Source organism: Lontra canadensis, unplaced genomic scaffold (assembly GCF_010015895.1).
Source record: "Lontra canadensis isolate GAN:19392208 unplaced genomic scaffold, GSC_riverotter_1.0 scaffold85, whole genome shotgun sequence".
Taxonomy (NCBI): Eukaryota; Metazoa; Chordata; class Mammalia; order Carnivora; family Mustelidae; genus Lontra; species Lontra canadensis.
In genome coordinates, this window is record NW_022631079.1 from 3,982,516 (window position 1) to 4,125,934 (window position 143,419).

At 42.5% G+C, this 143,419-nt stretch overlaps 4 protein-coding genes across 8 annotated transcripts; 3 read left to right on the top strand and 1 right to left on the bottom strand.

Annotated features, from left to right (window-relative positions):
- The first annotated feature begins 9,474 nt into the window (after nt 1–9,474).
- LIPK (lipase family member K) lies at nt 9,475–41,642 on the top strand. Of its 3 annotated transcripts, none has more exons than XM_032883045.1 (10): nt 9,475–9,498; nt 20,047–20,162; nt 22,563–22,677; nt 25,512–25,710; nt 26,948–27,057; nt 28,217–28,353; nt 33,568–33,714; nt 35,527–35,598; nt 37,853–37,924; nt 41,308–41,642. In XM_032883045.1, exons 2-10 carry the CDS (start codon nt 20,058–20,060, stop codon nt 41,545–41,547), a joined length of 1,197 nt encoding a protein of 398 aa, XP_032738936.1. In that variant the 5' UTR covers nt 9,475–9,498; nt 20,047–20,057; the 3' UTR covers nt 41,548–41,642. The 3 variants fall into 3 exon arrangements, with proteins under 3 accessions (XP_032738936.1, XP_032738935.1, XP_032738937.1); XM_032883044.1 differs by lacking the exon at nt 9,475–9,498 and adding an exon at nt 14,666–14,783; XM_032883046.1 differs by lacking the exon at nt 9,475–9,498 and adding an exon at nt 14,666–14,783 and having other exon boundaries at nt 25,611–25,710.
- A 19,119-nt stretch (nt 41,643–60,761) lies between these two features.
- LIPN (lipase family member N) lies at nt 60,762–86,328 on the top strand. Of its 2 annotated transcripts, none has more exons than XM_032883048.1 (10): nt 60,762–60,792; nt 62,098–62,216; nt 62,800–62,917; nt 65,021–65,219; nt 66,790–66,899; nt 68,999–69,135; nt 70,916–71,056; nt 72,583–72,654; nt 73,188–73,259; nt 86,110–86,328. In XM_032883048.1, exons 2-10 carry the CDS (start codon nt 62,109–62,111, stop codon nt 86,278–86,280), a joined length of 1,128 nt encoding a protein of 375 aa, XP_032738939.1. In that variant the 5' UTR covers nt 60,762–60,792; nt 62,098–62,108; the 3' UTR covers nt 86,281–86,328. The 2 variants fall into 2 exon arrangements, with proteins under 2 accessions (XP_032738939.1, XP_032738938.1); XM_032883047.1 differs by lacking the exon at nt 86,110–86,328 and adding an exon at nt 76,745–77,144.
- A 9,462-nt stretch (nt 86,329–95,790) lies between these two features.
- On the top strand, nt 95,791–118,784 carry LIPM (lipase family member M). Of its 2 annotated transcripts, XM_032883050.1 has the most exons (10): nt 95,791–95,943; nt 102,253–102,358; nt 105,020–105,137; nt 108,078–108,276; nt 109,098–109,207; nt 111,495–111,631; nt 112,215–112,361; nt 113,597–113,668; nt 114,886–114,957; nt 118,490–118,784. In XM_032883050.1, the coding sequence occupies exons 2-10, from the start codon at nt 102,260–102,262 to the stop codon at nt 118,757–118,759; spliced, it is 1,224 nt and encodes a 407-aa protein (XP_032738941.1). In that variant the 5' UTR covers nt 95,791–95,943; nt 102,253–102,259; the 3' UTR covers nt 118,760–118,784. The 2 variants fall into 2 exon arrangements, with proteins under 2 accessions (XP_032738941.1, XP_032738940.1); XM_032883049.1 differs by lacking the exon at nt 95,791–95,943 and having other exon boundaries at nt 102,212–102,358.
- Nucleotides 118,785–121,010: 2,226 nt separating this feature from the next.
- Nucleotides 121,011–142,728, bottom strand: ANKRD22 (ankyrin repeat domain 22). Its single transcript, XM_032883052.1, has 7 exons — nt 142,663–142,728; nt 140,656–140,757; nt 129,133–129,324; nt 125,460–125,567; nt 123,414–123,491; nt 121,635–121,733; nt 121,011–121,356 (listed from the first exon to the last, which is right to left on the bottom strand). The coding sequence occupies exons 2-7, from the start codon at nt 140,674–140,676 to the stop codon at nt 121,279–121,281; spliced, it is 576 nt and encodes a 191-aa protein (XP_032738943.1). The 5' UTR covers nt 140,677–140,757; nt 142,663–142,728; the 3' UTR covers nt 121,011–121,278.
- Between the last annotated feature and the right edge of the window lie 691 nt (nt 142,729–143,419).

The following is a 143,419-nucleotide window of genomic DNA, read 5'->3' on the forward strand; positions in this document are numbered from 1 at the left end:
ATTCACTTATTATAAAAGAGACACATGGACCTGTCCACCTGATGACAATCTCAGAATTCAGTGGAACGGGCAAGCTTCATGTGAGGCCATCTTGGTAGTTAGTTACTACTTCTCCATGCGTGGCAAGAGGGCCACCCCTCTCAATAGGAAATGATCCTGGCCATCTAGATCTACTTTGGTGGCTCCCTCTTCTGGGATGTCGATCGCCAACTTTGACGCGAACCTGTGGAATCTCTTCGCCTCTTTCCTTCAGAGCCCGGTCCAATGGTTTCTACTATTGCCTGCAGTGCTCTTCCCTGAGATTTTTCTGGAAGCATACGCCTCTTTGTTGATATTTCAGCTGCACCCCTTTTAGGGGACAACATTTTCTACATGCCTGTCCCACCAGCAGTTTGTAGCCTGCTCTCAAGATGTGCACCCTTGGGGTGGTGGGTGGCAGGCTTAATAAGCCAAGAAACTTAACTTTTTCAAGTTTGGTAGATCTCCACACATGATTTTAAAAGAATCTTAAAAGTTGCTGTAGAAGGCTTGCCTGGATTCCGTGTAAGTACGCAGTCCCAAGGACTGAACATCACTTGAACTCCGCTGGGCTCTGCTCCTGGTCTGCTTCCAGAGCTGGGAAGGAGAGCGGAGCGCATGTTTCGGGGACTCAGAGGAGGTGAGGAGCCTCTGGGTGCTGGGTCCAGCTTGAGTCCAGCTTGCGGGTCAACCAGGGGTCATAACCTCTCGGTGACAGCCTCCAACACAGCCTCAAAGTTCTCAAAAGATCAAAGATTGTGAATTTCAGGGGCGGGCTTTTGGAGAAATGTATTACCGCACTCTGAATCCCACCACTTCCTCTCCTTCCGGATTCACCCTCTTCCCAGGGTCACGGAGGGACATGCTTTCCCTTCAGTTCAGGCCAAAAGGACTTGGAGAGCATAATGCATATACCCTGCACTTTGGGAATCAGCAACCTGGTGTCTAACTCCACTTGCAAAGCTAAGGACGGAGGAATGCCTTGTGTGGCTGCTTTCTAGGCTAAAGTGGGCTAGATGGGGCCTGGGAGAGGCAGTCCCCATATGCTTGTCTTTCATCTAGAGGACTACCTGGAAGACCAAGAACCATCAGCAGGAAGAGGCCGGAGGTATCACCAAATAACTTCGAGCTGCAGGTAAGTGTGGGTCTATAATAAAGTTGTTGAGTCCCCAGTCTAAGGAGCTACAGACAACTTCTCCAAAGAATCCCACAAGAGAGTCAGTTTTCAGTATAATCAAGCCACGTAGTAAAATGCATTAGGACAAGTAGTACGAGCTTTAAACTTTTTATCTTCGGTGTCTCCCCTTTTATCTTCTGTGTACCAGTTTAGGGGGACCAGAAACCAAAGTTTGAAAACTCAAAAAGAAAGGGTAGAAGCACCCAGAGAGAGTGTGTGAGCCAACATACTCCCTGTCCTAAACAGACTTCTGATCTCAGGCTGGTGGAACATGGGCTCAGAAGGTGCAGAAACTTTAATTTTAAATCCAGATTGAATTGCAATCCTTCTTGGAGACATTGTGGGATTTTCCTGAGTTTTCATCCAGAAGGAAAAAATTAGCTCCATATGGCAGATGTATAAAAGCAGTAAGAAATAAAAAGGGGTTGTTCCACTAACACCTCACTGGTTCAGTGTAATGGCCCTAGAATTCTGGGCTGGAAGGCCTGAGATGCCTGCTTCCCCTGACCTTGTCCTTGATTGACACTGCACACATAAGCCTCACCGGGCTCCCAGACCTCAACCACGGGCCCTACCAAGGTCACTGATAATCGCGTACTGTCTTTTATTTGCTGGTTCCGAAGTACTCCTTATATATAAAGATTACTAACTCTATTCCATAAGTTGTAAACATTTTTCTAACTTAATTGCTTTTTGAAATTCTTTATGCTGCTTTTAGGAATGCAGACCTAATTTTACATGGCTTAATTAATGATTTATTGTCATAATTCCTGCCTTTGGTCATATTTAGAAAGCCCTCCCTCACTCAAATGTTATAAAAAATATTTACCTACATTTCCTTACAACTTGATATTATTATATTTTGCATCTAAATTCTTAATTTACATGGACTTTCTTTTCGGATTTGGAATGATGCAAGTGTGTAACTTTATTGTGTTCCAAATATTTACTCAATTATTCTGATGCCGTTGGGGAACAATTCTTTGTCCACACATCTCGAACAAGGTTTTATTGTGTTCCAAAGTCTAGGCATTTAGATGCATTTTCACAGTGAAAGTTTTTATTATATTATATACTTTTGCATAGCTAGAAGGAATCCATGGTGGTGTATTATATTTGTCTGTAGTTGCCTTTAACTTTTTTTGATTATTTTGTTTTCTATGAGGGTTATTCTAATCAGATGCCTTGGAAAAATCTTCTTGATGCTCTGTAATAGTTTAGATAGCCTACGAATTATCTGTTCTTTCATGATTTGATAGAACTCTAATCTACGACTCCTTTAAATATGATGTCTTTTCCACGAAGGGATCTTTTGCTGCCTTTTAAATTTTTTCTAAGATCTATTCGGGTTTTCTATTGCTTCTAGATTTAATGTTAATCATTTATGTTTGACAATAAAGCTTCCATTTCACCCAAAAGCATCCATAAAGCTAACGTGCCTTATGAATATCTAAGTATGACATAAAGGGTTCTTACACGTTTCTGAATCTTTTGGTGTTGTTCAATCTTTCTGTAGGACTATTGTCCTAAGTTATACACTTTGGAAAATGCTAACACCATGTCCTAGAACATTCCCTTAAATTTGCTTTTAAATTCTCTCTGAACAAAGAATTGTATTCCCTTTCTTATTCTGAATCTTGTATATTGCTTTTCTTCTATTTTATACAGTTATTTTTACTCAAAGAATTAGTTTTTGAATATGGGTGTTCATTCTTCTGTTTTTCAAACTCTTTAAAAATTTTTTCTTTCTCCCTTACAGGAAAAGGGAAAAGAAATTGAAATCAGGAATTCACAATGAATTTGTTTCATAAAACTGAATTGGATGTACTTTTAAGTATTTAAACTAAATAAAATAAAAGGAAGCTAGAAGAATGAGTAGGTATACAACATAAAGGTTTGAGTTACGTATAATGTGAAATGATGTCATGGTAAGTTCAGGTAGTATCCATCATCTCATACAGGTACAATAAATAGAAATGGAAAAAAAAGAGGGGAAAAAAGTCTCTCCTTGTAATGAGAACTCTTGGCTTCATTCTCTTAACTTTCTAATAAGTAACAACAGCAGCAGTAACTATAGTCATCATTCTGTACATTATATCCCTGCATTTATTTATTTTAAGTGGAAGATATCATTGGATCACCTTCTCTCAATTCCCTCTGCCCCACCTCCCAGCCTCTGCTAACCCCAAATCTGATCTCTTTTTCTATGAGCCTGTTTTTTTTCCCCTTAGATTCCACATGTAAGTGAGATCATATAGTATTTGCTTTTCTCCATCTGACTTATTTCACTGAGCATAATGTCTTCAAGATCCTCCCATGTAAATGGCGTGATTTATCTTTCCTTCTTAGGATTGCTTTGGCTATTTAGGATCTTTTATGGTTCCATATAAATTTTAAGATTGTTTTTTTCTACTTCTAAAAAAAACATGGAATCTGGATAGGGATTGCATTGAACCTATTGATAGCTTTTGCCAGTATTAACATTCTAACAATATTATTTCTTCCAATCCCTGAACATGGGATACTTTTCCATATATTTGTGTCTTCTTTTATTTCTTTTATCATTGTCTTATAGTTTTCAGAATTGAGATCTTTTCCTTATTTGGTTAGAATGATACCTAAGTATTTTACTGTTTTTGATGTTATTGTAAAGGGCGTTGATTTTCTTTTTATTCATTTATTTTTCAGAGAATTCATTGCTAATGAACAGAAATGCTATTTATTTTTGTATGTTAATTTTGTATCCTGCAACGTCGCTGAATTTGTTGATTAGATCTAACAGCCTTTTGGTTGAGTCTATGATTTTATATATTAAAAACATGTCAACTGTGAATACAAACAACTATACTTCTTCGTTTTCAATTCCAATGCATTTTACTTCTTTTTCTTATCTGATTCCTCTGTCCAGGACTTCCAGTACTATGTTGAATAGAAGTGGGGAAAGGAGGCAACCTTGTCTTTTTTGTGATCTTAGAGGAAAAGCTTTCAACCTTTTTCCATTAAGTATGATGTTTCTATGGGCCTGTCATATATCGGCTTTATTATGTTGATATATGTTCCTTCTATTTCTATTTTGCTAAGTGTTTTTATTGTGAATGATGTTGAATTTTGTCAGATGTTTTTACTGCATATACTGATATGACCATAGGTTAATATGGTATTATCATGTTGATTAATTTGTGTATATTGAACCATCCCTGTGTCTCAGGGATAAATTCCTTTTAATGTGCTGCTGAATTCAGTTTGCTAATACTTTGTTGAGAATATTTGCATCTATATCCATCTAGAATATTGGCCTATAGTTTTCTTTTGTAGTAATGTCCTTTTCTGGATTTGGTATGAGGGTAATGCTGGCCTCCTTTAAAAATATGAATATTCTCCAGTTGCTTGTAAAGATAGGCACCAGAGACAATTAGTCCACAGATAAAATATTTTGAGTGGAAGAGGAATTCTTTTCTCTTTTTGCCTCTTCCATTTTACAAAACGGACAGACTTGATGCTGTCTGTATATACAGCTTATTGGATAATAACACAAACGTAGTTAAACATTGACTTAGAAACCCCATTTGGGCTGAATGATACTTTTTTTCTGTATTTCAAACATATGGACTGTCTACAAATGACTATTTTGACTATGGGACCTATAACAAAATATCAAATATCTATATAAGAGGGGAGTTCAGGCATTTAGTGTTAGGAATTAAATGTTTTGGAGAGTCTTATTTGTCCTCTTCCCACCCCCCCAGCTAGATCTCTAAGTATTTATAACTTCTAGGAATTGTTTTCTCAACTATAAAATGAACATTTTAATATCTACTGAACAGGGTTTAGGTGACAATTTGAGTTAAAGGGTTGGTCTCAGTATCTTATTTCCAGTAGCTATGGCCTTTTAAGGCCTCTACGAAATTTTAAAAAGCAATCTTTGGGGCTTGCAGAATCCTGGTTGATTTCACTTCATGATATATCAAAATATGCAAGTGTTTCAACCCATAGATATATCTGAATTGTGAAGCAAATTCTTACAAAGATCTTATGGTCTAAGCCTTGTGATTTAACTCAGTGTGGCTGAATTATAATCTACATTTCATGGATTTCAAAATGCCTTTTTTTTTTCTTTTTTTTTTTTACATGTTCATATTTCGGTACTCAGAATGTTTCTTACAATCGATGTCCTATGAGTATGGCTGATGTTTTGTTTCTTTCCTAGGAGTACATGATATAATGAAAGTTACAACTTACAAATGAGGACATCTTAGATTCAACAAAATACTGTAAGTTCTTTAGTCTTTTCAAATTTAACACCCCATCCCTGGGAAAATCCACAGGCTTTAATGAATTACTGCAGTCATCAAGAGAGGGAGTGAGTTTTGATGTTTGTTTTGTCCATGTGCCTTGTTTCCCTGTGACTCATAATCTCCAGCACACTCCAGCCCACAAAATAGCAGGTGCCTATACACAAAGGCACATACAAAACGGCTTCAGCGCACACCTTTGGAGGATGACATCCCCTAAAATAAAAATCTTGAATCTCACAGGTACTCTAGGTCCCTACCAACCCACAACAATACTGCCCCAGGGGAGAGTACACAAAAACAATAAGCCAACATAATACAAGTCAGTACAACATCACTGCACACACCAAGGTGTAGAATATCATTGATGAAACAATACCAGATCCCTGGCTCCGGCTTAAAGGCACAGATTTTTATGTTATTTTGAAGACAATGTTTTTAGCTCAGTTTTAGGTTCACAGCAAAATGGAGAGGAAGGTACCGAGATTTCCCATTTATCACCTGTCTCCACAGGTGCATAGGTAGCCTCCCCATCATCATTATTCCCTGACCAGAGCGGTCCAGTTATAACTGATGAACCTACTTTGACACATGGTCATCACCACAAATCCACAGTTTATTTTAGGGTTCAGTCTTGTAAACTGTTGTGAATTCTACTAGTTTCAGCAAATGTGTAATGACTTGCATCCAGTATACTACCTGGATAGTACAATACAGAGCATTTTCATTTCGCTCAAAACCCTCTGAAGGCCCAGATTTTAAAATGGGCTCACACTGGGGACCCAGGTCCCGTCCACTGTGAATGTTGCAATCCCTTTAAGACTTTCCTCACCCCCTAGCCCCTGGAGCACGGTTGCTAGATAGACTCACACACACACACACTACCAGGATGAGCCTATAGCATGAGTCAGGCAGGGATTACCCTCTTCTTTCCCTTGCTCTGTCCTAATGCCCTAGAGCTTTTAGAAATCATGATGAAAGAGGAAGGAAGTGTTCCTAAAAGAGCACATACTCCTCCAGCAGAAGGCCAGAAGAAGAAGCAGCAGAGTAAGATGGGCCCTACCCCCAAACAGAGGGAAAGCATCTTTGTCCTGTGCCTCGGTGATCTAGGGGTTGGGAAAGAAGCTTAAAGAAGATCCCGAAAGCACAAATATGCATGTAAAAGTAAATATGTAAACAGAGTTGGACTTCTGTTCACTGAGTCAAGTCATAGATGAAAAGAATAGAGAAATGACAGATTGACAGAGAGGTTTACGTCAGCACAACTAGCAAAAGAGGCAGAGAAATAAATGAGTACTTTCAGCACTGTGGATGGGCACCTACAGCCTATTCTAGAACAGTCTGGCAGCATACAGTAAAATTGAGCAAACAGTATGACGTGTGACCAAAAGATCTCACTTTTAGGAATAGATCTCAAAGAAATTCTTACACATTTGATAATGGGGAGTGTAAATGCTAATGTTTTTAACAGTGAGGATTTTGCAGAAATAAAATTGTATGTCTGACTCAGGGGAGACAGGATACTTAAAAAAGAGATATCGCAGGGGCACCTGGGTGGCTCAGTTGGTTAAGCACCTGCCTTGGGCTCAAGTCATGATCCCGAGATCCTGGGATCGAGCCCCGCATCGGGGTCCCAGCTCAGTGGGAAGCCTACTTCTCCCTCTCCCTCTGCCTGACAACACAGGATGCCATGCTGAAAAGCGATGAAGAATTTCTGTCTCTCTGCCTACTTGTGCTCTCTATCTTTCTGTCAAATAAATACATAAAATTTAAAAAAAAAAACCACACAGATACTGCGGAACTCTGTGGGACGGTAATTAAAAACGAACCAATGTACAGACAGGAACATGCTGTGTTCTCACAAGCAGGGCTGACTTGATAGTTACGTCACATATGCAAAGCTTAGGGCCCCGTGCTCAGAATGTTCTCTCACTGTTTACTCCTTGGCTGCCTACATCTTGAAATTCTTCATCACTTTTCAGCACGGCATCCTGTGTTGTCACTTTGCACTGGCTCTCGTCTGCTAGGCTGTCAGTCCTGCTCATAAGAATAGCATAGAGAAAAGTAAGAAATGGGATGAGATTTAATACAAAATACCATACAGAAAGGTAATATACTGTATTCTTTACAATGATATGCTACAGTGACAGGTCAGGCGTGTGGGAGTAGGAATCAGAGACGAAGGTCAAAGTTAAATAAGAATAAACAAAACCACAAAGGGTCCTTATATGGGTGAATAACTCATTCACTGTAAGTCTCCAAACAACAACGATTTGGATTTTCTTTGGGTAAAGGGTGCCCTGCAGAAAACTCTGGGTAAAGTAGTTTAATAATGCAGTCATTGAAAACTTCAATTCAAAATTAAAAGACTTTAATGCAATACTTGAAAACTTCACCTTTCCATTTCTTTTTGCCTCAGATTATTTAATTTTCTAGCATGGACTAGATTCCAGACGTTTCTATATTGCCAACACATGAACCATCTTTCCGGTGGGTTTCGTTTTTCTTCTCAAGACTCAAAATGGCAGGCTGGTAAAACATATTACTTTTTAAGTGGAACTGCCTATGAAAAACATAGAGATATAAAATTTTTCTAATAAAACAAGTCAATCTCTAAAACATTTTAATTAACTGCCAAAACTATTACAGGACAGGAGCAAAACCAATGCTGATACAATTTTTAATCAAATCAAGTCTAATCTTATTACTCACAGACACAATCCAAAGAGACTTGTTGGTGTTGAAATCAGCCTCATGCCACACAGTCCTGACTGACTAACCCCACGAAACTGCAAGTTTTGCTTTTGTGTGGGGGTTTTGGGGGTTTGTTTTTGTTTTTTTTGGTTTTTTGAAGATTTATTTAATTGTTTGAAAGCACAAGAGTTGGGGGGGTAGAGGCAGAGGGAGAGAGAAACTCCTCAAGCAGATGCCCCATTGAGCACAGAGCCTGACTCGGGACTCGATCTCACAACCCTGAGATCACAACCCACGGTGAAATCAAGAGTGGGCTGCTTAACCGACTGAGCTACCCCGCAAGTCGTATTGTGTACGTATTCGCAACCATGTCCTGTGCTCTGAGTGGCCACAAAGATGCCAGAACCAATGGGGAAAACTCAGGAGCTAATTCAGGAAGACTTCCTTGTTCTTCAGATGACTTTCAAGCATGTCAAATGTTAGTGTTTGTATCGTTTTAGAAGTTTGCTTGGTTTAGTGTCGTCAGATTGGATCTGCAGCCTCCCAGTTGTGAAAACAGAAAGCAGGACTCCACATAGGTCTAACACTCCCCACAGGTTACATCCCACACCCCTCCAGCCCCCCCAACCCCCAGTGCAGACCTGAGAGCTGCTCATCCAGTAGGAAAGACACTGGTTGGAGAGAGCAAAAGCCCCTGCTTCTGCCATTAGCTGGCTGGAGACCTTGAATGAGACGCAGTGTTTCTAGGCTTCCGTTGAAAGACTTGGATACACTTTCTCTGTTTCCTGCTTATTCTAATACTCAATTTACATAGAAGGTAGAGAAAATTTGGGAAAGCCAAGGCAGGAATTGGGAATGAATAGCACCACAGGTGTTGCAACTAATGGTGCGGGGCGGGGGTGTGGGGGGTGAGGCATTTTATGAAGTTGCTTGTCTGACTGGGTCATGGCATCCATCCTTGGATGGAATTATTTTCTGGATGGAGAGTCTGTGTTTTGCTGAGAAGTTTCCAATCCATCTGACCCTTGAGGCACAGAACCTGGGGACCGGCTTGGCAGGAGCAAGGTTTTAGTCCATTCATACTTCTTTTTTCTGCCCAGCTAAGAACTCACCCGACAAGGTTGCCTGGGCAGCCTCTGTCATATTTGAAGCCATGATTAATCTGTCTCGAGTTGAGAAGTTTCTGGTTGCGACATCTTCCTGGCTGGCTGGAACAGAGCATGTTCTCCTGGCAACTGCTTCGGAAGGAGCTGGAATCCATCTGAAGCTCCCAGGGCTTGAAGCAGACCCCTTTGTCCCAGAGACTTCAGGGATCAGGTAGGTAATGATTACTGATCTATTTGCAGAGCCTGAGTCCTAGTATTTCAATGAAACTTGGGAAATATTTGGAGGCACAGAAACATCATATGTTGGTGAGGAATGTTGTATTTGTTTCTACCTCATGAAGCAAGAGATAATGCAGGTATAATGGGACCACCGAGAAGACAGGATGCAGAGTTTTCCTGAGAGAATATCATAGCGAGTTTCAGAAAGCTGTAGCATTTGGATAGGAGACGTATCTATATTTGACTCTCCTCAAGAGGAGGTATTGTAAGTCCACAGCTGGAAAAGGCAAGTGGCAGATTTCATGGATTTAAGAGACCATTCTCTTGGATTGTGCATCTAGGGGTTTGGGAAAGAATGGATAATGTTTTCAAATTTTTTGGAATTTTCAAAAACCCTTTTATTGTCTCCTTCCAATGGCCTTGAGCATGAATATTCCTTCTTAAAAGCAGGGTCACCTGTGGGAAAATGTGGGGCCAAGTGACTGGCTGGCGTTGCTGTACTAAGTGACATTCTTATTTATGGAAATTATGAACATTCTTCCAACAATATGTGAGGACGTGTCATTCTCCCTTTCTGTTGCTTTGTAATGAGTAGCCTCACTGGGCAAGGAGTGAAAAAGTGGTTCCTATGAATGCGGATATAAGAGTCAAGTGCTCCTCCAGCCCTCATAATTGCAGACCTGTGTGAACCCCCCGGGGAATCAGAGATGAAATGATGGTCCTTTCAGTCCACACGTCAAAGCCAAAGGTTTATTTTCTTGCTTTTACAATATCCCTATCTTTTATTCTCTGTTTTCAGAAACAAGAAAGTGGTTACCAGACTTTCATGTTTGGAAAAAGACAGCTGTTCAAATATAGAATCCCCTGAGCCCACTTAACACTTCAGACCAGAAATATGACACCCTGTGGAGCTAACTGGGGGATAGGAAAATGGCGTCAAAGGAGTCATTTTACTCTAACACAACCAGCTTTAATGTTCCTTCACTGACCTATTCTATGTCTCCTTTACTTCATAAAAGAATTATCCCTTCCACAGCTCCTCCTTTTTTATGTTACTTTTTATAAATTTTGATGCAACGGTTTTCCAGAGTTCAAGGGCTTTGTCCTCAACGTAGTAGAAGAGTCGTGAAAATGCAATGCCCTCTAGTGTTTGCTCTTTTTCCTTTTCCTCGTGAGCATTTTATTCCCCATACAGCCTGAAAGTCTTTTTTTATTTTATTTTATTTTTTCAGTGTTCCAAGATTCATTGTTTATGCACCACACCCCGTGCTCCCTGTGTTAAGTGCCCTCCATAATACCCACCACCAGGCCCTTCAACAGATGAATGGATAAAGAAGATTTGAAAGTCTTTTCTGTTGGAATTCCCCTGGCCTTGACGCCCAGAGCTATTAGCCTCTCAACCCCATTTGTAGATCCTGTCAAAGCTTCAGGAGTCCTTCCTTTGACACGAAGGGCTAAATCCTCACATCCCAGATTTGCAGGCCTGGCTGTCCTGTTGTGTAATGATTTCCTCCCATTCACTTGTTGATAATAATGTCCTCACTCTTCCCCATTCCCTCTTTCACTCTGGGTGGAGGACTTCAGGAAACAGAGAACCATATTGGATCCAGATTCTGATTAACCCGGTTGCTAAATAGTGATTTAGCCTTGTGAGTCACACTTCTTTGGTAAGAGATAAGAATATCAGAGCTTTGTGAAGGATGCTGAGGAAAGGATGAGACAGAATTTAAATTTTTGTAAACGCCCCATTGGTTTTGGATAGAATATGTCGGATGAAAAGGGAAAGTGTGGCAAACACCAAAACGTCTTCACTGACAGACAACAGTCTTCCAGCCAACACAGTCATTGGCATCACTGCCCAGAATCCTGTAATCAACAAAAAGTGAGGGGGGATAGGGAGCTGCTGATATGGTTATTACAAAACAAATACTAAAACGTGTCAGCTTTGCCCCCTCAGAAGACTTCTAATGAAGCAGGAGAGTGAGGCTCTTGTCTCACTGGGTCGGAGAATAAATCTCATGGACAAAAGAGAGTTTTATTAGGCAAGGATATAGAAAAAGCTCTCAGGAGTGAGAGGGGTCCCTCACTGAGTTGCCAATGTGGGCCTCCATCCACAATCTTTTATTTGGAACTGACCCGGGAGCTTGTGCCCTTATCTTTGTTGTGATGTCTCGTTTTGAGTGAGAGCTGGTGATAGCATGTTTAAGGGCTTACTTCTTTGGCGTCTGGTCACAGTGTGACTGCCACAAAAAGACCCCACCTCTGAGGCTCAGGGCGGGGTGGTCTGGTTTGTTCCTTTATCTCTGGTTTTGTTATACCTCAGCATTTCTGGGATTTCTGTGAGCCTGACCCTGTAGCCCCCTACCTACCTCTCCCTACCTAGCCCCGCCTGTCCCTTACTGCATGAGACCCTTCAGATGTATGGTGGGTCATATACTTGATAGATGATTGCCAACATGTATCCTGGGGGTAGAGATAAAGGAAGTTTCTGAAGGAATTTTTGTATGTTAAGGTAGACTTGCAGGATCCTGGGGGTCAAGGCTAAGATCGCCTATTGCCTAGGCAGGTGAGTCCCTTAGAGGAATGTGTCTCTGCCTGTTTCAAGGACTTGACAATGGGCTGTAAGTAGTAAGGAAATTTAGTCATTTTTCTTCTGCGTTTGTCTCCTACATCACTAGGGCATTTACGCAGAGGTCACTGGGTTTAAATTTATACCTAATTATTTATAAATGTCTTAAGTATATTTCTATTATAAGAGTAATTCAACATAATAAAGTCATCAAGGAAAAATGTATAACCAATAAGTAGCAAAAGAGGTTAAGTGTTTATTCCTAGAATCCAAACATAATCATTATCATTTTGGAATAATCCTTCCAGTCTTTTTGAAGATCATACTTTTTGGTTTATTTTTTTGAGATCTTTTGAAAGTATATATTTAAATATATCTGTAATTTGCTTAAAAATTGTTTTTGCCTCTATCGTCCCAAATTGTGCAAGACTCCACAAATATGTACAAACTTTTAGGTTGACATAAAATTGTTTTTATCATAATTTTATTTATTTTTTAAAGATTTTTTTTAAATTTATTCATTTGACAGAGAGACAGAGATCACAAATAGGCAGAGAGGCTGGCAGGGAGAGAGAGGGAAGCAGGCTCCCTGCTGAGCAGAGAACCCGATGAGGGGCTCGATCCCAGGATCTCGAAAGCAGAGGCTTAACCCACTGAGCCACCTAGGCACCCTTATCATAATTTTAAATGATTGCAAGGGATGCACCTTAAGGCATATTGTAGACAGTTTAAATTGAAATTATTACACAATTTTAAAAATATATCCAATAAAATGTGATTTGAAACTTAATACCATCCTTTGGGAAAAATCTCTTGTTTAATGGATTAAAAAATTATATCTTTTGTTTGTTCCTTGAATTCATATTCCCATTCCACTTTTTTTCTTCAGGTGCTTTATATATTTCTCTAAATGTATATCCAAATGTATTTGTATGCTTAAAAAGTCTTTTATTGATCAATTGGTGCTTCTCTGCAGCTGAAACAGTGGATATGCATTGAAATTAGAATTGTTTTTATTTTCTGATCATAAAGTTGAATTTTCTTTTAATTTTTTAATGACTTGCCATTGTAACTTTCATTAGCATGTAATCAAAGGATCATAAATATATTAAAGGTTTAATGAATAATTATTAACATTTAAACCAAATTTTATTGGGAATGAATCTCTTTTCTTTAAGATTTTATTTATTTATTTGATAGAGATCACAAGTAGGCAGAGAGGCAGTCAAAGAGAGAGAGAGAGGAGGAAGCAGGCTCCCTGCTGAGCAGAGAGCCTGATGTGGGGCTCAATCCCAGGCACCCCTAGGAATGAATCTCTTAATGACATGAATGGAATTTCACTTTTTAATCCATACACCCACTGATGATGATTATTTATTAACAGATGAAACAAAATTCAGCATCAATTGTTTTCCATTTATTCAACAGATGTAAGTGCTGAAAAACCATGTTTATATAAGTGTTATTCAGTTCCTCGAATTCTTTCTGTAGCTCTCTGTCACAAATCAGATGGTAATGCATCCACAAAATTATTTTTAATGATTGACCTCCCTCAAGTAGATTTTTTTCCAATTTTTTTAAAGCAAAGAATTAAAAACCAACACATTTGCAGAGGTAACTTGCCCTTGGAAAAAGATTGCTACTTTATCAGCAATGCTTTTGCCAATACCAGTGTTGATATTGTCAAGTGTTCCTCTGTACGATTTGCGGTCCTAGGATTCAGGAGATGGGACAGGTAGACCTTCCCTTTGTGGAGTTCAAAAAGGGAAATCTGCTTGAAGTCAGAAATTCTCAGATCATATCAGTTTTAGGAAAGAATATATATACAGGAGTCAAAAATCTATAATCTGATTTTTTAAAAAAACTATTTACTGCCTACATATTTCTTGGAAAGTCATCGCATACCCTGGAGTGAAGACCACTGGTGTGTACAATTCTTCCTCCTGACAATTTTTTCCTCACTTAATGTAATATCCTAAGTGTGTCTTCATGTCATTATGTAGTTTTCATGAACATTTTCATGATTTTTCTCTACAATATTTAATCAATCATCTAACATATTATATTTTATTTAAGCAGCCCTTTTCAATTGAACATCTGTTTTTGTTTCATTTATTTCGAATAACAAGCCTGAAAACAACTTTGTAAAAAAGATGCCCTCCCCAGCCCCACCTTCAAAGTGAAAGATATATTCTCTTAGTATCTATTTATTGAGTGGAACCTCTGGGACATAAGATATGAATACTATGAAGGAGTCCTGGTAAATGTGGCAGTATTGTTTACCAAGTGACTTGCACTAATTTACTCCAGAACTAGTAATCACTGAGAACACCTGCTTTGTAACATAGTTTCCAGTTTTTTTAATCGAGTTGTAATTATATACAATAAAAATGCACAAATCTTAAGTGTGCAGTTTGGTGAGTCTTGACAATCATCCTGGTCAAGGTATAGAGCACTGTCATCACTCAGAAGCTCTTGTACCTTTCCAGTCAATGCCACCACCAAACACTATTGTTTTTTCTATTCCAACACATTTATTTTGCCTGTTCTTTTTTTCCCCTGAGATTTTGTTTTTAAGTCATCTTTACACCCAACGCAGGGCTCGAACTCACAGCCCTGGCATCAAGAGTCATATGCTCCACCGACTGAACCAGCCAGGAGCGCCTCATTTTACCTGTTCTTGGTCTTCGTAGAGAAAGAATTATCAAGTAAGCGTTCTTTTGTGTTTGGCTTCTTTCACTCAGCAAACGTTTGTGAGATTTATCTATGCCATATGTGTCAATGGGTTGCACTGTATAAATGTAATCTAATTGTGTGTCCCTTCTAATATTGATGGACATTTGGGCTATTTTCAGTAATTCTCTATTCTGAAGAAGCTTCAAGAAACAAGTTTGCAAACAAGTTTTTATATAGACCTGTATTTTCTTTCATTTTGAGCAACTACCTGAATATGGAATTGCAGTCTTATAGGGTTTTAAGAAATTGCCTGTTTTGACAGTTGTAATATTATAAACTCCCCTTAGCAATGTATGAGCGATCTGATTGCTCCTCCTTCTCTCCACTATTTACTATTATCAGTTTTGTTTGTTTGTTTTTAAAGATTTATTTATTTGAGGGCGGAAGGGGGAGGACAGAAGGAGAAGGAGAGAGAATCCCAAGCAGGCTTCATGCCACGTGGGGAGTCCAGTGTAGGGCTCGACCCCAGGACTCTGAGATCATGACCAGAGATGAAACCAAGAGCTGGATTCTTAACCCACTGAACCCCCTAGGAGCCCCTATTGCTGGTCTTTTTAATGTTAACCAATGTAGTGAGTATGCAGTAGTAGCTCATGAGGGTTTTAATTGGCATTTTTCTGATGACTAACAATATTGAACATCTTTTTTGTGTGTTTATTGGCTCTTCATATATCCTTTCATGAAGTGACTATCCAAGTATTTTGCTAATTTTAAATTTGTTACTTATTATTACTTAAATTTTAAGAAATCCTACACATACGTACTTTATAAACCAGGTATCGATTGAAAAGCTTTTATATTGTCTGTGATCTGCCTTTTTATTTTCTTAATGGTGTTGTTGATGACCAGAAGTTTATTTAAAGAAAAACTTGTTTATAATATTTTAAGAAAGACTCATTTATAATATTTTTTCTTTTATAATTAGTTGTCTATCCCAAATTTCTAAAGATGTTATCTTCTGACTTCTTCTAAGAGCTTTGTAGTTTAGTTTTCACTTTTTTATTTGCAATACATCTCAAGTATATTTTACGTCTGGATTAAGAAATGTAGCAAGTTTTTTTTTCAAAATTGATATCCAACTGGATATCAAGGCTCCAATGAAATAATTATTGAAAATGCTTTTCTCTTCTAATTGAACTTCATTAGACATCTGTCAAAAGCTATTAGATTACATATAATTTGGTCTATTTCTGTGTACTCTGTTCTTTTTCTTTTTTTGTACTCTATTCTTTTAATGGATCTTCCTCAATCCTTTTGCCAATACCACATTGTCATGATTACAGTGATTCCATAGTAAATCTTTAAATTGTATAATGTAAGTCCTCCGACTTTGTTATTCTTTTTTAAAATAGCTTAGGCTACTATAGGGTCTTTATATTTCTATATAAATTATAAAATCAGCTTGTCATTTTTTATTAAGAAGTCTGGCCAAATTGTCCCTGAAACTTAATCCATTTATAGTTCAACTTGGGAACTGACAGCTTAGCAATATGGAGTCTTTAATGTATAAAATAGGTAATATCTCTCCACTCATTTAGGTTTCTTTAAGTTTTGCAGTTTTCAGTGTGAAGATCTTGCTGGTCTTTTGTTAAAGCTGTTACTTACGATTTTTGTTTTTATGCTATTTAACTCGTATTTTAAAATTTTTGTTTGATAAACATTTTTTGTTAGCATAAGATAAATAATTGCTTATTTTTATGTTGATCTTGTGTTCTGATACTTCTCTGCATTTACTCATGATATCTAGTAATTTTTGTGCAGATTAGGATTTTCTAAATGCACTATCATGTCATTTGCAAATACCTTTTCACTTCTACTTTCCCACCTTTTTCTGCTTTTTGGTTTTGTTTTTCCCTTCTTTTCACTCTATTTTATTTAATGACACCTGCTGTACCATGCTGAATAAATATGATCAGAGCACATACCTGGCCTTTCGTCCCATTCTTAAGGTGAAAATATTCAGTATTTTACTGTTGATTATAATTGCAGTTGGAAGATTTTTCATCAGAGTCTTTCAACTAATTGAAGAATTTCTATTTCTACTTTGCTGACAAGTTTTGGTTAGGAAGAGGAGTTGAGCTTTGTCAAATCTATTTTCCAGTTTTGAAACTGATCTTTTATTTGCTAATTTGATTAATTTCCATATTCTTCTAATAATCTTGGCTACCAAGTATCCACTCAGAAGATTAAGAACAATTTATCAGGAAGGAAATTACACCAACTGAGCTCTCTCGGTTAAAATCAGATTTTCTTTTCTTACTTTTTAAATAGATAAGAAATGTACATTTCAGTAATATTTTCAGCTGAAAGAGTTAAAACCAGCAATGACAACAACCACTAAAAACACGAGTAATTTACATTTACTTGCTTACCATTCTCACATTTATTCAGCAAATCCATATTGTAGACCTGCCAAGTGTTACCTGTTCATGGCCTGAATTCTGGTAACAGTGAACAGAAAAATTGCTTGCTATAAATATATTACAGCATCCTCAGAATAATTCCTGATTATTCCAGACAGTGTGTTTTTATTATTCCAGACTCCACACTGTGAGTCATTTGAGCCAAAGTTTGTTTTCCTCTTCTCATTAACCACAGCACCTGTTCAGCCTAATTACAGCCTTTGTGGGTATCTAAATCTGATTTATTCATGCAGTTTCCACTTTTCAGTTCTGCTTATTGGCCTCAGAGAGAATAGTCCTATTTAAAACCCATTATTTCTTTTAAGAGTTTATTTACTGGGGCACCTGGGTGGCTCAGTGGGTTAAAGCCTCTGCCTTCGGCTTAGGTCATGATCCCAGGGTCCTGGGATCGAGCCCCGCGTGGGGCTCTCTGCTCAGTGGGGAGCCTGCTTCCCTTCCTCTCTCTCTGCCTGCCTCTCTGCCTACTTGTGATCTCTCTCTGTCAAATAAATAAATAAAATCTTAAAAAAAAAAGAGTTTATTTACTTATTTATTGTAGAGAGAGGAGGGGGAGAGAGAAACCTCAAGCAGACTTCTGCTGAGCCGGCTGTGGGGCTCGATCCCAACAATCTGAGATCACAACCTGAGCCAAAATTAAGAGTCAGAGGTTTAACCAACTGAGCCACCCAGGCACCCCTAAAAGCCCTTTAAAACCCAAACGCTGATGTGATTCTTCCTGCTACAGAGAAGGGAAGGAGGGCAGAAGGGAAAAAGAGAATGACGTAGAGAGAAGGAAAAAGAAGGAAAGAAAAGGAGGGAAGATGGGAGGGAAAGAGGAAGATACTGAGATACAGGAAAAAAAAAAAAGCAAACCCTTTGAGATGGTGTGCAGAAATGATGAGTAATTTCTCCTTCTCTTGAATAAAGAAGTTTTTCCTTTTTTTCTTTTTTTTTTTAACCAGAGGGCCAGGAATGAGGAAGCAGCAAGGTGACCAATGTCTTTGAATTAGATTGTTAGCTTGTAGACTTTTATATTAAATTACTGAAAATTCCATGAAACGTGGTCTTGCTGCTAGTCATGAAGAGATGACCTGATCCAAGGTCCCATCACACACAGGAGAGGCAGTACGCAGTGGTGATGGGCCGCAGTGTCTTGAATCAAAGACTCTCCATCCTGCAAAGTGTCCCCCTGTGTTATTTCTGCGATCGTTTCCTTGCCTGTTGCTTTTAAACTTAAGTGGTTTCAAAGCCAAATGGGGAATATAATCATCTTTTCTCCCCCACCATTCTGAGAATTTTCTATTTGAAAAGTAACTTCTTTTTTATGACAAAGTAATACTGGATATTTAAAAAAAATACTATAAAGCATGGAAAGTCCAGAAAAATGAGACACTAATCACCCAAATATTCACCATCCAGATAGAACCATAATTAAAATTTGGTGTTTAGGCAACTGAGTGAGTTTGTTGCTTGGTGAGTCACAGAGAGAAACTACACCAGGTGTGTTGTCGCACAAAGAAAACGTCATTTGCAGCGAATAAGGAGATCGCAGGGAATAGTAACTTCCAAAGCTGGGACCCCTGAGCAAGGGTGGATGGGTTCCTTTTACTCAGGGTGACGATGAGTATTTAAATACAGGAGCCTTGTCGTCGGACCTACTAGAGGCAGGGATGAGGTTGAGCATGCACCCTGAGGAGCCTTGTCTGCACATACATTGCACATTATGTAAATAAGCTTGTGGCCCCCTTGAGTGGAGACTTTAGCGTTATAAGGAGGTAGAGGCAACCAGGTCACTCCATGGTCCATCTGCGCAGGCGTGAGTCCGGGTTTAAGCTCACACCCCTCAGGGTGCTCTGGGCGACCAGAGCTCTTCCTCTGGACAATTGTCATTGCTTGAGGGGTGTAGTTTGGGTTTCTATCATAGAGTGCTGTGCCCATCATGGTCCCCACCGCCCCACCCCGGCTTAAGAGATAGGCTGTAAAAAAGAACTTAAGGAAAATGTCGGGCGAATGTGGATGGGTACGTGCAGCGGGCAAAGTCAGGTCTTAGGGTCAGTCATGAGGGGTGTGGCAGGGGACAGTCTTTTTTCTCTCTTTGTCATTTGCTTTTTTTCATTGGGCTCAACATATATGCACAATTCACATTGCTTTTCCCTTAATATTATATAATAGAGATTTCACCTAACACTTATAAACATTGTACTTGATGGCTGGATAATACCATCCTTCCTTGCCCATAATTTATTTTATCAATCTCTTAGTTGGTAAATTTCTCTATATTAAGATATATAATCAGGAGTGATTTTATAATATGTATTTCCTTATTATTATGTATATTATTTTTCCTTTGGATAGACTGCTGGAAACAGAATTGCTGAGTGAAAACTATGAATATTTTTAAGTTTGTAAGTCATGGTAATAAATTTCTCTCTGTAAAGTCTGTGCCAGTGCTTACTCCTATGATCAGAAAAAAAGGAATTAATTCATTTGATAACTAGAGATACTGAATGTGCTTCGTGAATATATTGGCCACTATATTTCTTTCTCTGCAAATTCTACATTCCCTTTTTGTGTCCAGCTGTACAGTGGAGACTTATTTGATGTTTATGCTTTCCTTCCTTCCTTCCTTCTTTCCTTCCTTCTTTTCTTACTAAAGATTCATAATTTCAGATTTTTCTTGGAATGAGTCTTGAATATTAAGTTTATTGCTTGCCAAAGCACAACCTAGAATCATGTTTCTACTCTCTCCTGCAGTCGTATTACAGAAGGATTACACAAAGTTCACTTGTAGCATTCTCTCTGATGACAAATATATTAATATTTCCTTTCCCAGGCAGACCCCAAATGCAGCAGCTTTTAGCAACAGCATACTGGATGCTTCTTCTTGGACCTGTATATGGTTTTCACAAGAAAGGAAGTATCACAAATCCTGAAGCTAATATGAACATTGTAAGTCGTTCATGAAGAACAAACATTAAGATAAGAAATTATTAATGTATCATCATTTTAGATCTAATTGGTGTGCTTGTCTACAACCAGTTCTGCATTGACTAAATCTGTGTTCATGCCCCTGTTCCCTGGCATGGGCTAACCAGGTCTGGAAGTTGCTAATCTAAACTTTTAAAGACATGAGCCAAGTTGAGGCAGTGATATTCCCTTTCCTGGTGGTTGGAGCTACCATCTGATGGTGGTTTCCTGAAGAACAGTTCCATGAATTCATACTGACGACCTCCACAGAGTATCTCTGCATTCTCCCTGAAGTTCTTTCTAAAGTCATTTCTTTAATTTGTGAGCTGTTTCAGTGTTTTTCTTAGTTTAATAAGCCAGACATGGTTTCTGTTGTTTATAACTGAAAGTATCTTAACATATAGAAATTTATACCAGAGGTGAAAAGGAATAGAGTGGAATGGAACAGTGTTAGTCAAAAAAGGAGAGGAAAGAAGGAAAGAAAGAAAGGGTGGGGAGGGAGGAAGAGAGAGAGGAAGGAAGGAAGGAAGGAAGGGAGAGAAAGAAAAGAATAGAAAAGAAAGGTGGGGCACCTCGGTGGCTCAGTGGGTTAAAGCCTCTGCCTTCGGCTCAGGTTATGATCCCAAGGTCCTGGGATCCAGCCCCACATCGGGCTCCCTGCTTGGCAGGGAGCCTGCTTCCCCCCACCCCACCTGCCTCTCTGCCTGCCTCTCAGCCTACTTGTGATCTCTCTCTTTCTCAAGAAAATAAAATAAATAAATAAATAAATAAATAAATAAGAAAGGGAAGGAAAGAAAGAAAGAAAAGAAAAAGGAAGAAAGGTGGAAAGGGAAGGAAGGGAAAGGAAATGAAAAGAAAGGAAAGGAAGAAAGAAAAAGAAGGAAAGAAAGAAAATGACCAGTTTCCACCATAGCCTTCATTCCAGTGGGTTACTCCATACTCTTGCACACATTCTGCACCAGTGATGTCCTCACCCATGTCAAGGCTGTGTTAGGACTTTGAGAAGAATGCAACCGTCACAGTGTCTAATTAGTGTCTCCTGTTGTTCCTCTCCCCATGGTAAGCAGCAGGTACCCCTAACCTCCTACACGGCTGACCTCACAGTCCGTGACTATATGTCGTCATATGGAATTTTCCCTCTTTCTCTCATATTCACACACATTCTCTTCCTTCCTGGTCTGGGTGCTCTGGGGTTCTTAATTGTTCTATAAAGATAATGAGAATGATAAACATCTCCAGGGCACTTGCTGGGTGCCAGGCACTGTTCTAGATACTTTATGTGAAGTCCCCAGAACAAGTCTGTGAAGAGATACTAGTTTTGTTTTTATTTTACAGTTGAGGGACAAAAGGGTTAAATAAGTTGTCCGGAGTTGCCCAGCTAAGAAGAGAAAGAGCTAGCTTTCAATGCCATGTGGTTTGTCTCTAGAGTCTAGGCTCATAACCACTGCTTTAAATGCATATGCACATCTTTCGAGCACTTTGCATGGGTACCTGCGTAATCCCGTGGTAAAGCCATGCACTTTGGGGCTAAGCTTCCTTATGCTTTAATTTTGTCTTTCTCTCTTCCTAGCATACAATCTCAGATAGATTGTGCAGCTCGCTGACACTCCCTTCTCTCCGTTGTAAGTGGGTATGACCCCATCTCAAAGGCTCGTTGTAAGGATTAATAAAGCAGAACATATCCACCACAGTCTTTCTGCGGAAGATGACCAGCAAACAACATTTCCCCTCCTGCCTGTGTATCTGTGCAGGAGGTATCTTTCATTTGGGTTCATTCTCTCTTCTTTGCGTCTTTCCCTCTGCTCAAGAAGCTGACCTAGGTCCACAAGCTCCTTTGACATCGACTTCAGTTCAGTTCAGCCCTTTGAAATCTTAAGCGGAGATCAGAAGGACAAGAGGGAGGTCGGATGGTTCGTTGCCCTTGTTTCCTCCACGTGGTCACCTTAGGTGTGCTGTCTCCTTCTTCTCCATGTGGCCCTTTCTACCTATCTCATTCTGGACCTGGTGACTACTCTCTCCCACCTCCCTTTAAGGTTGTCTAGTCATAGCTCACTTGTTACCTGCCATGGGGTCCTATACAATCCCCATGGCTTCCCTCAGTAGCTGACCATGACCGTACAATTTTTTTTTCCAAACATTTTGAGAGTGAACCCGGGTGGCATTAATAATACCAGGAGGTATGGTCACCCTACCTTGCCTTCCCCTGCCTTTGCATGCAACCTTCTAAAATCTTCCTCAAGTGATCCTGATTTTCCTGCTATATTCTGTCCCAGTACTTAGCTGAACAGTAGGTTGTGTAATTCAAAGTGCTCTACTGCAGTGTAGGTATACAAACCAAGAGGTGACATCGTGGTTGTGTCTGTTTTCTTCTTCTCTTTTCAGAGCCAGATTATTTCCTACTGGGGTTACCCTTGCGAAGAGTATGATGTTGTGACCAAAGATGGTTATGTCCTCGGAATTTACCGGATTCCTCATGGAAGAGGATGTCCCAGAACAAGTAGGATTTATTTTGTTATGGAAGGAAGAATGCCTACAGCAGAGATTTCTAGGGGTGCTGAGAGAAGCAGAGCAGACAGGCAGCTTTGGTTCTGAAATAAGAAACTCATCACCTCCACCAGTCTTGCTCCATTTCGCTTGTAGAATCTTCTGGAGTTTTTCAAGCATTTAGATATGCAGTTGGATCAAACAACACGGGAGTTGGGATACCACTACCCCCACTCCAAACAGCTGAAAACTCACATGTAACTTTTGGCTCCCCCAAAACTTAGCTACTGATAGCCTACTGTTGACCACCAGCCTCAACAATAACATAAATAGTCAATTAGCACATACTTTGTCTGTTATGGGTATCATATACTGTATTCTTACAGTGAAGTGGGGTAGAGAAAAGGAAATGTTTAGAAAATCATAAGGAATAGAAAATACATTTATAGGACTGTACTGGATTTATCAAAAAAACCCACTGGATTTATCAAAAAAAAAAACCATAAGTGGACCCACGGTGTTCAAAGGTCAACTGTATACTGTTTATTTAATCTTTTTATACTCCATCACATTTTCCTTCCCAAAAAACATGAAAGAAAACTTGGTCTTGCTCTGGAGATAACCTTTTCAGGCTTAACCACCAGACCCCCAGGAGTCAACTTGATGCTTTCTTCTCCGTCACTTCCTATATGCAGTGAGTCGTCAAGAGCTATCAGTTTTGGGCACCTGGGTGGCTCAGTGGGTTAAAGCCTCTGCCTTCAGCTCAGGTCATGATCCCAGGGTCCTGGGATCAAGCCCCACATCGGGCTCTCTGCTCTGCAGGGAGCCTGCTTCCTCCCCTCTCTCTCTGCCTACTTGTGATCTCTATCAAATAAATAAATAAAATCTTAAAAAAAAAAAGAGCTATCAGTTTTGCCTCCAATCTGTCTTTCATCTGAAAACTTCTCTCCACTTCAGGATTCCTCAAGTCTAGGATTGGACATGATCACTGTCTTTTGCTTCAGCTATCCTGACAGCTTTCCAACTTACTTCATTTGTAATCAGTTCTCTTCTTAAGACATTGGGACTTCATGTTTTAAGTAAATCTGACCTGATTTTTTAAAAGATTATATTTTATTTATGTATTTGAAAGACAGAGAGAAAGAGAGGAAGGGAGAGAACTCATTAGCAGTGGGGAGGGGTAGAGGGAGAAGCAGACTCCCTGCTGAGCCGGGAACCCAATGTGGGACTCGATCCCAGGACCCTGGGATCATGACCTGAGCCAAAGGCAGATGCTTAACTGACTGAGCACCCAGGGGCCCTAAGTTGGGCCCAATTAGTGCTATACTTAACGTTGATTAATGAGCCACTCCTAGCTCCCTACAACACAGACTGATCTCTGTAGAGAAAGGGGGAATTCATCCGGCAAGAACTGTTGCTTTCTTCTCTCAAATCTTAGCTCCTTTGATCCTCTGGAGTCTTGTATAATGAATCTTACCCAAATCAGAATGGTTTATCATGTAAAGAGAAAAATCTAGATTCTAGGTAACCTCATTACCTTTGAAAATAGTCATTGAGAACTTCGCCCAAACTTTTATTTTGGTTCGCCAGCTAGCTGCTGAAATGCGTGAGCTGGACAGTTGACTCTACAGTGGGAAGATCCGGGGTGGGCTATGGCTTATGACTGCTCTTTGGCAATAACTGAGCAGAATTAGTAACACCCCTTCTTTCCATTTCCTCTAAAGGTAGACTGAATGAACATAGACTTTAGTTTCTTGCGTCTGGGTGACAGAAGGCTCTCTGGGACCCCGGTGTAGCCGCCTGATCCCCGGGAACTGGCCCAGCCCAGGGGAGCTGAGGGGGTCCTGGGTACCAGTGCAGTTACAAACCCTTTGTAAAAAGCAAGAACACCATTGTCACTTTCTCTCTTGTCTGTGTCTCAACACCACTTCTCACCTTCTTCTTCATCAAGCTGTCCCAGTTCTACATTGTGAACAGGACTTTGCAATTTCACTTTGCATAACATGCTCCTGAACACCTTGCCTTTTGCTGTTTTGCTTTCTGACAATGTGAATGAGACCATGTGGCATGTGTAAAATCGAGCCTAGTGCCTGGCACTCAGTCACTATTCACAAATGGCACTTTTTAATGTTTCTGTTATTATTTCGAGAAAAATTTAGTTTGGTAGTCAGAAGCTCTGTGAGACAGCAAGGCTTATTGATATGAATAATCAGAGAGAAATGATTCATTATGCTGGACAGTCTTTTATGTATTTTTTAAAGATTTGTTTATTTATTTTAGAGAGAGCGTGAGAGAGGGTAAGTGTAAGGGGGGAGCAGAGATGAAGAGAAAGAATCCTGAAGCAGACATCCCTCCCCCCACTGAGTGCAGAGCCCAACACAGGGCTCCATCCCAGGACCTTGAGATCATGACCTCAGCCAAAGGCAGACACTTAACTGACTGAGCCATCCAGGCGCCCCTAAGTATTTTAATTCTAACTTAATTCTTTCGACTACACTAGGACATAGCATTTGTTATCACTGCGCATTATACAGATAAGTTACCTGAGGCACAAGGGGTTAATGTGTAGCAGAATTGACTTTGAGCAAGAACTGCCTGACTCCAGTGCCCAGAGAACAACGTAAAACAGTATATGTAATCCAAATTTTACAAAGAGAAAAACAAGACAGAAGACGACAAATTACTTGCCCAAGTAAGTTGTTCACAGAGGACTCGAAGCCAGGTTTGCCTGGTGCCAAATGCCATCCCTTGCCCTCTGTTCTGCTAGAGGAAGTCAGGAAAGAGGATTCCCCTACAGAGCCTGAGGGCATGGGGACATGAGAGTCTCGTTGCCCGTGTGTGTTTCAGCTCCGAGACCCGTCGTGTATTTGCAACATGGCTTAATCGCGTCTGCCACTAACTGGATATGCAACCTCCCGAACAACAGCCTGGCGTTCCTTCTGGCAGATCGCGGTTATGATGTGTGGATGGGGAACAGCCGGGGCAACACCTGGTCCAGGAAACACTTGAAATTCTCACCCAAATCTCGAGAATACTGGGCCTTCAGGTAAGGAGCTGCATCCTAATAAACAAAGGGTATACCTTGTTCACGGACACGAACACCCTTGGGTTTTCCCCTTTCTGTGCACACACAACCTAGTGGAATCCATAAGAAGGAAACAAATGTTTCTTCCTCTACCCAGGCTCTGGAGAAATGCCCTTATTCACTGCATTGCTGTTTGTTTTAAAAACCCCGCTTGCTGGTGTATGTGTGTGTGTGCAAAGTATATATGCAAAAAGAAAAAGGCAAAATGCAGAGATCATTTTTAGGAGGGTTAATTCCAGGACTATCACTTGGCCACTGTGGACCCCAAAGGAAGCTTACATGGGGTGCTTTCTCAAGTGGAAATTGATGGAGAAATGGGACCAGAAACAAGGTTCTGGATGCAAATGTTGAGGCCCCGATATTTATGATAAGCCAAGAGTGAGCCCTGGGTGAGTCTGCACAAGTGGTACCTCCAATGTTTGTTCGCTGAGAAGGAATAAACCATCGGCTGGCGGGGCTGAGACCTGGGCCTGGAGTCGGGGTCCCGGGGAAATAGAAAGAAAGCCTGAGAGCACAGAATGACAGAAGAGCAGAGTTGCCAACAACAGCGCCTGGGGCACGGTCTGCTCTAGAAGCCACAGCAGCCAGGGACGACCGTCCATCCTGGCCCAGGAGCTAAGAAGCATGCCTTACGGGCCACTAAAGCCATTGATGCCTTTCTCTGTATTTCCTCATTCCTCACCCGAGTGCCACCCTGTGACGGCATGAGTACAGGTACCACGATCATTCCCTAGCTGAGCGTTTTCCCAGTTACATCAGCAAAGCAGCTGATGTGATTGATAAATACACAGATCGCTGTGCCGCTTCCCTGGAAATTCTGATTCGGTCTGTCTGGGCTGACGCCTGCCGATCTGCTTGCTTTAGTCTGCTTTTAAAATAAGCATCCCAGGCACTGTTCTTTTCAAGGGGGTTTGGTAAATCTGCCGTAGAATTTAGTGAACTATGACAAGGCTTACAGGAAAATGCTCTCTGGGCCTTTGCAAAGCAGATTTTTCCAATTCTGATCTCTTCACCATGTGACTCTTACAATCAAGGGGACATCCCCAAAACTTGCCGAGATGCCAAAAGTTCTATATTGACTCTAGTCTTAAACTGACAAAAGCTATGTCTCTATGTCTGCAATCAACATGTCTAAACATTGCAGGCCTGACAATGGATGGTTTCTTTTCCCAGTTTTGTTGTTCTTTCTCTCTGGCAGCGTGGACGAGATGGCTGGCTATGACCTTCCGGCCACAATCGATTTTATCGTAGAGAAAACTGGACAAGAACGAATCTATTATGTGGGCCACTCACAAGGCACCACCATCGGTATGTTCGGGACAGGTGGGATCTGAGAGTGTCAGAGAACCTTCCAGATTCATGAAAGGATTCAGGACTTCTTCCCTCTGTGCAGTCTCGAGCTTAAGGACTTGGCCTGGGAAACCGTTTCCTCTGACTGGTTTCTGAAGAGTAAATAAAGTGAGGAGGACACCAGGGATTTCTGCTGCCCCAGGACTGAATTTGGAAATGGACAGATAAGCCTGAGGGAGAGGGACTTATTCATGTGTGTGTATACCACACACGGTTGCTGGATGCTGGTTTAGACGCGGGGAAGGCCGAGATAAAAATGATACAGTCTTTCCCTTAAAGAGCTTTCAATTGAATGAGGACACCAAAAAGAAATCAGAGAATTACAAACTGTGAAAATCATATGCCATAATTATTGTTTCTTTTTGTTCCCAGAGGCCCTGGGATAGGCTAGAGGTAGATGGGGCCATATTGACGATGGCATGAGGCACTTCACCCCCTGCCCTGCTCCCCATGTAGCTAGATGCCTCAACAATACTAACAGCATCTCCACCAGGCTCTTTTCTGCATCTGAATCCTAACCAGGTTTCTGGTGTAAAGTAGGTCTTTGGATGCTATGCATCTTACGTACCACCTCTCATGGCAACCTAGAAACATTTGAGACCATTATCCTCCATGTTTTACAAATGGCTGAATTTGGAAATCCTTCCCAATGGCAAGAATGCCAAAGAATACCTTCCTTTTTATATATATGTGATTCAAAAGAATCATCCTGTGAGGATTCTCTTTTCCACATTTACAGTTTGAGCAAACTAAGACTTGCCATGGCTAGTGAATGGGAAGCCAAAATTGTGGGCCAAGTATTGTCTGATACCAAAGAGTATGGTCAAGGTAGAATGGCCCTTGGAGTCTACCTGGCCATGCCCCCCAGTGGATGTTTGAACCCTTTCTGCAGCACTAGGAGTAGACTTAAATTCTCCAGGGACAGGAAAGTCACTGCATTTTGAATTACCCAATTTTCTTCTTGAGAAGTTTAGGAAAGTTTCCCTTACCAATGGTAGTTATTTTGAGTTGTTTTTGTAGTGGCTGTTATTGCTTTTAACATGCCTCCTTTTGCTCTCATTTATGGTGAATGAAGAATTGTTTTAAATCTATAGACTTGTGTGTTCTTCCCCTTCAGCCTTCATAGCATTCTCTACCAATCCAGAGCTGGCTAAAAGGATTAAGATATTTTTTGCATTGGCTCCAGTCATCACGGTGAAATACACCCAAAGTCCTATGAAAAAATTCAAAACTCTTTCCAGAGAAGTAGTCAAGGTATGTGACTCCTCCAAGTTTAAATCTGTAGTTACTAAAAACTAGTTCTATTTTTACTGATTTCAAGAGAAGAAAACCTTAGACAAAATGGCATTTTACAAGCTTCTGAGACTATCACAGATGTAAGATGTCTACATAGATCTGTTGATCACATAATTTTACCGACAGGGTTCAGGGAGCTCACACCGATACCATCCTACCCTATTGTCTAAATCTTACATCAGGGGCTTCTATCCCATGTCGTTTCTCACAGATAAAGCCAATGTTGAGGTGTTTAATTGATTTGTTTAATCTTGTGGGTTAAATTTCTCTCTAGTGGCCCCTGGTTTTTTAGGAGCAATATGGGGTAGGGATTGAGAACACAGCATGGCGGTGGGTGGAATGCGGTTGGATCCTAGCTGGCTGGGTAACTTTGGTCAAAACCTTATGGGTTTTGTGAATCATGTTCTTCACCTATAAAGACAGGATTTATTTTTTAAGATTTTTATTTATTTGACAGAGATCACAAGTAGGCAGAGAGGCAGGCAGAGAGAGGAGGAAGCAAGCTCCCTACAGGGAGCCCAAAGTGGGGCTCAATCCTAGGACCCTGAGATCATGACCTGAGCAGAAGACAGAGGCTTTAACCCACTGAGCCACACAGGTGCCCCAAAGAGGGAATATTAATAATTCCTACTCCTCAGGTTGCTGTGAGGATTGAGTTCAGACTTGTGAATCCCTTAGAACCTGGCCTTACACATTATAAAATTTGAATAAATGTCAGCTATTCACGGCCATCAGGATTTGCCTAGAACCTACTTTCTTCCCACCTGAAAAGTCCAACCTTTTTAAAAAAAATATTTATTTATTTGAGAGAGAGAGAGAAAGAGAAAAAGAGAGAGCATGAGCAGGAGGGGCAGAGGGAGAGGGAGAGAGAATCTGAAGCAGACTCCCCGCTGAACACGGAGCCTGATGTGGGGCTCAATCTCCCAACCCTGAGATCACCACCTGAGCTGAAAGCAAGAGTCAGATCCTTACCCAACTGTGTCACACAGGCGCCCCACTAAAAGCCCAACCTTACTCAATTGCCCATGTTTCATAGACTCTCAGTCTGTCGACTCCTCAAAATCTGGGCAATATCCTGAACTCCAGATTCCCTCTGTGAGCCGACAGCTCACTAATCTGATCAGTTACTCTGTTGAAATGAATTGGTTTAGTGTGTTTTCCTCTAACAGATTAATATGGGCTTCTCCCACGGCAGATTGAAAGTGATTGTTGCATTCAGTGATTTCAATTAAAGCAGATGGAAGGGAGAACATTTTTATAGAAGCCAGGAATTCTGACTTATGAGAAATAAGTAAAGTAGCCCATGGTGATTCAGTTCCATACCTATACAACCCAGAAAGATGCAAATAAATAAAAAGATACCCTGTGTTCACGGTTTGGAAGGATTAATATCACTAATGTGCCCATAAAACCCAGAGCAAACTGCAGATTCGTTGCTATCCCTATCAAAATTCCAATGGCAATTTTCACAGAACTGGAAAAAATGATCCTAAAATTTGTACGGAAATACAAAGGCCCCAAATAGCCCAACCAGTCTTGTGAAAGCAGAGCAAAAGTGGAGGCATCCCACTTCCGATTTCAAACTCCCTTACAAAGCTATAGTCATCAAAACAGTATTGTACTAGCATAAAAACAGGTACATAGACCAGTGGGATAGAAGAAGGAACCAGAAATAAACCCACATTTATGGTCTACTGATCTCTGACAAGGATACTATGAGCACTCAATGGCGAAAAAAACAATCCCTTCAATACATGGTATTGGGGTACCTGGATAGCCACATGCAAAAGAGTGAGGGGCACCTGGGTGGCTCAGTTGGTTAAGCATCTGCCTTCGGCTCAGGTCATGATCCCAGGATCCTAGGATGGAGTCCTCTGCGTGCCGCTCCCCCTGCTTGTGCTCTCTCTCTCTCTATCGTCAAATAAAATCTTAAAAAAAGAATGAAACAGAACCGTTATGTTACACCACTCACAAAAATTAACTCAAAGTAGATTAAAAACTTACACTGAAGATCTGAAACCATAAAACTCCTAGAAAAAAGCATAGGAAGGGGCACCTGGGTGGCTCAGTGGGTTAAGCCTCTGCCTTTGGCTCGGGTCATGATCCCAGGGTCCTGGGATCGAGCCCCACATGGGGCTCTCTGCTCAGCGGGGAGCCTGCCTCCCCCTCTCTCTCTCTGCCTGCCTCTCTGCCTACCTATGATCTCTCTCTCTGTCAAATAAATAAATAAAATATTTAAAAAAAAAAAGCATAGGGAAAAGTCTCCTTGACGTTGGTCTTGCTGATGATTTTTCTGGATAAAACACCAAGAGTACTGGCAATATCAGCAAATGGGACTAACTAAAAAGCTTCAACAGCAAAAGTAGTGATTAATATATTGAAAATGCAGCCTACAGAATGGGAGAAAATCTTTGCAAACCATGTATCTGATCAGGGGTTAATTACCAAAATATATAAAAAGCTCATACAATTCTATAGCCAAAAAAACAAGTAATCCAATTAAAAATGGGCAAAGGACAAGAATGCACATTTTTCCAAAGAAGGTATGCAAATGACCAGCAGACACATGGAAAGATGTGCAACCTCACTCATCATCAGGGAGATGGAAACCAAAACCACAATGGAGCATTGCCTCATACTCGTTAGATGGGTTTTACCAAAAAGACAAGAAATAAATGTTGGCAAGGATGTTGAGAAAAGCGAAACCTTGTACACTACTGGTGAAACTGTAAATTAGTGTAGCTCTTCTGGAAAACAGTAAAGAAAAATTAAAATGGGAAAATTTAAAAGAACATAAAAAAGTCAAAAGAGAATAAGGAAACCAGATGAAACTAGTGGGCACAATGCTAAGTGAAATAAGCCAGACAGAGAACAACAAATACTGTACTAATCACTTATATGTAGAATCTAATATTAAAAAACCAATTTCATAGAAAAGGGGAATAGAATGGTGGTTAGTAGGGGCTGGAGGAGGGGGAAATGGGGAAATGTAGGTCAAAGCGTACAAACTTCCATTTATAAGACACTTACTGTCTTATGATATCAATTATTCCTCAGTAAAGTTGAAAATGAATGAATGAGTTTTTAAAAAAGGGTAAGATTTGTCAAATTTTTTGGAGATTGATTGAGACGATATATGTTTAAGCATCGTATCTAGTTTATAGCACGTGCTCAGTCTAGTATTATTATTTGAGTTTATTTTAGATTCAAAACCTCAGCACCTGGTGCTTCAGATCTCCTAATTACCCCACTGCTTATCCTCTCCACATCTTCCACCCCTGTTTTACCCCTGAGCATTTCTGTGTTCTTGCCCCTCTATCTTTTTTCTGACCTACAGCTTGCTTTGACCCTTTCCTCTTTGCTTGTTATCTATAGTAGTAAGGATTGTTAGTATTGTCTTCCTTTCTTCCATCCTTTCTCTATTTCTTTTTTTCTTCCTCTCTTTAGAGGCAGAGGGAGAGAAAGAACCCAAAGCAGGCTCCACCCTCAGCACAGAGCCCAAGGTGGGCCTCGATCTCACAACCCTGAGATCATGACCTGAGCCAAAATCAAGAGTCGGACGCTTAACCGACTGAGCCAACAAAGCGCCCGTCTTCATTTCTAAAAGAAGAACCTGTGGCTCAAAAAGGCTAAGCACCCTGTCCCAAATGACCCAGTGAATGGGTGGTGGAACCAGAACCTGAACCCAGATCTGGCCAGGCCATCTATGGTCGATGTTCTTTCTTCTACATAGTCATTTCCCCTCCTTTCCAATGCCAACCTGAAAAAGTCAGTTCTGGATCCTTATACAGCCATGCACATGGTGCCCAGCTCAGCAGGCCATCGAGACCTGCATCCAGCACATGTTCTGCTTGGCAAACCATGTGACCTGGCATGGGGCCCTGTACCTAGAAGGAACACCTTAAATTCACACCGACTAGAACTATATGCTGCTACGTGACAAGTACACCCCCTCCAGAACCAACTTGGAATTACAGTCTACAGGTCACGTTGACTACACCGTAGGAATGGGAGCTGCATGGCTGGCTGGCCTGCATTGCTATCCTTTCTCTTTCGGTCAGGGTGAAAGAGCGGTTGTCTGGCTTCAGCTCAGGTAATGATCTCAGGGTCCTAGGATCGAGCTACCAGGCTCTGCACTCAACAGGGAATCTGCTTGTTTCCCTCCCTCTTCCTCTGCCCCTCCTGCTGCTCTCTTTCTCTCTCAAATAAACACATTAAGTCTTTTTTTAGAATATTTTCATCTTTGTATCTAATTTAAGATTATAAAACAAGTTATTGTGAAACAAAGGCAAGATTCATCTTCTATGCACAGGAATTAGATATGAATTTGTGTTCTAATTTGAAGGTATTCCTAAAGTTCAGAAGGTAAATTCAACTCACTGGCAACATTGCCTGAAATTCCATTAGTAGAGATTGATTTGGGGGGTTAAGCTTTTGCCTCTGGAAGAGTTCGCTGAAAGATTCTGGATCAATCATTCACTAATTATAATAGCAGTTATTGTTTGAGGAGTGTTTACTAGATTCTAGAAACTGCAGAAGGCTCTTTTTTTTAAAAGATTGTATTTATTTATTTGACAGAGGGAGAGATCACCAGTAGGCAGAGAGGCAGGCAGCAGGGGGGGAAGCAGGGTCCTTGCTGAGCAGAGAGCCTGATGTGGGGCTCGATCCCGGGACCCTGAGATCATGACCTGAGCTGAAGGCAGAGGCTTAACCCACTGAGCCACCCAGGTGCCCCCAGAAGGCTCCTTTTAAACATGACCTATTATCTTCACAAGAGTCCTACATACTGCGTATTAATTTTTCACGTCATTGTTGAGAAACTTCTGGATAATTGAAATTCAATACTTCCTTAAGGTATAAGAAACAAAGTCCAGAATTGAACCAATGTATCCCCAACTCCAAAGACTTACCAGTTCCCTACAGGGACTGGTTTCACAAGGGGCATTCTCAAAACACCCCAAGTAGAGGATCTTGGGAAAAGGCATCAAGAGGAAAGTTGGGAAGACCACCAGGGTGGGTTGGGAGAACCAAAGACAAAATTTAACAGAGCTCTCCGTTTCACTGAGGACTAGCGTCATGCAGATACCACTGCTGTCCAGCCCTTGTCTGTCCCTTTCCACTCTTGATGTCCACATCCATGAAATCTGATGGTGTCTTATACTCATCCTGCAGGCACTATTTGGTGACAAGATGTTCTACCCTCATACGTTTTTTGACCAATTCATTGCCACCAAGGTGTGCAACCGGAAGCTATTTCGTCATATTTGCAGCAACTTCCTGTTTACTTTGAGTGGATTTGACCCGAAAAACTTAAACATGGTATGTGTAAGTAGTCAGAGCCAAGAAAACAATTGTTTTGTTGCACAGAGGTGAGGAGAATTTGTACTGAATCATGTGGAGACCACATTTCAAGACCTTTTTTTTTTTTTTTTTTTTTTTTGTCTTCTGAATTGAAGATACATGGTGGTGGTTTCCAGCCAAAGCTGGGGAGTCCACCTGCTTTAGTAGGAGGATCTGAGGAGAAGGCTTGGCCACTGAACATTCTCACCAACTCTTGCTATTGGCCAACATGCCGCCCTTGGAAAGTCCTTCACTTACATGAAGGCTATGATTTTGAAATTTATCTTGCTATGCCTAAACGCTACCCCACACCTACCAAAGTAGAATCTTAGAGAGTAAGCTCAGGCATCTGTTTTTGAACCAGTCTTCCTCTTTCATAGGTGACTTGGAAATAGTCATTTTGTGAACCACTTACTTTTTTAATCCAAAGAGATTAAGGGGTGGCTTTCCAATGTTAAGTATAGATTCACTGTTCAAGGGACACTGAGAGGGATAAGCTGGGTTACTGGTGAGTTCTCTCCAGATGAAATCTTTTTCTTCCTTGGTCCCCACTAGCTGAGCCAAGGAGTCAGCTACTGTCCACTGTGTACTGTTTACTCCCCAGCCGGAGAGGAAGTATCTTTGAAACCAGAGGCAGGACAAAGCTGAAAATGGTCTTCGACTATCTCCCAGACTTCTGCTCAGAGCCTAGTCTCCCTCTGTTAGTGGAAGGCACTTATAACACCTCTCTTGCTTTCAGGCAAGACTTATAAAAGGCGGTTTATGGGAAGCGTGCCTTCATCACTGGCTTTCCACATTCCTCTCCTACATTATTCTCAGTTTACTGAAGGGAACTGTGCTTGTTTATCACTTAGATGGAGGCATATCATGTAGGCAGAGCTGAGTAAGAGGACCTTTACGCACACCCAATTGACATCATTTCAAAAGTACCTTTGAGGCATGGCCTAAGAGCTTGCTAAAGAAAGACTTCACAGAATAACGCCCACGGAGGGCCTTCATTGTACACTTTTACAGTCAGATTGGCCCATTTTTTTTCACTGTTGGGGACCATCCTATGGAAAATTACAGTCTCTACAAGAATGTTTTAGTGGATAAGCAGGGGTGGATACGCATAAGTAAGAGTTTGTGGAACTTCGAAAACTTCACAAGTCCAGAACTCACCCCTAGAAGTTTTAATATTGATTCAGTAGGTTTGGGTAGCTCATGAGGGGTTGTGTTTTATTAAAAGCTCCATGATGCTTCTAGTAGGCTTACTTTGGTGCAAATATATAACTCTTTCGTATATGCAAAAAAATATGCAATGGAAAATACGAAAAAAAAATTTTTTTTAATCCAGAAAAAAATCTAAATGTTAATGGAAGCTACAACACTGGTTGGGTTATGTCCCACAAACTTTCAGAGAGCCCTATAGAATATTGACCACGTTGTTAAAATCAGAAAGCAAACGTTTAGATCTTTTGTCAATGCCTCATGATAAACAACTCTCTGGGAATGTCTTTTGGGACTCAACCCAGGGTGAGGAAGGTCATTGTGGCTTTTACCCCTTGACCCCCTGGACTGTCGGACCTGTCTGAGCTGAGGCTGGAGAGAACATGTGTTAGTGCCTTCGACCCTGCAGGATGGCCTCTGGACTTTCGGAAGGCTGCACAGGGCAGACTAGAGCCAAGGGAGGAGAAAGTTCTTCAAGAGGGTATGGTACATGTTTATTCCTGACAGAGAGAATATTCAGGTTTATCTGTGGTGTGGTCACATGAGTAGCCTCCAGATGAGGAAAAATTCTCTCCTTTGCAGAGTCGCTTGGATGTTTACTTGGCACAGAGCTCCGCGGGCACGTCTGTTCAGAATATGCTGCACTGGGCCCAGGTAAGAGCTTTCTATTCCTGAGATGAGGTCCACGTAGGTCTCGGAAACCCCTGAGGAGTGGTCTCACAGAGCCCACTGTGGGGTTGTGCAGCGACTTCCTGTTCTCTCTTCTGTTCATGTCCTCAATAGTGTCTGGTGTACAGGACTGGTTCCCACAGATTCTGACTGAACTCTGATTGTTGGATCCCTCCAAACTGCCTTTTCTGGGAAAGCTTGTATTTCCTCTTTTGGAAAATTGTCAGTTCTAACAGAACTTTATACAGCATGATACGGGCTGTTCCAGAAAGATTTGCTCAACCTCCTATTGGCATGTGGGCCATTTCAGAGTATGGAAATCATGCTTCATTCTGAGCAAATTAAATGTTAGAGAGGGACTAAACTAGATTAATGGTTTTTGGTTTTACCCTCAGTTTCAAATTTTTTTAAGTGTTCTACTTATCCTATTACTCAATATTCAGCAAGTGCAGAGACAAGTCAAATTCAATTGGTAGAGCTTTCTGAGCCAAGTATGTATGAACGTGTGTGTGTATGAGGGGGGAAAGGAAGGAGGAGAGAAAGGGCTTCCCAGAGTTTTAATATATCTAAGATCCCTAGGAATCTTTAACCTCCACCCAAATAAATTTGTTCCATGGTTTAAGGTTGAGAAGCACTGCTCTAGATATCCTGAAATACTAGTTGAGGATTTCTGAACTCCTCTGAAGAGTTGTACCCCGCAGGAGCTAAGCCTTCAAGTTCCTGCAGGAAAAAGGCCACAGGGCCTCCTCCCGGTGAGGAGACGGTTGGAGCCTGTGATGGGCATGGCCTTCCAGGTGATGTGACCTCAATTTCACATTTACTGAGCACTTACTACGTGTTCTTGCTACTCATATGTGTGATTTCATTCAGTCTCACTGAATTCTTAATAACAGTCTTTCCATGGAGGTGTTGGGACCCCCATTCTACAGATGTCCTAGCCAGTCCCTTACGCATCTCCCAGCTGACTGCTCTTCAGAAGGTCTCTTCTATGACAGAAAATCCTCTTTGGATAGAAATAAGTCAGGATGATGGGGGGAGGGGGTGAGATAAATCACGTGGCCATAAGTTACTCAGACAGCCAAGGCAGGGGTGATGAGGTTGATGCTGATGGTGGTAATTAGGTGTCACCCACTTCATATGCATTACCCTATTTATTTATTTTATCTTGTTGCATTACCCTATTTAATCTTCACAACCAAAAAGAAAAAAAACAAAAATCTCCGCAGCCCCGTGAGGAGGATGTTGTCATTCCCATTTCACAGATGAGCGTTGGGGAAGATGACCTAAGTAGCCCACGATAGTGCCTCCCATTGCCAAAACCCTGCAAAATTCCCACAGCAACAGACTACTGCGTCTCTCCTTAGACATCATGATGGGACTAATTTTAAACTAAAAATCAGGATTAAATCAACGAGGGTGGAAAAAAAATCAGAGAGTCAAGTTAAGAAAAAACCCTTGGAGTAGCCTGAGAATCATTTCATGAAGCCCTTGAGACAAATGTGAACATTACCTGCTTCCTGGCAAATCACAGAAGAAGGAACCCTTAGGTGTAGAGGCTTATGAATGTTTCTATTCTAATAGCCAAATCTAAACATTAAAATGCAAATATGGGTGCATGTGGTGTCTCAGACCTGGAGGCTGTGGCCACAGGAACAGGTGATGTGGGAGACACAGGCTGCCTGGCCCTGCAGTTGGGGGACAGCAGCACTGTACCTCAAACAGAAAGCTCTGAGGAGATTCTGAGTGAACATTCCTTGCAATGGCGACAAAAATGTTTAAAAATAAGGAATATGGTCCTAATATCCTAGACCGCCTGCCTAGGATAACATACAAAGCTGTTTGTACATGAAAACAGTCACTTTTCAATGTAGATGTCCAGCTGGTGCCTTTTAAAAAATATATATTAAAATTCCTGAAGCTAAGATATTCAAGAATCATCCGACCCAGCATCCTTGTAAACATTTCATAGGCATTAGAACATTTAAGGACATTGCTGTCTGAGGATTTTCGTGCGAGAAGTATGGGGGAAGGGATTGAAAGATGGTCAGTTCTGTGAATTGGTATATCAATATTTATCATTTATATGATCGGGTTTATTCCTCTCTACTGGGTTTTAGCTCTTGTGCCCAAACAGTGGGATGTGATGTCATCCTCTTTGTATATTTTCTGTTTATTGTCTTTCAATGTGTGCTGTCTTCTCATGTCACGGGAATGCATTTTTATTTTTATTTTATTACAGGCTGCTAATTCTGGTCTGTTCCAAGCTTTTGATTGGGGAAACGCTGATCAGAACATGAGGCACTTCCACCAGGTACAGAGATGACAATAATCATCAGGGGCACCTGCTTGCAAACTAATAAAGTAGTATTCACTCGTTAAACACCAACACTACCCCAGATGTTATATATCAGTCAGATGCTACTTCTTGGTTTCCTGCCAGGTTCCACATCATTACTGTGATCCTCACGAGGACCGTGCAAGGCAAATATGATTGTCCTCATATGTACCCTCAGAGAGGTTACGTAAATTGCCAAATTGCCAAAATTATTTAGCTAGTAATGGACCTGACTATGACCCAGGGTTCCTGGATTTTGTATCCATTCTTCTTCCACTGCACTTCTTCCTTCTCAAAAAATAGAAACTCTCAGTGCTTTGGGACAGTTCTTTGGGATGCCATGTATGACTCATAAAAACAACAACAACAGTATATGGATCACTAAAGATATACCAGACAGAACTATCACTCTAAGGAAGAAGTGCTGTTATCTGTCAGAGATACAGTGAGTCAAGATACTTCCTAACACAATCTCTGAAAACTTTTGGGGCCAAAGTTCTATATTAAATGGCAATAGGTTATGTTCTATTTGTTGTTATTTTTTCCAGCATTGATAAGGAAATCTGTATATTATTTTGGCCTCATGCTAATAGACTGAGCTCAAATTAAACAAGTAGTCATCAAAGACACATGAGTTCCAGGGCGCCTGGGTGGCTCAGTGGGTTAGAGCCTCTGCCTTCGGCTCAGGTCATGATCCCAGGGTCCTGGGATCGAGCCCCGCATCGGGCTCTCTGCTTAGCGGGGAGCCTGCTTCACTTCCTCTCTCTGCCTGCCTCTCTGCCTACCTGTGATCTCTGTCAAGTAAATAAATAAAATCTTAAAAAAAAAAAGACACATGAGTTCCTCAAATCAGGAATACGGAAAAAAATGGAATTTTTTTAAAAAGCAAATTTTCAGTACTACCCCAACTGCAGTATTGAAATTGCAAAATTTTGGCTGCTGTGAAAAATCCAATTTTCCTCCCGAACTTCTATAGTTTTCTCCTAAACTGCTGACCACCCACAGACTCACCCACTATGTCCCAAGTGACGTCTACTCTTGTAATCGATTGATTCCTCGTCCTCTCAAGAGTAGATAGTTGCTCAAAGGAAAGTGTCTTGGCTGATGAACTTAATCTGTGGCCTCAGATATCAATTCGGTTGAGAGCTGAGTCACAAGGCTTAGCTTTACCATTGTGCTCACAGACCCTCAGAAGACTGGGTGGGGAGAGGGGGTAGCTCAAGTTCATTTACAATATTTTGCTTGGGACCTTGGAGGGAATGAATAATGGAAAATCCCAAACTGAGGGTAGACGACATCAAGTGTAAAAGCAATAGCTTTTGTCACAAGGATAAGTAATAGCCCTAAATTAGGCAGGCGTGATTATCAATGAAATCACCAATCCTTTATTACCACGAGAGTAAAAAAGAATTTCTTGGCCCAAAGCCAGCACGTCTTATTTGCATCCTGATTTTCACGTTCATGTTTGCTTTGCCAACTTCTGGGCCCCCTTTCGTCCTCCATAGGGTCCTAAATCATTGCGGAGACCCAGTCTGTTGCCATAAACTTGCTAACATGCGCTGCTCCCTCTGGGTTGTGCTCGCGCCATCCTTGCACTCGGGTCGTTGTGCCGTGTATGATCCTGCCGAGAAACCCACAGAGTCAGAGGAAGCACATCTCTTCTTGCCTTTGGTGTTCTTTGCCTTTGGGCACTGCGCCAGCTCCTCTGAGCCCTTCTGCTCCCCTGAGCCCTTCTCCTAGCAGCCGACCTGCACTCACTTGCTTCCCGGCCTTTCTCACTTCACTCCCTGTTGCAGCTAGACCTTCTCACTGACCACTTGCTTCTAAGCCCAAGGCCACAGTGTCCCAGCAGTATAGCGTACGTGGAAACAGTAAGATATTTAGCAATGCGAAGACTCAGACACCAACATATGGACTGCCAGTGACTTCTGTAATGACTAAAGCCGTGCTCTCTGCCTGAACACCGCCCTGCTCAGGGAACTCCGGGTGCACATTCGACGAGTTAGGGACGGCCCCCCGTGTGCATTTCTCGTCTAGGAAACCTCTCCCGGGCAAGGTTACAAGTTCCTAAGGATCTGTACTTTTGTCCGTATGACCTTTTCTTCCTAATGTTGCTGCCAAAATTAATGATGGTGCATTTTCTTTTTTAAAGATGTATTTATTTATTTTTAGAGAAAGAGAGAGCATGAGTGGGAGGGGCAGAGACAGAGGGAGAGAATCTCAAGCAGGCTCTGCTCCCAGCATGGAACCTCAGGCAGGGCCTTGATCTCAAGACCCCAAGTTGACCACCTGAGCTAAAACCAAGAGTTGGAGGCTTAAGCAGAAGACAGCTCTATTTTAGGTTTAAAAAATATAAAAGCAGTATGCTTTACTGAGCTAAGAAGTGTGGTGGGAAATTCACAATAGGTAGAAACTTAAACACTGTCCTCTGGGCTTTCCAGCTCCCTCTATCCCTCCCTGTCTCTCTCCCACTTCTGCTTGTGTATGCCCTTTCCCTGCTTAAGCTATTTTAAAAAATAGTAGTGAAAGGGTGCCTGGATGTACTTAGCTCATAGCATTCTTCCAACCGCAAACCCAAAGAAAAAACCAGTATGTTTCTCAATTGCTCTAGCAGAAAGTTCCAGAGAGAGCTCTGGCTTGGTTTTTAGCCATGTACCTGTCTCTCATCCAGTCACGGAGGCCAGAAGGATGAAGGATGGATTGGCCAGGCCTAATCTCCTTGGACCACTGTTAAACTGGAGGATGGAATTTGTTGGTTCCACGTGAGAAATGCTGTATGTCCAGAAAGAAGGGGCAAGAGATTAATGCCACAGCCACTGTTCTCTGGAACAGGCTGTCTCCTGCTTAACCTAGTATTTCAAATGTTTTCATCTGTTGGTCTCAGTGCCCCCACAAGAGCCTGCTCAAGTGTCAGTAACGCCTTGTTCAGATTTCTGTGTATGAGAAGAAGTATTTACATGTATCCAATATGTAAACACGTCTATTTTGTTGGAAAAGGTCATAGTCTCCATGCAAGTGTTACTAGAAAGATAGAAATAAGGGAGGGTCCCCTTCCCCTAGAATTCTTTCCTATTTTCCTCTAAGTGCAAATCAGGAATAAAATGGTTATGGGGTTGTTGTTGTTGGTTTTTGTTTTTTTTTTTTTTGTCATTGTTGTTCATTTGCTCACAATTGAAATTATTGCACAAAAGTGTTTTTAAGTACTTAGAACATTTTAATGTTTATAGATCACTAAGTGTATTCTAACTGCACACTTGGAGCATTTGAAGAACTGGCTTAACAATTAATAGTTAATTCTACTTCATTAGGTGGTTTTCTGTAAAAACTCTTTTTTCCTCCATCTCTTTACTTGTAACTAGCTTACACCTCCCTTATATGACGTCACAAAGATGGAAGTACCAACGGCTGTGTGGAGTGGAGGACATGACCGTGTGGCTGATCTCAAAGATGTTGAGAATTTACTCCCTAAGATTACCAGGCTTATTTACTACAAGTTGATCCCACACTACAATCATGTGGATTTTTACCTCGGACAGGACGCACCCAAGGAAATTTACCAAGACCTTATTAGACTGATGGACGAATGTTTGCAAAAGTAAATGCATTTTCCTTTCTCTAAGTAAGTGGATTCTCAAACTAATAACGTGGCACACAAACCCCTAAGGTGACCCCTCCAGTGATTTTCACCTACTAGTGTCCACATATGGGGTAATCCTCTCCCCCTGAGTATGGGAGGGCCCTGAGACTTGCTTCTGATCAACAGAACTGGCAAAGGTAACAGTGCCACGCCCTTGGTTAGATCGTGTTTATGGCAAAGGTGATGGGACATCACTTCCTGATTGCGTTATATTATATGAGACTCCATCTAAGTAGACTGGAGAAGAGCTTCCTCTTGTCGGCTTGATGAAGTGAACAGATACGGAAGCTCACGTGGCAAGGAGCCACGTGTGACATCTGGCATCTGCAGGTGGCCTCCAGCCCACAACCAGCAAACTGACGGATCCTCAGTCGGACAGCTGCGGGATGAATTAGAGCCAGCTCTTGGGTGAGCGTGGAAGCCCATTATTCCCCAGTGCAGCCTCTAATGGAGAAAGCAGGCTGGCCACACCTCGTGTGCAGCCCAGGGAGTCCCTGAGCAGAGGAGGTTGCTGCACCATGTCCAGACTGTGGACCCACAGCAAGAGTGAGAAAATAAATGGATATTCTTTTAAACCTCCACATTTGTGGTTAATTTCTTTTTCTTTTTTATTTTTAAAGGTTTTTATTTATTTATTTATTTGACAGACAGAGACCACAAGTAGGCAGGGAGGCAGGCAGAGAGAGAGCCTAAAAGTAACAAACCTGCTGACTCACTGCTGAGCAGGGAGCCCGATGTGGGGCTCGATCCCAGGACCCTGGGATCATGACCTGAGCTGAAGGCAGAGGCTTAGTCCACTGAGCCACCCAGGTACCCCTTATGGTTAATTTCTTACCAGCAATAGCGAATGACTGTTGATAGTAATAACAAACCATTGCTATTATTATTATTATTATTATTATTTTGTCTCTTTGGTTAAAAGCTTGAGAGACCCTGTTCCTTATTACCTTTATTTTCTTCTTGTTTTGATGAACTTCCTTAAACATTTCTTGTTTTGCAGATTTGCTAGCGATCAATTGACAGACAAACTGAAAAAAAGTCTTTGTTTTGCCATCACTTAAGGTTGGCTTATATTCCCTTACATGTATGTTTAAAGTAGATCTTCTTTATCCATTCATCCTTCTATAGACATTTAGGTGGTTTCCATATCTTGGCCACCACAAATAATGTTGGGATGACCTTGGAAGTATGGGTATCTTTTTAAGATCCTAATTTCTTTTTTTTCTTAAGTTTTATTTATTTATTTGACACAGATTGAGAGAGATCACAAATAGGCAGGCAGAGAGAGAGAGGAGGAAGCAGGCTCAGAAAGCCTGATGTGGGGCTTGATCCCAGGATCCTGAGATTATGACCTAAGCAAAAAGCAGAGGTTTAACCCACTGAGCCACCCAGGCACCCCTTAAGATCCTAATTTCAATTCTTTTGAATATATACCCAGAAGTGTGAATCCTGGATCATGGAGGAGTTCTGTTTTTAATATTTTGAGGAACTTCCATACCATTTTCTATAGTGGCTGCACCACTTTATATTCCAACTGACACTGTGTAATGGTGCAATTTCTCTACATCCCACCGACACTTATTTCTTTGTCTTTTGTTTTATTGGTAGTAGTGTTGTTGTTATAGCCACCCCAGAAGTTGCGAGAAGATAGCTTTTCGTGGTTCTGATTTGCATTTCCCTGATGGTCAGCAATGAACAGAGAAGGTGCATGGCCCTGGGACCTGTTCCCCAGGAGCAAGCAAAAGATGTGGCAATGCATACATCCTTAGGAAAAGTTTGAGAGGCTCCCAGAATCTCCACCTGGGCTGATTGGTGAAGGTATTTTGCCTTCATTTCTAAAAATTTTTTTTCTGGTAAGAGAATCTTGGACAGATATGCTTCCTATTTTGTTATTCTCACAGGGCTTTTTTTTTTTTTAATTATATTCATTTATTTTAAAGAACAAGAGAGAGCGTGCACACTCATGTGCAAATGGGGGGAGAGGCAGAGGGAGAGAGAGATAATCTTGAGCAGACTCTGTGCTGAGTGAGGAGCCTGAGGAGCTCAATTCCAGGACCCTGAGATCATAACTTGAGCCAAATCCAAGACTCAGATGCTTAATGGACTGAGCCACCCAGGCACAGCTCTTGCAATGTTTTTTAATGTTGTTCATTACCTCCTGGCATGTAGTTTCTGGTAAGTATGTGAGTTCTTCTATTCCTTCTTTGTATTTACTGCACATTTTTTTTTCTTTAAGATTCTCTTTTCACCAAGGGATTTTTCACAGTTTGATTTGATTGAGCCTTGGGGTGGTTTGGTTGTGTATTCTGCTTGGAATTCAACGAACTTCTTGAATCTGTGGACTTAAAGTTTTCATCAAATTTGATAATTTAATAATGTAACTAAAATATTTCTCCAAATATCTTTTTTTTTCCCTCCAAACATCTTTTGTGCCTTCACATCCCTTGGATCTCTAATGCATTAGACCACTTGCTGTTGACCCCCAAGTCATTAAAGCTGGATGTTTTTCCCACTGTTTTCCTTTGGTGTGCTTCCTTTTAGATAATGTCCATTGTGTGTGTTCATATTCACAAATTTTTCCTTACGCAGTGTCTAGTCTGCTGGAATCCTATCTGATGCATTTTCTATTTTAGAGCCTATATTCTTCATCTCTAGAGATCCCATTTAGGTCTATTTTATATCTTCCTTTTTTTTTTTTTTTTGGTTTGGCTTAAAATCTAATTTAACTGATATAAGGATTGCCACCCCAGCTTTCTTTGGATGTCCATTAGCATGGTAAATTGTTTTCCACCCCCTCACTTTCAATCTGGAGGTGTCTTTGGGTCTAAAATGAGTTTCTTGCAGACAGCATATTGATGGTCTTTTTTTAATCCATTCTGATACCCTATGTCTTTTGATTGGGACATTTAGCCCATTTACATTCAAGGTAACTACTGGAAGATATGAATTTAGTGCCATTGTATTGCCTATAACGTGACTGTTACTATATATTGTCTCCGCTCCTTTCTGGTTTGTTACTTTTAGGCTCTCTCTTCACTTAGAGGACCCCTTTCAATATTTCCTGTAGGGCTCATTTGGTGTTTGCAATTTCTTTTAGTTTTTGTTTATCTGGAAGCTTTTTATCTTTTTTATCTTTCTTTTTTTTTAAATCTCTTTTTATCTTTTGTTTACTGGAAGCTTTTTATCTCTCCTTCTATTTTCAGTGAAAGCCTAGCTGGATATGATATTCTTTGCTACATATTTTTCTCATTTAGTGCTGTGAATAGATCATGCCAGTCCTTTCTGGCCTGCCAGGTCTCTGTGGATAAGTCTGCTGCCAATCTCATATTTCTACCATTGTATGTTACAGACTTCTTGTCCCGGGCTGCTTTCAGGATTTTCTCTTTGTCACTGAGACTTGTAAGTTTTACTATTAGATGACGGGGTGTGGACCTATTTTTATTGATCTTGAGGGGGTTCTCTGTGCCCCCTGGATTTTGATGCTTGTTCCCTTCCCCAAATTAGGGAAATTCTCTGCTATAATTTGTTCCAATATACCTTCTGCCCCTCTCTTTTCTTCTTCTTCTGGGATCCTGATTATTCTAGTATTGTTTCATCTTATGGTATCACTTCTCTCTCGAATTCCCCCCTCATGGTCCAGTAGTTGTTTGTCTTTCTTTTTTTCAGCTTCTTTATTCCCCGTCATTTGGTCTTCTATATCACTAATTCCTCCATTTTTTATTGCACATCATTAATAGCTTTTTAAATTTCAACTTGATTAGATTTTAGTTCTTTTATTTCTCAAGAAAGGGATTTTATTTCTCCAGAAAGGAATTCTCTAGTATCTTCAATGTTTCTTCAAGCCCAGCTAGCACCTTGATAATCATCATGCTGAACTCTAGTTCTGACATCTTACTAATGTCCGTATTAATTATGTCCCTAGCCATTGGTACTGCTTCTTGTTCTTTTTTTGTGGTGAGTTTTTCCACCTTGTCATTTTATCCAGATAAGAACAGATGAATGAGAGAACAGAATACTAAAAGGGTAGCAATGACCCTAGAAAAGTATACACTAAACAAATTGGAAGAGACCTGAAACCAGGGGAGAAGAAAGGTAGGGAAAAAAAGAAATATATATACACATTTATATATATATACTATACATACATACATATATGTCTGTATATATATACATACATATATATGTTATATGTGTGTATTATATTATTATATTATGTATTATATAACATTATTATCAATATTATATATGTATATAATAATATATTGTATAATTATATACATATATTTTATATACACATACATATATATTTTGTGTGTGTGTGTGTGTGTGTGTGTGTATACACACATACATACAACTGGTGAATAGAACAGAGCCACACACTTGATTTGGGGTGAATGCTGGTCTGGTAGAAGAAACTGCCTCTCAAAATTTTAAAGAAAGAAAAACATATATATATACAAAAATAAGGGTGAACACAATGAAGGGATGGAATATTACTGTAAAGATGAAAATTTTAAATGTTAAATTTTAGATGAAAATTTTAATTTTAAATTTTAAAAGTTTCTAAAGAAGGAATTGATAAGTTGGTTATAAAAAAAAAAGAGGAAAGAATGTGATAGGGCTGGAGATTAGAACAAAGTCATGTGCTAGATTTGGGGTGTATTTTGATCTATTAAAAGAAACTGTATCCCAAAATTTTAAAGACAGATAAACCTATATGTATACAAAAAATAAGGTTAAATACAATGAAGGGACAGAATGTGACTATAACAATGAAAATTTTAAAAGATTTTTTAAAAAGGTATTGATAAGATAAAATAGTTTAAAAAGGTTAAAATAGGAAAGAGGAAAAATTTTAAAAATAGAATAAAAAAATAAAATTTAACTTTGAAAGACTAAAGGATCATCAGAAAAAAGCCATGAATTCTATGTGTTGCTTTCCCCTACTCTGGAGTTCCACAGTTCTTGTTGATCTGTGAACTTGGTCTTGGCTGGATGTTCTTGCTGATCTTAGGGAGGGGTCTGTTGAAGTGATTCTCAAGTGTCTTTGCCCCAGGCAGAATTGCACTGCCCTTGCCAGGGGCTGGGCTAAGTAATCTGCACGGTTTTGCTCTTGGGAGCTTTTGTTCCCTAAATGCTTTCCGTAGAGCTCTGGAGGACAGGAATGAAAATGGCGGCCTCCCAATCTCCAGCCAAAAGAGCCTAGTGCTTGGGGCCCCACTCAGTGCGCCCTCGGAGAAGGGCAGTCAATCCCTCCCCTCTCCCTGGTCTCCGGCTGCACTCGACGCTCACCCAGCCTGTGACTGAGTGTTTCTGTCTCTGGCACACAGCCCCATCTGGAGTCTCCAAACCCAGCAGATTCCTGCCTCCAGAGGAGGAAGGGGAGACTCCCCAGATCTGCCACTTGTGGGGTCCCAGCTCAAAGAGCAGTGGCCCGCCTGTGCTGTGGATCATGGTTTATGGTAACCCCGAGCTGAGAGCCCCCTCCTTGGCTCATTTCTGTAGTCAGCTTCCCCGATACAAAACCTGAGAGATCTGCCACAGTCCAACATCCCCGGTCTTTCTGTGACCCTGTAGGTCCTGAGACCACACTGTCCCCACGAGGGCTCCACCCCCACTTAGCCTCTGGAGCAACGTCACTCAGTGGAGCAGACTTCTAAAAGTTCTGATTTTGTGATCTGCCGCTTGCCAGGGACCAGTCCCTCCCACCTCCCATGGTCTATCTTCCCGTATATCCGCTTGGATTCATCTCTCTTCACGTCTTACCTTCCAGAAAGTGGTTGCTTTTCTGTTTCTAGAATTGCTGCTCTTCTCTTCTATCTCCTGTTGAGTTTGTAGGTGTTCAGGATGGTTTGGTATCTAACTGAACTCCTGGACCCAAGGATATTTGGGCTCCTACTCCTCTGCCATCTTGTTCCTCATCCCTATATCTTCCATTTTTCCCCCTCCTTATTTTATGTTTTCCTTTAAATCCTTGAGCATAGTCAGCATCTTTCAGAACCTATTTAACATACATTCTGTTTATAGAATTACCTTTCTTATTTATGAGTTCATTCTATAGATCGATTCTCTCCTGGTTATGGGTTATATTTTCCTGCTTTGTTGTCTGCTTAATTTTTTATTGGATACCAGACTTTGAATTTTGCATTGCTGAGGGCTACGTTTTATTGTCTTCCTTTAAATAGGATTGGGAATTCTTTTGGCGTTCAGTTTGTTTGCTTGAAACTAAGCCTGATTGCTTTGAGACTTCTTTGTTTTGGTTTTGGTTTTTCATCTCCTCAAGGGCCACTCTAGACTAATCTCTCCTCCCAGGAAGCTCTGCTCTTCTAGGAGGTGTGCACTTTCAGAAGTCTCTACTGAATGCTCCCGGGTGTTCAGAAACCTCTCTCCATGCCAGCTGGTGGGAATTCAAATGCATCCCTACGTATACTAGGGACACTCTAGAAATTGTTTTGCTTATACTTTCCTGGCAATTGTTCTCTCTCTAAAAGTTTTACTCTGTCCACTCTGGTGATAGTTCATCCTCTGTGCAGGCACAGTGTTATTTATATATGTGGGCACAGTGTTATACCCTTGAGCCAAAAGCTCAAGGGTATACGTCTCCATATTTCAGAAGCCCTTCCTCTGTATTGCCCTTCTTTTCTCTGGTATTCTGACTCCCAAATTTCATCGTCCTCATCATCCCCGAATACCAGTCTCTGGCTTCATAAAGCATAAAAACCACTGAGCTTTTCTTTCTTTCCTTTTATCTTTTCTTTTCTTTTTTCCTTTCCTTTCCTTTCCTTTTCTTTTTCTCTTTCTCTCTCTCTCTCTTTTTTTCTGCAAAAAGCCTGTACTGTTTCCATCTGGTCCAGGGCTTGGGAGAATGTTCCACAGTGGCTGAAGAGTTGTCTTGTGGCTACAGGGAGAGGCTCAGGCCAAACCTGGGCACCAGGGGGATGACAAAGGGACCCCTCAACATCTACTGGGCTCCAGAGTTTCCTAGTTGTGCTTCGAGGTGAGCCTTTATGAAGAGCTCCTCTCCCAGCTGGCCTGGGGGCCAGCCAGCCTGTGGTGGAGAGTCAGGGGCTCACCCATCTTCTTGATAAGGTTTACCTCCTCACCCAGGAAGTAGTCCTCCAGGAAGTGCCAGCGATGGTGGTCTGTGTGAGCAGAACCCAAGGCGCGGGATCCAAAGGCACCTGGTTCAGGTTCTTCTTACAACCAGGGGCTTCCCTGGCATCCATGATTTGACCCCACTCCCCCTGGTGTGTTCCTCTCCCTTTGCTGTGATCTAGAAATGATCGGTAGGCAGAACATTCAGGTTTTTCTAGAGAACACCTCATTTGCTTCCCTCCTCTCAGCAATCACAGTCCTGTGCGGCCAGATTTCCAAGTTCCGAAAACTGCCGCTATTACTTTGGCTCCAATCTTCTAGTTTTGATGGTAGGATGGTATTTCCAGACCCTGCTGTTGTCTGATGGCTAGAAGCGTGTTGGCCATACCCACAATATCCTTGAAAGGAAGGGCTGAGAACTGGTTGGTCCATGTCACTAAACTGATTGTATCCTTCTGATACCATGCTGGTGGGTGGGATTCTTAAGATTGTATCATTCTTCTCAAGATTATATCACTGGGCTAATGCAGAGCTAGTGTAACTCGACATGAAGAAAGTAACTAAATAAGCATAACTATTAACAATTTTAAAGTTCTGCTATGTTCTACCTAAAACTGTCTTTTATAAGTCCTATTTAAGTGGTGTGCCCAAGGGGTGTTAGTGATTAAACCAGGATTAGAACCGTATTTCCAGCATGGTGGGCCAATATAGTATTTGTACTGCATCAGTTTTTCTTGACAAAAGCTTTATTCCTGGGATGCCTGGGTGGCTCAGTTGGTTAAGAATCTGCCTTTGGCTCAGGTCATGGTCTCCAGGGTCCTGGGATCGAGCCTTGCGTCGGGCTGTCTGCTCAGCAGGGAGCCTGCTTCTCCCTTTCCCTCTGCCCCTCCCCTTTCTCCTGCACTCTCTCTCTCTCTCATATAAATAAATAAATCTTTTTTAAAGATTTAAAGATTAAATCTTTTTTAAAAAGCTTTATTGCTTCCTCCTTAATATATTTATGAGTTTTTCCACTGACTCCTTATTCCTCCTTCCAAGGGTGTTTTCACCATGAAATACCACTGTACCAGAACTTACCATGATTCTGCTGCTTTTCATTTTCTTCCACCAAACTCCAGCTTCCCTAGCTACATTTCACAGTTCCTCATAAACTGACTTCACTTGCTTTTCTAGATACATCTGCCTCTGCTCCTCTAACCAGATGCCCATCTTTCATTCGAATGAGGTTTTTTTATTGAAGTCTTCCCACGCACCTTCCTCATTCTCTATACGATCAGCCCACACTGTTTGCCCTAAACAGAATGGAATTCAATTAAAATTAAGTCACAATGTTGCATTTCCTGATCAGGTTGGATTTTCTTGCCTTTAGTGCTGTCTCTTAAAAATACCCTTTAAATTTATAATTTATTTTCAGTAGAAGCTTCAAGGCACATCACTATCACTCTCATCAATCATGTAAATATCATATTTTTAGTTTGATTTTGTATTACGTGTTCAGTAATCTCAATATTGGCAGCTTCCAGAGGGAGAAACTTTTGACATGGAACCACTTTTCAGTTTCACCCTAAGCCTACTTTGTGCAGGACTAGGGGGCATAAGGGTTCTCCTGCTAGGGGTGTCTTTGTGACCTCCAACAAAGAAATTTGCAAACAACTCCTCAGAGTTACAAGCCATTCTTTTAAATAAATTTACTCTGTGGGGTACCTGGGTGGCTCAGTTAGTTAGGTGTCCAACTCTTGGCTTCAGTTCAGGTCATGATTCAGGGTTCTGAGATTGAGTCCCCCGGTGGGCTCTGCACTGAGCGTACAGTCTGGTTGAGATTCTGCCTCACCCCTCGCCCCTCCCCATGCTCGTGCTCTCTCTAAATAAATACATACATAAATAAAATCTTAAAAAATAATTTACTCTGGGGCACTGGGTGGATCAGTGGGTTAAAGCCTCTGCCTTCAGCTCAGGTCGTGATCCCAGGGTCCTGGGATTGAGCCCCGCGTCGGGCCCTCTGCTCCGCAGGGAGCCTGCTTCCTCCCCCCTCTCTCTCTCTCTGCCTGCCTCTCTTCCTACTTGTGATCTCTCTCTCTCTCTGTCAAATAAATTAAAAAAAAAAAAAAGGAAAATGTGGTTCTCATCTTATGACTTATACCGAGTTTAAAAGATGCTAGGGAATTTCAACCCAATGAGGGTAGTAATAAAAATAGCTAACAGTCTTTTGCACTTACTGACTTCTAGGGAATTTACCAAAGGCATGACCTGAGCCACTTATCCCTGCCCTTATCTCCGTGATAAAGGGATTAGGCTATTTTAAAGACCACAGAGGCTCAGAAGCCTTGCATACTACCTCAGGCCAATCAGAGGCAAATCTGGGTCTTAAGAGTTCTCTGAATCTGGATTCCAACTCTCATCACTTCCTTGTGTTGTCTCCATACAGAACAGACGAGGAAGCGCAGGCGAGACCCTCTGGTCAGGGAGGCTCTTGTTTGGTATGGGGGTGTCTGGCCAGGCCAGAATTTCATACAGATTTTAAGAAACAGAGCAAGTGAAGCAAAATCTGTGTCACCAGAACTTCAGAAAGGGAGCGGCCAAGCCAGCCCCGGGGGCGGGGGTGAAGTGGGCACGGTCAGACTGGAGCAGGCAGGTCCTCCAGTAGGTGAAACAGGACACCCCAGTTCTGAGTCAAACCCAGCCCAGCAGAGAGGAGAGCCAGGTTCAGCAGCTGGGTTGTTATTCCTCTGATGGATCTGCTGACAGGTGTGCTAGGGTGGTTCTCTCACAGCCACAACACATCAGGGTCACAGCCAGGAGTCATCCCCTTGACCCCACGCAACCCCATTCCTGTCAGGGAAGCCTTGTCCTGCCCCACTGGAGAATTACCCAACCTTCAACAGAGCCCTGCTCCTTCTGTGGTTAGGAGAACTGGAAAATCTGAGAGGTTCCTGTCCTCTGCAATAACACGCCTTTCCTCCTTCTTCACCTGAGCCTTCTTATCTGAGGCTGCACGTTTTCCCACCTTTGGGCTTCCATCTTCTAGGCTCCTCTTCCGGGCCTGGAGGCATCTGCTATCCCACCCACCAGCATGGCGTCAGAGGGATGCATTCTGTTTAGTGAAATGAACCACCGGTTCTCAGCCTTTCCTTTCAAGGGTATCATGGGGACCCTTGAACAATTACAAAGATCGTCATCACAAACAACAACAACAACAACAAACCCTTCTTTCTATGACACCTCATGCTTTTTTCAAAACAGACTGATCATGGCCAACATTGAGGAATATAAAGGATTACTGACTCAGTGTGTTGTACCCCTGAAACTAATATAACATTGTAGGGCAGTTAGACTTCAATAATAAAGAAATAATAAAAGAAAATAAATTTTAAAGTGTTTTCTCATGCATAAACACCTATTCTCTTGACTGAGCAGGAACACGGAATTGCTATAGAAACAATCTTCATGGTCACGTTAGACACTGGAAGTTCAGAGCTAACGCCACTACTTATTAGCTGTGTGACCCTAGAAAAGTCATTTCTCATGGATTCTAGCTACTTCCTTTTTTTTCTTTTTTCTTTCTTTTTTTTTTTTTTTTTAAATAAAATGGAGACCCTCATTCCTGCCTCAGCCGTATGCGGCTATCGTGAAGACTGAAGCTGTTTATGAAGTGAATTTGTAGAGGACAGCACTTCATCATGGACCCTGAAGTCTTTCGGTTTGGTTCCTAGTCCACTGTTATCTTTATATCATAGACAAGTTAGTTAATCACCCGAATCCACATTTTTCCTACCTTTAAAATGGAAATATTGTTAAGCACCTCTATTATTGAGTTTTTGTGAGGTAATAATGCAGAAGAATTTAGCACAATGCCAGTTCCATAGAAAGGGGTGCATAGATATTATTATTTATAAAGTGCTGGGTACATTATGGCTTCATATTTCCAGTCATGATCTATATCCCATATGGAAAAATAGAATTCTTGTTTCACATAGAAATTACCAAGACGTTAAATGGCACATGTGAAGTCCTATTTAATCACAAGACCTGTTTCCTTGGACATATTTGTCTGAGTAACATAAATAGAAGTCATCTCTCCTTATTTCTTTGAGTTATCTAACACTTGCCACGCATGCTGCTCAGTGATTTCTAGATGGTTCTCTCATTGCATTCTCACATTGACCCTGAAGATGGACTCCGTGGTTCCTCCATTTTGCAGATAAGAAGATGGAATGTTTGAAAAGCTAATAACTTCCTGAGGTGATGGAGTCATTTTGGGGGGGTAGAGAGGATAAACGCAAAGTTGTCTATCAGTTCAAGAACCAGTACTGAATCACAGTGCCATATTGCCAGCATCATAGTATTTATCAATCAATCATTCCCCATTTATTCACACAGTCAATTAAATCATCCCTGATATTTTGTCCAATGCTCTATCCTCCGGTGCTACAGGGAGAGAAGGGGAAGAGGTACTGAGTGTGACATGGGGATGAGAATGAATATTCTCACAGCGTCCCTGCTGTGTGACATACTGAACAAGATGCACATTATCTCCCTTAATCCTTTTGATAGCTTATGACTTGGATATTAGTATACTCACTTTACACATGAAGAAGATCAGTACCAGAAACAATTAACGGAGGTACCCAAGGTCAAATAACAAATAACCAGGTGGTTACTCTAATTCCCAAAAGCACTTCCGCATGCTGTCAAGGAGTGGATATAAAATCACGTGTACGTAGAAGCTGATAGCTTGTCATAACAGACACTAAGCCCAAAGTGTTACTGAACCTCAAAGAAAGGAAAGATCACAGAAGGCTGAGAGTAGAGAAGACAGCCCAGAGGAGGAAAGGAATGCCCTGAGTCGTAAAGGAAGTCTTGGGTGGATCTACAGAAAGAGGAAGGGTCAGGGAATATAAAGATTAATCTGGTCTCCGAATGAACTTGGGCGGGAGTCCAACAGCCTAATGGCTATGAATGTGTCTCATTATGATTGTACAAAATCAGTCATCAATAAATAGTTGCTGAATGGCTAGGAGTGTCCTCTCTGTCCTCTAGCACTAGTTTAGGTCCTGTAGGAATTGGGGTACTTTCAAGACATATGATTAATATATTTTGACCTAGACTCCTTTCTCAAGAATTTCTTATCATATATAAAGGAGCTTTAGATACGAGGGGGAGGGTATTGAATGGGGAAGTTTGGCTGGCAGGGCACCAGAAGGCTTCACAGGGAGGACCCTCTTTGGTGATGATGGCGTATCAGCCTGGCATCTGCCAACTCTTGTTCCTGGCTGTGTCCCAGAAGTGATGGCACTTACATAGAACTGAGCCACATAACTAAAATGTACCAGAAAGTGCAAAACATAAATCAAAACATGTGTTTATAATTTGCATTGGAAAGTATAGCTGTCAAAAGAACTGTGTCAATTTTTTTGCCAAATTAGTTTATTCTTTCCCTGTAATAAAACACCTAAGTCCTAGTATGTGAATGTTACCCGGTGTCCAAGGGAACGAACACAAAGGAAGTATATGCTTTGGCAAAAATCACCATCTACACATCCTTCAAGAACATCGAGTCCTTCCCACATGTAAATAACAGTCTCATCACTTTATGTCTATTATTTACATCTATTATGTTTAATCTTCATAATAATCTTATAAAACGGTAATTTCTTCATCCTTTCTTTCCAGATGAAGGAACTGAATTTTGTAAATATTGGACAACTTTCCCCCACAATATTAGTTCTCTAAAATTCGGGATCTTGACTTTACCAAGTTCTTCATCTTTATGTTATGAGGCTGTGAGTACCTATTACGACCTAACTGGGCATTCAGAATGCAAAGAGCAATACGGTAGACACTGTTCCTGTCCAAGTGAAACTTATAGACTCATGAGAAAAGCAGATATCAGACAGCTGCTTACTCACATAATTAAATCTTTAATTATAATATTGATACATCTACCAGCAAGAAGGACACTCTCATCTAGGTGGACAGGGAAGGAAGTCTCTGAGCAAACAAAATTTCATCTCAGATCTGTCAAGTGTTCTAGATATTGCAGGCAGGGGACTGGCTCAGGTGGCAAAGAGCTAGGCTTGCTGGAGACAATTAAAGAGGCATGGGGAGCCAGGAGAGAGTGGGGCAAGGTGATCTCCAGAGGGAGGCAGAGCCTGGGCTGTGGGCTTTCCTAGGCAGTCACAGAAATTTGAATGCAAAGCCATTTAAGAGTTTTAATTACAAGAGTGCTCAAAACAGACTCAGATGTGTGATTTAAAGGGATGACAGTAGCTGCAACGTGGAGAAGGCGTTACTAGAAATTTCCAGTGCTCCAGCTGAAGGTAAGGCTGCTTTGGATACCACAGGGCTACTTGGAACCACAGATCTAGGCATGGACAAATACTTTCTCAGTTCTACATTAAGGACTCCATCACCTTTTAGGGACAATCAGTGAGACTGTGCTGATACCCCCGGTCTCAAGGCAAAACCTCTGAAAAAAAGCTAGACTAATCACACACATATATAACTACTGTTTATTCAGCCAACACTCAAGAGGTGGATCTAGGAAGCTGTCAAGCTTGTAAATGAATTTACATGATGGCAAAATTATTTTAGTGACATTTTAAAGAATTTATTTATTTACTTGAGAGAGAAAGCACAAGCAGGGGAAGGGACAGTGGGAGAGGCAGACTCCCTGCTGAGCACAGAGCCCAGTGTGGGGCTCTCCATCCCAGGACCCTGAGTCAATGACCTGAGTCAAAATCAAGAGGGGCACTTAACTGACTGAGCCACCCAGTGGAAATATGAAATCCTTAAAAAAAAAAAAAAAAAAAAAAAAAACCCTTTAAAATAACAGTTTGGCATTTGTTATTGGCATAGAGTCAATGTAAGCAGCTCTCTATCTAGATTTATTGAGCTGGAGAAGACTGGTAATCAGGGTTCTTTTGATGAAGTGTTATAACTAAATATTGGTTAGCAAGATGTTTGGCTGGACAGGAAGATTCGAGGCTCAGCTGGGGAGAGCAGAGGCCGAGTACTTGAGAAGATATGTTCGATGAATCAGAGAGTAAACAGTGCCGTAGGCAGATATCTAATTCAGGTCAGACATATGACACAAAGCTATGTATCTGAGTAGAGTTCCAGTGAAGAAATAAAGTATCTGGTTGGAGAAAAGAGCAAGCACAAGACTGATAGGACAGAGCTGTCCCCTCCAATACACAGTCACTAGTCCGATGTGGCTCTAAAGTTTCTACAATGTGTTAGTCCTAATGGGGATGTGCTGTGAGTGTCACATAGTCGTCAGGTTTCAAAGACTTAGTGCAAAAATCATAATAATAAAGGAAAGTATCTTGTTAATAATATTGATTACATATTGAAATGATAATATTAGGGGTCTATTGGTTTAAAGGAAGTATAATATAAAAATTAATTTCACCAGTTTCCTTATTCTTTAAAAAAATGTGGTTACAAGAAAATTTAAATGATATGTGTAGTTCACATCACGTTTCTATTGGACAATGCTGGCATACAGAAAAGGGTTATTGTCACAGCCGGCGCGACAAATCGACCAGGAACGTGAGGGTAAGAGGATGAAGAAAAGAACTCAAGAAGCAGAGAGATGGGGGCAGGAGGAGCACTGAGGAGGATACCCAACAGGGCTGATTTTATTCCACATCCTACAAGCATTTATAAGGCCGACCACAATAGAAGGAGTAATATACATCAGTATCTAGTCAGATAACCACAAGTTCCTATAACAAGTTTTACATTAACTACAAACAAATCTCATGATGCCAGGTAATCACGGTTAATGCCATTAGCTACTATTGATACAAGAAGTTACAATCAACCAGGGAGTGGATTATGGGCAGTACAGGAACAACAAGGACCAACGAAGAATTTCTGACCCTGACCACATTGTTCCCTTCTGTAGGGAGAATGTGTGGGAAGTCACGTAGGCGAGCGCACGACGTAGCACAGACCCTTTCTCAGGGCTACTCGACTTTATCGACCGAAGCCTTTTGTTTGGCTCTTCAGCTTTTAAAGGAGGCACAAGTCAAGGCCTGGTTTGGTCCTCGTCTCAAGCCTTACCGTGGCCTCCCACAGGTTATCTCCTAAGAAATCTGGTTATTTGTAGAAAAAAACTTGAACGGTTCTACATTGATGAGATTTTTTTTTTTTTTTAATGTATGGAGAAATTAAGGAAGAGAGGTTGTGGGAAAGATATCTGATTACGCCATAATAGACTTAAGGGTATATTAATAATAACAGAAAAATGACTCTCCAGTAGTAATTATTTATTGTATCAGCATGCAATGTAATCTATGACTAACGGTGGAATTATTCCCATTTAGTACAAAAACAAAAACAAGATTGACTTTTCCTATGAGTTTACTCTCTTATTAAATCTACTATATAATGAAGTTAAGAAAAATGTCCTTCAAAGCATACTTTAAAAAGCAAAGAGATCCAGTAGAATCTATAGAGTAATGAGGTGAAATGCCTGATACAAAGTAAATAATAAATATTTAAGATTTCACTATTGTTATGAATAATAATATTATGCCTCAGTAATTAAGCAATGTTTTCTGGACTTCTGGATTCATCCGTTTATTTATTCACTCACCCAGCAAATACGTTAGAGGTTGATGGTGATTAAGAGAGGGATGAAATCAAAGCCATTGACCCATTTTTCAGGGGTGTTGAGGGGACTTGAAGGTGATTTAACAGCAATGTAACATAGCAGAAAAATTAACTCAGAAAAGAAACAGTAGCATGTGTCAAAATAGCCAGTGTTATCTTGTTGCTCTTTCCAACTGCCTTTCATTTACCCACACAAATTGATGAGATGGTGTCTAAAACTAGATATGACGTAAATTCCTGGCCAAGTGTCCTGTGTGTGTGTGTCTGTGCATGTCTGCGCATGTTAAAAAAAACAAACAAAAAACAAAGCAAAACAAAAAAAACATTCCCACCTGAACATACCTCCTACAGGAATTCAAATACAAAATGAGCTGTAGGGAATACCATACATAAATTCTGCACATTAAGTAGGCAGGTAGGCAGGTAAATAGTCTTGGAGGATTGGATGCTGTAAATCTCCTCCCAGCAGATGATACGGCCCCTCCTCTTCATTCCCTTGAAGCTTTGACCTTTGCCATGAATGCGGTCCTGATCTGGCCACTCTAGGACGTGGAAGTCATCAAAGGCAAATACCTGCACTTTTGGTAATAACTTCTCTTTAAATGAACACGATCTTTCCTTTGCGCACTTCCGATCAGGATGAGCATCCATTCGATTGGCTTTTTATGACCTCTTTTCAAAAACCTTTAAAATTTCAGTTATTTATGATAGAACTTTTCATTTGCCTTTTCTCTCTTCTGCCTCTCTATCCTATAGCCATCCGGCGTTTGAAGGTGGGTGCAGTCTACTGGGGCTGACTGGGAAATTCACCAACACCAGCCAGCGTTAAAGAGAGCGTGCTCCATTCTGATAGGTAACTTCAGAAACAGCATTGTTTCTTATACGTGTCACGAGCATGGACAACTCTGCTTTATGGGTAAAGAAATAAAATAGTTAAATGTAATTTAAAGTGCCTTTTCTAAGGCCAAGGTGGGCTAATCAATCATTGTGTGTGTGTGAGCACGTGTGCTAAAGGCTCTGTTTGAATTTTAGGATGCATAATGAATTAGATAAATTATCTGGTGAGCAAGCAACAGATTTTGTGTTCCTGTTCATGCAAAGTCTTTTATTCCAGGGAAAAATTTGTCTAAAGGGGGTAAGGTTTAATTATTTGTTTTTCTAAAATTCTCATTCCTTTCTATTTTTAACCTCGACTTGCTTTCAAGGGAAAATGATTTCCCCTTTGATACAAAGTTATGTGTTACAAAAAAAAAAAAAATCAATCTTTGGGGAGAAAGAAGCAAACAAACAAAAAAAGATGAGATGTAATAGCAAAAGTATTTAGAATTAGAACATCAGAAGGAAAATAATAATCATTGTCACCAATAGATACCAAGTTCAAGGATCTATGTTCTATGCTCAAGCACATGTTTTTAGAGCCTTGATATTTGAATGAGGATCCATCATTAAAAAATTGGCTCAGACTGCAATATGATCTTCGGACCAAGGTATCAGAAACACCACTGGGTTTCAGAAAGACTGACCTTTAATCTACATTTTGCCCAAGATCATGTTCCAGCTCTAATATCATCTAATTGCGGGGGGGGGGGGGCAGATAGTGAAGCAGGGAAATTTTGAGCTTTTAGAAAGTAGGAGCTATAGTTTTGTATTTCACAGGGCCAAGGAAGAAGTTGCAATGTGTTTCATTTTATCTCGTTTCAACATGTTGAAAGCGTTCAAGAGGGGATCTGAGAGGGCCACGAGGTAGGGCCACGAGTTAGAGTTCTGAAATTCACCCTGGTCTACAGCCTGTCAAGGCCGGAGATGCTTAGCTCCATTCCTGCTGCTCCCACACCGAGCATGGCCACAAATCTACATTAATACTAATAACATTGTGCCTCCCAGAACTCCCCAGAGAGTTTGCTAAGTTCTGTTTGAAATGATTCTGAAAGTCAGAAGCCATGTGCGTTTCCCAGCAGGTCCTCACCCCTGTCACTGGGCAGTCAGGGTCAGGAACAGTGGAGTCTTGACTCAAAGGGGGAATAATCTGGGTGCCTGGGGGGCTCAGTGGGTTAAGCATCTGCCTTCAGCTCAGGTCATGATCCCAGGGTCCTGATCCAGCCCCGCATTGGGCTCCCTGCTCAACCGGGAGTCTACTTGTCCCTTTCCCTGTGCCCTGCTTGTGCTGTCGCTGTCTCTGTCTCTCTCTCAAATCAGTAAAATCTTTAAAAGGGGGGGGGGAGGCGGGGGGGCAGAATAACCCATAATCCTCCCACCTCTTCCAACAATCAGATGCTTCTTCTCACTCCACGTTGCTGTAACTGGCTTGAATTCCCCATTCCAATGGAACAGATCTGAGGGTTTGGACAAACTCAAGTAAGGCTTTGTTTTTGAAAGGGGTGCAGAACCAGTCCAGACTCAGAGAACGGAAACTACTGCCCTCTGCTAGGTAGGATTTCATTGTCTCGCCACTTCTTGTCCCAGAGAGCTTCAGTCCTTCCTGGGGCCCTAGAGGGGTACGGAATACAGAGTGAAACAGAAACCCTGCTTGTGTGCCTCCCCTAGTGTTTGGGGAAGGGAGTGGAGCTAAGCTGTCATTCTCCTCTGGCCTCTGCTTCTACTTTGTTTTTTGTTTCACATTTTGTTTTTAAGATTTTATTTATTTATTTATTTTAGAGAGGGAGAGAGTGAGAACAGGGGGAGGGGCAGAGGGAGAGAGGGAAGCAGGCTCCCTACTGAACAAGGAGCCCGATGTGGGGGCTCAATCCCAAGACCCTGAGATCATGACCTGAGCCAAAGTCAAGAGTGGGACCCTCGGCCCACCGAGCCCCCGGGGCGTGCCTGCTTCTGCTTTGCTTTAATTCGAGGTGAACTGGGTCTGTGGTTCAGTGCCCACAAGGGTCACTGCCTCCCTTGGACGTATGTGTCAGTTTCCCCTGATGCTCTGCTGGTTCCAGGTCCTGCCGGCCTCGGGAGCTGGGAGTCAGGGTGGCCTCATCCTCACCATTTAACCCACAGTCAATCACCCCCCTCCACACCACACGGTTGACATCAGTGCTTTTCCAGACTTCGCTTCGTCTGACTCCAACAGAAATGGTCTGGTGTTGAGGAGGTAGATTTTGCTTCTATGCCTGGTTCTGTCCATTAGGATCCCGAGTCCATCCGACTTCCCCATTTCATGCCAGGCTTGGAAAAGATAGCTGAACCCTCCTGACAGCGGCTGCCACTCCAAGGAAACATAAAGGATTCAGTCATACTGGTTACTTGGCACCCCGCAGACCACTATTTCCCAATCTGCAAGCACATCAGGGCATTTGGTGCGTCAGGAAGACGCCCTGGGCGGCGCCACAGCCCGGGGTTTCCTCATTGCCATGGGCTTCCGGTCTCTGCTCTCTCTAGCTGCTAACTGTCACTGCAACTACATCTTGTTCTTCAACCTGATGTCACATCCAGAATTTTAGAGGTTCCTAGTCGGTACGGAGTCTTCTGGAACAGAGGGCGCTCATTGAGCTAGGTAAGGTCAAGATCTATCACAACTGGGAGGTGGGTTGGGGTGATGGTCAGATCCAAGGGTGCTGCTGGGAGGCTGCCTGCCTTCTCCACCCAGTTCTGGCACCTGTGGGCTCTGTGACCTGGGCAGATCTGAAATCTCTCTAAGCCTTGGGTATTTTTATCCATAAGGTTAGGATGATAGGACCCACTTGATGGAGTTTCTCTGAGATTTAAATAACACGCCTGAGGTATTTAGAAACGTTCTCTGCACAAGCTTTAGCACTCAGTAGATATTAGCTGTTGCTAGTTTTAACAATGTTTTAAATAATATAACATTTGCAGATATAAAATCGTCTTCAACCGGACAGCAAATGCATGGGAAGCTATTTAAAATCTTCAGAAGTAAAGCTCTAAATTTCTAGAAGTCGGTCATTAATTTGTTACAGCTCTCTGATGTTACTTTCTGGCTCATTCTCAGATTAGGAAAAATAGTGAGAGGACTGACCTGTTTCTTGCTTTGTAGGTCATTTAATCCTTCCTGTAAACCCCATAGGGTAGGTTAAAACCACATTGAGATATCACCTTACACCAGTTAGAATGGCCCAAATTAGCAAGACAGGTTACATTATTATTCTAATTTCACCCACAAGGAAACCAAGAGACAAAGCTGCAAAATAACTTGCCCAAGGTCAGAAATCTTGTCAGTGGTGAGGCTGGACCTCAAAGTCAGGTCACAGTGCGGGTGGGGAGGGTGTCATACGAGGGTCAGTCTGGACTGCCATGAGGTTGGTCTGCCTTGGCAGAGGTTGTTTTAAGCCCTGCCAAGAAAGAGATTGTACATTTAAATGTGCCACCTTCCCCTCTGGGTGTCAACAAGAGAAATAATCCCGTCACTGGAAACCCATCCTCCTCCTCTCTGCTCACTGTTCTTGTTTGTTTTGTGGGAGGCCAGTTAGAGTAGAGGATAACGCCCCTTTTCCCTTTGCTGTGGCTTGGACACCTGTCCTCTGAGTCTTCAGGTATCCTGGCAATTTGCAGGTGAGCAAAGACTAGACATAATTGAAAACCTTTGATTAAAGGACAACCAAAACAATAAGTCTTGGTGCTTGATGAAATATCTTGCAAGAAATGGATTGGGTCAAAGCACTTTCTATGCGAAGAATGGATTCCGACGCTCAGAATTAGCTCACTGTGTTTGTTTGCTCCCTCCCACAGTTTCTCAGTGTCCCTAGGATGTCCGTCCAGTTTGCAGTAGGGCACTATTTTCATTTCTTAAGCAACATTGATGTCTAAGATTAATCTGTGATTATTAAATGTCTTACGTCAGGCATTCCCACGATGTGGCTGGTTTTAACAACAACCTGTTGTTTGATCTGTGGAACTTTAAATGCTGGTAGATTCTTTAATTTGGAAAATGAAGCGAATCCTGAAGTGTGGATGAATATTGTAAGTCATGCCAAGTCCCAAAGGACATCACATAAGGCAGATGCATGGTCTTATGAGAGCAGAAAGTCTCAAATAAGGGAACAGATAAAACATAGGTGATATTTAAGGTTTCTCTGAGAGTCAAGCTAGGGAGAACTTCCCTTTTGGCTGAGTAAATAACACTTTCCAGTAATGTAAAGCAAAAAAGAATTTATAGGCAACCTCCTTGTTTGAATTTATATTTCAAAATATGAAAAATTTCTATTCTAAGCCCCTTGGATATTATATATGACCACCTTCTCCCCAACCAAAAGGGGCCTCGAGAATTAGCTGGAGAACATAGTTCTGTCAGAAAAATGGGTCAATACCTAATACCATCTCTACCCAACTACCCACCCCCAAATTTGCCAATAGCAGACATTTTTTAATATTCTGCTAATTTTTTTAAATCAAGACTTTACATAGTAAATCAATTTTGCAGTTACCTGGGGCTACAGATTTCAGATAATTCACCCAATAAGCACACACAAGATGCTTTGTTCTAGTTCTTTCCAAAACCCTTTGGAGAAGATGTAGAGCTAATGCCTGTGTTTTCACGGGACAGAGTGAGATCATCACCTATAATGGCTACCCCAGTGAAGAGTATGAGGTCACCACTCAGGACGGGTACATCCTCAGTGTCAACAGAATTCCCCATGGACGAAGAGATGCCCGGAGCCCAGGTACGAAATGCGTCTATCCTGCGAAGGTGGACCGCATATCACTACACCTTAGGACTGGCTTTCCACTGAGAGAATGACTGGTTTTTCAAACTTGGTTCAATTCTTAGATTAGTCTTTAAACAGTTAAAGGGAGTCTCCTTCTTTTCCAATTTTCTGAAGACAGCCAAGAACCTAAAAATATGACGGGCAAGACAGATCTTGTTGACAGCAAACAGGCTCGCTTGCTGGGGGTGTAAATGCAAAGGCGGGACCGAAATTTCTTTCGTTCGTGACTCATTTCTCATGTGAAAAATTGCTGCATCCCGGGAAAGGGATTTCCTCACTCACAAAGAGGTTGGCTGGGTTGCGTGAAGTCTCTCTTGCCCCCTTTAGAATCAATAGTCCTCCTTCGGCAGGACTAAAAAATCAAATTAGATGACACTGACATTTCTAAAACTTTTTCCAGGAAGGAAAATTGGGACATTCTTCCTATATTTTGATCCAAGGGACACAAGTTTTGTGGGAGGAAGGAGCATGGTATTGATATGGCCTAAAGTCTAGCATGAAGAGCCAGCCATGCAAAAGCAGAGGAAATTACTCTTTAAGTAGGGACAAGTCACTGCAAAGCTCAGGATGAGTGAGGAACAGAGAAGAAGGAGCAAAGTATCTGGGAAGACAGGAGGGCAAATCCTCTACCCCATCACTGCGCTGTCCCTCCCGCCATTCATATTCAGACGCGGCTAAAATCGCCCTGTTTGACTTCTGTCCTCCAAGAAAGAAAGGCATAATTCTAGAGATTCAGAATGAAAATTGAGCGTGGGATGAAGTTGAGGCTAAGAGACAAATGGGAGAAGTTGAAGTTGACTCTCTGATCACTAACAAATCAGTTTCTCGGACAAGTTCCTCTTTAGAATGTACTTAACCAAAAATTGTTCATCCCGTATCTGAAATTCAGACCAACAGGCCATCCTGAGTCTTCCTGTTAATCTTCGTTTCCTTCCTTTCTTTCTTTCTTTCTTTCTTTCTTTCTTTCTTTCTTTCTTTCTTTCTTTCTTTCTTTTGCTAAATCTGGCAATACCAGGCTTGGAGGGAGGGGGCTGGGGACCATAAAAGGAGGGCATTTTTCTCCTTTCCAAGGAGGAAGAATTTGGGGAAGGTTTGGAGTTAAGAACCATGGATTAAGTGTATTATTCTAAAAACTTTACATTAATTTATGTCTGAGAAACCTCTCGGCATCCCTAAGAGGTCAGTACTATGAATAGTTATCATTTTACAGGTGATGAACCTGAGCAGGCTGTGTAACAGGCTCAAAGTCACACACACATAGCAAGTGATAGAATCAGGACTCAAACCCAGCCAGCTCCAGAGCCTGTTCTCTTAACGCACTAAATTATGGTGCCTTTTGGAACCTTCTGCGCCGGTTCACCTCATCTCCCTGAATACCCTCTCCCTCAAGAATTTGACAGTCATCAGAGGGATGTTAAGCTGATTCTATTATATTTGGGGTTTTCAAATGCTCTCTGGCAAGCAGAGGCTGGGGATTTGGCTAGAAGCTTGGAGAAGAATCAGTCATTGTCCATTTACGCTCCCATCCTCCTCCTCCCTGGAAGAGGCAAGGGATTCCATCAGACATGATCATTTTCCTGTCTTTGCCAATCAGACCCCGGAGATATGCAAATGTGAATTCCTAGAGCTGGGAGCACAGTTTACCAGCACCCACTGCGGTGTGAAAGAGAACTGGGCTTGCGTCCTGGCTCTGCATCTTGTTAACCGTGTGGCCCCTTGGGAAAGGTACTTCACTACCTCAAAGCTCAGTTTCTGCAGCTGTAAAATGAGGATCCTTAAAGGAGTAGCTACTTGGTAGAGGTATCATGAGGCCATAACAAGCTCCTGCATGTTCATCCGTCAGCGCAGCACCAGATGTAATAAACATGCTTGAGAAACTTACACGTGACTCTCCCACTCTAACAAATGACAAGGGGAAAGGTGAATGCTGGTTTTGGGTTTTGCTTCTTCTGGTGTGGGGTGTGTACGTGGGAGGGGTTTCTATCATGTTCCTGAGATGTTCTTTTTCTCATAAGTTCTTTTCTCTCCCCTCTCTCTCTTCTCCCTTCCTCCTTCCAGGACCCCGGCCAGTCGTGTATTTGCAACATGCCTTATTTGCAGACAATGCCTCTTGGTTGGAGAATTATGCCAATGGCAGCCTTGGGTTCCTTCTAGCAGATGCAGGTTATGATGTCTGGATGGGAAACAGTCGGGGGAACACTTGGTCAAGAAGACACAGAACACTGTCAGTCAATGAAGAAAAATTCTGGGCCTTTAGGTAAGCCTCATCTAAGAAAAATCATGTGGAAAGTTGGAGACAATTTCTTTGAATATAATAGTGTGGGTGATATTAATAATAATCCATAACATTGGAAGGCACATAGTTCCTTGTAGTTTCTACTAATATCTCAAAGCAAAGAAACAGCAGGAAGTTAGATTTCCACTGATTGGCCCACAAGTTAGTTACATCATTTTAACGAGATGGTTTTTTAACATCCAATTCTATCCAATACTATACAATATAAATATGTCCCAAGAGACAGCTCAGGGAATTCCTGTGACCAGGGCACATACTCATTCAATCAATGTTTGCTGAGTGTCTACTGTATGTACAGTTATAGGCTCTGAGCACTCAAGAGTGAGAAAAGTGCCTGTCTTCGCGAAACTTCTATTCATTCTAGCGCTGCTAATCCAGGTCTTTTCTCTTGGACAAAGATGGTGTGTGCCAGTACTATATTTCATTTAGAGAAATTCTGGTTGTAACTGTAGTAGATACCATTTCCAAGAGAACCCCAATATGAGGTCTTTAAAACCTTGCTGAGGGCCATAGAGAACAATGTCCTCATATGCTACCTCCATCTTTTACTGAAAGTATTTCTGCTGTCACCAGAGGACAGGCTGATTCTTGCAAGATACTTCCCTTTGCAAGGCTAAGCTCCTTGTTGGTTTGCAAGCCTGCTGCTAGAACAGAGTGTGCATTCCTACCATGCTGATGAAATATTCAGCACCCACTGACAGGTGGAGAATCAAGGAAGGGTAGAATAAATTGTTAGGGTCAGAGCCTTTGGGCAGGAACAAACATCAGGAAATATTTTGCGTCGCTGCCCCTTGGCAGGGAGCTTGGAACTTGTTTGCTGTAAGACATCACAAGAATTTTCTTATACTTGGGGAGCGTCAGCCTACAGATTTCCTTACGTGTCCTTTTGATAAGCAACCCTCGAGCCCATAGGCTACCTGGAGCCACCAAGTATTTTGAAGGTCTTTTTGTTCTCCTGCGTTAATGCCAGCTGAACTGGTGCTGTGGCATTTTGGTAGATACGGAACAGATCTTTGATACAGGAAGAAACATCAACAGCAGGTGCACCTGAGTCATGCCTTGCCTGTCATCCAGTCCCTTGAGCAGGCCTGCTCCCAAATGGGCATGATGGTCATTTCACGGAGGAGCAAACTGAAGCTCAGAGCGTTTTAGTAATGTATCAAGAGTTTCTCATCCAGAGTCATGATCCGCCTCCAGTTCTGCTTCCAAAGCTGAGTGTTCTATAACCTGAAGGTCTGGAAGGGCCCTGTGGCTGTTTGAAGAAGAGACAGGCCAAGCAGGGGAAGAGGGAGGGGATGGGAGGAGGAAGGGGAGGACTGGCTTTCAGACCGTACACACAAGGCTTGAAATCAGTCCTGCTATTAGACAATTACACACAGAAATGCAGCAAACAGAAGCCACACTAGCCCACGTGTAATTGGATAAAGAATGAAGTGCCCGCCAGCATTCTGGGCATGAAACATAGGTGAACGGGTGCTCTGAGTGTTCAACTTGGTGGCAAGTATTTACAAGCCCCTCTTTCATTTTGCAGTTTTGATGAAATGGCCAAATACGATCTCCCAGCAATAGTAGACTTAATTATAAATAAAACCGGTCAGGAGAAGCTGTATTTCATCGGGCACTCACTTGGCACTACAATAGGTATGTTTACAAACTTCAATGTTTTACAAGGGTCAGGGCCTCGCAGGCATTCACCTTTCTTGAATTTCAGAAACTGTGTGTTGGGCAAATCTTTCCTCCGTTTCTGGTTACCACAGCACTTTTGTAATGGTGATAGAATTTCCATGTGCCCCAAATCTAACATATTTCCAAAGAGTAAGTTTCTAGGTCCCCTCTGCATGAAACTAGTAAAACCTAATGACATGAAATATCCCTGAAGAATGAGTACGTGTCGATCATACCTTCCTCACAACCCATTTGGGATTTTAAAAAATAGTAAAAAGGGTGAGGTTATACTTACATTTAAATGTATTGAAAATAATACGATCACTTTTTTTTAAAAGATTTTATTTACTTATTTGAGAGATAGAACACATGAGAAAGGGCAGGGGCAGAGGGAGAGGGAGAAGCAGACTCCTGGCTGAGCAGGAAGCCCAATGCGGGTCTTAATCCCGGGACTCCAGGATCAGGACCTGAGCCAAAGCAGACATTTAACCAACTGAGGCACTCAGGCATCCCTATGGTCACTTTTTTTTTTTTAGTTGATACACAAAAGCATACATCAACTGGGTTTATCTATTTAACGTGCAATTTAGTATTTATGGACTAGCAATTTAATGCAAGTACTATGCAGAAAATGTTTAGAAGTCCAAGATCCTTCTCTTTGAAAATGTACTTCCTAATGATTTCCTAGATCTTTTCAAAAGAAATAAAAAATACAGCTCCAAATAAAAATTTAGTGGAATCCATTATATGAATATTGCGAATTTGTTAGTGATCTTCCACTAAAACTTCCAATTTTAAGGACACAGTTCAGGTTAGGTCCATCTGTACCCCCCATCCTGCTCCCAGTGAGGGGGTTTGGGCATATGGAGGAACCAGATGGAGAAGGGATGGCTTGAACAGGGTCTAGAAAGTGGGCAGGATGTAGATGTGCTCTTACATCTGATCTGCAAAGAAAACAGAAAATATCTGATCAGCATTGCTCTGCCTTGTATGTAGGGCATGAATTTTTCAGTGGACATCCTCTGCATTTGGGGCAGAGCAATTTTTGTTATGTGGGAAGGACCCACTCTTCGCAAGGCATTTAGCAACCCAGGCTCCGACTCACACTGCTAGTCAGTGTGAGCACAGAACAACTCACCTCCACACACTTCCAGAGATCTTCTACAGGGAGTGTTAGACCAGTATACGAGTTTCAGTCTTTGTATCAATTGCTCAGCCAATTAATATAAAGTCAGTTCTTTTTCTGGCCAAGACGGTTTCAGTGTTTCAACAAGACTTTCGGGAAGAAAAAAAAAAAGCAAGGGTGTGCGTGCTTGTGTGCGCGGGCATGTGCACGCACGCGCGCGCACACACACACACGCTTACACACAGTGGGGGCCCCAGAAAGGCATCTCAGGGAACCAAAATACACAGATAGACCACATCCTTGCCCATGCAGTGCTGTTCTCCACTCTTATCCTTATGGGGCTTGAAATGCTTGCTATGCTGTTGCTGAAAAGTCAAAGCGGATGGAGATGGCTGGTCCTTACCAGGACCACAGGGGACTGAGAGAAATCAGGGAACATTCTAGAGGTCGGTCAGCACCCAGTAAAGCACTGGAAGGGATGACATCTCTTTGCACTGTGAGAAAAAAGCAACTGCGGGATCACTGGATAACACCGCATCAAGAACTGATGCGTTCCCCTCCCGTGAACCAACTGTTTACTTCTGGAAGCTCTGTGACTCACCCTGGCATCTCAGGGTTGGGGTAAAATGACAGCATTGCCAGCACTTAGCCCACACTGGGGGGTGAAGCTGTCCCCGGGACCCCTCGGCAGTGGAGGCTCACGCAGCTTATCCCTCACTCTCCCCAAGGAAGTCGAATTGTCTAGAATACAAGAAAAATGGACAGGAGAGCAGACAGGACTAAGGGCATATTATCTTTACAGAACAACTTTGAAGAGTTTTCAGTTCACCCGTGGGATTATTGCAACAGAAGAAAAAAGTGTCAAAGCAGAATCCCACTGTTGTTGGTAGAAACATTGCCTCAGTATTTTCTAATTTTTACAAGATTGTCTTGTCTCCTGTTCTCTTAGGGTTTGTAGCCTTTTCCACCATGCCTGAACTGGCACAAAGAATCAAAATGAATTTTGCCTTGGGTCCTGTGGTCTCATTCAAATATCCCACGGGCATTTTTACCAGGTTTTTTCTACTTCCAACTTCCATAATCAAGGTAGGCTCCTCATTTTTGCCAAAATGTCTCTGAGGATCCCATTTTGGATCGTATATCCTTACTATTTTAAAGTCTATTATGAAGCAATAGTGCCAAAGTAGGAAATTTACATGAAATCTGTAGAAACCAGACTCTGTGACCATGTGCTTGTGTGTGTGTGTATGTGTGTGTGTGTGTGTGTGTGTACCCACATACATGTCTACGATTCCCATATATAACTTACTATACTCAGTCATTAACAGATCTGAGTATACGTCAGAATTTCTAGCTGAAGTGAGCGCAGTGTAGCTTAAAGTCCACTGCAGTTTTCTCATTCCATTCTTATTCCACTGGGCAGGTCAGTAAATTGACAATGCCCAAATGGAAGACATTTTTCAAGTTCCCTATAATCCCTGACATTTCTGACTTTAATATTAGATGGGCCTGAATACTACAACCCCTTCCTGTAGGAGAATTTGCTTTAATGTACCAAGGCTAAGATTCCAAAATCTAAATGTCTTACAGCTCAATTATTTGTTCAGAATTTATTGGTTATTTTCCAAGGTTGAAGATGTACTTTGGTTGCCAATTATGAATTTGGGACTTTATCCATCAAAAGTCTTTTATTTATTTTTTTTTTCTGTTTGCTTTTTCTTTCTCTAAAAAGGTCATTGCCATGATAAACATAGTATTTTGGCAAAATTGCCCCTTCGATTTGGGGCGTCAGCTAAAATGGATTTGGGTCAAAATGAAATCAAGTAGACCGATAAGGGTTTCACAGTAATTCACATGTAAAATGAGGCCTGGCTTAAGGTGAAGGGGTGAGAATGGAAAAAAAAATTATTTGTGGGCGAACACAAGGATGAATTTCCATAGAACCTAATGATTGGTTGCATAGTTTATTGTGTTGTTTACTTTAAGCTCAGGTGATGCAAGTTCCCTTTTGCGGGATTGATGGTTCTGTTGCCAAAATGTAACTAATATCAGTTAGTTTGGGATGTTTTCTACATTTGGGTAGAGTTGAGCAGACAAAATAGTTACATTACATTGGGAGGCAGATACATCTGTCTCTACGTCATTTTTATAAAATATGGCTTTGTGAGCATAGGTAGGGTCTGAGGCTTATCTCAGTTTCCTATCACTGACTGTCAGATTTCTTGCCCCTTTCAGTGCCATTCCCTGATCCCTCCCACCATTTCATGTCTGTGGCCAGAAACTCCAGTCCTTCCAACTGGGCGCCCCGCGCCCAAGCTTACTCTCTCAAACCCTACACGTTTTAACTGTGCTGCATCCCGTGATTTCAAGTATTTTCTGTGCAGTGGTCCCCTTCCCTCAGTACGAACGCCACGGTCTACTTTCCAGTCCAAGAGCGGGCTCTGCTGGGACACTGTTAAAAAGACAGTGTGCCCATGGGTAGTAGGGGAAACCCTACTTTTCCTTCCTAGTCAAGGCAATGTCTGGCCTTAAGGAGAAAACGTTCCGCCTCTCTTGCCAGTTAATGAGAAATGAGAAATGCAGGCAGTCACCGATTGGACGGGATAGGGGAGCTCCACCACGGAAAAGTGAATTTGGAGTTGAAGAGCCTGACTGCAATCTCTTTTTTTAAATGATATTTGTTGATCTTCCCTGGATAGAGATGGATTCATAAGTAGTTCCTTTTCCCAAAAGACTTAGTCTCCTTAGCAGAAACACCAAATACAAATGGAAATGGATCTCTAAGAATCCTTATTCCTGGGATGAAGGGAATGTCATGAAGCCTGAAATCAGTTCTTGAAAGGATAATTATTGTTTATTTTTACAGGGTATTTTTGGTACCAAAGGTGTATTTCTAAAGACAGGAAGGGAACCCGCCCTCAAAATCTGCAACAATAAAATATTATGGGTGATATGTAGTGAACTTATGTCCTTATGGGCTGGAAACAACAAGAAAAATATGAATATGGTATGTACAATGATTACGGGGCCATTTGATGCTTTAAGAGATTCCAGCTTTTTTTTAGACTCACTTTGGTGGATCTATCACGCTGCATAAACTAATGTGGTTTTCTAAACTGTAAAGGCAGAGATTTGCTATGCCTAGATTGAGTATTCAATGGTGCATGATTATGAAAACTGGGGGGAAGAGTAGGTAGGTTCATCCTTCCATCCATGGTCATATTAGGAAAACAGATGTCCATCATGAGTAGGAGTTTTGTACGTTCCCTATCAGCCACCATTACTATAGTCAATGTGATTTTATTTTTTTTAAGATTTTATTTATTTATTTGACAGACAGAGACCACAAGTAGGCAGAGAGGCAGGCAGAGAGAGAGGAGGAAGCAGGCTCCTTGCTGAGCAGAGAGCCCGAGGTGGGGCTCGATCCCAGGACTCTGAGATCATGACCTGAGCCAAAGGCAGAGGCTTTAACCCACTGAGCCACCCAGGTGCCCCAGTCAATGTGATTTTAGAAATGATACCCTGCATTAAAAAAAAAAAAAAAATCACAGAAAAGAAGAGAAGTCCATATAAGCATAGAACTTATTTCCTCTGTGCCTTCCTTTGTTGGGTGACTTTGGCCTCCGTTAAAACTCTCCACTTAACTTGGAAAGCACAAGACAAAATGGAACAGAGATAGAACTCTTCTCCCTCAAAAGATGAGCAAGGCTGTTTCATCATCTCTTTGTTTCCTGTTATGGAGAATTCAAGGAGGAGGAGTGTACATCTGCAGGCTACTGTGGTTGGATGGCTAGTTCTGTCACATTGCATATGACGGCCAGCGAGGCTGATACAGTGAAGCCAGTCCCCAAATCACCCTTCTCGGCCAGCCCACCCTATTCCTATTCAAGAGGCGAACTTGAGCCAAACCAAAATAGGAGAGGGACCATTGTTCAAAGTCTGCTTATTCAACAGTAAATATTTTCAATAGATTACTTTCCTTCTGCAGAGTTCTAAGACATAGGATTCCCATTACTAGTATATCTCTATAATGTTTACAAAGACCAAAGCACAGTGCATCTGAAGTGATTATATTTAGCTTTTCTTCTGCAATATTTTATTTTAGCCTCAGAAAAGCCTGGCACAGTATGATTTTTACTATGTTCATTTAATAGGTGAAAATACAGAAACCCACAAGTTGCCCAAAGTCACAAAGCTTATAATTAACAGAGTTAAGTTCCAATGCCCAGGTGGTGGGAAGTGCCGATCCGGAACCAGGCACACCCATGCGCATGCGCACAGCACCCCTCCACACCCCGAAACCCTGCTCGCAAATTACCCCGGAGCTGGTGCAGGATTGCGCTGAAGCAACCCATGCTTTTACTCACAGTCAGGTGCCTGACGTGAGCCCTCCTTTACCTAGATGATTCAGCCTCGTCATTTCCCAAACCCCATCTTGGTTTGCTACTCTTAGAACACTCGTTCTCTGCTTCTGGGAGGTATCGTTCCTTTCCCTGGGTGATTTTTGCTACAATGTGTTTTCTTTCCCTCCAGAGTCGAATGGACGTGTATATTTCACACGCTCCCACTGGATCATCAATGCAGAACATCCTGCATATAAAACAGGTAGTGCCTTTGCCATGGAAGGACTCTTCGATCTTATTTCAGCACATCTGAAAGGAGAGAGTTAGCAGGTCTACCCCCTAGAGGCTTTGAAACTGGCTTCTACTTTGTCTCCATCACCATCTCTGGTTTGATTTCCCCAGATTGTAAGGAAAAGGGCAAGTTATGGTACAGACCAAGTAGGTGACAAAAATGAACCCAGTCTTAGATGGGAGCTTATGAAACAGACCCTGAGCTGAAGCAGGAGGTAACCGGGGAAAGCCTCATGGGATGGAACCTTCCTGGACAGAGAACTACCTGAGCTCTGACTTCCCCCTGAGGAGTCCTGATTTTCCCTTAGCTGTCCCTTCAAACCAAGGGCAGTCATTGCTTCCGTTTCTGCTGGCCTTGTGCTTCTAGTGGTAAAAATGTATTTATATACTTCTAATGACCCAGGAGTCTTATTTTCTTCCCAGGGCACAGTGGTTTTCTAAGATTTACTGGTAACAATTGTGATTCTTACTCTGATGATTTTTTCCAAAAAACATGTATTTCAGCTTTACAGATCTGATGAATTCAGAGCTTATGACTGGGGAAGTGAAGCAGAGAACATGCTTCACTACAATCAGGTGAGCTGTTAGGAACGGCCCCAGAAGGGTGGCTTTGAGACATTATAATAAATTATTGGAGAGTGAAAAGAATCCAACCTGACGATTGGTGGCATTCCCATTGACAGAGCTTTTTAAAAAGTGACTAATTTAAATATGCATTCATTGCAGAACATCTAAAAATAAATAGGATAGAAATAAAAGAAGCATGTCTGAAGGAATTAAAATAATGTATAATCCCTCCACCCACAGAACACAAGATGTATCAATATTTGACGGCATTTATCCCAGTCGTCCCGGTGTCACTGCTTTCACACAATTTTTAATCTTGCTTTTTCATGTACAGTTACGCAAGACCTAGCCAATGCCACGCAGGTGGTTTTTAACATATTTTTTGTTGACTGTATAATAATGAAAATTGTTTTTTAAAAATCTATAAAAGTGTACAGGGAAAATGAATACCCAGTTCTTGATAGCAACAGAAAAAAATATAGGATCCCACATGAAAATTAAAAGAATATTATCCACCCATGATGAGTTGAGCCATTTTTAGCCACTTTTTGTTGTTGTTGTTTATTAAAAGATTTCATTTATTTACTTGATGGAGAGAGAGAACACAAACAGGGGAAGCAGCAGGCAGAGGGAGAAAGAGAAGCAGGGTCGCTGCAGAGCAGGGGGACCCCAATGTGGGACTCGATCCCACTGACCCTGGGATCATGACCTAATCCGAAGGCAGTTGCTTAACCAACCAAGCCACTCAGACACCCGTTAGCCTCTTTTTTCCATCTGATATTCCACACTAAAGTTTGTAGACTCATTTAGGCCTTCTGTTCCTGCGATAAATCCTGTTGCCCCCATTTCTTTCCTCAAATTCAGGAGCTGGGCTTCTCCATATAAACCAAACACATTAAATTAAATTTTCCCAATGTTTTCCCAGACTGATGTATTGAAGGCAATTTATTAGTGCAAATATAGACCAATTATATTGTTTCTAAGCATTGAAACAGTCAATCAGACCAGCCGATTTCTCCATTAGTGAATGGATTGAATTGTGGGACAAATGATTCTACTAGCCCTAAGGACAACTAAGAAAGCTATGTATATTTTTATTATTTGTTAAGCTTGATTAAGGTGTAATTTACATACAATGAAATTCACGAATTTTCCAATTCAGTGAGTTTTGGCAAACACGCTCATTTGTGTAACCATGCCACAATCAAGATATAGAAGTCACCACTACCCCCAGACGTTTGCCCGTGCCCCTCGGACTGTATATATTCACAGATGCATATATTTGCAAATGCTTAGAATAAGGCCAGGAAAAAAAGGAAAACAGAAAAACAAAAAACAAAATAAAAAAATAAAAAACAACAGCCACAACAAATGCGAAAAGAATTACCTTCAGAAAGGGGAAGAAAGGCAGACTGAATGGGGAGAATGTGAAGGAATTAAGGAGACTCTCAATTTGGATTTGACATAATTCTTTTTCCTTCCATTATTTTTAATGAGCATATTACATTTATAAATCGTTTCCGTTTACAAGAAAATGAAATAAAAATGTCACCCATACACTTAAGACCATTGTTAGTCAAGCTCTTTCTTTTTCAGCTATATTGAGGCAAAATTGATGAATAAAATTGTAAGACTGAAGGATACAACGCACTGACTTAAGTGTGTGGGAGGGTCAGCGTCCTTAGAATTTCTCTATGGTTCACTGGTTCCATCTGTGTCCAGGCTGATCCTGTTTGCTTTGAGTATGATTTTAGGTCACTTGAAGTCAATTTTTATTATATTCTAGCCTCATTACTTTGTCGTCTTCTTAAGTTCCCAGCCCAGTCTTTGAGCCTGTCGCATTTTATCGAGAATAAGGAGACTCACCCGTGTAAGCTCCACGAGGGTAGAGATTTCCTTCTGTTTTGTTCACCAGGTGTTTTCTCACCTGGGAGAGGACCTGGCACTTCCTGGGCCCTTAACACCTACTTGTTGCATGAATGAAATTTCTTAAAGTCCCCCTTATGCATCTTAAAATGTCGCTGTCCCCTTCTCTTCTTCCTTCCTCTTTCAGAAAATGAAGATCCACTTATTTCCCAAGTTTGTGGGCCTGTGCCCTTGGCCCCATCTCTTCTTATCTCCTCTTTCTCCTGGTTCCCATTACACTTTTTTTTAAAAGATTTTATTAATTTATTTGACAGACAGAGATCACAAGTAGGCAGAGCGGCAGGCACAGAGAGAGGGAAGCAGGCTCCCTGGTGAGCAGAGAGCCCGATGTGGGGCTTGATCCCAGGACCCTGAAATCATGACCTGAGCCGAAGGCAAAGGCTTAACCCACTGAGCCACCGAGGCGCCCCTCCCATTACACTCTTAAATGAATTGCTGTTCTTTATGAAAAATAAACAAAAAAGCCTTCCATCAACCTATGGATTCTATCACTCATCATTCCAACTATCTCATTTTAATCAACATTTTTTTAAATATTTGAAAGGGTGAGTTTCTCCACTTCTTCCCCTCTTCCACTCACTCCTGAACCCCAGAGCTGGAGTTTGGGTCTTCATCTTTCTATTACAGCTACTTCATTTAAAATCACTTGTGCCTTTTGACCGCCACATCCAGTGGCCTGCTCCAATGTATGTTCTTTGAGCTCCCACGGCCCCTTTGCCATTCACTCCCCCACCCCGGACTTCCATAATGCGGTGATCTTGAGTTTTCCCTTCTCTTTCTGATTATTTCCTTCATCCTCCGTCGCCACTGGCGGCTTTCTATCACCCCCATTCACAAATGATCAGCCTTCCTCCTCTCTCCCTTTCTCCATTGGAGAATGTAGTCCTTCCTATAGCTTCAATTATCCCTTCTCTGGACCATCCCTGCTGCATGTCTAGATTGTTCCAGAATCTACCTCCAGCCTATTCCTTCCTCAAGGCATCTCAGACCGATGGCCCTTACAGTTACCCTCAGAGAGAGCTCTGAGAAATGACCCTGCCTCATCCTCCCAAACTTCTGAAAGATGTCAAAATACCTTAGCCTGGCCCTTGACTATCTGTCTCCAATCTTCTATCCTCCTGCATTCTCTCACACAGTTTCATCCCTGGGTTCTCTGGATAGCTTGCCATCATGACCGTGGTGTACGTGTTCTTGCTACCTGCTTGGAAGCCCTCTCACCCTCATCCCTATGTGACAGAATCCAACAGTCCCTCCAGAGTCATTTCAGATGATTCCTCTTCCTCAGAAGCCCCCAGTCAGAAGTTGTGTCTTCTTCACCTTCACTGCCATTGTATTTGGGGAGCGTTTAGTGGCATTTGACATACCCTACTTTGTAGCAAATGTCTGTTGACCTATCTTGCGTCCTTCCTTCACACTCCTTGAAGATACGGACCATTGCAGGCATTATTTCTACTTCCCTCAATGCCTGACAGAGCTGCACTTGTAGTCGATGCTGAGCCCAGTAGTTGAGCCCATCTGTTGCCGTAAGGAGATTTTTCTCACAAACGCTCTTTCTCTCTCTTCTGTAGAGCCGTCCCCCACTCTATGACTTGACTGCCATGAAGGTGCCTACTGCTATGTGGGCTGGTGGCCATGACGTCCTTGTGACGCTCCGGGATGTGGCCAGGGTAATCCCCCAAATCGGGAATCTCCAGTACTTCGACCTCTTGCCTGACTGGAACCACTTCGATTTCATCTGGGGCATGGACGCTCCCCAGCGAGTGTATAGTAAGATCATAGCCTTGATGAAGTCATACTCCTGATGGCAAGGAATTCCTTCTTGGTTAAAAGTTGCTTGCCAGCCCAGGGGAGGCTTTGGGAAAGAGACTGGTCAGCAGGGAGGCCTTCTCTGGTGTCCTTCAACTCATTTGCTGTTGCTAAGGGTTTCCCTTACCCGACATCCCTGCTAGCAGTTATTTCAACTGTGCTGCTCATCAGCTGAGAAATCTCCAACCTTCCCCCCTCAGTCAGGGGAGGCCCCATTTTTCACCTCTGTGAAATATGCCCTTGGGAGAGTAGTTCAAAGAGGACTTTTTCTTTCCTCATTAAATTCAATTTCTTAAAAGGAGAGACTTTGCAAAGGCAGCCGTTTGGGAATATATTTTGGGAGGTGGTGATCTTATGACCTACTTGAAATTACCATTAGGGCCAGAGACATGATGGCCATCTGTAAACAGGCCATGAAAATAAGCTCCAGCCCACATCCAGTAGGAAAGAGAACATCACACTGGAAAAGATTAACAAAATGGAAGTTTTCCCACGAAGGACTAGGTAGTATATGCTGAATTACTGATTATTCTGAAGTTACAACACATAAGAAATAAATCTCTCGTGTCTTGCCCTAAAGATAAGTTAAACTGATCACCAGCAGTGTCTTCGTGGTCAAAGGGGGATTTATACTATTGCTTGTACCCAAATGACATTTAAAGCAGCTTCCAGAAAGCCTATGGGGGGTGGGGGTGGAGCTAGGAATATTCCAAGTCTTGCTCTATTTCATTCTCTAAATGATGCCAGACGTTGATTCTAGGATTTAGTACAGATTTCCAAGAGCAGCATGAAGTTCTGTGTCTGTTTCTGGATTCCTGAGCGGTGGAAACTTGGAAAAGTTCTTTACCCTCTGTGAAGATGTCACTAACGGAAAACTGTTTACGTCCCTCAAGGAATGTACATACCTCCCACAGTTAATTTTTAAAAAGTAATGTATGTTAGCCCCCCAATATTTGCATGTCAGACCAGGGTCTTTTGGATGTCAAATACCACATAATCATTCTTTAATAAATAATTCATACCTCATCATTTTTAACCTTAATTATAATGTCTTTCAAAAGAATAACAATTTTAATACACTTGGGAAGCCATTTGAAGTGCAAATCCATCCATATTTATATAACTTTTATTTACCAAGATTAGACTATCCAAGCTTATCAGTTTTAAGTGAGTTTTATGGAATTCTTCTGAAGAATGAAATGTAGTTTTCTTTTTTATTTTTTTAATTTAAATTCAAGTAGCCAACGTATAGTATATCATCAGTTTAAGATGTAGTGTTCAGTAATTTATCAGTTGCATATAACACCCAGTGAAAATGTGGTTTTCATACAAACAATACAGTCTTTCAAAGTCACATTTAACCAAATTAACCAAAATGCATTAAATAATATAATTATTATAACAAATAGAAGAGGCATAAGTAAGTCTGAGAACAAACATCTAACTCTTAGTAGGCTTACAGTTCAACTGGAAGGAGGGGAAAGATGTGACCGTAATAGATGAGCTTATTTGTTATGACTATTCAAGAGGCATCGGGCATCAGTTAAGATACCTACAAGAGAGAAAAGAGGCATTGGTTCCTATAGGAATCTAGTTAAGTGGAGGTCATTTGAGAGAGCCCCTAAGAGGATTTATCTAACTCGGCTATTGCTATAGTAACACTGTGCGGCAAATAATCGTGAGGAGCCCACTGGCTCCCAACAGCGAACATTCCTTTGTCGTGCTCACAACCCTGCGGTTTGACTGGGGCGGCTCTGCCTTGCACTGGGATCACCAGGGCCCCGCTCAACCCTGTGGGATGGGTCCTGGTCTGCGGCACATGCCAGTTCATTCTGGAACGAGGAGCTAACGGGACTCTGTTCTTCCCAGGGTAGATTCCAAGAGCAGGAGAGGACTAGCTAAATCACAGCAGTGTGTTTACAACTCTGCTGGCTGCCCCGCTGCTCCCACACTTTTCCCTGCCTCCAATCACACAGTCAAGCCTGTCCCCAGTGGGGTGGGGTAGTCAGCCTCGCCTATGGGGGAAGGATGCTCAAACTACAGGACAAAGAATGTGTACCCAGAATGCTGTGATACGGGAGTGCAGAAGTGGGAAAGAATCCATCCTACCACAGACAGGCACAAAACTCAAAAGATGAAAATAGAGAATATAATAAAAAGTATGTCCCTCTCCCTGCCTTGGCTCCAGGCCCCACAGTCTCCCCTTCAAAGACAACTCCTTCTTACAGTGTTTTTGAGGACTTTCTATGGATTGTAGTGAACATTTTCAAATAGATTCATAGAACTCATTGGGTTTTTTCACCTAAATGTACCATACTACACCTACTTCTTCACATTTGACTTTGATCACTTAATATATCTTGGAGACCTTTCTCTATCAGTTCACTTGGAACGTTATTATAGACTACATGGAAATTCATAATCAACAGAAATTCAGGTGGATTAGGATCTTTTGTAATTATACACATTGCTGTAAAGAATATCATACAGACGGGGCGCCTGGGTGGCTCAGTTGGTTAAGCATCTGCCTTGGGTTCAGGTCATGATCCCAGGGTCCTGGGACCGAGTCCCACATCAGGCTCCTTGCTGAGACTGCTTTTCCCCCTCGGCGGCTCCCCCTTCTCTGCTCTCTCCTTCGGACAAACAAATAAAAAAAGTCTTTTAAAAAAATTATCAATCTATACCTTTGCAATGTGTGCACTTTCTCTGTTTTGTGCATTGCATTTCAAGAAAAAGTGTGTTTTAAATACCCTAAACTTTTCTGCTGTAAATCAACAAGCTATGAAGTACAGAAGGAAAGAACACTTTTTTACCAATACCACTACTTTCTTTTAGCTTTTTTGCTCTGCATATGGTAGCAAATACATTGACTATGATAGGTCTGAATAATAGTGCATTTTTTGCCAGGAGTTTTATAGGAAATCCCTCATTTAAAACTTATAAGCCTATGGGATAGAACTATGGTCACATGAGACACAGAATAATGAGATATAAAAGACAACTTTTCCTCAGATTGCACAAGTGAAGGAGTCATGATTTTAATCCTGGATGTCTAATAGTATGTATCTGTATAAATGTGTCCAAATGGTATATAAATGTCCTTGTGACACCATAGAGAAAATCATGTTTGTACTACCCTAGACCACAATTACTTGGAAAATTAAGGCAAGAGATGAGAAAATGCCTCGGGGTTTTGGGGGGTAGGGAGGTTGTTGTATTTTTTATAAACTCTAACCATCAAAATGAGATGAGAAAACAGAACTGCTCTGTGACCCAGCAATCCTACTTTTGGGTATATATCCAAAGGAATGGAAATCACTGTCTTAAGAAGATATATGTACTTCCATGTTCATTGTCAAATTATTCACAACAGGGGTGCCTGGGTGGCTCAGTGGGTTAAGCCTCTGGCTTTGGCTTGGGTCATGATCTCAGGGTCCTAGGATCGAGCCCCACATGGGGCTCTCTGCTCAGCAAGGAGCATGCTTCCCCCTCTCTCTCTGCCTGCCCCTCTGCCTACTTGTGATCTCTCTCTCTGTCAAGTAAATAAATAAAATCTTTTTTAAAAATGTATTCACAACAGCCAAAATATAGAAACAAACTAAGGGTTCATTGACAGATGAATGGATGAATGGTGTATACAAACACACACACACACACACACACACACACACACAGAGTAAAATAATACTCAGCCATAAAGAAGGAAATCCTGCCATTTACGACAACACAGATGGACCTTGAGAGCATTATGTTAAATGAGAGAAGTCAGAGAAAGAAAAGCATTGCATCATCTCAATTATTTTCATAAGAAACAGAGTAGAATGGTGGTTGCAGGGTGGGGAGTTTGGTGAGGGGGAAATGAAGAGATGTGGCAAAGGACACAAACTTTTAGCTCAGATGGCAAGTTCTAGGGCTCTATTCCAGCATGGCGACTATAGTTAACAATCTTGTATTGTGTGTTTAAAGGTTGCTATGAAAGCTTTAGTGTTCTCACCATAACAACAAAAGAGTAATTGTGTGAGATGAAGGATGTGCTAATCTTATTTGTGGTAAACATTTCACAATACCTAAGTGTATCAAATCATCACATTGTGTATCTTAAACTTACACAATGTTTTATGTCAGTTAGATCTCAATAGGCTGCATAAAAAATTTAGATGAGTAGAAGATAGCTAGTCAGGTCAATTACAACACATTTTTCATCACTTTGTCTGAAATACCAGAATCTCTTCCAAGGAAGCATAGAATCTAGCAATCCACTGATGCTGAACTTGGTTATAGACTTTGTAATATAAAGTTATCAAAAATTTGACAATGTTTCTCCTTTTTTTTTTCTTACCCTTACATTTACACAAAGCAGGAAACTCACAACCCCATAACAGACTCACTGGGGAACTATACTTTCTCAAGCCTGAATATCCCATTAATATTTTGTATAGAACAAGGAAAATAATAACATTAATTTCTGGTACAACTCCATGTCACATCTAAAGTCTTTGGTGAATTTCTTTGAGGAGGTATAATTAGTTTCAGAGAGGCGAAACTGGACTAAAATAATGGCTTTTCAAGACTCATTAATCCAAGAGCAAGGAAGTTATCTGACCACCCAGGGCCTTGGTCACATCTGACCACTTCCCCGTAGTCCTTCTATGCAAAGCTCATCCACACCTTCCAAGGTCTGGCTCAAACACTACCATTTCTGAAAAGATTTCCTTGAACTTCACGCCCCCAAATTAGTACTTCTTCTAAATCACTTTTTATCATCTCCTGAATTATCTCTTCAGTCTATCTCCCTAATCAATGTAGCTTGAGAAAAGGAGCTAGGTGTTTCTTAAAATCTTAAAAATATTTTAACTTTTTAAAATCTTTATTTTGAAATAATATAGATGGCTGTGAAATTGCAAAAATAGTACAGAAAGGTCCCACATACTTTTCATTGTTTCCCCCAAAGATAATATCTTACATGACTACAGCGTGCTCTCAAAACCATGAAGTTGACCTTGGTATAATCCACAGACCTTATTCAGACCTTGCTTGCCCTCCCGTGTGTGCATGTGTGTGTGTGTGTGTGTGTGTGTGAGAGAGAGATATCAGTGTTATCACGGGTGTAGATTGTGTAAGACAACCACAATTAAGATACAGAATGGCCCATCACCACAATAATTTCCCTCCAGCTTTCCCAACATAGTTAACAACCATGCCCATTGCTCCCCAGCCCTCCTTGAACTTAATCTGCACAACCTCTAATCTGTTCTACATCTCCGTAATTTTGTGTAAATGGGATCTTGTGGTATGTGACCTTTTGATAGTGGCTTGTTTCACTCACTTGAGAGCCATCCAAACTGTTAACTGTTAAAGTGTATCGCATTTGCTCCTTTTTAATGCTGAGAAATATCCAGGATGTGGCCCCACTATAGTTTATTTACCCACTGAGTGGGTACTTCTCACTCTGAGGAACTTCTGGGTTGTCTCCAAGTTTGCGGCTTTACCGTTTAACTTTCCAGTGCTTAGCAAGGTGACTTGAATGCAGAAAACACTCAACCCGGGTTCATCAATTTGAATTAATTGCTAGTCCCACCCGACGCTGAATTCCGTGCAGACACTCGCAGTACATATGGCCCTGAGGGGAAAAGTCAGTTTCTCCGCATTTCCACTGACTTAACTCTCATCTTCATCTGATACCGAGAGGTTGCAAAATCTCCATGTGGTTCTCATTCCGTTTTAGAAGTTAAGAAGTGCTTTGGGGTCCAGCGAAAACAGATTCCTGGTACTCACACCTTGGTGGTTATGAAATACTCCCCCAGCCAGTACCACAGTGTGAGAGGGGCTCTGATCTCAACATCTCCATCAGCATCATTGCAGCCCCACAGAGCCAGTCCAAATGAAAAGAAGCATGACAATAATATTGTGCCATCATTAAAACTTTCAGTGAAGTATAAAGGCACCAATACTTTGCTTTTCAGTAACTCCTACCTTTGTTTGCCATTGAAAAATTTTCTTGATTGAAACCTAGTTGACACATAATTCTACATCAGTGTCAGGTATCAATATAGTAACTCGACAGCCTAGCCTTATGCTTACACCTTATGCTATGCTCGTAAACGTAGCTCCCATCTGTTACCATCTGGGGGTATTGTAGGCACCCTATTCCCCGTGCTGTGTCTCTTATTCCCAGGACCTGTTCATTCCATCACTGGAAGCCTGTGTCTCCCACCCTGCTTCATGCCTTTTGCCCATCTTCTCACGCCTCCCCTCTGACAACCTTTCAGCCTGTTCTCTGTATTTATAGGTCTGATTCTCTTTCTGTTTATTTGTTAGTTTTTATTGTTTTGTTTTGTTTTTGTCATTTTTAATCTGTGTACAAATTGCTTCCTTAACCAAACTCGTCAACTGAGCTGGGGAAAAAAGTTAACTTTTTTGGAATACTATGTGCCCTTCAGTTTCATCAAAATAAGCATTTTAATTGCTTACTTGGGCAACACATACACTAGAGTTGGAACAATAGAAGATTAGCATGACCCCTTGTGGGGAGAAAGCCTCACAAATTCATGAAGCGTTCCATATTTTAAAAAAAAATGATAAACATTTGCAAATGACCTCCATGCCCTGCCACCATCACCCCTCCCCAAAGAAAGATCTCTGGAAACTCTGCTATAGGTAAAAACACCTGGTCCTGGACTCTATCAAAACACCTCATTAGTCATGTAGGGTGACAAAGCTCCAAACACAGAAGACAGAGGCCAACAAATCAGGACTGGGATGGAAGAAAGGAAAAACTGCTAACTACCTGCGCAGCGAAATTTGCCACAGGGATATACGGAAACTACATAGGTTTCAATATTCTAGTAAGATAATGTGATTTATATTACTAAAAAGTACACAAGTATGATAGAAAATTAGAAAAATGCAAATATCATAAACATTGTTTAATATTTTAAACGGAATTATTAAATGGAATTTTAGGCATTGGTGTACTATATACCCTTATTTCCAACAGTTTAAAGTTTCAAAAGGCATATATAGAAAGAAGTTCTAGTTGCAAAAAAACAAACAAACAAACAAACAAAAAAACACTTAGCTCTTTTCATATTGAAAAAACTCAGTTATTCTAAGTAATCAAAGATCTGATAAAGACAACATGAAGTATAGGAAGTATTTAAAAAGATGCAGAATATTTGCTTCTGAGGCAGATTATGTAAAAGGTAAGCAAAAACCATTTTATCATCTTTTATTAAGAGAAGACCAATAATCTAAGACATGTGATTTTAACAAAGAGAAAATTAAAGTCTAGCTTTGTATTGCCCATCACTGGGACAATCTGGCAAGTGGTAGGTACTCAGGAGACGCTCGTGGTACTGGGGTTGCCAGCAAGGAAAAAATGATGAAGTTCCCACCCCAAAAGCTTCTTGGGAAAATCCCTGGTAAAGTCCCTGAGGGAAAACTGTCTTCACCATAAAAAGTTCCTTGACCCTTCCATTGCCATCTCCTCCATGCTTACCCTCTCCCCTTTACCTCCAAGCTGAAAGGATTGGACTATTTGAACTCTAAAGCACCTTCTGGTTCCTTTTCCTATGAACCTAGCTCTTTCCTATCTAAATTGTCCTTATCTGTCATCAGCCACCAGAGAGAGAACCACATGAGCACAGGAACTTACCCTCAGCACTCAGCAAGACTTGCAAGGAGATTTGACCATAGCCCATGCCCAATAAACCATACCCCACCAAATTTCCATTGCTGATTTGCATTCTTCCTGAATGAAGAAGAAGTTCTCTCTCCCATTCTTGTTGACCCATCCTCTGTAGAGAATGTAGGGAACATACTGTCAAAGATGCAGAATGGAAATTGGGTTTGTTTTTTTAAGATTTTTATTTTTAAGTAATCCTCACACTGAAGGTGGGGCTTGAACTCACAACCCTGAAATCAAGAGTTGTGGGCTCCATGGTCTAAGCCAGCCAGAAGCCCGGAAGCAGAAAGGAAGTTATATCACATTCCTCAAGGAAGGCCTTGTACAGAGCTAAGCAAGGAGCAGAGTCATCCCTGAATGTCCAAACTCTTCCCTAAATTTAAGTAGGGTGGTGTTCTACCGGGGCAATACTTCTCAAGCTTTTGTCATTCCCATTTCTCATTCACAATGCTTGCTATATCCGCATGCCATCCATAATACTGCTTATTCAAAAGTCTCAGAATCAATTCCTGTACTTTTTTTTTAAAGAAACTTCCCGCTGGTGTGCCTGGATGGCTCAGTCAGTTAAGCATCTGCTTCGGTTCAGGTCATGATCTCAGGGTCCTGGGATTGAGTCCCACACTGGGCTCCCTGCTCAGCAGGAAGCCTGCCTCTCCTTCTCCTACTCCCCCTGCTCATGCTCTCCCTCTCTGTCTCTCTCAAATAAATAAATAAAATCTTAGAAAGAAAGAAAGAAACTTCCTGCAGCTACTATAAACGGAAAGAGAGGTATAATTTGCCAAAACTGGAAAGTCACCAGAAACATAATAACAGTACAAAACATAATTGGTGACAAAACAGATGCCATGACTTGTCAGGTCATTAGAGTTTAAAAACTTCATTTCTTTTGTTAAATGCGCTCTTTGCCAGGTTGATGAGCAATGGCTAGAAACAAAGACATAAACCAAAGTTAGACTCTTGCCTTGCGACATTCAGAAGTTTGAAAGAAACAACATTTTTTTAAGGTTTTTTTTTTTTAAAGGTTTTATGTATTTATTAGACAAAGATCACAAGTAGGCAGAGAGGCAGGCAGACAGAGAGAGGAGGAAACAGGCTCCCCACTGAGCAGAGAGCCTGATGCGGGACTTGATCCCAGGACCCTGAGATCATGACCTGAGCCGAAGGCAGAGGCTTAACCCACTGAGCCATCCAGGCGCCCCTAAGGTTTTATTTTTAAATAATGCCAACATCTAGTGCGGGGCTTGGACTTACAACCCCGAAACCAAGAGCTGCATGCTCTACTGACTGAGCCAGCCCTATGTCCCAGAAGGTTGAAAGAAATTTGGTAGGGAGACATGGTAGGATGTATAATGGCTCCCCAAAGATGTTGTGTCCTAATCCCAGAAGCCTGCGAATATGTTACCTTCTTTGGCAAAAGAGACTTTGCACCTGTCATTATGTTAGGAAACTGGAGGTGAGAATTTTATTCTGGGTTATCTGGGTGGACCCAGTGGAAGCACAAGGGTTCTTATGACAAGGAGGCAAGAAGGTCAAAGTCAGAGAAAGGAAATTCACCTTGGAACACCCAGAAATGGTGTGATGTACTTGGAGCCGAGAAATGCAGGCAGCCCCTAGAAGCTGGGAACCATAAGGAAGCAGATTCTCTACAGAAGTCTTCAGAAAGAATGCAGCCCAACCGGCACCTTGATCTCTGCTCCCTGGCCTCGATCTTGGCTTTCAGAACCGTAAGAGAATAAACGTATGTGACTTTAACCATAACTTTTGTGGTCGTCTGTTACAGTGGCAATAAGAACTGACTTCCCATCCTGTGATTCTGTGTCATTTAACTCCTCTGAATGATTTAGTAGCCTGTGCAGCCACTAAAATCTCCCATAGTCCCAGGGGAGTCTAGCCCACACTTGGGGAAACAGTGCCTAAGGAGATCCATTGGTTCGGTGGGGAAAAAGGTAGCCATAGATTAAAGCAGCTGCGGAAGAACTGGGGCCTGGGGCAGTGAAGCTGGTTGTTAGATGACAGGGGAAGCTGCGTGTGACCAGTGTCCGGCTTCCTCTCCTGCTTCAGTCCTCGAGGACGACAGCATTCTGGAATCAGCCCTCCTTCAGCAAATGAACCCTGCCCTGAGGTAGGCTATCCCTGTGGTTCTTTCTGCTCCCAAACTGCACTGCCTTTCTCTGGATTAAAATAGGCTTGGGAATAGTCTCTTAAATCAAATAACAAACAAGCAAACAAAATTTATTTTGTTAAAGTAAAATCTGTTTATTATAGACATTTTAGAAAATAGACACTAACAAAGAAAATAATACATTACCAAAATTCTCACCGCCAAAAGCTACTTGGTTCACATTTTGATAGATTTCTTTGTGGTCTTACTTCTATTCAATAAATATTATTTAGTAGCCTTTATATTCCCCATTGCAACATATTGTGAACATGTTACTATCTTGCTACAATAGATCTGTAATGACTGAGTAGTACTCTGCTGTGAGATTGAACTAGATTTTCTGTAATCATTTCCCTCACCTGGCCACTTAATGCTATTTCTGTTTGTCACCAATGGGTCCTAGAAATAAATTTCTGAATGAAGAATATCTCTTGTGGGGGCACCTGGGCAGCTCAGTCAGTTGAGAACCCAGCTCTTGGTTTTGGCTCAGGTCATGATCTCAGAGTTGTGAGCTGGAACCTCAGGTCTGGCTCTGAGCTGGGAATGGAGTCGGCTTGGTCTTCTGTCCTTCCCTCTCCCTGCTTGTACTCTCTCTCTCTCAAATAAATAAATCTTTAAAAAATGTATTTAATTCTGGAATTAATTGCAAGTTTGAGTGAATAAAAGAAAGGGAAATAAGTAGTGACCTTTTTGGGGAAAAGAGTGAGAAAAGTCTTTCTTCCTATTTTACGTGTTAAATGAGAGAACATGCTTGCCTTCCTCTTGACCTTGTGTTGGAGAAAGAAAAAGGTCAGAAAGAGATGCTCTGGAAATGGAGTAATTCCTAAAGAGGACAAAAAAATTAGGTAAGGTTTTTTTTTTTTTTTTTCCTACGATATTTAGATGAATTTATAAATACTTCTCGGGTCAGTGCTTTCTGGTTGCAGAAAGGTGTAGCAGGTGGACAGCCCTCATTGTGGCTCGTTGGGAAGCTCCTTCCAAGTATGCCCTCAGACAGAAAGAGACCTGTGCATTATAATCAACACAGGTGATCAGATTGTAAAGCCGCAAAGTCAATTTCTGCCTCAGCTGTCTACGCAGGTTGTTAGAGGCAGAACTTCCAGATATCCTCCTTGCCAAGTGCTGTCCTGGCAAACCCAGAGGCGACCAGAGCCGCCCAGCATGGGGCGGGGATCAGGCAACTCTGCCCACACCCAGCCTTGCAAACCCGAGCGGCTAGAGACTGTGGTCGGAGGTCGGTCAGGGTCGCCTGCTTCAGGCTCCTTATGTACTTTAACTGAAATGTGAGGCAGAAAATGTCCGAGTAATCTGATTTCTTTTGGGTTTTCTCTGCGTCAAGCCTACAAATTGGTATTCAATCTCGTGATAAGAGTGGCAATAAATACCAATGACATATTTAAGTAAGCTTCTAGATGCCAGGCACATTGCTGTGCACCTCATGTGTGTGTGTGTGTGTGTGTGCGCGCGCGCGCGTGCACGCGCACGCACACATGTGTTTTAGGTTTTACTATAATGCTGCAAGGAAGGTGTTATTATTTATATATAGGTAAGAAAAGGGAAAATCAGAATATGGCCCAAGGGTGCACAGCTGGTGAGAGCAGAGCTGGGATTTGAACCCAGGGCTGTCAGATTCCACCATTCCCGATGCTTCTGGTAAATGGGATTCCTTGCTAGGTGTCCTTGAAGTTTCAGTTGGGATTTCCAGGTTCCATAACTGAACCCACACATCCCCATGCTTACCCTTTAAAAAAATGGCCTTAGGAAAAAAAAAAATTTTTTAAGATTTTATTTGACAGAGAGAGAGAGATCACAAGTAGGCAGAGAGGCCTGCAGAGAGAGAAGGGGAAGCAGGCTCCCTGCTGAGCAGAAAGCCAGATGCGGGAGTCGATCCCAGGACCCTGAGATCATGACCTGAGCCAAAGGCAGAGGCTTAACCCACTGAGCCACCCAGGCACCCCTTAGGGAAAAATTTTTAAAGAGCCTCAATGATACTTCTAGTCTTTCATATTCCTCAGTTGTTCTATCATTCAGAAGGTACATTGTGGGTTTGAAAAAGCAGGAATAAAATTTTTTTCTATATTTTTAAGGACCTTGTTTTAAGACTGTACAGTTTCTGGATATGTTGTTGTTGATGTTTGTTTTATTTGTTTGGTGTTTATTGATGTGAGGAAGGAGAGGCTTCATATTCCCTGTTGATGAGCTATACCAGGCATATTATAGACAATCAAATCAACATTTCAAGGCAGGAACCCTTGGGGAGAATCTTCTAGAAATGATCTATGTCAACATTAGCGACAGGGTGAGGTAGGCTGCTACGTTCTGGACATGGGCAGAATCCCCAAGCAAGAATTCATAGGAAGGAGAAACAACTTCTGAATCCAGAGACACTTCCTATCTAAATCTCTTAAAGCGTCCCAGTGGATGTGGCTAGGACGTCCCCTGAATCCCAGTGAAGTGACAGAGGGTGCTGTCTCTACCTTACTTCCTCTCTCCTCCTCCTCTCACTTTGCATTCCGCAGTGCTCCTTGCCTGCCTTGGCCCTCATCATGCAGAAACTGATGTTAAATATTTGAGCAAATTGTTTCCTTCTTCTGGGCCTTTTTATCTATAAAATAAATTAACTGATCTTCTAGGTCTTCGTCAGCCTCAACATGTGTATTCCTATAAATGTGATCACTTTTAAAACATCAACTTTGGGGTGCCTGGCTGGCTCCATTGGTTAAGTGTCTGACTCTTGATTTCAGTTCCGGTCAGGATCTCAGAGTTGGAGATCGAGCCCCATGTCGGGCTCCGCAATGGGCATGGGGTCTGCTGGTGATTCTCTCGCTCCCTCTGCTCTTTTCCCTCCCACCTAAAAAAAAGTAAAAAAATAAGAAATAAAATATATTTTAAAATAAAAAAATTTTAAATGTCAAAGGAGAGATTATACAAACTGTCTCCCCCTTGATGTTAAAACAGTTTAGGAAAAAAAAAATCTTTTCAAACAAAAAAATAGGACCTAAGGCTCTGACACATGTAAAATCAATGAGTAGTAGATGCTTAGTCTAAGTTTATCAGATAAAATTCACTTTTATGACCTTCTGCCATTATGAAGTGGTAAAGATAAAGTTACCTTGATAATCCTCAGAATTAGGAGTTTTTATAAGCCATAGTACTCCAGGGACTCAGTCTTGGCTTTATGTTGAGCTAAGTGGTATGATAACATCTGCACACGAAAGTACTTAAAGTCATAATTGTTGTGAAACCATTAAGTGGTTTCAAACAACCTCAATTCTCTTCAATTGTATATATCATAGGACATTCTAGTATAACTTAATGAATATATGGCTATTTATGTGAATTTTGATATGCAAATAGACATTTGCGATTACCTGGGAAGCAAAGTTATTTAAATGAGTAAAATTACGTTCGAAAACAAAATTGAATGCCTCCCTTGGCAGACTTCTCGCAGCCCTTCTACAGAACCCAGACTTAACAAAATACTTTGAGAACTACTGATCTGGTTTCAACGAAATTGTATAGATTCCAGGGTCTCGATGGGGGAAGTGAATTCCCCGGGGTCACAAAACTAGCTTCTCCAGGGACCCCAGACCCCGACTCCCACTCCCGTGCTCCCGCCACTTCCCTAGAATGCCTCACTAACCAAGTTCCTTTTTATCAGTGGAACTTCAGGCCTTATGACAAAACAAAGTAGAGATTTTTCCTAATTAGGGGGAAAAAATACAGCTGGGGACAAAGGCACTGATTTGGATAGCTCCTAAATTACTTATCTGCATTCTCAAGTGGTTGAATCCTACATCTGATGACTACTAGCTTTATTTACCTGTATAAATATGTTCACAAGTTTTAGGTAGTTTAAGTTCAATACTCACACTTATTTGCCTGCTGACTTAATAACAGATGTGAAAGTCCTAAAACCCTCCTTTTTCCTGATTGCTGTTCTCTAAAGGCCATAAACCTGCAATCACTAGGCCAGACCCTTTACCCCAGAATGCATGCACTCTGGATGTGGCTTTAGAAGAAGAGACGTCAGTGCTCAGACCAGAGCTACTTGGGTCCCCTAATTTTCCCTGTGGGTAATACGCATGGGAAAAAATACCCCTCCTTTGCAACACTATGCAATCATCAGTCAGACTTTATCACCAGGATGACAGGTGGATATCAATTGATGGACATCAATTACCAGGCCCCTGGGGTTTACAGGGTCCTCAGACATGCTCTGGATTCTGCCCCTCACTTTCCTTTATTTTTTTTTTTTGTTTTATTTATTCATTTGATAGAGAGAGAGAGAGAGAGCACAAGGGAGAGGGAGAAGCAGACTCCCTGCTGAGCTAGGAGCCCAACATGGGGCTGGATCCCAGGACCTAGAGATCATGACCTGATCCAAAGGCAGACTCTTAACCATCTAAGCCATCCAGGTACCCCCTGCCCTTCACTTTCTTTCACCAAAATGCCCCCCCCTTACAAACACACAGTGGGGAACTATGTTTAGCTAGGGCTCAGACTTATTTTTTTAACTAATTCTTTCATCACAAATATCTTCCTTCATGATTTGCAAACATATACTGAATTTTTGTCTATTATTCACTTCAAATTTCTCTTCCTTCCTTGACGTGCTCTCCAGGAAACCATGTTAATATTACATATAATGGATCTCTTAAAAGCTAAAAGAATTGGGAATGCTAAAGTCTAAAGTCTTCAAGACAACCATCTGCTGTTGCTTTCTAACTGCCAAGTTCAATGGTCTCATTGAAGCCATTTTGGAAGTTCAAGCCCTTTGGGGCTATTCTCAGACCTCTTTTATCTCGGGTTGAGTGACCCTGGAAGCAAAACTTCTCTGTCCTTTTATCAGATTATTTGAGAACTGCCTCCATGGGCGGCATTAGGTGACTCCCAGCACTTTCTTGGCATCGCGCACACCAAATCCGTGTGATCTTACTCTCTAGGCTTAGCTATATTTGTTTATTAAATGCAACCCAGATTTATGATAATTAATGTTTAAATCCCCTTTGAGATGAAAGCAAACTGAACCAACACAAGCTATCATTAACAGCCATAAAAATGAGTAACCCGCATGTTTGTTTCTTCAACCCCCATGGTTTTCCCTGATATATTTTAAAATCTCAGAGAGGTCGTGGTTATTATGAATCATCTTTTTACTATATTTTTTGATGCTAGTGAACACAAGGAAAACTTTAACCCTAAAAACTCCAGTCGTAGTTTACCCTCGAGATTAAATTCCCTTCAGAGGTCAGAGTTACTCTGGAAGAATTTGCCCCACAGCAATGGGTGATTCTTTCCCTGCAGGCTGGCGGTCTGTGAGTGCAGCCCGGCAGCGACCCCCCCCCAAACCCAGCTCACCCCCAGAACCTCTGGGGGGTGATAAAAATATTAATCCCTGGATCCCAAACCTGGAGATCCTGCTTCAGCCAGTCTAGGGTGGAAACTGAAGTCAGCATCAGCTATTAGATGATTCTCAGTCTAATTTCCACGAATATGGGAAGTAAAGTCAGCTGGGAAAACTTCAGCCCCGCCTGGTCTGATCAAAGCCTGTACTTTGGAAAGAGCACACATTAGTCTGTGCGTGTGTCATCCAGGGGAACAAATGATGTGTTCTAGAGCGGGTGAGAATAAAATGCTTCAGTGGTGGAGCATAAGGAACATCTCATAGAATGTCAGTGCCAAGAGTCACTTTCTTTCTCACCTGGAAAACAGGCGCTACATCATGGTAATTATTAGCTCATAAGCAAAACTACTTTTGGAGGATTTATCAACAGTTACAAAAAGCCAGCAATTTTATTTTTTTTAAGATTTTTATTTATTTATTTGAGAAAGAAAGAGAGAAAGAGCACAAGCAGGGGGAGGAGCAGAGGAAAAGGGAGAAGCAGGCTCCCCACTGAACAGGGAGCCCCATACGGGGCTCAATCCCAGGACCTTGAGACCATGGCCTGAGCCCAGGGCAGATGCTTATCCGACTGAGACACCCAGGCGCCCCCAAAAGCCAGCAATTTTTAAATACTGATTGTAAAGCATGTTCATATACCTTTTCCAAGTAGAATTTTTTTTCGCAGACCTATATTCATATGCTGCAATGATGCGAATGGGGAAATTCTTTGCAGGGGACTGCCCCCTACCTTGCGGCATGTCTAGCGGAATTCCTGGCCTCTACCACTAGGTGTCAGTAGCACCTCCCCTAGTAGTGACGACCGGAAAATGTCTCCAAATAAGATCAGAAAGTTCCCTGGAAGCAACATTGTTCCCAGTTGAGAAGCGTTTCTCTAGGAAAATCATGTAAGCTTTCTGGGGCTTCTGGAACTTATAACAGAAGATGAAAAAGTAAAGGTGTCATTCATCGCAGTGGAATCAGAAAAGACTAAAGGATAAGTTATAGTTGTAAAATTAAATAACTGCTTATATTTTAAAAATCCAGATTCAATACCCACCCGTATTGAAAAATAAGTTTTCTTTTTTTTTTGAGATTTTATTTATTTATTTATTTGAGAGAGAGAGAGAGAGAAAGAGCACAAGAGTAGGGTGAAGGCAAAGGGAAAAACAGGCTTCCCAAGAATCAGGGAGCCCAAGATCATGACCTGAGCTGAAGGCAGACATTTAACCTACTGTGCAGCCCAGATGCCCCTTAAAAAAATAAATTTCAAATGGTCTGGAGTTCTAAATGGGAAAATATTGGTAAATATACAAAATATATTTATGTAACCTTGGAGTAAAGAAAATTTATCTTATGGAAAAAAAAAAATCAGGAAACCTGGAAGCCCAAAATAAAACCCTCAAGAGTCTTAACTCTGTAACATGTTAACATTTCTGTAAAATGAAAAAGGAGCTGTAACATGTTAACATTTCTGTAAAATGAAAAAGGAGCTAAAGAAAGGCACCATAATCAAAATTTTATAAAAGAGGAAAAAGAAAAAAATATTTGCAATACATGTAACAAACTAAAGGTCAATATTCATAAAAAAATGAAAAACCAACAAATCATTTTCAAAAGGCAGAGAAAATAGGCTAATATTTTGAAAGAGCAATTCGTAAAGAAAAATCAAAGAGCCAGAGCACAGGAAAATTGTCCAAGTCGTTCCTAACTCAGTAGAACACAAACAAAAATTACAGTATCATATTGATCCCACCAGATTGGCAAAATTAACAAGATTTATGGAATGTGGAACTGATGAAGGAGGATGGGGAGGAATAATCATTCTCACACCCTATTAGCAGAACTTACCCTGTGTCAGTCCTTTGGGGGAAATTTAGCAGTGGTTCTGAAAATGTAGAAACTGCATAACCTTTGTGCTAGTATTCCCCACCTTAAATCTACCCCATAAAAGCACTCTCATATGTGTACACTATATGTAGATATGAGGGTATGGTATTGTTTGTAATAAATAAATATTACAAGCAGAAGGAAGTTAGTCCTCTATAAAGAATGGTTGGTACATCGTTATATCTTGATACCTACAATGTGGCCTTTTGCAGTAGTGAAATTGAAAGAAACAGATTTAAAATATTAAAATGAAAAGGCCTTTTTAATATGACAAAGTTCCTTTGCTTTTTCTTTTCTTTGTTTTTTTTTGGGGGGGAGGGAGCAGAGGGAGAGGAAAAGAGGGAGAATCCGAAGCAGGCTCCAAGCCCCACATGGGGCTTGATCCCGTGACCCTGAGATCATGACCTGAGCTGAAACCAAGAGTGGTTGACTTAACCTACTGAGACACCCAGGTGCCCCTGACAGAAGATTTCAAAGCTATATAGAAATATGGAGACATACACAATTTATATAAATAAATTTATTTATTTATTCACATATATAAAGTTACATGCATTTGTCTGTGAATGTATAATTACACATATATGTAAACATATTAAAAGCATCTTAAAGGTTACACATCAAGCTATTAGTGAGAATTAACTCCAGGAAGACAAGTACGATGTACATCTCATTCTATGTGCCATATAGTGTTTTGAAGTTTCACCGCAAATATGCCGGGTGCATATTATATCATTTTGGAACAAAAGTCAGGAAGTTGAACTCTGTGAGTCAGAAGTCTGTGATTTCAGCTCTAACCAGCATTGGGCTGGATTCATCTTGGGTTAGAAGTAAATGTGAAAACTTAAGCCACCCAGCTGGGGTCTCTTTCACAGGACCCTACAAGAAGGAAAGAAACAGGGAAAGAAAGTTCGATGCCTTAAGCACCCACATGGGCTTATTCCATTTGTATACATTTTCCCATTTATCGTGGTGATGTCATAGTTTACTGAGCCAGGGAGAGCTAAGGGGCTTCACAAAGATCACAGAGCCAGGAAGGGACGGAGTCAGGAATCAGACGTGGACCCGTCTGCAGGGGGTATGACCTCGGCTCTCCACACCAAACGATTCCTAGTTTCCTTGGTTGATGGAGAAACTGGCTTATGGTCTAACATCAACTCGGCCAGCAGGAGGCCACGGTGAGAAGCAGCTAGCCAGCCCAATGACTACCATGACCCACAAGAAGCAAACTCGCTGAGATGTGCTCGTTTCCTGCTCTGCACCAGGCATTGCCTTCATACCCGCTTAACCTGCACAGCAGCCTGGGAAGAAGGGCCATTACTATTCACATGGTACAAGGTGGGGGACGCCTGGGTGGCTCAGAGAGTTGAGGGTCTGACCCTTGATTTCGGCTCACGTGGTGATCCCAGGGTCATGAGATCGAGCCCTGAGTCTGGGCGTTGGATCTGCTTGAGATTCTCTCTCTCCCTCTGCCCCTCCCTTGTGCTCTCACTCTTTAACAACAACAACAACAAAAAAGTGACACTGAGGCCCAGCAAGGGTAAGAAAGTTGCAGAGAGTTACACAAACAGTAAGCGTAGGACACGCCAGCCTCCAACCCCACCCACAAAGATCAACCATTAGATAGCTATCCACAAATAAAAGAGCTCCGGGAGCTGTCAGAGTCCACCTAAGGAATCTCTGTGACACAGTGTAGCAAATACCCTGACAATAGCCACAACCAGGAATAAAGGAAGACAGCCTCATTTTGCCGGCATCCCTCCAGCCCCGGAGCCAGTTGTCCGGTGTCAAGAGGGAGATCCCCAGCTGAGAGAGTGCCCCTTGCTGAGAAAGGAAGAAGGAGGTAAGTGGGGAGCTTCCCCAGCCTTTCAGGACACCACATCAAAGACCTGCTTTGGTTTCACCCCACCCATTTGGCAAAGCTGAAATACTTAGGGGCAGCTAGGAACAACGAAGTTAACAGGGGCCACCAATGACAACCACAAGGCAGGAGCCACCATGGTGCCCAGCGACCTGTTCTGTGGACAAGCCCAGCAACTTTTCCCACTCAAGAAATCAGCGGCCGGGGGCACCAGGGGGGCTCAGTCGGTGAAGTGTCCGCCTTGGGCTCAGGTCATGATCTCAGGGTCCTGGGGTGGAGTCCCACATCGGGCTCCCAGCTCAGCGGGGAGCCTGCTTCCCCCTCTCCTTCTGCCCTTCCTCCCCGCTCATGATCTCTCTCTCCCTCTCTCAAAGAAATAAAAATTAAAAAGAGAGAAAGAAATAGGAAGGGAGGAAGGGAGGAAAGGGAAGGAAAGGAAGGGAAGGAAGAAAGATGCCAGTGGCCAGCACAGCCCCCCACAGACCCCTGCTGATTTCACTAGGTTTGCTCCATGTACATCCCAGATACAAGCCTCCCAAAACCCTGCTGCCCTCCACTCCCCCGCCCCAGTCCCTGCTCCCCTTCCTTCTCCACTCCCCTCCCCCTTCCACTCCCCTCCACAGACACCTCTCTCAAGCCCTCCCCCACCTCTGCCACAGCAGCCGCTTAGTCCCTCACTCTGTACTTTCACACTACCAGCCTGACTCAGGTCACGGACCGCCACAGCCTTGCAAATGCCCAGTGGGAGATGGCGGTCACAAGAGGGCACACTGACAGCCAAGGCCCCCGGCAGCTACCAGTGTGCCCACGGCTGTGTCCAGTCCTTGCCACTTGCCCTACAATCGCCGCTATAAGTGTGTCTATACTTGGCTCCTGCAACTAACAGCCCAGTGGGTACGTAACACCAGCTTCAGCCCCCACGGCTGCCTACCCTGATTCCCAGCTGCTGGGCCTACTGAGGACCCCAGCAGCCCTGGCCACCACCGCAGACCCCCACACACTCACTAAGGGCCACAGAGTTGTTGATGCAATGGACCTCGGCAGCCTGAGTCAAAAAGACCTCCTTCCCCTCTGGACCTGGTACTGACACCAACCCCCACACTTGGCACCCTGCGCCATTAGACCTTGTATCACAGCAGGCCGCAGCATGCTCCCCCCCAACAGACAAAAGGTTTCCCTCACCAAAATCAGCTCATCAAGTCTGAATGAGGTGACCGCATCTTCAAATACAGACATCCGTTCGACGCTACGGTGATCACGAAGAATGAGGGAAACATGACTCTAGCAAAAGCATAAGGCACACCTCCAGGAACTGGGCCCAAAGAAATAGAGATCCAGAAATTGCCTGACAAAGAGTTCAAAATGCTTCTTCTATAGCTACTCAGAGGGCTGAAAGTACACAGGTAACGATTTAATGGTATCAGGAAAACAGTACAAGAACACAATGGAAAGTTCAACCAAGAGACAGAAAATATTTAAAAAAAAAAATAGAAATTTGAGGGCTAAAGAATACAATGGCTAAACTGAGAACTCAACAGAGAATTTGAACGAAGACTTAAATGAAAAAACGAAGCCATGAGCTTGCAAACAGGTCAAATGAAGTTATCCAATCAGAGAAGCAAAAGCTAAAAAAACAAAGAATGAAAAGGAATGAAGAAAGCGTATGGGATTTATAGAGACAGCGTCTGTACAGCTGGAGTCCGCGAAGGAAAAGAAGGGAAGGCACAGAATGCTTATTTAAAGAAAAACTGGTAGAGAATTTCCCAAATCTAGGGAGAGAGATGGATATGCAGGTTCACAGAGCTCAGAGGTCACTCCAAAATTTCAATCCAAAACGATCTTCCCCAAGATACATTATAATAAAGCTGCCTAAAATTAGAGACAAAAGAGAATTTTAAAAGCAGCAAGAGGAAAACAATTATCTGATACAAAGGAGCCCCCACAGAGCCATCAGTGGAGGTCTTAGCAGAGACATCGCAGCCCAGGAAGAGTGGGATGAGATACTCAAAGAGCTTAAGATGCTTCCAACAGAGAATACTTTCTCAGCAAAGTCGTCCTTCAGATAGACAAAAGCTGAAGGAATCTTTTTTTAGGGTATGACTATTTGGTTTTAGAAATTAACCTACCCTGAGGCACCTGGGTGGCTCAGTGGGTTGAGTGTCCCACTCTGTTTCGGCTCAGGTCATGACCTCAGGGTCCTGAGATCAAAACCCGCCTAGGGCTGGGTGAGCATTGGGGAGTCTGCTGGGCATTTTCCCTCTCCCTCCGCTTCTCCACCTACCCTCTCTCTCTCTATCAAATAAATATACAAACAGAGCTTTGAAAAAAGGGGATGAACCCACATTTTAGGCTCTGCTTTCTTTCCGCCCAGCTATCATAATATTGCGCAATTGTTATTTTAAAACCCTGTAGTTTTCTTTATGCCTAACACACACCTAAGCACATTCCATTGTCTTATTCTGCGATCATGTTTTCTTAAAGATTTTATTTATTTATTTGAAAGCAAGAGAGAGAGTGCACATGAGTTGGGGGAGAGGGAAAGGGAGAAGCATACTCTCTGCTGAGCAGGGAGCCTGACACGGGGTTCTATCCCCAGGACCCTGAGATCATGACCTGAGCCCAAGGCAGATGCCCGACCGACTGAGCCATCCAGGCGCCCCGCAGTCCTGTTTCACGTGGTCTCAAAATGAGAATCCTGTGTTTTCAGGCATGTCTGACACATCGGGAGGGCAGATAAACCGAAAGGCCATTTACCTAAAGGGCTGGGGTGTCCTTCGAGATAAGTCTTGGTGATAAAGGAAGGGGTCAGGCCAAAGTCTGAGTCGGGACAGAAGTTCCCGTCATTTAATGGCAAAGAGAGTCTGCCCAGAGCACTGACTGGTACTTTCATTAGATTCTGGTGCCCAGGCCCGACTGGCCTCCAGGCTTCAGCTTAGACAACCTGAAGGAACTGTTTTAATATAACTCAATTCAGTGTCAGGCGAGCACTGCGCTAAGTCAAGACCCTTTTCACACACAACTCAAGCGGAAGAGAGAACTTCTCTCCCAGTTGAAGGGGCTTTTTCAATTTGCCTTTTTTTTCTTACTCTCGTGTTACTATTTGTTTTCTGTTTGGGGGATTTTGTCCTATTTTGTTTGTTTTATTTTTATGGGTTTTTTTTAAAGATTTTATTTACTTATTTGCGAGACAGAGATAGGGAGAAAGAGAGTTTTTGTTGTTGTTGTTGTTGTTTTAATTTTGACAGAGAGGGAGAGAGAGCCCAAGCAGGGGGAGCAGCAGGCAGAGGGAGAGGGAGAAGCAGGCTCCTCACTGAGCAGGGAGCCCAATGCAGGACTCGATCCCAGGACCCCGAGATCATGAACTGAGCCCAAGGCAGGGGCTTAACCTATGGAGCCACCCAGGCACCTCTGTTTTGTTTGTTTCTTATAGTTTTAACATGCAGTACAACTTGGGGTAAGGCTACATGCTGATTCTTCATTCACTTTGTTCTTAGAAAGCTTTTCTTTAACTTCTGTCCTATTAGACCAGTTGTCATTTTGATACTGAATTGATTTCTACATCATGTACATTTAGGGGAGACCCATTTTCCTAGTTTTGAGATACCGGGGTCTTTCAGATCCTCCGTCTTTAGGTATGGACACGATAAAAAACCATTTTAAAAGATGACAGAGTTCCCTGATAGAAGCCTTTACAGATAAATCTCTCGAGAGAAACACTTCCCAGCTGGAGGTCAAGTTTGTTGGCACATCTGGACCTCCATTCTGTTTATAATGCTTCTGATGCTTCAGAAAGGCTTGAAAGTTGCTAAGGTAGTTAAAATTCTGGAGTGGGGAAGAAATGAACTTATTTCATGTTTGTTGAAAATTTATCTCCTTGAGCTGGACTTAGAATTTCACTTTCCTGCTTCCAAAAGGCCAGTTGGGAGCTCATAAAGTCACCCAAGAACTTGATAGCCAAATTGAACTGTATTTTCTCTGCATTATGCTCGCACCCAAGGAGGGCATGGCTCCGAAAGGCTGAAAACAAAACCACCCAAAATTACATTTTTTCTGAACTAACCAGTTTAATTGGCATCAATTCTTTTATTAACAAATTCATATAAATTTCACAAGTTTATTAGTCCATTATATTGAATATATTGGAGCAAATGTGAGTAGATTATGTTTCCCAAATTTATAATGAAATCATTGAGAATAATCTCGAATCTCAAACCCAGGAGAGAAGTTTTAAAGAGACAGTTTCCAGAGATTGATGCTATTTTTTCTGACGCTGGTAAGGCTCTGTCATCGAATGGGGACGAGGACACTGAAATGTCACATTTTTTTCCATGTAGTAATAACACTAACCAATGAATTAAAGCTCCTGAATTTTTGGTATTCGTGTTGCCACAATCTACCGAGGTAATGTTGGGCAAGTCTTCACGTTTTCCTAAAAAAAAAAAAAAGAGCCGAATGTGATTTTCTGGGTTTGTTTGTTTGTTTGTTTGTTTTCTAGCTTTCTAACATTTAAAACTCCAAGATATCAGTGATGGGGGCCAAAGTTCCCTTCGAAAGTCTCACTTTGCAGAAGGTCAGAGCAGCTCAGCGGGGACTGAGGACGTGGAGCTCTCTGCCCTGTTGGACAGACGTCCCTGCTCTTCTGAACTAGGTCAGACGGCCCCTCCCTAGCAAGCATCAGATCCGCGCGGTGGGAACGCTGAGATGGGTCCAGATAAGAGCCTCAGGCTTGCATCATCACCCCTCTGCCACCAGCCCAGCACGGGCGAGGCTGAGACCGTGGGCCGTCCTTTCTCGCGGACTCGCACGTCCTGTTCTAGCCTCGGCTCCTTCACCAACCACATTCCAGGCGTCCCTAAGTTAGTGTGGCTGCTGTTGGCTCAGTTCATTTTTTTTTTTTAGCTTTTGATGAAGTGACCCACGATTCATCAGCTGTCTATAACACGCAGGGCTCATCACCACGTGTGCCCTCCTTAATACCATCACTCGGTTCCCCATCTCCCACCCACCCTGCTAACCCCTCCCCACACCGTAACCCTCTGGTTCCCGGGGTCCAGAGTCTCTCATGGCTCGTCCATCTCCCTAAACAAAGAAATATGTCCCTTCAAATAATAGTTAGTTTTGTTTTGTTTTGTTTTCTTAAATTCTAACACACTCTTTACTCACAATGACAGTTAAGTCTATCCTCCTGGCCTGCTTCAACAGCAGTAGGGTAAGGAAGTGCTCGCACCACCCCACGGTTGATCGGACTGGGACATTCCGGTCGTGAAAATAACTAGGCTGCAACTCAGCTGAGTTATTGCAGGTGATTTAATTGCCAGGTGTTTGTCTCAGGAACCTCTCGGCTTTAGCTCATGATTATAACCCAGAATAAAACCCTTTTGTGTGTGTCTGTTTAGTCGAGCCACAGAGAAATGGCCTAAATGTGGAAGATTCATTTTCTTCCAGTCGATGATCTCACCCATTGCTAAGATGAGAAAATGCCCCATCATTCCTTGACATGTTAAATAAAACTACTTATCAACTCATTGATCTGCAGTTAAAGGGCTAGTGGTGGGGGCGGCGTCTGGGTGGCTCAGTCAGCGAAGCTTCTGCCTTCTGCTCAGGTCATGGTTCCAGGGTCCTGGGATCGAGCCCTGCATTGGGCTCCCCACAGGCAGGAAGCCTCTTTCTCCCTCTCCCACTCCCCCTGCTTATGTTACCTCTCTCGCTGTCTCTCTCTGTCAAATAAATAAATAAAATCTTTAAAAAAAAAAAAAAAAGGACTGATCATTGAAGCCTTTGAATGTGACTGTAGAAGCTTGCAAAGTTTTCTGCAGACTCCATATCTTTCCACTCTCCAAAGAAAGACAAAAACTAGGGAAAAAGAAAAAAGAAAAAATGGTCTTCCCTGTGGTTCCTGTTTCCTTATGGAAGAAGAACAAGGGTTTTATGGGCTGTATCATATGCGCATCACTCCAGGCGGTATGAAAGAAGGTTCTACCCAGCTAGAAGTTGAGGGCTGGTGACTGTGTGTTCTGGGAGGAGTGGGAGGGGCTGGTGGCATTGAGACATCCTGGGCCATGTTTCCATTCGGCTTCCAGCTCTTTCTTCCCTGTCCACCAAGCTTGTTGGATTTGCTTCTGAATTTGGGGGAAGAATCCTGGATGGAACATGTAGGAAAGTTTTTAAAGCTGTAGATCGTGCTGACATTAGGATTGAGTTGTGATACTGCCAGGAAAAGAAAAAAATTAATAAATGCAGATGTTGGATCATGCCAAAGATCTTGTCAAGCCTGTGGATTGTCTCCCACAGAACAGAGATGTGGCTTCTGATTCTGGTGGCGTATTTGTTCCAAAGAAATGTGAATTCAGGATGTATGCCAACGAAAGCCGTGGATCCAGAAGCATTCATGAATATTGTAAGTTGGGGTTTTTCTGTGTTTGGGGGGAAAGGAAGTGGCTCACATACTCACTTTTGCACGTGTGTATTATCTGCATTATATATTATATTTCTATGTGGTGGTGATTTTTGCTAGCAGAGCATAGACATAAATAAGCATGTTGTACTGGGAGGAATGCTAACCTGGGTATGTGTCAACAGCCTTCATCCTCCTTGAAGAAATTTGGTAGACTCGGGTGAATGACTTAATCCCTTTGCCCCAAGCACAATGTAAATTTTTCTTGGATTCTTCGGTTCATTCTAGGAGCAGAGAAACCCTCGTGGTATCTTAAGCTACACCCAAGACCCTGGGCAATTCCACTCCACCTGTGATTTTTACTCCTTTCCTTTTTGCTCCCATATTAGAAAGGGCTCAGTCCTCCCCGCTTACTGTTAGGACACCAGCTTCTAGAAGCATCCATTCTTTGTACCTTCCTTCAGACTGGGACCTCAGTCAACTGGCAAGAAGGGGGCCTTGGTGAAATCTAGAGAGGGCCTCATGTACGTAAGACTCATGAATGATGCAACGTCCTTTTAGGTAATCCAGAATGTTGGCTTACTTTCAAGTTCTGGGTTGAGTTTAAGAATGCCCGCTGTAGAGTTAGACTCACCCCATGGTAGACATGGTGATCAAAAGCTGTCAAGGTACGGCCCGATCGGTGGGTGGGATCATCCCCATTTTTCAAAACCAAGGACCTGAGAACAAGGGGCTATAAGCAACTTCAGTTAGGCCATGCTACTGGCAGGTAGAAGAGCCACAGTTTAGATCTGGGCCTGCCTGGACACAAAGCTCGTAATTGTAACCAACGTGCAATCAGTCCTCCCGGGTGAGAAGAGGCTCCCACCAGCTTGCCGGCCCTGGTAGGATCCTACACACATTCCTCTGAGTTACTGCATGGAGGCAATGTCTTCGACTGGAGGCAGAACCGGTCTCCCCAAGCCTCACCCACTGGGTGTGCCGAGCACTGGGCGCTGTTGGGGCTTCAGGAACCCTAACACCAAAACCCACTGAGTCAGACTCTGCTATTGAGTGTTTATGCCTGGAGAGGCAAAGTAAAATAGGAAATCCATATAATTACTGGTGTACATTCGATGTATAGAAAACGAGCCGTTCAGAGCCTAAATGGGTTTGATTCTGTAGATTGATTTATATGGATATAATCTAACCTGTATTTGGGGTTACGACTGGCATCTTGCTTGAGTCTTTCTAGCTGGTGTTAATTGAGCACCTAGCAGTCCCTTGTTAATATGCTCGTCAGTGATGTTCCAGAGACATCTACGAACACCAAAAGACCCAAGTTCGGAACTTCCAGTCCAGCAGGAAAATAGACCCTCCATTGCTAATTACGATAGCAGTGAAATCAAAGACGAAAACAAAGAAGAGGGGGACCTAATCCTGGGAATTCAGGAAAGTTTTTCTGGAAAAGAATCTCTTAAGCAGAAGTCTGCCACTGAATGGGAGTTACCTGGGAAGGTGGGGGTGATTTTTAATTCTAGTAGTCACTATTGCTCATAGTGCCAGGTAACCTAGTGAGCATTCTAGGTGCATTATCTCTTCACATTCCTTTCCAGAACCCCAGGGAGTAAAGACTGTGGGTATAGATGATTTGCAGATGAACAAATTAAAGAACAGGGACAGGTTAAGTAATTTTTCCAAGATCACACAGCTGGTTTGTGTATTAGTGTTAGAACCAGGAATAAAAGTCAAGCAGGGGACCTCAAGGGCCTTTCTCTTAACTACTATGCCCCCTTTCCCCAGGCACTACCCTGGGCGTTTCACACCTGGCTTTCTCCTCACGGCCCTGTTAAAGCTGAGAGAAGTGATTCCCCCCTCTGGGTGATGACGGTGGGCAGGAATAGGGAGGCTACTGAGGAGATTTCTGAAGCTTCCTGTTTTACAGAGTTTCTACGTGTGATATCTGTGTAGAGTAGGGGTCCTTAAACAGGGGTCAACATATAGGCAACCAGGAATCAGGAGCCCCTAAAAGGAGATACAAAAATGTGTCCAAAAAAAAAAAAAAAAAGTCCCCATGTCCATGTGCATATCCATTTTTATCGGTCTCTTCAAATTCCCTGAGGGCTCCCTGACCTAAAAATGTTAAGAGCTCTTGTTCTTAAGCCTGTGCTTCTTAGAGCTGAAAAGAGCCGCAGGGAACGCGTGGCCTGAAGGTTCTCTGAAGCTGTCCTGGGAAGAACGCCTCGTTGACTTCATTGCAATTATCTAGCCCCATATCTGAAGTGAGCCTAGGAAACTGTACCTCTAAGTGCCCCCAGAAAATTTCAGAATGCACCCAGGCTTTGAAATCAGGGTTCTGGTGTAGTGGTTCTTAAACATTAGAGTGAATCAGAATGTCCAAAGGCATTTGTTAAAACACAGATTGCTGGGCCCCCTCCTCAGAGTTTCTAATTCAGTCCTTTTGGTCCAGGGCCCGCACTTTGAGAACCATTGTTCTCTACATTAAAGGCAAAGAAAATGAGTACTAGAGAGGGCTGGTTAGTTCTTCTAAGAAAACATCAGTAAATGGGGAAAAGAAGGGACTCCTTTCTCTATCTTCCAGAGTCAAGGAATCTGTTTTACTTTTGGATCATTGAGAGTATAGCCATACAGAACTGAACTCAAAAGACACTGCTTTTTCCTTAGAGCGAAATCATCCGACATCAAGGTTATCCTTATGAGGAGTACGAAGTTGTAACAGAAGATGGGTACATCCTTTCTGTTAACAGAATTCCTCAAGGCCCAGCACAACTTAAAAAGACAGGTATGGTTCAACCCCATGCCATCCCAACATGGCAGCCTTCTCTATAGTAATGATTTCCTTGTGGTTTGAGTGTGTCAAGGGGAGTCTGGATTCTTGTTATAGACTGGAACGCACTGTTTGGGCCAAAAGATAGCTTCACCCCCCATCCTCCCCATCACCACCACCACAGTTATCCCAAATATCCCTAATGATCTCAAAGAAACATAGTGTTTGCTTTAAAAAAAAAAAAAAAAAAAAGACCTTCAAGAAAGGTCAATTTCTTGACCCATCCCCAAACCCCTCTTATACAGATATTCTAGAATATCCACTGATGCTCTTTTGAACAGACCATACCAACCATTGCTCATGGAGAATGCAAACTCCAATATGGCACCTGGCACCCACCGCTGCATACTCTGTATTCCCCATCCAAAAAGCATTTCAAGTATTTGGGATGTTGCCAGCTTTTCACTGAGGTTTTTTTTGTTTGTTTGTTTTTTGTTTTTTTTTTTTTTAAGAAATCAGACAATAGATACACATTTTTAATTTTTTGATACATTTCTTCATGGAATCCCTTTTTTTTCTGTATGAGATTTTCAGCTACTGCTGGCTTTTTAAAAATAGTCACATTCATTACCAACGAAAGTGTGCTCGAGTCCTTTGAATTCTTTAGCTCGACATTTATAGCAGCAACTATAATATTTACCATGAGTCCAGATAATACAGTTTCATACCGTGTTCTTTGCAAACACCAGCTAGGATGCCGTGTGCTTTAATTGCATTAGTCTCTCTTAACTTTCACAATAATCTGAAGAAACTGGCGCTCACAGAGTTTAAGTAACTTGCCCAGAAGGCCTATGCAAGCACTTGCATATTGCAAAACCCGTGTTCTAATCAAGACCTGTCTGCCACTCTAGCCCACGTCCTTAATTAAGACCCGAGACTGCCGGCGAAGCCTATCCTCTTTGGTGTAAACAAGCTTCAGGGTTCTGTTTTGAAAACCAGCTTTTTTTTTTTTTTTCCTAATATACCTCCTGCACAGCTGTGCTTTCTATAAGCCCAGCCTGCTCCAACCTTGGTGTGTTTGAAGCAGCCCCTTGCCACCTACTAGGGTCTGGCCCCTTATCCTGCTTACATTCCCTACAGCGCTTACCTCCTAGTATAATAGATAATTTGCTGGTTTATTATCTGTCTCCTGCAACCAGAATGTAAACTCCCTGGAAGCTGGGACTTTATCAATTTTATTGAAAGCTATACAGCCAGTGCCTAAAAGAATGTCACGCACATTCTAGGTGTCAATAAATCTGTGTGGAATGAATGAACAAATGAACGAATGAATTTTATACAAATAAACAGAGAGCCTGGAGATGCAAAGAGAACTTTTGCTGAGCCCCACAAATAGTAGGAGGTAAGCAAGGCACAGCTTTTCCAAGCAATTGAGCGACTGCGGCGGTGTCGGAACTCACGGGTCATCTGCACCCCTATTCATGGATGGAGACCCTGTTCTCACATCCTGTTTACTTACACTGTTCTCTCAAAACCCCCAGAGTCCGAGAGTTCAACACACCCACCCATCTGCCCTTTGGGTCCAGTTGGTGCAGAATACTCCCCTCTAGTGGCCAGTATTGTTCCTGCACCTCTCGTTTGACCTCTTCAAGGAGAAAATCACCCAGTAGGCTGGGTCCTATCCTGATCTCTTTCACTAAAAAGAAGGATGGATGTTCTCTTTTATCATCACAATACATCTATCAAGAAATTAGGAAATTAACACTTATGGATATTAGTAGCTACTGCATAGCCCATATTCATAGGTTTTCAGTTATACCAAAGTCCTTTGTATTTGATCTTCCTTCTGGTCAGTTGTCTTATCCAAGGTCATATGCCACATTTAGTCTTCATGACTTTTTGTCTCCTTTATGAACTGAAACAAATTTCTCAGGTTTTGTCTCTTTTGACCTTGATATTTTTAAAGAGTCAGGGGCACAAGCGATCATGGGTGCCCGAGACCCTGACCCCGAGATCATGACCTGAGCCAAAATTAAGAGTCGATACTTAACCGACTGAGCCACCCAAGTGCCCCTAGACTCACACATTCTTAATTTATTCACTGGGATATGATTTATTGCTATCATTATTTATTTTGAATCTCAAATTTTCCCATATTTGAGCAGTGGGAGCTCCTTCAGGTGGCTTGTGAATTTTTTTGTCATGAAGGGCCTATAATCATTAAATCATTATACGTATGATACCTATGGCAAATACATATATATATAATTTTATAATATGATTATATATACATATGTATATATGTATATATATGTAATATGTAATTATGTAATATATCATTATATTTATAATTACATAATTACCCTAATCATTAGACTATGCTATTTCCTGGGCACTTCCAATATCCTCAGCCCAGACACACCGAGTGAGAGTAAGAACTACAGAAAGGCTACAATGGAACCCAAACTCTACCAATCGTTTCTCTACACCAGGCATCATCGTATCTGCTTCCTGTGCACTATTTTACCTAGTCTTAACAAAAATCTTGTTTTTCTAAGGGGCACCTGGGTGGCTCAGTGGGTTAAGCCTCTGCCTTCAGCTCAGGTCATGATCCCGGGGTCCTGGGATCGAACACCGCATCAGGCTCTCTCTCTCTCTCTCTCTCTGCTCAGCAGGGAGCCTGCTTCCCTTCCTCTCTCTCTGCCTGCCCCTCTGCCTGCTTGTGATCTCTCTCTCTGTCAAATAAATAAATAAAAATCTTTTTAAAAAATCCTGTTTTTCTGATAAGGAAATCGAGACACAGATAGGTTAAGTGACCAACTAATATAATCAATCTAGCAAACAGCTAAATCAAACTTTGAACACGGGTATGTTGAACTTGGAGGCGCTTGCAAACGAGAGGGTAACAAGGAAGGTGGAGAACATGTCTAATGGCTGAAACTCTCTTGCATGTAGGACCGAGTCCGGTGGTGTTCCTGCAGCACGGCCTGCTTGGGGACGCCAGCAACTGGATCTCCAACCTGCCCAACAACAGCCTGGGCTTCATTCTGGCAGATGCCGGTTTTGACGTGTGGCTGGGGAACAGCAGGGGGAACACCTGGTCTCGGAAACACAAGACCCTCTCCGTAGACCAAGATGAGTTCTGGGCTTTCAGGTATACCAAATGGAGGTGGACACGGATGTCTTGGGGAGAACCGGGTAAAGAATAGGACTTCTAGCATTTGGATAATTTACTTTGGATGCACCATCTTGGTAGAGAGCCCCCAGTTGTTTTAATTTGGGGGAAGTAGTGGGGAGGATGGGTTTCCCCAATAGAAGAATGGGCCTGCCTAATAGGGTGAGATGGCAGTTGGTGTCAGGTAGTTGAGAGAAGGTACATAGGTCCATGTCCTTGTAAATGCATATCCTGGAACAAACTCCACCACCCCCAAATAATGACAAGGACTTATACCCCCAGAAAGAGATGAGATCAGGCAACATTAGAGATATCAGGGAAACTATTAAGCCCTAGGGATTATTAATTTGGCTAATACATATCTCACAGTTTTTAATGTTTTTGTGTAAATTACTTATCGGCATTTAACCTGCTCTTTATCTCAACCTATATCAGAGAAGGGCCCTGCGGCATTTTTAATCCCTTCCATACAAATGAATCCGTAAGGCCGGGTGCTATTCCAATAACTATACAGCAGGACATTTCTACTAGGAGGGAGATCACGTGCTCAGTATATATTCACTGAGGATGATTATCGCTCTGTGATACTACCTGGAGAAAACAGCAGGATGCAAATAGTGCAAATGGTCTGTGAGCCCAGAGGCCCCCATGTGTCACAGGGGTGAAACAAGTCCATCCTGAGGGGCACGGTCACAAGCTAGTGGGGCTGATGACTCGAGGGCTTGTTTATAAACCCCAGGGGCTGCTTTCATTGTTTCTGATTATAATTTTTATGTCACTTTGTCTTTTCCCCCTTATAGTTATGATGAGATGGCTAGGTTTGACCTTCCTGCAGTCATAAACTTTATTTTGCAGAAAACTGGCCAGGAAAAGATCTATTATGTCGGCTACTCACAGGGCACCACCATGGGTAGGTTCGATGGAGAGCAGGTTTGTATAGTCAGGGACATGGGCATATGGTGCTCGGCAGTGCCTAGGGTCTGGCACCTGACCTTCTCTCAGCTCTGGCCCTGTCTTCTTCGGCGACTCTTCAGGGGGCTGTGGAAGCCAGAGACTGAAGGAGCAGAGGGAGCAAGGACTCTGGTGGCAGGCAGAGGTGGGATGAGATCCCATCTGGCTCTACCACCTCTTAGGTGAATGTCCTCCAGGGATTTGTCCAACGCCTGTGGTTCCAGTTTCCTCATCTACAAAATGAAGAGAGTTAACTTCCTCGTAGGGGAGTTAGAGGTGTTCGAACTATTCAGGGACAATGTGGATCCTCTCTGTGAGGCAGGGGTTTTGACTAAGACACAAATCTAAGTGCAGTTTCTGGCCCAGACAGTGCACTCAATCCCATTAAACAGTAAGAATGATCATTACACAACAGACAGGGCAGCTGGAGGATTTCATTCAAGTCTTTTTCCTCCCCTTCTATGGCCAATGTCTGGAATTTCATGCTGTTGTCCTTCTGCTTTTGGTGAATTTGGGAGAAACCTTAACTCACGGCCCCTGCTGGGTACAGGTCATCGCCGGGGAGACGGGAGTGGAGGCTGTGTCCTCTGGCTCTCTCTCAGATCAAAGCCCACAGGAAAAGTGTGTTTGGCTTAGACCGGGACAAGGAGGGATGCAGTGTGTGCCATGAGGAGAAGGCTCTCCTGGGAGGGCGGAAAGCACTCTTTGCCTTCACCCTGAGCCAAACCCAAAGGGGAAGGCCAAGGTATGGGATTCTAAGGAGACAGGGGAGCACACCCTCCCTGGAACTCAGGGTAGGAGTTCAGTGGGCTTATTTTTATTTGGTGCTCTCTGGCGACCGAAAAGGGTCTGCCTTTCACATTTTCCTCTCTGGATTTTCCAATACCATGAACTGACTCTGGGGATGACACATCTCACCATACCCCTCACAGAAAGCAATTTGGGGTATTAATACCTGCTTCCGCTCTAATGGCCAGAGGCCTCTGAGATTCTCTTTGCTCTGCATTCAAATCGTCCAGCTTGACAATAAGACAAAGGTGCTGATGATGAATCAAATGCTCTTTCGAGATGAGAAAGGGGACAAAAAAGCATAATAGGATTCTTCTGGTCGTCAACCATGGAGCTGCTTAAATGGAGGACTTATTCTAGGTTTGCATATAGAAAAAGTATCACTGGGAGAAGTCAGCTAGAGTTCTCAAACTTGACATTCAAGGGGAGTTCTAACAGGGTCACAATCCAGCTGGAATAGAGTTTAAAGGAGTTCCAACCCAGTCCTACTGATGGTGTGGCTGGGAGGGCAAGAGGAATGAGTCACTCTTGGGCCTGCCTTTGCATGTGGCTGCCAAGCCTGATCACGTGGAGGGAACAGTGGGGGAGGACACTTTCTTCAGGAATACTCACTCACCTCGGGGAAGTAGAGGAAGTCATGTGATACTGGTCCTCCTCTGCCCAGCTCCCTTCCCCCGCAAGCTGCAAATACAGCCTAGATAGGGAGTTCACAGATGTAGGGTATTTCAAATACAGTGACCAAGCTGTGGCTTTATGTGATAGCCTTTTTTTTTTCTCGCCAAGGCTCCACAGAGATGGTCCCCACATGCTGGTAACTCAGAGACTTTCACAGGCATAGAAACTGAGGCACAGACTGCGTTATCCAGGGTCCCATACCTGGTCTATGACAAAAATAGGAGCTGGGACCCAGTTCAGTAGATAGCTTGTCTATTAGATCATGGTACAGTTAGGGTTCCAGGAAAGGTAGGCATCAAGGAGGCCAGCGGAAATCCTGCTATCCCAACACCCATTATACTACAGAACCTGCTTGTTACTGATAAATAAGGCAATTTCTCTAATTCTCAATTTCATTCACTGTGAAGTAGAGATCTGTTAAAGGTACCTCATGAGAGTCTAAGAATTCAATGAGGTAAGAACCACAAAAGTACCCTGAAAAGTGTCCAGAACATAGTTACTTCTCTGAATATATGTTTTCTCAAAGTCTGTACCTTTAGACTCAATAGTTTAATTCAATAACGCAGGGAGAACCTACTGGCTGGAAGGTAGATGCCAGGTGTTGTAGGGAACACTGAGGTGTGTGGCTGCTGGTGTTTTCCCCATCAAGGAGCTCATACTTTCCTAGGACAGTTAAGATGCAATCACTCATAGTTACTGAAATAACTTGGTAAGAGTACAATTAGCATCTTATGGATTCTAGGATACACAGTATCCACACTGACCTGTCTCTTCTCTTGTAGGCTTTATTGCTTTTTCCACCATGCCAGAGCTGGCTCAGAAAATCAAAATGTATTTTGCATTAGCGCCCATAGCCACTGTTAAACACGCAAAAGGCCCTAGTACCAAATTTTTGTCACTTCCGGATATGATGATCAAGGTACGTGACTCCTCAGATAATTCCTTGTCTGCATAGAAAAGTCCTCCAGCCCAGCTCGCTAAGACATACAGACAGCCCCTACTCACAATTGCTCGACTTCACGGCCTTCTGACTTAATGATGGTGCAAAAGTAATACACTTTCAGCAGAAATCATACTTAGAATTTTTTTAAGATTTTTTTAAAAGATTTTGTTTATTTATTTGACAGAGAGTAGGCAAAGGCAAGCAGAGAGAGATGGGGAAGCAGGCTCCCCTCCAAGCAGAGAGCCCAACGCGGGGCTCAATCCCAGGACCCTGAGATCACAACCCGAGCCAAAGGCAGAGGCTTTAACCCGCTGAGCCACCCAGGCACCCCTGAATGTTGATCTTTTCCTGGGCTAGTGATGTTGGAGACAAACCTCTCTCGTGAGGTTGGCAGCAGCCACAGCTCCCAGGTTTTGACTTACCAATATTTGCAACTTAGAATGGGCTTACTGGGGACATGACTCCATTATCAGTTTGGAAGGTCTGTATGCTTTTAAATTAGATGCACTTCTTTTTCACTGTAATGTAACGATGACGATTCCATGTCGTATTTTAACAGGGACTGTTTGGCAAGAAGGAATTTCTGTACCAGACCAGATTCTTCAGACAGTTTGCTATTTACCTGTGTGGTCAGATGATTATGGATCAGATTTGTAGCAACGTCATGTTACTTATGGGAGGATTTAATACGAGAAACATGAACATGGTAAGTGGGAACCTCGTCAATTCTTAGTTTTCCAAAGCAAAACGAGGAGTGAGTCTCACCTCCAGAGAGTGAGCTAATGCCAGGGGAGACTTACTACGTCTTCTTCAAATCATACTAACGTGCAGAAAATACTTCAACGCAGGCTGAGTCAAGGCTGACATGAGGGTTTTGCTAGATATAGACATCATAGATGATGGATGGAAGAGGTCTGAAAACCCCTTTACTACATGAGGTGACCGTATACAAAAGAGAGAGCTGCCAGGTATCGTGGAACTCATCTTTCTTCTTGGGTCCTTCCAGTTTGTCAATTCATGGGACACCCCAGAGCTTCATTTGAGCTTTGGCATAACTATCGTCGGTGGGGTCACCGTGGGGCTTCCTCAGAAAGCACACTTGGGGCAAAAAAATAGTGTGCAGAGCGATTTGGGGTTTTACCCTTGGGATGATGCCAGGGAAGGGAAGGAAGCAGGATTCTGTAGATTGAAAACATCAGGCCATGATGCAGCTGGATGTGAAGGTGGGGTGACCCTTCTAAGCTGTCCCAAGTTAGAGTGAGAGGGTCGGTCTCTATACTCTCACCTCAACCTGTCATTTGCTACAGATGTCGCCAGGGGAGACCCTGGGCAGGGCAGCTCTCTGCACGTGGGGTGGCCCCCCAAGGAAGCCTAGCAGTGGGCTGCTATCTGCCAGCAGCGTCTCTAGAAGCTGGAGGAACACATCTTTCACTCCAGAAGATTTTTTTTCTTTTTTTATATAATAATATGATCAATCGCTACCGTTTGATAAGCATTTGTTATGTGCCAGGCTGAGTGCTTCCCTATAACAATCCTATGAGACAGGTGTCATCAGTAGCCCCCTCTTATAGACGAGTGTCCTGAGATCTCATGCATTCAACTACTCCCAAATCGACCTAAACAGGGAATGATGGAGGTGGGATTTGAATCCAATTTAGTTCTCTTGTCCTTACATATTCTGGCAAGGTTTTTTTTTTTTTTTTTTTTTTTAAAGAAATCCGTTGTCTAAAGAGAAGCTCTTCTGAGATGACAAGTACAGGTGCCCGGGGACACAGTGGCATTTTCATTTATGCGCATGTGTATATAACTGTTCCATGAATAATTGCTGATAACTTGATGATATTCCCATTTCTTAGTCTAACACCCTGCAGACGTGGTTAGGCCAAGGTGCACGTCTTGTGGGTTTCCCGTGCCCTACGAACCACTTGTGTTCTGTTACAGAGCCGAGCAAACGTGTACGTCGCTCATACTCTGGCGGGAACGTCCGTGCAAAATATCCTGCACTGGAGCCAGGTAGGAAGGCTAACTCTGTTGTCTTTGCCGAGGGTCTCTGCATACTTTGTCTAGAGCACTCAAAGCTTGTCTTTTGACAGCCAAGGTGTTATTTCACATTTATTCCAGGATAGAATATGATCTTGTCAATGTTGTTGCCACCGTGATCCAGAACCCTGAATCTCTTTTCAGGAGATGGTGGCAGGGAGGGGAGGGTTGGCCCAAGGAATCCTCAGTGGACCTTGAGAGTGTGACTTCAGATGGTCCAAGTGAGACTTTCCTCTGCCTCTAGTCACCTCACAGATGAGGCCGGAGATCACGTTTCCATTCTCTTTCTGGGCTCCGCCGGCACAATGGTCACGTAGTAGTAAAAATGCGAAGAAAGCAGGACCTAATTCAGAGGAGAACTTCGTGCTGCAGACTTCACCCGTAATCACCAGAGGGAGGGTCCCGATCACCAGTCACTGTCTCTGTCTCTGGGGGCCATGAGCCCCTCTCGGATCACCCAGGACGCATTCAGGGGCCGTGCGGAGGGTAATTCCTGCGTCACTATAAGGAAGCACTGTGCCTAATCTCACTCCTTATAGACGATACTGAAGGGTGACCGATTTGTTGTGGAAATAAGGATGGAGATAAAGACAGAGAACCAGAGCATAGCTAACCTTGGGTCCTCATCTACTGCAGCCAAAACCTCATTGAACAAAACCCGGAGGGCTCCGAATTCAAGAATGCTGAGGGTGAAATTTAAAAATCACAAATATCAGTCCGGTTTGCTTTGAGGATTTAGAGCCTAGTTAAATTGTTCCTCTAAGGTCGTGGTTCTGTGTGTGTGTGAGTGTGTGTACGTGTAAATGGGGAGGGAGACCATATAATCAAAAGGAACAAAGAAGTCTGCCCTGGGTGAAATTCTGGTCACCTTCTCCCGGGATCACCGCACGGCAGGGCTCTACGGGGCGCTCTCCCATTGTAGTCTGCAGAGGTGCGCCTGACAGCCACCTGACGCGGACCACAGTGGGAATGCGCTTTCTGGATTTGAAGGATAAGGTGGCAAGAGCGTCTCCAGTGCATCTTTCTTCCCAAAAGGGCCTTGCTCTCTTACCTGGATGCTTTCTCGAAGATTGCCCGAAGGGAAGGGCAGCCTCAAATTTTGCCCTCCCCTGGCTTAGCACCTGCTCGCCCCTCCCCCCACCCTTATCCAGGGATGCGTTTGAAGGCCATGTCCATTTGTCTCCTTTTAGGCAATGAATTCTGGGGAACTTCGGGCATTTGACTGGGGGAGCGAGACCAAAAATCTGGAGAAAGGCAATCAGGTATGAAAATCGAACACATCCTCTTGAAATAAAAGGGAGGGAAGTTATAATGACAGTTTTTTGTAGAGGCGGGAATAAAAATACGAGTTCGGGCTTGACTCCATTTGAAAAGAGAGAAGTTCACAGCTTCTACGAGAGGCTTCCTGCTTTCATAAGAGGGTAGGAGAACTTTCCTGATGAGTCTGCCACCATGAACAGGGCCACTGGGCTTCTGAGGAGTAAGACGGTGTAGATAGAGTGAAAGGAAGAGTGTAGACTGTGGTGGTCGCTAGAAGGACCCTTTAAGGATCAAGAGATGAAAATAAAAAACAAAACCACGAATGAAGATGGCAGGGGTACGTTTCCTTCATGGCCCATAAAAGAGCAAGCAAGGGTTGCTTGTGAGTCCTGCCTCCGTCTCTCATCTGTGGGGTCATGGATAGGCTGCTTTCATTCTGCTGACCCTGATGTCTTTATCTTTAAAAATGATTGGACTGGGGTGCCTGGGTGGCACAGTCAGTTAAGTGTCTGCCTTCAGCTCAGGTCTTGATCTCAGGGTCATGAGTTCAAGCCCAGCATGGGGCTCCATGCTGGGTATGCAACCTACTTAAAAGATTATTATTACTATTATTAATTGGACTAGATAATCTTTTTAAAAAGATATTTATTTATTTATCTGACACAGAGAGAGTACAAGCAGAAGAAGCAGCAGAGAGAGAAGCAGGTTCCCCATTGAGCAGGGAGCCTAATGCAGGCCTCCATCCCAGGACCCTGGGATCCTGACCTGAGCTGAAGGCAGACACTTAATTGACTGAGCCACCCAGATCCCCCCAGGACTAGATTATCCTTAAGAGTTCTGCTGGTCACACTTTTTAACACATCTGTCATTTGCAAGTGAGAAGTATGAAAAGTTATTACATTATCTAAGAAAATGCACAGCCGGGCGCCTGGGTGGCTCAGTGGGTTAAGCCTCTGTCTTCGGCTCAGGTCATGACCTCGGGGTCCTGGGATCGAGTCCCACACCAGACTCTCTGCTTGGCAGGAAGTCTGCTTCCTCCTCTCTCTCTCTCTCTGCCTGCCTCTCTGCCTACTTGTGATCTCTGTCTGTCAAATAAATAAATAAAATGTTAAAAAGAAAATACACAGCCAATGCCCTAGCACAAAATGAACAGGTGTGGAGAGTCGGAAGGGGGAGTTATGCTCCTCTGAGCAGAAAATCCCCAGTGAAGATCATTGGTTATCTTGTGTGTGAACGCAAAGAAATTCTGACCACAGGAACATAAAGCCAGAGGGAGCCTGGCAGACAGAGGCCAACCTCTGAGAATCTTGGATCATACATAATATCCACTCCCATCCATCAGTCTAGATACAAAAGCCTAGGAAATGGGATAGACTGGGGAGTGCCCCGACTAGCAAACTCTAAGTCACAGGCATCTGCTACTTTCTTTTTTTAAGATTTTATTTATTTATTTGACAGACAGAGATCACACGTGGGCAGAGCAGTAGGAAGAGAGAGGGGGAAGCAGGCTCCCCGCTGAGCAGAGAGCCCAATGCGGGGCTCTATTCCAGGACCCTGAGATCATGACCTACTGAGCCACCCAGGCACCCCCATCTGCTACTTTTTATTAGGTCCTTCCTCACCATTTCCTAAAACATGTCTTTGGAGAAAGCATTCCGGCTCCAAGATGGCTTTCAATTACCAACATTAATGTTTTAAACTCTAGAAAGAGCAGCTCACACAACGTAGGCCCCAGGAAAGAAAAAAAACACGCATGCAAAAAAGGCATTCTAGAATCACAGCACCTTAGAGTTCGACCTGAATTCAGGTGTCTGTAAAATAAAAAATATATATGACTTTGTGCCATGGAATGCTCCAAACTTTCATATCTAAGTTAGAGCATGAAAGGTGACTTTAATCATCTCTGGGTGGGGGGGGGCCGCTCCCGCCCCCCCCGCCGCCCCGACCCCAGACAGGCAAGTCTCCAGACCCCAGCTGGGTGTCCCGCTATCTAGCTCAATCCTGACACTACCTGGAGAGAGCGTCAGAGTAAGGACTCGGTTTGTAAAGATTGCCTTCCAGTTCACACGCCGGTCTCAAGCCCAGGTTCTTCTTGTGCTTCTGACCCACTGGCTAGCCTGAAAGATTCTAACAGCCCTCTCCTTGGGTTCTATTAATTTGCCAGGTTGGCTTGCAGACCTCAGGGAGACATTTTGCTTCGTAGATCACCCCTTTATTACAAAAGACCGTAACTGAGGAGCAGCCAGAAGGAATAGATACAGGGGACAAAGTATGGAGGAAGGGCAAGGAGTTTCCAGCTCTCTCTTAGCCCATGGCTTTCCCCAAATCTCCATGTGTTCGCCAGCCTGAAAGCTCCCCAACCTTGTTGAGGGTTTTTATAGAGGCTTTATCACATAGGGATGATTGATTCAATTATTGGCCATTGGCGATTGAACTCAATGTCCAGCGCCCTCCTCTCCCTAGAGGTCAGGGGCAGCCCTGAAAGTTCCAATCCTCCGATCACAGGCTTGGTTCCACTGGCTCCACTTGGCTCCAAAGGCCCCCATCCTTACATCAAGTCCAAAAGTCACCTCATTAACTTAAGAAAAGACACTTACTGACTCTCATCACTGGGTAAAATCCAAGAGTAAAGAGTTCTGTGCCAGAAATGGGGATAAAGCCAAATATATACTCCTTAATGTAAATCACAATCTCAGGTTAGAACTCAAAATTCTTAGAAAGCCACAGAGTCAACCAGGACTCCTGGGTTGAAGCCTTGGCTCCATGGTGGATTTTCTGAGAAGGATTGGAGCTCAATTTTACTGTGGAAAGTTCTGGATGCTTGATTAGAGCTCAGCTCTAATCTAAGGATGCTGATCAGAGCTCAGCCAGCCAGTCTGATCAAGAAGCACCGTTTGAATAAGAGAGATCATCAGTTCGGAATCCTACATACCTTTCTTCGGGTGACAGGGACTGGAGCAAAAATCTAATCGTTACTTTCCCCCCAAACCCCGGGCTCAAACAACCCTAGTTCTAGTGCCATTGACTTCCCCAGGTTTTGAGCTTGGACTGCTTCAAGGCCTCTTTGCTCTCCCAGAAAGTCTCTGTGAAGACCTAGCGACCTTCTCGGGGCTCCAATCTCTTGCCTTTCTCTCGAGAATATCTCTCCTTCTGACCCCTCTGAAATTTGTGAAATCAGTCTTTAAAAGGACAGGAACAATATCTTCCAAAGGCAACGTATGTGTTAAATATTTACTAATAGGGAGAAAAAGAATTGAAAATTCATGCTTAAGGTGGAAGACCACTTACATGGTTTGTCACTTAACCTTGTAAGTGGTTACAAGTGTTATCCCCATTTTACAGATGAAGAAACTGAGGCTAACCAACTGTACCTCCAAGTAGGGGCTGAACAGACACTCTGAATGCAGTCCCCTTTGGCTGCGGTGCCCATGCACCTTTCTGCACAACACATGGCATATTTTGACTCGGTTGGCTTGAAATATAAGTCGTGGTCTGCATGTTACCGATAGCTAAAAAACCATTCCTTTTTTCTAGCCAACTCCCATAAGGTACAAAGTCAGAGACATGATGGTCCCCACCGCAATGTGGTCTGGGGGTCAGGACTGGCTTTCAAATCCAGAGGACATGAAGACACTGCTCTCCGAGGTGACCAATCTCATCTACCATAAGCACATTCCTGAATGGGCACATGTGGATTTCATCTGGGGCTTGGATGCCCCTCACCGTGTGTACAACGAGATCATACATCTGATGAAGCAGGAGGACGCCGGCTTCTCCCAGGGAACATGCGGGGTCAGACTGTGAAGCATCTTGATACTGACGAGTCTTGGCTGGCGGGGGGTGGGGTGGGGGGGTGGTCCCTGAATGGAGGATTTTCAGGATTTTGAGAACTGGAAACCTCCCATATTATGGGGGGGGGGGGGGAGTAGTGGAGAAGAGAGGGCAAAGCTAGAGTACACATCCCTTCAGATTTCCTGTATTTGACACTAAAACGGACATTTAATTTTTTTCCAACTAATTAAAATTTGCATTGGGTAAACATAGGTTTCACGTGTTATTTTACATTCTGCCATCCTGAAGAGTTGGTCTTACCTGACAACTAGAAATTAGCTAGGACTAATTAGCTAGGACATTAGCTATATGTCATTCAGGCAGACCCCTTTACAATGTTAATTTTTTTCTAGAAGCCATACTTTTGGAACAGTCAAGAAAAGGGATGGATTGAGACAGAGGCAGAAGTCTTGCCTCTCTGAACTGTTGTAACTATAACAAAATAAGGTAGACACTTTCACCTTATTGCCATAAAGACATCACACTACCTCAGGAAGCTGAGCTGCTTTATTATTATTATTATTGTAATTATTAAACTGTAATGTGTTATTTGTTTCATGGGTACAGGTCTGATTCATCAGTCTTACACAATTCACAGCACTCACCATAGCACATACCCTCCCACAAAGCTGAGCTGCTGTAAGAAAGAAAGAGAGAAAGAGAGTGGGAGGGAAAAAGAACGGTATGGACGAAATATATTTTAAGCATCATTAGAAAGGGCCATGTTTAAGAGTTGAGTCTCAGAGGAAATAATCTGGTAAGATATTCAGTGACTTTTCCAGTAAGTACATTACACCCGGCATGAAGGACAACCATGTTTCAGTACCTAGTGCCAAGTCCAAGCTCATATGAGCGTTTACTGCCTGAGGCTACCAATGCCTGGCCCCGTTTCCTGCCTTCAAAAATTAAAAAGTGGGAAGAAAGCTTTAGAAGGTCATGAGCATAATGACACAAACGGTCACATATTCTGTCTTTGGATCTCGACAAGAGCCCAAACTCACCCACAAATCCGAATTTACGTCTTTAGAAAAATGGTCAGCATTCACACAGTTTCAAAGATGACAGTTAACAGATTACATGAGTGAGAGTGTAATTTTACAAACCAAATCGGAGGTACACTGGTGTGTAAAGTTCATGTTTATGCGATTCCCCAGAGCCACCTGCTGACCTCATTCAATGCAAATGCGAATGTGTCTTAAATAATTTAAGAGACACTTAAGGGCTTCAGAATCTAGATCTACACCCTACTATGTCCCTCACAAAACATGTACCTTAAGGCTCTGTACATAGTTCAAGAAATAAATTTTGGACTGGATTTTCATTAGACCCTTATTCTATTCAAGGATGGTAAATCTTTTCAGTAGACTGTTTGTTACCACAAATAGTGTGGTTTAGTCCATGTCGGAAGATATTAATGACTCCGTCTCGCCTTGCAAAATTCAACCATTTTTTAAATGTGTTTATTTCTACTGGGTCTCATTGATGAAGGAGTTATGAAATATATTTCGATATTCTCTCTCTCCCCCAGAAGCGTAACCCAGATACCATTCCACCCTACTGCCCTAGTTCTTGTAAAGAAGTCCTTTGTCTAATAATTAACAATGCTATGTTAAATTTTACCAATGAACATAAATAGAATCAACGAGCTTAGCAGCTGCCTCACATTCACAGGAGAATCAGAAGGTGATTTTTGAACGACGGTCTCAGTGGTTACAGGATTTTGTTCAAAATGAGGATGACTTTTATTTGTAAACCGATAGCAAAATGTCTAGAGCTATGCTGGTTAAATTGGCTCTCCAGAGGGGCGCCTGGGGTCTCAGTGGGTTAAGCATTTGCCTTCGGCTCAGGTCACAGTCCCAGGGTCCTGGGATCCAGGTCCGCGTCAGGAGTCTGCTTCTACTTCTCCCTCTGCCCCTTCCCCTGGCATTTGCTGATTACTGTGGCATAAATACTCCCACCCCTGACGAGTGGGAGATGATTTTGTTGAAGTTGTTTCACCAAGTAAGTATTTACATATGAAGCTCATCTCCCATTCCCCCAACACATAGGTCCATACAAATATGTATACTTTGATTCTTCCTCTTACTATTCAAAAAGGACGGAGAGAAACAGCTGTCTTCTGGGCATGATATTGCCAGGTAAGAGCTACATAGCTGGGAAGAGAAAACCAAACCAGGTCACTCTGATCCTTTTCTTTGGAAGAGAATGAGCTTGAAATGTCACCTTTTTTTTTTGGACCCAAATGGAGACTCCAAGAGTTTTAGTGTTTCTCCTAGAAGTATGGTGACCATAGTGAACTCCACGGGGCAAAAGAAAATTCTAAATACAAAGCTCTTCCAAAACGTTAACCGTGGCAACGACTGTTACGGTTACCCATGGTAACCAAAAAAATCACAGCGTCCGGGTTCAACAGTCCACAGACCACTTGTCCAAAATGGAGATAGAATTCAGTCCTTTAACTTTTTCTACTTCTCCATGTGAGGCCACAAGGATTAGGATACTTTCCTTAGCATTAATTCAATCTGGGAAAACTTTAATCTCCGTGCAATATCCAGGGAACTCTCGCCACGCTGAGGAGAAAAAGAAATTAGAGTCATTTATCTCTGATACAGTCCAACGTCAAAGCCAAAAGTCTAGTAAACAGTCCAGATCGACTGATTCACACTCTTAGCAAGGGCCTTAAATGTCATTTGGCTCTAAGAGTAATAGGATAACTTAATTGCTTAATGAGGACAGTATGTTTTGCTCTTAAAAACATCAGAGGCAATTAATTCACTGCAACAAAAACCCGAACTCAGAAGACGATGCTGCTAGAAGGGACCTCGGATGCTTGTCCACAGATGCTTACCTTGTTCTTGATCATGGGGTCAGCACGAGCTTCCAGTAGTAGAGGGATAAGGGTCTGGTTTTTCATCTGACAGGCATAATGCAGGGCTGTGTAGCCATACTGAAACAGAGGACCAAACAGTGCATCTGCGCTCTTGGTATAATTTAAAGCACTAACTACAAGTGAAAAGAAATGTCTAGCTGGAGTGTTTGTGGCCCCCAGTTTTGGCTTTCAAAAAGCAGCCAAGCCACTGTGGTTTTGGCACGTGGGCAAAATAATATCAGACCTTATTAACTCTTCCGAGATCATAGTGAATAATGTTGCGATCGCTTACTTTTATTGAGTGGTGAGATGGTTTAAGTGGAAGATCTGGCTCCCAACGTGCCATGGGAAATAAAGAATCTAATTACCTAAAAATACAATGCACCACATCACTTAGAGGTGGAAAAACGACCTGAATATTCAGACAGTTTTAGAAAAATGGTGGGGAAAAATGTAATCATGCAACTAGAGACACACAGAGGACCAGAAAAGTAGGGGCCCCAGGGTGGCTAGGTTGGTTAAGTATCTGCCTTCTGCTCAGGTCATGATCCCAGCGACCTGGGATCGAGTCCTGCGTAGGGCTCCCTGCTCATCGGGGAATCTGTTCTAGCCTCTGCCTGCTGCTCCCCTTGGTTGTGCTCTCTCTCTTTCTCTCTCTGACAAATAAATAAAATCTTTAAAAAAAAATCTTCAAGCAATTTTGACCACAAAGTTTTCAACCTTTTGAATTTAAATGAGAAGACCAAGAAAAATCTTCAACAAACCTTTCCCTAATCTTTCATAACATCTTACTTAGTACATTTCAAAGTTATCTAAGGAAACGATGGAGTGTAGTGGTCATCTACTCCAATTAATCTAAAAATCCTATTTTAAATAAAAGGAAACACATGCTTTGCATAAACTTATTCCCTTGTGTTCTCCCACACAAATTAGGGACCACAAAGAAAATACTGGTTCATTTCGACTCTAATTTCAAATCGCCTACTTTTCTGATACCGAGTTGAGAAGCCAAAATTTCATCCAATCAATGGAAGCAAATGAAAGTTCATACCAATAAACATTTGATCCATTTACGATCATTTAAGGAAGGAAGAGGGGTACAGGGGTGAAAGGTAAAAACAAAACCTGATATTTAGAAACAGAAGTTCAGGGCTGCTGTCTGCTGGTCACTGCCCTCACCACCATCTGGGCTCTTGAACCTTGATCTTTACCGATCTAGTTAACAGATGGGGACTCCTACAAGTGGGCTGGGAGCTCAGCTGCAGCAGCCGGTACTCTGGGCCAGGCACTCTGCTAAGCACTTTACATAGTCAGCCTTGCAAGGTGGGTGCTGTCATCGTCCTCACTTTGCAGGTGAGCAAACCTACAAGCTTATGACCGGTCACAATGCACACAGGCAAAAAGGGACAAGCCTAGCTTGACACGTAGGCATTCGGACTCTGGCGTCTTCATGACGGAGGATGGGAGTTTCTTAGCAGAGCCTTCTTCTCCCATAACTTCTCACCAAGGGTGGAGCGGTTCTTTTAAAACATGTCCTCTAGTCAATAAAGATGTTATTCCCATGACTTTCATGGCAACAGCCTAACAACTTCAAGGCTGCCTGACTAGCAGTGAAAACGAAAAGAAAGCAAGCAAAACGTAAAGAAAGCCAGGGAAAACAGAGAGGCGTCTAGGAAAATAAAGCCAGTAAGTTTGTAGGTGACAAATACACACACAATTTTGAATATTCTTTCTAAACAACTGCACCCACGAACTTACACAGTCTGTGGCGTTCACGTCTACCCTGGCATTGAGCAACATTCGGACAAGAGCCTCATTCTGCTTGGTCTTTGACACCTGTTACAAAGAGCAAATATGGAAGACGTTCATTGACAACACTTTTCTCCATCTTATGCCTAGACTATTCTATTCAACAGATTTATTTTAATCCCAACCCCATTATGGGTCTCTGCATCGTTCTTAAAAAGTCCCCCACATCCCCGCCCCCTCTGATATCAGGCAGGTAAAGCCTGGGTTCTCAGAGTGTGGTCCTGGGACAGCTGCATCAGCCTCTGGGAAATTGGAAATGTGAATTCAGTGGCCCCATGCCAGACCTCCCTTCTTTGCCTGGTAAATCCATGTTTAATATCCCAGCCCAAGTCCCTCTTTCCTCCAGGAGGCTTTCTCTGACCTACTGCCCTTGGTGGAATCTCTCCTCTGGGAGAAGATCAACTCCCCGTATCACCTACTTCATAGTAAGTTTACATGCGTTTCTGTGGTTATTTCATTAATGACCCATTCTTCAGTCCTCTCTGACTCTCACGAGGACAAGAACAACACCCGTTTGCTTCCCGACTGCATCCCTCCCAACCAGCCATGTGTGCACAGAGTAGGTCCGCAGTAAGCATGTGCTGAATGATCGAACAAAGGAATGAAATGAACAAGACTCCTCAGAAATCCACGTTTCCTGCCCCCATCCCCTGAGATTCTGACCACAGGACAGGTTGAGCAACCCTCCAACATACCATTGCTTTAGGGAGGGCAGTTCTCAGGGAACAGGTGGGCAAGTCCTGAAGGTGAGCCCCTTCTCCTAGCAGGAAGCCCCACCCACTCTCCTTCTTTATTTGTAATTCCCTCCTGTGACAACATCTACACAGCCTAGATAGGCTCTGCCTTTCTCTGAAGTAACTCAGTCCTTTCTGGTCCCTTCCTCTAAAATGTCTTCTCTCGCCACTACACTTTGTGCTTAATTTTAAACCTCCGACTGTCTTCGAAAGCAGGGTTGTGTGGCAACAAGCTCTGAACGAGCCTTGTTCATCACTCTTGTGATCGTTCTGGAAATGAACGGCAGATCCCTCGCCTGCCTGGAAACGGCACATATACCAATGCTCTGCACTAAATATGCAATTAATTTTTTAAGAACTTTTCCAGGATATAAGCAGATGATGTGTTTCTCAGTGACTTGTGTTTTCTTTTTTCCATAAATCCAAGCATCGAAATCAGCATTATCATACTTAATTAGAATTTCACAAATTGTGACATTTAAATACCCAAGGAGGTAATTACACTTCTAATGGGCAGACTTCGTCCTGGAGCCTCTCGTAGCAAAAATAACCAATATCCATGATCTATTAGCTACGGGGAGAGGGGAGCTCGGTCATTTAATTGGATTAAGTGACACATCTGCTGAGTCATCTCTCAAGGATGGACATGGACTCCGGGGAACCAGATGGGAAAAAGGGAATGAGTCAGGGCAAAGCTGTCGCTCCATTTGAAAAAAACAAAATAGCCATCTCACACTTCATCTTCTACTCATAAAATGACTTGGGTTCCTACACCAAGTGTATCTTTCATTATTCAGCTCTGTCAAGGGGAAAGGTTGGCTTTAAATTATCTGTAAAGATGATTGGTGTTTGTCAACCTCTGGCTGCAAATATTTTGGGATCTGTTTTTTAACTCAAGACAGCGCAGGTCCAGAAAAATCGGAAACTCAAAGATGTGTGCAAAGACACAAGCGGGGATTTTTATTTTTTAAAAAAATTCGGGATTTTCTGCTTTCTTCATATGATTCTTAATCAAAATTAATTTAGTTTTCTAAATAAACATCTTACAGATGATTTTACCACAGATCAACCTAGTTGGCTGCCTTTCTTCTCACCTTCCTTCAATCCCAGCATTACATGGATATTGGAAATGTCATTTTTTGAATACCAACCAGGAGTTTATTTTGTTACTGTTTCTCTACATCGTACTGGCCCAGCAAAACTTGCTGAGTCATGCTGTTGATCTCTCCATTTACCCTTTGAGCACACGCGTGTTACTTACCATGAGGAAATACCCGATAAGCAGAACGGGCATTAAGAGGATGATGAGCAGGTAATCAAAGAAGGTAAATTTTTTCTTCACAGCGTAATGCAAGCAGTTTCTCTCTTTCTTAAAATTAAGAAAATAAAATAGAGAAATAAAGAAATTCTTTATTAACATTTGTCTCAAATTTCATATTTTCAGATTGCCGTATCAAAAATTTCATTCGTGGGGCACTTGGCTGGCTCAGTCAGTAGAGCATGCAAACTTTTGATCTCAGGGTCATGAGTTCAAGCCCCATGTTAGGCAGGAGAGTTTACTTTAAAAAGGGGCGGGGGGCACCTGGGTGGCTCAGTGGGTTGAGCCTCTGCCTTCGGCTCAGGTCATGATCTCAGGGTCTTGAGATCAAGCCCCACATCAGGCTCTCTGCTCAATGGGGAGCCTGCTTCCCCCTCTCTCTGCCTGCCTCTCTGCCTACTTGTGATCTCTCTCTGTTGAATAAGTGAATAAAATCTTAAAAAAAAAAAAAAGACTACATTATTAAAAAAAAAAAAAGGTTAGTTTATGCTTTTTATTTTTATGGTGGGTACCCATGGCAACTCTTTCTGTGGAGAGTGTCTGATTAATAAGGCCATGTCCCCATTGATGAGAATGTCAAAAACAGTACAGTCTACAGATTCTCAGGGCGGGCGCCTAGGTGGCTCAGTCAGTTAAGCAACGGACTCTTGGTTTTGGCTCATGTCATGATCTCAGGGTTGGGGGATGGAGTCCCCACGTGGGCTCTGTGGGAAGTCAGCTTGAGATTCTCTCTCTCTCTCTCCCCTTCTGCTTCTTCCCCCACTCACACGTGCTCTCTCTCTCAAAAAAGTCTATGAATAAATTTTTTTTTTAAAGATGGATTCTCACATGCATGTTAGTTTTATGGGGGGAAAATACATTGAGATATAAACATAGGACTGAATTCAGTGTGAAAAGCTATCATTATCCCTGACTCATCTATGGTATATGATTACTCATTTTGTGGTTTGTTTATGGGAAAATCTTAACCATGCGGCATATATTTTCCTGTTCCTACATGCATACATGCAGTGCCGGAAGAATGGAATTAAGTCAATTTAATTCTTCAAATATGTGAATATTTATCAGGCAACAGACTTAAGCTTCTAGAGGTTGTGGGGGGATGTAAAGCTTCCAGGCCTCATAATCGAACACAGGTAGACAGAAACAAGCCCAATAAATGTAATGCAAAACAGTCCATGGTGACTGGAACACCAACCAAATCAATGCGAAGAGAGAGAAAGCCAGAGAGAAAAGAGATGTTAGTTTCCACTTGGGGGGAGGTGCTGTTCTTACATAAGAAAAATTTTTGTTTTTTTTAATATATATGTTCTTTGTAAAAATTTTGTAAACTAGACAAGGATATAATTACAGAATTTAAAATCACCCATTATCAAATAGCCCAGAAATAACTGTTGACATTTTGGCTATATTGTCTTCCAATCTTTTAAAATGCATTATATGGGGACACCTCCTTGGCTCAGTCAGTTAAGCGGCTGCCTTCAGTTCAGGTCATGATCCCAGAATCCAGGGATCGAGCCCCAAATCAGGCTCCTTACTCAGCGGGGAGACTGCTTCTTCCTCTCTCTCTGCTACTCCCCCTGCTTGTGCTTTCTCTCTCTCTCTGTTAAACAAAATATTAAAATAAAATAAGATAAAATGCATTATGTCGAATTTTAAAATGTAAGGTCATACTGCATGTACAAAGTCATGTCCGCTTTTCTTTTCAATTCACATTTAGAATGTGTCATTTTCTCATGCCCTTTAAAACTTTTAAACATAGGACTATAACAGCTGTATGACTTCCTATTGACTGGAACTATTCTAATTTATTTAACCAAACCCTATCTGTTGGACATCTCGAGATTTTAACTTTTCATTTTTATAAATTACACTACTTGTGGACATCCTCATTCATAAAGCTTTGTCAACATTTCCAAATTGGTCCTTAGCAAAAGTTTCCAAAAGTATAATTGTTGACATGAACAGTATGAATGCTTTTCATATTGTATTGCTAAACTGTGCTCTGGTAAAATCATAATGATTTAAACTTCCTTCCTGATCAACATTTGGTTTCCTTTTTTAATCCTGGTCAATTTGACAGGAAATATATATATATATATATATATATATATATATATATATATAATTTTATATATATATAAAATTTGTTTCCATAGAATTGTTGTTCTTTATTAGGCCTGTGCATATGAAATCACCAGCAGAACTGTGTGTTCTATTTTAAGGCCTTTGTTTATTTAGTACTTCTGAAAATAAGTCCTAAACATAGATTTAAGAAATGAGAAGGCACTTTAAATTATTAACGTACCAAGATTAGCATTGGGGGAAAATTAAGAAGATTAAGCATTTAAAAATGACTAAAAATATTTTAAAAATAGAAAATGGGAGCCAAACCCTTCTTGTAATAAGATCTCTCATTTTCTAAAGTATCCCTCAAGTCCTTTCCAAGATGTTCATGATACCAGAGGATCCAGTAGGGCTGGCTCAGGTTCTGTCCCTTCTGGGCCCCACCCCTGTGTCGACCAGCATCTCCTGCCCACAGCTTCTGAATAAGCACGTCTCCCAACAGAGGTCGTGAATCCGCAGATGTCTGTCTTTGCCACACGCGGCAAAGCACACATGGCTGGGTCCTCAGCTGCGAGCTGGGGAGAGCATGTCATAGTCTCCACTAAGCTGCATATCTGTGAGATCCAGTGCAGGCCTGACTTGCTTTTAAACCCAACCAAGAAAAAAAAAACAAAACAAAACAAAACAAAAAAAAAAACAGTTCAAACAAGAAGGTCTAGGAGTGATCCATTCTGATAATATATTTTTGCTCTAGATGAGCTGGTCTTGAACCTGACTTGGAAGGGGTCAAGGGGGCCCTACAGGCTGCTTTTCCTCACTGAATGTATGTGAGTGGGAACAGGGCACTCATAATTATTACAAATAATGTGCTTTAAATGTTGCTTATTGCTATGATGCACACACGGAATGTTCGAAGGTGTTCTGAAAGGATGCTCGGGGCAATACACACGTGTTCTGTTCTTCCTTGATTCTGAAGTTTCCATCAGCTAACCCTACATCTTAAGTACAATCTTTATGCCTTTCTGGGTAGCTTCAAGGAGCCTCTGGTTCACGAGCTTGTTTGTCCTGGACAAATGTCTCACTGGCATCCTTCAGTCCAAGAGCAAACTGTAGGATCTTCTGGAGAACATTGACCCAGTAGGTAAAAACCTAAAGACATAACACCACCGGGCCAATAATTTTTTCCAGGAAGTCTTTCCCATTACTTCTGTGATGGTTGAGGAAGACGAGCAGGAGGGGGAAGCCAGAAGGCATGGAACAGCGTGGGGAGGAGGAGGAAAAAAAGGAAGAAGCTCTCACTAGTCAAATGAGTGAACCATTACCTTTTCAGAAATACAAGGACATACTGAACCTGCTGAATGAACTGTGATTTATTTGGCTTTTTAGCCTAATAGAATAGTATGTATCTGTCCCTCTAAAGTAAGGCAAAAAAAATTTTTTTTGGTATCAGGAGCTACAAACAATGAGAAAATGGCATTCACTACTTCCATTGCTGTGGGGAGAAAGGATTACCGTGGTCATTGACTCTACTCATGTGTAATGGCCTCACCCGGTTTTTGAGGTTCACATCCGCATTTCTTTTTAAAAGGAAGGAAACAATTCTTAGGTGTCCTCGCCTACAGGCACAGATCAGGGGAGTGTCTCCATTGAAGTCATCTCGCACATTGATGCAAGCGCTGTCTTCTCTCACCCATCGCCACACTTGACCCAAGTCGTTCTGGTAGGCCGCCTGGCAGATGGGCTGACAGGGGAAACACAGAAGCAGATTTTGCAATAGGGGTATAATGAGACCACCCCCCCCCCAATAGGAGAGAAATCCTCACGCAGTCACTTAAACCTTGTGTGTTTCCAAATTGTAATATATTGCTTTGTGTGAGCTCTTTGGTCTCCCTTTGCCTAGGCTTAAAACTCAGCCTAAGTCCATGAGGAGCTCTAGGGATTTCCTAGATTGCTTGGCAGTCAGATGTGTTTGCTGAAGGAGGGAAAACGTGGAAGCAATACTGGAGATTCAGGTCAGGGATGAAACTGTCTGGTGGGCGGCTGGGTAGAGGAGGCCTGTCAGAAAGGCAGGACTTCACTGAAGACAAAATAGGCATGTTGGGGGAGGGGGGTTTGAGGGCAGCCCTGGGAGATGAGATGAAGACATCTGACCCCCGGTGCTCAAGGAACCCAGCACAGGAGCAAAGACCTATTTTAGACAAATAATACATAAACAACAAATTAATTAACTGCATTTGATGCTTTTTATCTCCAGAATGTTAGAAGGAGCTTTGCAAAGCACGATGGGGGCTCACCAGCAAGACAGAAGCCTACCTCCCCTTGCCCCCTTTGTCCCTCCTTCTGGACTTCCCCTTCCCCTTCTCCTTCTTCAAGATTTTATTTATTCATTTCACAGACAGAGATCACAAGTAGGCTGAGAGGCAGGTGGAGGGAGGGGGGGAGCAGGCTCCCTGCCCAGCAGAGAGCCTTTAACCCACTGAGCCACGCAGGTGCCCCTGGACCTCTCTTCTGTTTTCAAGATCTCACGTTCGGTTCCTTCCACCTGGGCCTCTGCCCTCCCTGTTCCCTCGGTGCAAACCCATTTTCCCCTTCTCTGCCCTCCTGGCTGCCTGCTGACCCGTCCTTTGTACCCTCACTTTATTTTTACAGTACTTACACAGCACCGACACACGGTAGGCAAATACTGAATATCCTCAGACCGATTTTAATTAGAGAGAGAGAGAAAGAAAGAAAGAAAGAAAGAAAGAAAGAAAGAAAGAAAGAAAGAAAGAAAGAAAAAAAGAAAAGACAAGACAAAGAGCCCTTAGAATAATACCGGGCACAGAGATGGGGCTCAGTTTATGGAAATTATTGTTCCTGCTCACTCGGTCCTTCTTTAGTTTGGAAACAAAGTCAGACCTCCCCTGGGTGCCAGCCGCCGCTGTCGGGGATCAGGGAGGAGAATAAAATGGGTCAGTCTGCACCCCATGAAATGTATTTACCAGCGGGGGAATACGGTGTGCGCATGCGCGCCCGCACACAGACTCAACAGTAGGAAAACAGAGTTCAAGAAGCACGGATTCGGGTTACTCAGCACCAGCTGGGGCAGAGCTCAGGGTCATTGGCTAATCAGTTCATGTTCTAACATGGCCAAATGCCACAACCTGTGAGGGTTTTGTGGGGGTTTTTTTAAGATTTTTTTTTTTTTTTTTTTTGAGAGAGAGAGAGCGAGCGAGCGAGAACGAGCGAGCATGAGAAGCAGGAGGGTCAGAGGGAGAAGCAGACTCTCCACCAAGCAGGGAGCCCGATGTGGGACTCGATGCGTGACTCCAGGATCATGACCTGAGGCAAAGGCAGCTGCTTAACCAATTGAGCCACCCAGGCGCCCAACCAGTAAGATGCTTTTAAACGCAAGGCCCCACTCATGAAAGAAACATCCCAAAGGAAAGTCAGCTGGGGAACAGATAAGAGGAGAGCTTCTGTACCCCAAAAGCAAATGAGCACCATACAGGGGTCTGAAATGCAGTAGAAATGCACAATCATACAACTCACTTTTCTACTACCCTGAAGTCATCCCTTGACTAGAACTGTCACCAGCTGGGCTCAGCAGTGTCCCCGGATTTTCTGTCTGGCTGACACAGAAGTGACCAGAGCCGTTGAAAGGACACAAACTGGCTTGTCCTTGCGGTTCTGCTCCTAACTCCTTGGTGACCGTGGACAAATCTCTTCCCCTCATGTGTCTCTGTGTCCTCAGTCATGAAGCAAAGGAATAAAGTAAAAGTTGTTTCATGTTGTCACACCCTATGACTGTCATACCCCAAACTGCAAGTCTTTCCCTAACCAATGCTTCCTCCGCATCAACAGTAAGGTCAACACATAGTCTTTTTTTTTTTTTTTAAGATTTTTTTTATTTTAGAGAAAGAGAATGCGAGCGGGGAGAGAGGCAAAGGGGTGGGGGGAGAGGCAGAGAATCTCAAGCAGACTCCCCACTGAGCACAGAGCCCAAAGCAGGGCTCAATCCCACAACCCTGAGATCATGACCAGGGCTGAAATCAAGAGTGGGACACTTGACCGACTGAGCCACCCAGAAGCCCCAGAGAACTAGTCCTTTTTAAGCACAAACACGGCTCAGAAACTTCCCAGGGAGATGCCCTGTCACTTAAATTTAAATAACAAACAAAATGGAGCTAAATACAGCAGTATTAAGTGTTAAGACACCCAGTGCCAGGGGCACCTGGGTGGCTCAGAGGGTTAAAGCCTCTGCCTTCCGCTCAGGTCATGATCCCAGGGTCCTGGGATCCAGCCCCACATCGGGCTCTCTACTCAGCAGGGAACCTGCTTCCCTGCACCCCCCCCCCGGCCTGCTGTACTGCCTACTTGTGATCTCTCTCTCTCTCTGCCAAATAAATAAATAAAATCTCTAATTAAAATTAAAAAAAAAAAAAAAAAGACACCCAGTGCCTCTCAGGGCTTCCTTAACCCCACTCGGGGGATCGTACTTAATACATCAACCCGACCTTATCTTTTAATCTTTCCGAAGCTTCCTATATCCCAGGCACAGAGTTTCCGTGGGTCCCTCCACACAAGAGGTGTAGGAGTTGAGTGAACCCCAGAAAAGGCTCTATGCTGTTGAGAACTCCCAGTGTCCACCAGGGGGCAGCTCGGGGTCACGAAAGCACGGACAAGGACAGGAGGGAAGTCCGAGGGAAATCTAGGGTCCAGAAACAGGAAGAGGCTGTCCCCTGGGGCTGAGGGAAGTGTTATTATGGATTCTGTTGACCTCTGAAGCTTCTGGAACTTGGAAGAAGTCTCGGTAAAGGGGAAGCCCGTGGAGAACCTGGAACACTGTCGTGATGATTCTGTCCCTTGGTACTCCTCCCTCCATTCTCATAGCCAAAGATCTGAGGAGGATTTGTGCTTTTTGAAGCAAAATGATTCGGGTAATTCTGATGCACTCAAGAAAAGTCTTCTCAGAAAACAAAAGAAGACGTGTTCTTCCCCTTCAGATTAAGCAACCCTAGGGAATGATATCAAAGGCTTCATTTTGTTGGTACAATTAATCACAGGCTGTTCTTTCTGGTGACTCATTTTGTCACACATTGGGATTTGGAAATTTCTTGGTAAGTTCTTTCTTCCGGGTCAATTAAAAGGCACAGGAATTTTTTTTTTTTTTTTTTTTAGAAGGTTTTCTTAGCCCCATGGAGCCTTTATGGAACATGAAGGAAGGTCCCAGAAGTGCTTGGATTGTGAGGAATGGTAGCAATGAGGAGACACAGACGCAGGACACAGTTATCTGTTTAGTATTCTTTCTCCTACAAGGTCCGCTTGGGAATATGTTGTCTTCGCTGCTGGGAGGCCAGAGGAGCTTCCCTGCTGACTTCAGACCCTAGAAGCTCTGAGGTCAGTGATGACAACTGGGAGAGAGCAAGACAGCCTCCCCCTCAGGAGGAGGAGAAATGGCGTGTCCTAGTTGCCAGGATGGAGCCAATCAGAAGCCCAGATATCTCCCTACTGCCTCAGACCACCAAACAGGTGAGTGCAGAGCCTGGAGGAAGCAGGAACCTCAGCCTCACATCCTTTTGAACACTCGGACCTTCTGTCAAACAATGACTGCCCGAGGGAGAAGAGGACCAAGCTAGAATGATTGGAGCACAGGTGATGCCAAGAAGCAAAACAACCTCTAGTCGGACCTGTGAGTCTCTAAATTCCGTATAGACAGTGAGCCTTGTTACTCACACCTGGACGAGCCGCTGTCACCAGCACACCTTTGTATATCCTCCGTCCATCATTCCGATGGGCTCAACCGTCCATGCTTCCAGTTCCCCACATACCTGTCCCCTGTCTGGGACTCGCCCCAAGCTCCCGAGACTGGTGCTCATTCTTCAGTGCTCAGCTCCAGTGTCATTATCTAAGAGGAACCTCGGGTAAAAGATCATACGTGCAACCCCACCCTCTCCCCCCGTATATCCTCTCATCAGCCTGATGCTTCTTTGATGCCACTCTAAATTATTTATACTTATTTTTTTCATGTGTATATTCATTTTTTTTAAGATTTTATTTACGTATTTGACAGACAGAGATCACAAGTAGGCAGAGAGAGAGGGAGGAGGAAGCAGGCTCCCTGCCAAGCAGAGAGCCTGATGCAGGGTTCAATCCCAGGACCCTGAGATCATGACCTGAGCGGAAGGCAGAGGTTTTAACCCACTGAGCCACCCAGGCGCCCCGCGTATATTCATTTTTGAAGCTGGTAACTCCAAGAGTTCAGGGTCCACTTCTATTTACTTATCACTATCTACCAGGAGCAGCGTGAGCCTGGAATGTGTGATCAGCAAATATTGTGGATTCGATAAATGGATGAGTGATCAAAGGAAGAAATATTTACAGATTTTTGGTCCCAGTTCCTGTTCCTACATTCAAGTAATCATTTCCTCTTAAAAATGTGACTTGGTACATTATCATTTGTAAAAATATTTCTATAAGGAAAGAATTAAGAAACCAATTAGAGTAGTGCTTTTTTTTTTCTTTTTTGAATACACGGTGCCAGTACTAGGGGTTCAACACACAAAGTAGAGAGAGCTGGTAAGATCGTGAAGGAGGCATCTTGTTTCCATCATCTCTGCCTTTCTGTTTCTCGTATCACGGAATGACTCGACGCTAAACCAGATCTCACCCTGCTGTCATTTTATAGATACAAAGTCCCACAGGGTTCCCAGCTTGGTCAGTATAAATTCTACGTTTTCTTGACTTTTGGTCCAACGGCCTTCCCATCGCCCACAACTCTCTTCCTGTCTCCCTGAGTTCTTCCCCTCAACTCTACCAGCTCTCCCCAAAAGCCCTGTTTAACCTCCACTGTTCTGTGGACATTATATGTCAATACAATCTTTCTCCTATTTGCCATGTGCCTTTTTCTATAGTAACATCTGCCTCGCTGACAAGCAGGCCCATGCCCAAAAGATTAATGTTAATGGTGGTGGTGGTGGTGGATATGTGTCTGTGAGTCCTTCTGCTCATAGATCTCCTTATCATTAGACTTTTCCAGGTTTAAAGAGATACATCATTCTGATATGATTTTCATTTCTTTTAGGGCCTTTTCCCCAGCTGACAGGGACAAGAGTCTACAGAATGTTCTACAGTTCTCTAAAGCATGAATTCCTGACCTCTTTGAGTTGAGTTCCTACACATCTTCCTTCTTTCTAATTTTTGTAGTACTGCGCAGGGCAGTGCTTGTCTGCTGGATAGTGGTAGAAGGCAGCTCTCTGGAACCTGGATTTAGGGTTCCCTATTCTTTTTCCTCCGAGAAACAGCCAACAGTGTATCTTAGTGGGGAAGCATTCTGGCAGAGAGCAGGGCGGTTAAGACCAACACATTCATGGAGTATGGTGTCCCTCTCGAGAAAGCAAGCAGACACAGAGCTTTGCGTGTTCATCAGTGGGGTAAGCATAATTCCTTTGAGTAGATAAACACAGGTCTCCTCTCACAGCCCCCGATCTCCAGCCAGGAAGTACGTTTAGCTGCATTACTCTGGTCAAGTTGCTTAAACTCTCTTTGCCTCAATTTTTTCATTTGTGAAATAAAGATAATAATAGTGATTCTCTAATATAGTTTCTCTGAGTGTTAAATCATTAACGCACATGAAGTGCTTAGAACGTGACCACATATGTAACAAGCCCTAATTAAATGTTTGCTGTGGTTGTAAAAAGTGTGAACAAATACGTTTGATAAGGGCTTATGTGAGTCAGTCCTGTTTCAGCGCCCAGCCTCCCGAGCACGGATAGATCCTTCTAATCCAGGTTCTCTCACTGAGCTCTAAGCCTATCCTCTGTTGCAGATGTTAGCACAACCCGGGAATGCTTCCTTATGCTCTCCTTCTTTCTTAAAAATACTTCAGGAACATCCCCAGTGTCCACGGATGGATGAAGGGACAAAGGTGTGGCATATATATGACAGGGAATATTACTCAGCCATAAAAAGGAATGAAACCTTGTTATTTGCAACATGGATGGACCTCCAGGGCATTCGGCTAAACAAAGTAAGTCAATACAGAAAAGCAAATACCATATGACCTCATTCATATGTGGAATGTAAGCAACGTCAACAGCAGCAAAATAAAAACCACAAAAACAAAAACAAAAAAATCCAGTGCACGATAATAGATCGGCAGTTGCCTGGGGTGGGGCGGGTGGGGAAGGTGAAATGTGCTAAATTGGTGAAAAGTGTAAAAAGGTACAAATTTCCAGTTATAAAATGAATAAATCATCAGGATGTCCCGTACAGTGTGGTGACTATAGTTAATTCTGTATTGTGTATTTGGAAGTAGGTAAGGGAGTGGATCTTGAAAATTCTCATCACAAGAAAAAAAATGTGCAACTTTCTGTGGCGATGGATATTAACAGAACCTACCGTGATGATCACAGACAAATACAGAGTCATTGTGTATTTGAAACTATTGAAGCATTTGAAACTAATATGTTATGTCAATTATTCCTCTCTCTCTCTCTCTCTCTGTGTGTGTGTGTGTGTGTGTGTGTGTGTGTGTGTGTGTATCCCAAAATATACCTCTGGCATGATTATTTTGCACTGAAGTCGACTGAGAGGAAGCAGCTATAAGGAAAGCTCTGCCTTCCTCCTATTCAGCTAAAAGCCTGACATAAATTTATGAAGGGGCTTCCCCTCCGCTCTCTGCCAGGAAGGACAAAAGTCCCCCTTGTCAGCCCAGAGAAGTCACCAAAGGACTCGGCATAATAATGGACTAAGCAGCCCCGATCTTCCATTAGCTCCACCGTATATTTGTCCTCCATGATCTGCTACCCTACAAACTCAAAGTCTGAGTCTCTCCTGGGTCTGATCGCTTCTCTAGAAACGTATGGTCCCTTGGTTGAGATGCTGTCAGAGTAACTGGGAGTTTCTCACCGTGGGGTACTCCCACGGATATGCATGAGGCCCACACCAATAAACTTCTGTTTCTTTTTCTTTTGTTATGATTTCAGTTGTCAGTCAGATTTGCAGGGCTCCAGCCAATCAACCCAAAATGAGTAGAGGGACAAAGAATTTTTCCTTCCCCTAGGGAAAAAAATGACAAGCTTACCACTTGCTTCCCACACTCAAACTGGGGAGTTGAATTCTACTAAAAGTCTTTTATTTTTTTTTTAACAGATGCCTGATGACGAGCACAGTTATCAGGATGAGCACTGAACAATATGGACAATTGTTGAACCGCTATGCTGCACACCTGAAGCTAATATAACACTGTATGTTAACTCTACTGGAATTAAAATTGTCTTTTTTTTTTAAGATTTTATTTATTTATTTGACAGAGAGATCACAATTAGGCAGAGAAAGGGGGGAAGCAGGCTCCCTGCTGAGCAGAGAGCCCGACGTGGGGCTCGATTCCAGGTCCCTGAGATTATGACCTGATCCGAAGGCAGTGGCTTAACCCACTGAGCCACCCATGTGCCCCTAAAATTGTTTTTAAAAGGTACTTTGAGGCAGTCTAGGACCAAAGAAAGGGCAGGCCTGGGGTGCTCTTGCCCTGTTCTTAATTTAGTGGTTCCCATTCTTTACACTAAGGCAATGCAGAGCTGTTGGCCGAGGGCAGAAGAGAGACTGGAACATACATCACAGATGGGTCGGTTACGTTTATGTATTTGAGGGATTACTCCAGAGTGTCACAACTTCTTTGAAATCAGAGATGGGAGAGTCTCACAGAAGGGCCACCCCAGACCTTCTGCCTCAAGACACCAGACAGTAAGGTTAACCTTTTTTTTTTTTTTACCCTTTCAGAGGTAACCCCCACACACGACTACAGTTGCCCCTTACAGAAAGCAAGCTAAGTTTTCTTCTGAGCTAAAATGACCCAGGGTGCCTTGGTGGCTCAGTGGGTTAAGGCTCTGCTTTCAGCTCAGGTCATGACCTCAGGGTCCTGGGATTGAGCCCCACGTCAGGCTCTCTGCTCAGCATAGAACCTGCTTTCCCCTTTCTCTCCGCCTACTTGTGATCTCTCTCTGTGTCAAATAAATAAATAAAATCTTAAAAAAAAAAAAAAAATAAAAGGACCCACTTCTCCTCAGTGCTTACATCCATTGCTCAGGCCAGATTGTTCCAGTCCTGGGCATGGAGTAACACGCAGTGTTAGTCTAGGTGACATCTGGGGATACTGAGTATCTTTAAAACCTTGAGCAGAATCAGCACAGCTCTAGAACCCACTGCCCTGGGCCCCACGCCTCTATCTAAAGCCAGCAAACACGCCACAGTCCCCGCAGCAGAGCCCAGCGAGAGCACGCTCATACCGGCTGAGGGTCTCCAATATCAACCATGGGGGAGGAATGAGACGGAATGAGACGTCAGAACAGATACATCCACTCCGCAAACAGCATCCTGGGCCCAGCTGATACTGGAGAAGATTTAACACTTACTCCCAATACAAACCTGCCACTAGAGCTAGTCCTACTAATGACTTTACAATCCTCAGTGGTGGCCACTTTTATCTTAAGAAAAAAAAAGAAGTTGATATCAAGGGGGAATTCTGCAAGTTGAGAAACTGTTTGCCAAAATGATAGTCAACTGCCTTCTTTCTGGAAACAGTGGACTTTCCAGAGATCATGTGTTTCACATCACTGATGTTGGAGTTAGTGAACAAGTGTGCACAATCAGATGGAAGTTTCTAGAATCCACGTCCATTTGTGATGTGGATTGGCATGGCCAAAACATCTAATTCAACACTACCTTAGGTTACCTTTGGTTCAATATTAATTATGAGTTTTGAATAATTATCTGTGAGTTTCTAGGTATGTTAGGGATTTTTAGGGGTGTGTGCATACATGTGGGTTTGTGTGTGTGTGGTTGTTGGATCTGTCTTTAAATACAGTAAATTCCAAGTCGCTTTGTCCTCCATATATTTGGAAAGTGAAACACTGATTCCACTTCTGGGGATAGTCTCATAGATACTGAAGGTGTTCAAGGTAAGTCTCCCCACTTTAGCATGTGAACTCTTCTGAGCCAGAGGCAATCAAGATCCAGCAGGCTCAAAAGAAACTTTTGCCCTGCCCTAAACTACTAAGAAGAAATTAAATTAGGGGTCTCTCCCAGAATGAGTTTTTTCCAGAAATAAATTTTATCTGAGGGACCATTAGTAGAGCAGAGCACACATCTCATGGTTAAACATCTGTTCTCCTTTTCACCTGTGAATGGTCTTCTCTCCATTGAATCCTGGGTCCTACTGCATGCCTTAGTTCAGGATGGCATATGTACCTCATTTTACCTTTCTGTCCTTGAACTCTCGGGTTGGTAGGGTTCCCATATATACAAAATTAAATTTGATTTTCTTCTGTTAATCTGTCTAAGGTCAGTTTAGTTCTTAGACAAGTCAGAAGAAATGTTGAGGAGTAGAGGAAAATTTTCTTTTCCCCAGCAATACTTAAAAACAATTCAACAGGGGCGCCTGGGTGGCTCAGTTGTTAGGTGTCTGCCTTCAGCTCAAGTCATGATCCCAGGGTCCTGGGATCGAGCCCCCCCACCCCAGTGTCACTCAGTGGGAAGCCTGCTTCTCCCTCTCCCACGCCCCCTGCTTGTGCTCCCTTTCTTGCTATGTCTCTCTCTGTCAAATAAATAAAATCTTAAAAAAAAAAAAAACAATTCAACATATCTTACCTTGCCTTGACTCATTCAACTACTTGCCAAATCAACACCCCATTAACAAACAATTGTACTGTGCAGAGACATTTTTTTTAAAACATAATTATTCTCAGGACCTAGATCGAACCTGGCTACTCCAAGTGTGGTCCACCAAGTGTGGTCCGGGGACCAACAACATAAGCTTTGAGGAATGGAGATCCATAATCTTCGGCCCCACCCAGATCTACAGAACAAAAATCTGCAGTTGAAAAGATCTAGGTGATCTTTACTCACATTAAAATTTGAAAAGCCCAAGCCTCAGAGCAATGCTTTACTCCAGTGGGTGGTAAACCGATCACCTATGGGAGAGTCACCTGGGATGTTCCCCCAAAAGCTGTTTCCCGACCCTACTACAGACTGAGTGCGTGAAATGGACTGTCTGGGCTGGGAGCTCTCGACATTGCATTAAGCAAGTTCCTGTCCCTTAGTTTCCTCAAACTCCAGCAATCTAAAGTTTGAGAAACACTGGGGTAGTAATTGTCGGTTTCATATATATGATCTCTTCACCAAACTAGAATCACTGAGCAAGACACGCCTGGAATTTTAAACTAATCAACGAGTATACTGACTATAGAAAGACATGCACAGACACGCACCTGCACCAGATAGGTATTAGAAACAATTGCAAATGCAGAGAAACTGTCTTTAATACGAGGAGGAGAACCACCCAAGGAGGTTGCATTGAGCATTTGTAATGAAATGCAGAATAACCGGTTAATTGTGTTAGAGAGGAAAGGGAGTAAATTGTGCATAATAACATCATTACCCCTTACACTCTTGTATATACATTACTAGTACTCCTTTGACACATTATTACAAATTTATTTGATTCTAATAGGTTACTTTCAATACAGCGGGAAACATTTTTTGGATTGATCAGATGGGAAAAGAAAAAACTCAAAGTATCACAAATATATTCTGCATTTATCCTCTTTTATACAGGGATAATCTCTATTTATAATGGCCGCTACTGAATTTCTTTCAAATGCCAAGTTGAAAGGTGTCGCTCTGTCTGTGTGGTTCCATAAAGGAGCCGGTCTATTTTTGTATGTTTAGAAAATCCAGTTGGATACAATTTTCATTTTTCCACTGGAAGTTTGACATCGAAAACAAGACTCTATTAACTCCATTTTCAGAAGTTCCTGCAAGATCCAAATTACCCCCACAAACATCTAGACATCGTGACATAGATAGCATATTGCTCTCACCTTGGACGTGGGTAGAGTTTTAGAATTAGAAAATAATTGGCTTTAAAATTTTAAATATATCAAAAAGATGAATACACAGCTCTTTGTTTTGGCTTAACACTCACAGAAAGCTAATCAAGAAAAGGACACATTTTTACAGGAGCAGGAAATTACATTTGAAAGGCAAGAGCAGTTTTCAACACCTTTGGAATCTCACTTCCAGAAAGGTCACATACCTCAGAGTATAGGATCCCCATGCCGGCCCTTCGCAGATTGGTGTCACCCTTACCGCTTCTGGAATCTTCTGAAAGTATTTCTGATTAACATAAAATCCTTCCCTGCCAAGAGAAAGGTCCCTAGAAGCTGAGGCTGGTGGCACGTCCTTTCTTCCCACACTTGTGGAATGCTCTTCCAATAACACAGGCAGCAACACACCTACTAGAGAGCCCAGCCCAACGCAGCACGGGCATTGGTTTACAGCGCAATGACCTAAGTGTGCATCATCTAAAGTTACAAGCCCGAGGAACCAGTTTCTGAGTCACATTTGCTCTGCCAGTAGTGATATGTGGAGAGAAGGGAGCAAAGTCAAGGGGAAAGGGAAGTTCCCAGCCTCACAGGAAGGACTCAGGGTTCAAAATAGGGCACGGTAGTTAAGACATTTCCTAATTGAAATCTGGTTTTCAGTGGCTATTGAGAAAGGCTAGGGATGAGCAGACTTGCTTGTTAGAACCACGTATATCTACCCTGGACTTGACTTTCATGAAAAATAATCCTCAAGGGGCACTTGAGCGGTTCAGTCATTTAGGCAGCCAACTCTTGATTTTGGCTCAGGGCATGATCTCAGGGTCCTGAGATCGAGCCCACTGTCAGGCTCCATACTCAGCATGGATTTGCTCAAGATCGTCTCCTTCTTTTTTTTTTTTTTTAAGATTTTATTTATTTATTTGACAGAGATCACAAGTAGGCAGAGAGGCAGGCAGAGAGAGAGAGGTGGAAGCAGGCCCCCCAACAAGCAGAGAGCCTGATGCGGGGCTCTATCCCAGGACCCTGGGATCATGACCTGAGCCGAAGGCAGAGGCTTTAACCCACTGAGCCACCCAGGTGCCCCAAGATCACCTCCGTCTCCCTCTGCCTCCCCATCCTGCTCAAAAAAAAGAAAAGGGGGGGGGATAGAAAAATAATCTTCAAAACTGTCATTATGGATTTTTGCTATCCCTTTTTTTAAAGGTTTTATTTATTGATTTGACAGAGAGAGACACAGCGAGAGGGGGAACACAAGCAGGTGGAGTGGGAGAGGGAGAAGCAGACTCCCTGCTGAGCAAAGAGCCCAATGCGAGACTCGATTCCAGGACCCCAGGATCATGACACAACTGAAGGCAGACACCTAACGACTGAGCCACCCAGGTGTCCTGGATTACTTGCTATCCTTAAGCATGGATAAAGTCATTTGTTTCTCCTTGATGGTCCTGATTAATATAAATAAATTAAATAATAGATGAAGTTTTTAAGCCATATTATTTTATAGACATAAATGTGTTCACTTGCAAGGGCATTTTGAATAAATCTTGAGCAATTCAAGTTGAAAAAACTCAGATCTTTGAAGATTTCAGTCCCATTTATATCCTAGGTAATTAAATTATCCTTCAATGTTTAAATTATACTTATAATATCACTATATTTAATTTTCTTTCATAAGTACTTTAATTCTGAACCTAACAAGTAATACTTCCCCAGCGACATGGTCTCATATATCTAATAAACTTATTAACATAATAAAATTAGTTGTCTTAAAAGTTCTAATATAAATTCAGCCAAATTCTTTTATAATATTCAATTTTAACATTGTAAGTCTGAGATCAGTTGCCCCATTACATGTTTTAAACGGAATCACCAGGCCACTTGGTCAAACACGGTAATACAGCAAATCTCTTCAACATTCTAAACGTTTTATATAATAAATATAATGCCAACCATTCACACATTATCTCTGAACACAATCACAGCTAAGTATGGAAATTTTCCAGAATTAGAAAATCCACACACACCCATGAAAGAACCAGTTTCAATCATCCCAAGCAAACTGGTGTGATATTTCCAGTCTCTGAAGTTTTTTCAGTGGCCAAGAATAAGGGGCCAGGATCCAAGACCTGAGCCTACGTATATTCAGGGAACTTCTTCCTACTCTCCTGATGGACATCATGAGCTATTTTTATAAGCTTTATAACAAGAATTACATACTTTACCTTGGACTTGGCTTTCGGACCAACCTCCCAGGAGTTAAGAATTAACAAATTCTTCTGTTGAAGATGGGAGTCTTCAGTAACCACCAACGTAGCAGCTGACTTTCCTTTTGGCTTGGTTTGATTTTGCGTTTCTTAAAACACTTAAGACATTTGAGTATCTTTCCCTTTGACGTAAACATTAACGTTTTTTCCACTGGGTGCTTCACGTTCTTAGGCAAGTCTTCTATAACCCCTTTCAGCTTCTTTATAACCTCTTTCAACAAATTACTGGCTCCATAACTCTTCGCCCTCCCTGCCTCTCTAAGGCTGCTGCTGGCTTCCTTCTCCAAGCTCCTTCCTCCCTGATCCAGAGGATTCTTCAACTTCCTGTCAGGACCAAAACTCACCTAATTGGATTCCGTGTCTCTCTCTTGACTTCATCTAGAAAGGTAGCAAAACACACCACCCTAACATATGCCTCTTGGACATAAGGATTGTTTTGATACAGTTGTTTCTGAAAACCTTCAGACACACAAGAGAATCTCTGAAAACAGAGAAGTTACTTTTTTGTAAAGGACATTTACATATATAAAAGAAATTTCCCAGTTACTAAGGTGCCTTCCTGGGGAAGAGGAGGTTGATTCTAAATCTCCATTGGAGATTAGTTCTCCGATTAATGGAGAAAGCAATGACTTAAATCTGTGGGACAACTGATGCTGTTTATTGTGCTTTTCCTGGTAGTGTCCCCGTAACTGCCCCTCCCCCATCTTCCATTTTC

What these genes read in the sequence shown, in the direction of transcription:
- LIPK (XM_032883045.1), top strand. Translation starts at nt 20,058, where the DNA reads ATGCAGCAGCTTTTAGCAACAGCATACTGGATGCTTCTTCTTGGACCT. An exon ending in AAGAGGATGTCCCAGAACAA is followed by an intron (nt 22,678 to 25,511) that starts GTAGGATTTATT and finishes TGTGTGTTTCAG; the next exon opens with CTCCGAGACCCGTCGTGTAT. An exon ending in CTCACAAGGCACCACCATCG is followed by an intron (nt 27,058 to 28,216) that starts GTATGTTCGGGA and finishes CTTCCCCTTCAG; the next exon opens with CCTTCATAGCATTCTCTACC.
- LIPN (XM_032883047.1), top strand. Translation starts at nt 62,109, where the DNA reads ATGTGGCTGGTTTTAACAACAACCTGTTGTTTGATCTGTGGAACTTTA. An exon ending in AAGAGATGCCCGGAGCCCAG is followed by an intron (nt 62,918 to 65,020) that starts GTACGAAATGCG and finishes TCCTCCTTCCAG; the next exon opens with GACCCCGGCCAGTCGTGTAT. An exon ending in ACATGCTTCACTACAATCAG is followed by an intron (nt 73,260 to 76,744) that starts GTGAGCTGTTAG and finishes TCTCTTCTGTAG; the next exon opens with AGCCGTCCCCCACTCTATGA.
- LIPM (XM_032883049.1), top strand. Translation starts at nt 102,212, where the DNA reads ATGCCAAAGATCTTGTCAAGCCTGTGGATTGTCTCCCACAGAACAGAG. An exon ending in TTCCGGATATGATGATCAAG is followed by an intron (nt 111,632 to 112,214) that starts GTACGTGACTCC and finishes GTATTTTAACAG; the next exon opens with GGACTGTTTGGCAAGAAGGA. An exon ending in ATCTGGAGAAAGGCAATCAG is followed by an intron (nt 114,958 to 118,489) that starts GTATGAAAATCG and finishes CCTTTTTTCTAG; the next exon opens with CCAACTCCCATAAGGTACAA.
- ANKRD22 (XM_032883052.1), bottom strand. Translation starts at nt 140,676, where the DNA reads ATGGGGATCCTATACTCTGAG. An exon ending in ATGTGAACCTCAAAAACCGG is followed by an intron (nt 125,568 to 129,132) that starts GTGAGGCCATTA and finishes CTTAATTTTAAG; the next exon opens with AAAGAGAGAAACTGCTTGCA. An exon ending in ACGTGAACGCCACAGACTGT is followed by an intron (nt 121,734 to 123,413) that starts GTAAGTTCGTGG and finishes CCTCTGTTTCAG; the next exon opens with TATGGCTACACAGCCCTGCA.